The 144179-nt window shown below is 45.5% G+C and overlaps 4 protein-coding genes across 4 annotated transcripts in view; 3 read left to right on the top strand and 1 right to left on the bottom strand.

Annotated features, from left to right (window-relative positions):
• KCNQ5 (potassium voltage-gated channel subfamily Q member 5) overlaps nt 1-13894 on the top strand; it is a 525002-nt gene extending 511108 nt beyond the window's left edge. The window contains 3 exon segments of the mRNA XM_026654633.2: nt 7272-7403; nt 9617-9743; nt 10196-13894. Coding sequence (XP_026510418.1) covers nt 7272-7403; nt 9617-9743; nt 10196-11143 — 1207 coding nt within the window. The 3' untranslated portion in view covers nt 11144-13894.
• Nucleotides 13895-24459: 10565 nt separating this feature from the next.
• DDX43 (DEAD-box helicase 43) lies at nt 24460-88382 on the top strand. The gene is made up of 15 exons (XM_026652981.1): nt 24460-24841; nt 26263-26333; nt 27454-27586; nt 28806-28955; nt 29554-29635; nt 33213-33369; nt 33459-33577; nt 33912-34022; nt 36857-36998; nt 38776-38876; nt 57071-57158; nt 65555-65682; nt 82359-82472; nt 83227-83361; nt 88232-88382. The coding sequence occupies exons 1-15, from the start codon at nt 24460-24462 to the stop codon at nt 88380-88382; spliced, it is 2064 nt and encodes a 687-aa protein (XP_026508766.1).
• Nucleotides 88383-107082: 18700 nt separating this feature from the next.
• CGAS (cyclic GMP-AMP synthase) lies at nt 107083-119328 on the bottom strand. Its single transcript, XM_024193589.1, has 5 exons — nt 118663-119328; nt 112900-113122; nt 111043-111297; nt 108764-108866; nt 107083-107437 (listed from the first exon to the last, which is right to left on the bottom strand). The coding sequence occupies exons 1-5, from the start codon at nt 119326-119328 to the stop codon at nt 107083-107085; spliced, it is 1602 nt and encodes a 533-aa protein (XP_024049357.1).
• Nucleotides 119329-126493: 7165 nt separating this feature from the next.
• On the top strand, nt 126494-138936 carry MTO1 (mitochondrial tRNA translation optimization 1). The gene is made up of 12 exons (XM_024193874.3): nt 126494-126732; nt 128048-128247; nt 129150-129267; nt 131099-131388; nt 131951-132063; nt 132221-132411; nt 132732-132862; nt 134076-134280; nt 134361-134532; nt 135285-135403; nt 135946-136103; nt 136310-138936. The coding sequence occupies exons 1-12, from the start codon at nt 126537-126539 to the stop codon at nt 136493-136495; spliced, it is 2079 nt and encodes a 692-aa protein (XP_024049642.1). The 5' UTR covers nt 126494-126536; the 3' UTR covers nt 136496-138936.
• The last annotated feature ends 5243 nt before the right edge of the window (nt 138937-144179 follow it).

Below are 144179 nucleotides of genomic sequence, written 5' to 3'. Positions count from 1 at the left end.
TGTGATGGGATCTACAAACCCCACACTGGTGAGTAAGGGGTTTGCCAGGCGGCCCTGCCCAGCCACACCTGCAGGGCCTGCACAAGCTGGAGGTAGGGCTTTAAAAAGGGGAGAGCAGCAGTTCAGGACAGTGGAAGGGAGCAGATAGCTGCCCAGAGGGGAAAGTACTGCCCAGGAGCCCATTGCCTGAGACCTGACAACACAGACCTGTGCAAACCCACATAGGATAGGCAAGTGACTGAGCGAGCAGGTCAGAGACTTGATTGGAGTAATTTATTCTGGGGAGCTAAAAGGGGCTGGGGATAGGAAGTTGTCCGAGGGGAGCAGTTTAGCACCCTGGATTGGAGCCTAGTGGAGAGAGCAGGCCCAGGATCCCCACCCACCCCAAGAGGACACTACAACACTAGGAATCTTCATCAAGGTGAGAGACCAGCTGGAAAAGGCATTGACTGTTCAAGGGCCCAGCCCCCTGACCCTCAAAAAATCTCTGGGCTAAAGGGGAGGACTGGAAACCATTGGGGCCAGGGCACTGAAGGACCAGACTGTGCTTTCAATGGGGAGATGCCCTGCTAAAACCCTGCCTGACTACTAGGCAACACTATTGGTGATCGTGCACATTCTACAGATGGGCCAACAGTTTTGTGTTCCCTACCTGCTTACGTGCACTAGAGTGTAGATCTTACCAAGTTATGACTAGTGTCCTCGTTTTACCTCTCTTCAACACAAAGCAGTATGGCCAAACTTTTCAGACTCCCAAATATGCTGAGCTTCCACAACTCCCGTTTAAATCAGTGGAAGTTACAGGAGCTCATGTCACCTTTGAAAAACCTGATCACTTTTATTTAGGTGCCTAAAGATATATTCAAAATCTTTGGTCTGTATTTCTTCACATTTATGACTTAACACAAAGTTTCCTGTTCTTAAAAAATACCCATTGAACATCTGATTGCCACACAAATTACACAGAATTCTGCAAAATGCTCTTTATCTGAAATTTACATTTCATCATTAATTATTTGCTGTTGAATGGCACCTTTGATTGCTTTGCAGTAAAATCCAACAGTCATATCCCACAATCCTTATTCAACCATTGATTTCAATTGGGAAAATGTCATAATTGTACCTGAATAGGAACTGTGCCTCAGTCAAATCTCTGGACTGCAGTGTTTGGTCCCAAAGCAGCAAAAGAAAGAATTAAAAATGGAGAATACTGGCCTGCATGAAGAGACACCGTTAATCAACAAGTGAAAAATTAATGAGAAACAAATTGGATGCACAATTAAAGATACTTACAAAATGGGAAGTGTGGTACTGTACTTATAAGGAACAGAAGAAAGTGAATACTTATAATTAAATTAATTATTATGGTTTTATCATCCTCCCACTAAAATCATTGGGGAGTTTGCAGCTGAATTCAGTGGGAGAAGAATCAAGGCCTTTAAACTGCATGCAAAATTGTTTGGTTTGATTCAAATTGTCATTCATACAGCCATCCACAGCTATATATTTATCTTCAGGTATTAGAGAGACAACGCGGGTGAGGTAATATCTTTTATTGGATCAACTTGTGTTGGTGAGAGAGACAGGGATTCGAACCACACAGAGCTCTTCTCCACTGTGGCTCAAAAGCTTGTCTCTCTTACCAACAGAAGTTGGTCCAGTAAAAGATATAACCTAACCCACCTTCTCTCTCTAATATCCTGGGACCAACAAGGCTACAACTACACTGCATATACGTCTAGATATAGCTACCTAGATATAGATGGATATACCCTACTATTTTCTCAGTAGAAAATAACAGCACACCCTTTTATGTGCACAGATTTGCTTATATAAAGGAGAGTACAATTAGCATGGCAATTTTTATCATTTAAGTTATTCAGCACTGGAGTGAGTTAGATTAAAATCATACACACATAACTAGGAGGGCATTTGCTAACAAAATGTGAAGCTTTGAAAGGAACCAATCTAGCAACAAAACAAAACTTCTGAATCATTGAGATTTAGCTATGAAAGTTCCCTCAACATTAAGGTCCTGGTTCAAGAAGTTGCTGACGCACAAGCCTAACTTTGAGGACCTGAGTAGCCTCATTGACCTCAATGAGACTAGTCACATGTTTAAATACCTTGTTAAATTTGCACCTAACAGAAGAGAACACTTTGATGGGCACACATTTATAACTTTAAACAAGCTATTTAAAATCCCATGGAACAGATCTTTAACATGACAATTCTACACTTGCAAAATGCTGACTTCAGTGGAGTTGTGCTTATACGCTCCACAAATCACCTTGAAAAAGAAGGGTTTCGCTGAGTATAACTCAGCAGTTCAGAAGAAAATATCATCAGCTTAGCTTAGGCCTTGTCTACACTAACAAGTTTTGTCAACAAAAGTGATGTCAACACTCAGAAATCAGCATAGTAAAAATCGGAATGTCATGTTCACAATCGCTCCCTCTGTCGGCAGAGTGTGTCCACAGTTGGGGCACTATCATCAACAGTGTGAACAGTGGACTGTGGGTACCTATCCCACAGTCCAGCTCGACACTTTCTGTCATTAGGTGTTGTGGGAAGGCGGAGCGGATTGCAGTGTATCTTGGGACTGGGCTCAATGTCCCGTGATGCATTGCTTTCTGTCGGCTTTCTTTTGCAGCATTTTTCAATGGCCATTCTTTGCTGTGCACCCCGGTATCTTTGTGAGAAGGGATGGATTCTGCACTGGTCTCCTTTGCTCTGTTAGCTGTCATGAAGACATTGCGGATGGCAGTGCAGTTAATCGCAAAGTTCCTAACTGAAGAAGCTCCCATTTGTGTGACATGCTGTGTGATATGGATAGGAGCAACTTTAGATTGCTTTTCGCATTCACAGAACAACTGCATAGGGTACACCATCACTTTTGGGCTCAGGAAACAAGCATTGAATGGTGGGATCATATCGTCATGCAGGTGTGGGATAATGAGCAGTGGCTACAGAACTTTCGGATGTGGAAAGCCACCTTCCTGGAACTGTGTGTGGAGCTTGCCCCAGCACTGCAGGGCAAGGACACCACAATGAGAGCTGCCCTATCGGTAGAGAAGCGTGTGGCAATTGCTGTGTGGAAGGTGACGACTCTGGTTGGTCGCGAATCAATTTGGAGTCGGGAAATCAACCATTGGGGCTGCGTTAATGCAAGTGTGCAGAGCAATTAATCGCATCCTGCTACAAAGGACCCTGACTCTTGGAAATGTGCGTGAAATAGCGGATGGCTTTGCAGAAATGGGTTTCCCTAACTGTGGAGGGGCAATGGATGGCATACATATTCCAATTTTGCCACCCAACCACCTTGCAATGGAGTACATCAATAGGAAAGGGATACTTCTCCATAGTGTTGCAGGCACTTGTGGAAAGTGCATCACTGTGGGTGTTTCACTGACATCAGCGTGGGATGGTCCAGGAAGGTTCATGATGCATGCATCTTCAGGAACACCGGCCTGTATAGAAAGTTACAAGCGGGGACTCTCTTTCCAAACCAGAAGATTACAGTGATCCTCGGAGATCTGGCGTACCCCTTACAGCCATGGATCATGAAACCTTGCATGGGAAACCTGGACAGCAGTAAGGAGCGGTTCAACAACAGGCTGAGTAGGTGCTGGATGACAGTGGAATGTGCCTTTGGCAGATTAAAGGCACACTGGCGAAGCCTTTATGGCAGGTTAGACCTTAATGAGGATAATATTCCCATTGTGATAGCCGAATGTTGTACGTTGCATAATCTTTGTGAAGCTAAGGGTGAAAGGTTTGCTCGGGGTGGAATGTGGAGGCAGACCACTTGGCTGCTAATTTTGAGCAGCCAGATACGAGGGCTATAAGAGTTGCCCAAGGGGGGCCAATTCGAGTGAGGGAGGCTTTGAGGCAACACTTTGAAAATGATAACCAGTAATGTCTATCTCTGTGATTAGTGCTGCAATGTTACGTTACATGTAGTTTTCCTAGGAAGTAATGGTTATATTTGGGGCCTTACATTCCAGCAAGCACATGAATAAACTGCCTGTGTATGTATTGGTAGTGCCTGCTATCTCAATTTGTAGAAAACAAATAAAGATGAGTTGCCACTCCAAAACTTTGCTTTTATTGCACAAGAAACAACACACCCAAACACCCAAGGATGCTTGGTGGGAAAGGAGGTACCAGGGAAGGGCAGACTTTCAGAGCTGTGTGTAGGTCCAGCTATCATTATGAACGTTGTCCGAGGGGGTGGAGTGAAGGAGAAACCGAGAAGTCCCGGAAAGTGGAAAGGACTGTGCAGGCAGAGTTTGAAGGAAGGTGGGGACATGGAAAAGAGTTCTGAATGTGCTGCAGGAGAGGGCGGGTACTGATCTACTCAGTCTTCAGCATTATTAAGGACTTCAACTTCTGTGTTTGCTCCTCCATTACTTTAATCATCCACTCAGTAGCGTCCTTAACAAACTCCTGATTTTCTTTTCTGTCCTGCCTTTCGGTTTCCACCACTCCTTGCGTTCCCTTTTCTCGGCATGAGAGGAGTGCAGTACCTCCCAGAACATGTTTTCTTTGCTCCATCTTGGGCGCTTTCTTATCTGGCGCAGACGCTTGGCCAGCGTGTGGGGGGTGTTCCTGATGGTCACATCTGCCGAAGCACAAGAAACAATGCACAGAAGCATAATTATTAAATTCATGCACAGCATTAAAACATTTCAGTAAAATACACCTTTTGCAAAATAACAAGCAACATGGCAAGCACACATCTCTGCAAACACCCAAAGCCTGATGAGTGTTGGCGGGTGGGGGAGGAGGGGCACTCCACATTGGGAAAAGAGCAGTCACTCTGCAAGGGTTGTGGCACAGCCAACTAGGGAAAAAATTCTAATATTCTCCCACACTTTTCCAAAGGTGGGGGTCATTCTAGCACAGATCTCACTGCTAAGGATAAGCAGGGAAATGAGTTGTAGCGGGGTTGGCACCCACCTCTCGCAAGTACCCCCTTCTGGTTGGGTGAGTCTGCGTTCTTTAGTTCTGGTGACTCCTTTCGGTGGTCTGAGGCAGGTTTGTCAGTGACACAGCGCTCCAGCTGAGTCACACTGTCTGCATATTAACTAGCACAAACCCCTTCTGGGGTATACAGTCCACCGGGGCCTATCTCAGTACCCCTGTGGTGGTGTCTCTCTCTTGCCCTCCCTGGGCTTTGGTCTTTAAGAAGTCCATCCCTGGTATAGGGCTGTATCTCCAGGGCTTCCTCACTGGAGACACTATCTTCCTGCAGCCCTCCCAGGCTCAGTCCCTACTCAGTCCTAGCAACCAGCCAGGAGCTCCCTCAATGCCCCCCAGGGCCCTGCTGCTCTTCCAGGCAGTCAGGCCTGCAGTCCTTTCTTCTCCTGCTCCAAGCAGCAACTGACTACTGCTCTGCTCTGCAACATCTTTTATATGGTCCTCCTGAGCCCTGATTGGCTGCTTCCCCTGCAGCTACTCTAGCCTGCTTGGAAGACCTCTCCAATGCACCTTCCCTGGAATGGGTGTGGCTGAACCGTGAGGCCTCCAGCGGGGGGCTTTTGAACCTAGTCCACCCCATCACATGAGGGTACATCTACTCAGGGGCATCTCTATGTATTTTGCCGCCCCAAGTACGGCAGTCAGGCAGCCTTCGGCGGCATGCCTGCAGGAGGTCCGCCGGTCCCGTGCCTTCGGCGTACCCACTGCCAAATTGCCGCTGAAACCGCGGGACTGGTGGACCTCCAACAGGCATGCCACCGAAGGCAGCCTGACTGCCGCCCTCACAGCGACCGGCAGGCCACCCCTTGCGGCTTGCCTCCCCAGGCATGCGCTTGATGCGCTGGTGCCTGGAGCCGCCCCTGCATCTACTACATGCTTGTGACTTCCGCCCTTCTCCCTATGTTGCTCACTTGTGTGCTGCTTTGATCCCTGCACAAGTGATTGCCGAATGGCGCGGGAAAGTTCCCTACAATGGGGGAAGGAACAAAGCTGCTCTGCCAAGGAGCCTTCCACAGAGGATTGCCGAATACCTCCAGGAAACTTTCCTGGAGATCTCTCTGGAGGATTCCTGTATGATCTTGGTGTGCATCAACACCCTGTTTCACCATACTGATTAGCTACACAGGGAAATGTCCAGCTCACAGAAACACAGCCAGACTTCTACATTTCTATACCCTGAACCCACCTCTGCACTTACCAGGTGTCTCCTCTCCTGCTTCTTGCTTGCCAGAGTGCAACTGCTGAGACTGGCTAGACACCTTTGGCATGGTGAACAGTTCCTGGATGTCTGCCTCACAGGACAACCCCATTGGGAGCGCCACATCATTGTCTAACTCCACCTCTTCATCAATGACTTTGTCCTTCGGATTAGGTCCTCTTTCCACCGCCTCCAGGCCCACCGAAGTATCCGTGGGGCTCTTGGCAGTGGAGGTGGGGTCGCCACCAAAGATAGAGTTCGGCTCCTTATAGAACTGGTAGGTCTTAGGTGCAGCATCGGAGCGACGGTTTGCCTCCTTCACCTTATGGTACGCCTGCCTCAGCTCTTTTATCTTCACTCTGCACTGCAGCGTGTCCCAATCATAGCCCTTTTCACACAAGCCTTGAGAAATGTGCCTGTAGGTATCCCAATTCCTACGGCTCAGGTGCAACTGGGACTGCACAGCCTCCTCTCCCCATATACTGAGCAGATCCAGCAGCTCTGCAGTGGTCCAAGCGGGAGAGCGTTTGCTGCGATTACCTGCCATGGTCACCTGGGAAGATGCAATGAGACCTCTCCATGCCGAGCAAACAGGAAATGGAATTTCAAAAATTTCGGGGGCTTCTAAGGGGGAGGGGCGGATAGTTATTTACCTGACTGCAGGGCAGTGGAGTTCAAACTGCTGACCAGAGTGATCACGATGGGCATTGTGGGACACCTCCAGGAGGCCAATTAAAGCAATAAAATCAAGCGTGGCGTCTACACATTGGCACTTTGTTGACAAAAATTTAGAGGAAAAAAACTTATGTCTCTCTTTGGGGTGATTGTATTTTGTCACCAAAACAGGGCATTTTTGCCACCAAAAGTCAAATCACAGTGTGTATGCATTCACTGTTTTGTTGACAAAAGCTGCCTTTTGTTGACAAAACTTTATAGTGTAGACAAGTCCTTAGTTTAGCTTATCTGATGTAACACAAAGCTGTCCGAATTATGAAAAGATAGACAGAGCTAACATTTGAATCAGTGTTGATGACTTTATTGTTTTACAAAAATGTATAAGGATTAATTTGGAAAAATGTTTCTTCCACAGAATCATGAAATTTCATGTTGCAAAGAGAAAGTTTAAAGAGACATTACGTCCATATGATGTAAAAGATGTAATTGAACAGTATTCAGCTGGTCACCTTGATATGTTGTGCAGAATAAAAAGTCTTCAGTCCCGGTAAGGAAAGAATAATCCTTCATCATTGAAGAACCTTCCTGTGTAAAAATACCTTGAGCTGTTTTGTCATTTAGCACCAGAAGAATTGTGTGTCTTTTACATTACCAATTTTTTTTTGACCCAAGTTTTCACCTGTGCTGTAGCTTGGTCTTCCTTTTTGTGAATGCAGTTAGGCCTGCAAGTAAATTGTGGGTGGAAAAAATGTGGATGTAAATTGGGCCCAGAAAATTTGAAAACGTAACCCCCCCCTTTTTTTTTTAAAGTGCACTCATAAACTGACGGAATATTTAATACAGTGACTGTTAATAGAAGCTGAGGGCCGTTAGCACCACAATGGCCCGGATCCTATATTTTAATATTCTGGACTCCATACAGTAATAAACAGACAAATCCATGATACATATAGAGCCCTCCTTATATTTGCATTTGGGAAGCACTTCCCAGATTTAGAAGCCCAAGCTCTCTGTTTGTGCCCAACCTTTCCAATGCAGAGTTTTGCAGTTCCCTCCACCTCTGATTGCTATATACTGTATGCCAGTTGGCCACTATGAAATGACATCTGAAGAACCTCCAGAGGTGCAGGGCTCAATACTGCTCATTAGTTCTCTGAGACATTGATTCAAAGCCTATAGCCCTTATTGCTGAACATTACTTTTTTTAAACCTTCTCTTAAGCAACTTTCCCCTGCTTGATGTCACTCACTGGTTTAGAGTAAGAGCAAACATTACAATAAATCTCTCCATACCACTCTCAACACCTACTTATTTTTTTTAAAATTCTATGTTGTGCTGGTGTAATACAGATACAACTAAGCATGAGATATACATGTTGGGCCCCATGCTTTAAACACTTTTGGTCATACAGTACAGACCCGTTTAAGCGCGGATATCGGGAGTCAAGCCATCGCAACCTCGGGTTAAGAGGGCCATGCTGAAATATCTTAAGATATATACATGTATAATTATCTAGGATTACATACGTATTCACAGCGTCCCAAATACTGCAGGCCTATCTGTTAGCGGTGCTTTGCAAGAATATAAATTCAAATGTGTAATCTAATAAGAACATTATTACTACTACACAGGGGTGAAAGTAACTCAGGACACTTACCGGTACGGGGCGGGGGTGGCTCTGGCCCCCAGAAGGGGCAGGGCCTCAGGCGGAAGGGGCGGCACTAGGGGTCACATCCCCCAGCCAGCCCTTCCAGGTTGCCTGGTCCACGCCACCCAGGGTTCCCGTGGCGATTTAAAGGGCCCGGGGCTCCGGACGCCACTGCTGCGATAGCAGCGTCCGGAGCCCCGGGCCCCTTTAAATCGCCGGCCCCGGGGCAGCTGCTCCCTCCCCCCTCCCCCTGCCTCTCGGCGGCCGAGGGGGGGCAAAAGGGGCAGGGACCTTAAAGCGCTGCAGGGTCCTTTGCTGCGGCAGCGCTTTAAGGTCCCTGCCCTTTTTGCCTCCCCCGTCGGCAGCCCTGCTGGTAGGGTTCCTACCGGCAGGGCTGCCGACGGGGGGAGAGAGAGAGCGGCAGCGCTTTAAGGATGGTCCTTTGCCGCGGCAGCGCTTTAACGTTGCTACCCCTTCCCCACCTCTCCCCCCCCCGTCGGCGGTAAAGACGTACAACACGTTTCCGCTCCGCACTTCCTGTTGATTTCTGTGTCAGTGAGTTAGTGAGCAAATCTGTAGCGCTACATAGCAAGTTCCTGTACTGCGTGTTAACGAGTCTCGCGTGTTAAATAGGTAGCACTGGGAGGAATGGCGCTACCACACGTTAAGCGGATTCCCGCGTAAATGGGTCTGTACTGTATTTGACCAATGGGACTACTAATAGTAGTAAGCAATGTACCCAGTAGTAAGTGTTTGGAGGATTGAGCCAATAACTCGAGACTAAACTATCCCTCACAAATAAGTATCTGTTATCATTTATTTCTATGTGTAACAAATCTCAAAAGTAACAGTAAATATAACTCCATTGCCATTTAGCTTCACATTTTGCTCTCCCCAGATGCTTTAAACATCATTCTATGCTCTTTTATAGTATTTTTGTGAACTTTAATTACTATTATTTTAACAAAAATAAATCTATCCTTTTTCTTAGGCATTTTTCAGAAACTGTTAAATAGTTGTTGTAATTGTAATTTTCAATAGATGTGAACAGTGGATACTTCCACAATTTCACCATTTTCAGGGATCATTATAGTCTCCAATTTCTTTCACAGTGTTGACCAGATTCTTGGAAAAGGACAAATCACAACAGATAAGAAAAGTCGAGAAAAGAATACTGCAGAGAATGAGACAACTGATGACCTTAGTATGTTAGGGCGTGTAGTCAAGGTGGAGAAGCAGGTAGAGTGACTGTATGAGACCATGATTTTGTTTTATTGCTTATAACTTTCTGTAATGAATAATGGATGTTTTCAATTTACAACAATTTGGTAAAATAACTTTATTTGGTGTCTGCACTATTTTAAATGTTGAAGTAAAACACACACAAATTATATTACATTAAATGTGCTTTGTATACAGAAATGGAAAAACATACACTACTGAAATCTGCAGCCTTTAATAGCTAGAACATTAACTTGATCATGAAGCATCTGTAAATACACTGCTTTTAATAGCTTTCTTTTTTTGATGAGTAGCTCTTTTATACAGAGAAACACATTTCCCTTATATGTGGATTGTTCCTATTATCTGTTACATTTTCTCTTTGCTTAGATTCTAGAGAGGCGTTAGGGAGGCAAATGTTTTTAAATAATATTTTGTACTTACTTTAACCTTTTTTTCCCAATCTGCAGGTACAATCCATAGAGTCAAAACTGGACAGCCTGTTAGATATTTATCAACAGGTCTTAAGGAAAGGATCTGCATCAGCGCTCACTTTGGCTTCATTTCAAATGCCATCTTTTGAATGTGACCAGACCTCTGATTATCAAAGTCCTGTAGACAGCAAAGATTTATCTAGTTCTGCACAAACTAGTGGATGTGTATCCAGATCAGCTAGTGCCAACATGACTCGTGGCCTACAGCTTATACTGACACCAAATGAATTTAGCACTCAGGCTTACTATGCTTTTAGTCCAACTATGCATAGTCAAGCAACACAGGTGCCAAATGATGGACCTGCAACAGTAATAACTAATAATACATCAAACCAAATAAACCAGGCAACTAAGCCAACAACACCAACAACGTTACAAATACCACCTTTCTCCTCAGTCAAGCATGCCAACTGGCCTGAGCCTCTTCATATTATTCCTGCAACCACACAGGAAAATATTTCTGATGTCACTGCTTGCCTTGTTGCTTTAAAGGATAATGGACAAGTTGCACAGTCCAAAGTGACAAAGGATCTTTCCTGGAGAAAAAACCTTGATACAGAAGGGGAACCCTTGGTCTCAGTTAAACCAGTAGTGCAAATGGATTTAGGAAAATCTTTATCTGTACAAAACCTTATACAATCATCCGAAGAACTGAATGTACAGATTGCTGGGAATGACTCCAGTGGCTCAAGAGGGAGCCAAGAAGTGTACTCCAAATGGAGGGAGTCAAAATTATTTATAACAGATGAAGAATTGGAAGCAGAGACAAAAACAGAGGCTTTTGAAAGCATCTCTCGCTCATTAGTGGAAACAGCTCTCTCTACTGACTCTCTAAGGACTGGAATATCAAGATCATCTCAAAGCATTTGCAAGCCAGGGGACAGTTCAGATGCACTCAGCTTGCCTCATGTCAAACTTAAATAACAATTTATGGGTTTTCTTCTTTGGCTGAGTAATTCCTTTAGTCATACATATCATAGCATGAACTCTTTTGAAAGCCTTTTTAATAAGATAAAATTGCAAGAATCAGGAAGAATCTGAAAGGCAGTTGTATGAGCCCATATCTTCTAGTTGCATGACAATGCATGCTTAAGTGACAGCTAAAATTCAGATTTATACCTAATGTACATCACTTTTATGTAGTACAGTAGGTGTAAATAATGAGTAATCTACAAAGTTAATACTGCAGACTGTGTCAGAAAGCAAAGATCTGAGCATTTAGAAATAGTGTTGTTTCTACAATACAGAAGTAAAAATCGTAAGATTTAAAGCACTTTGCTTCTGGATTAATTACAAATATATATGTCCTGAATTAGACAATAGTTTATGTTTACAAGAAAAATATTATCTACAGCTGCTAGCAAGGTACCAAGGAAACTAGTAATATGGGACTAGAAATGGCTGCTAGTTGCAAGATATACAAATTAACTCATCATTAATCAGTTATTTTAACACTCTCAGCTTTAGAATGTTAACTTCTGTAATATTTTTGGTGATTTAGTGCTGTGGCAAAGGACTTTGCACACCACTTTCAGGTTGTTCTTTATGATAAGAACCTTCTTTTGCTATGAAATGTACAAATTCAAAGGATAAGAGCTGGCCTTAGAGATGGATAATCTGGACTACTGCACCAAAAATTCAGGGGCAGCTTTCCTTACCAAACTTGCTGGTATCACTGATGTGCCCTTCCCGTGGATCTGAAGCATTCTGGAAGCAGAATCAACAGGAGAGGAAAGGGCGCTGCCGTTATTGTAGAAGCAATTCTTCTTTCTGCCCTGAAGGTGGCACTATGCTTCACAATTGCACCTTGATACTCCGTGATTCTGTGTCAGAAGTCTGTGAAGGAAGTGAAAGTGGTAACATATGGGGTATTGAAATCAGAGGGAAAAACAAAGGGGATAAGGGAAGAGAGAGAGACTACAGAAGGGGTGAAGAGGAAAAAAAGAGAGAGAATGTGATAAGCAAAGGAGAAGGAGAATATGAATTTGGAGAAGAAAAAAAGGGATGGGGAAAAAATGGAAAATAACAGCAGGGAGGCAGGGACAGTGAAAAAGATCTTTAAAATCCCAGCCTGTTGGTCCCAGACAGCTAGTGTTTCTTCCAAAAAGCCATGTCAGGAATTAGGAAATGGGAGAGGTAATAGAGAAAAACAGCTGAATTGTCCAAATTGAAGAATACTGAATGTTTAAAAACGAGGGGTTGAGGAGGAGAGAGGGAAGGGGGGTCACATTCTTATTAGCTCTATAATGCCATTTAACAAAGGTGCCAAGAAAGGACCCTCAGACTCCTTCCCCATACCACCTCCCACCAAGTTTGGGGATTCAAAACCTGCAGCATATTGAGCATTCTCCCCGAGACCTCCTCTTGCTCTCATAGCCTTTCTACAGTTCACTTCTGCAGAGGTGCAGTAGCAGAACTAGTGCCTACCTATGGGTCCTTACCAGGGCTTTGCCATGGAACCCTGTGGGAGCCTCCACCCTTTCCCACTGAACAAGATTTCTATTTGTTGCCTTCCCCCAAATTGCAGCCTGCATGTACCACGGACTCATGGGCAGCCTGTTCTGGGCCTGGCCACCTCTAGCAACAAGAACTCCAAATGTATGGGAGTGCCAGTTCCAGCTCACTCAGAGCACTGTTTGATCAAAGCCCAGCCCTGCTGAGGATTTATTATACATCAAAAATGTCACAGCAGTCTTAATCATGGCTAAATGCTGTAGATTGTATTGTGAAGGACTTGAACTGTTTACTATGAATCCATTGTAATTTCTGCCTCCATATTTCTTTTACAGAAATATTCGTGGATGTTACATGATAACCTTATTATGTGAAAGTACATGCATACTGTAGAGTGTATATATTGTGTCAGTGATACAGGATCTGTGGATGATAAGCTGCGTTCTATGGCTTGTGCCAGAACAAAGCTCAGGTGGTAAATTCTGAAAGATGTCTTGAAGCACAATTAGCTATCACTGATTTGCCATCGCATTCAACCTTTACTACATTCTTTATGTGCTGCCTGATCATATTAAAGCCTAATTGCGAAGATATTTTTGTGATGATAAATAGGTTTTTCAACATCTGAGAACATTTAAATATTGACTTATTTGAATGTCTGCAGTTTGTCCAGCCAAATCTGTAAATTTAAAGTATTGTACAATATCTAAAAATGATACAATTTTTAGGATTTTCTTTTCTTTTTTCCTAATGTTTTATGGTGCCTTTCTTGCATTTATATAAAATCTCATAATGTTCTAGATGTAAATCTGTACTTAGGTCTCATGTAGGGGCAAGAGCTTGGGCACAGGACAGCTAACAGATGTGTCAGTAATTAGACTCGCCTCCCCTTTTTCATTAAATATGAACACAACGGCATCCTGAATTGGGCCCTGATCTTGCAACTGTATCTGCTTGAGCAGACCTTTGCATCCACATTGAGTCTTACTGTGAAATCAGCGAGGTTCCACATGGGCACAGGCTCTGCCTGCACAGATGCAGTTGCAGAATCAGGATTTTGGTTTTTACTGATAATGTATCTCGCTGAACCTGGTATTTTTGGCTTAAATGACATGCCTGAGTTTTCCTAATTTTAAATTAATTTATTTAATACAATTCTGTGCACATAAATGAATTCTATAAATTATATATGAAAATGTAAATGTCTTTACAAAGATCGGATAAATCAGGAAGACCTTATCTAAGTTGAAATTACTGATTTTTTTTTCTTTTATTGTCACCATTACATCCTTCTTTTTGTAGCTACAGTTCTTATCATATAGGAATTTTCTTAACATTATATTGATGAAAAACTGTGAGAATAATTAATGAATCTGTGGAGATCTGGAGAGGGTTTATTATGTGTTTTGATTTTTACAAAGTGGGCTGTTCTGTCCTTTCCTCACCAGGAATTTCCTGTGTCCACATTATATCTTTAATTATACTATAAGGACCAAGCCTGCTCTCACCGAAATCAGTATCAATAATTTGTTGATGTCAGTGGGAACAGCATTTGGCCTTAAGGGTCTTGTCCTGAACTACTTACTAAGTCAAAGCTCCCATTTTAGTCAATAGGAGTTTTACATGAGTAGGCAATAAGGACCAAATTCTGCCCTAATATACACTCCATTGGAGGCTTGCACAGGGTGTCAAACGGGACAGAATCTGACCCTAAGTAAGGGTTTCAGGACTGGGCCTTACACAAAAAACTGTTTTCTGATCAGCATGTTTGTTGTACCCTGATTGAAGAGACAACTTAAAAGAATAGTTTTTGATGATTATTTGTTTTACAAACTCTATATACTCCTGACTTATGTGAGCTAAACTTTTTGTTTCAGTATGGATATAGTGTTTTAGCCTAGGGTTCAAGATTGCAAGGATCATACACTTTTATTCACATGCCCACAGCTGTTACATATGTTTTTGAGATAATCCTACTTAAATGACTGCTCTCATTACAGTCTGCTGATAGGTAATTCACCTACTCTTCTGTGATAAGTCAAGTCATTCTGAATTATTGCTGTATTGAGGAACACCTGATATACAGTACTATTTATGGGTCTGGGCCTGCAGTTCTTACTCGAGCAAAAATCCCATGGACTTCAGCAAGAGCTCTGCCTGAGTCCAGAATCAAACCCTTATTTTGTTGGGCATCTGTATAAAGTGAAAATGATAATATTCCAGTTATTTCCTGAGGAAACTAATGCTTAGCTGAATTAACCCATATGTCACATTGACTATATAAAAAGTAACGCACAAAGTAGTATAAAAAGGGATGAAGAGAAGGGAAATTTTTTAAAAGCACAGAGAAAAGTAGGTCAGTAAGAAAACAGAACAAAGCAGAAAAAGAAAATATAAGAGCAAAGGAATGAAAAAAGTGATTAAACATCTGAGGACAAATTCATCCCTGTGCGGCTCCACTGACTTCAAAGGACAGCATAAGTGGGCCAAATTCAGTCTTCTTTGGTGTAATCAGGCTCAACTCCATTGATCTCAATGGGATTACACCCACCTACACCAGGAGTGAACTTGTCCCACTGGGACAATTTTTGTCCAGACTCATACCTTGTGCAATCCCATGGAGTTCAGTAGGATTGAAGGAGGTGTACATCCAGAGAGAATTTGGCCGTCATATTTCTGCTTCATATTTTTTTCGAGCATGTTAATCAATTTAGTTCAAATGAATTGCAACATCAAACAAATTGCTATAATTATCCAAAAAGGTGAATCAGTTTTTAAATCTAAACCAACTCCTGGAATGTCAAAGGAAGCATATGAGGTGTTGCCATTAACTCAGATACATATGGGACCCTTCCATAGGCACCAAACATTATCTGCTATTGAATGTGTTCTGAGACATTTCTGCTAGCCAATATGGGAGGGAGCAGTGTTAAAATATCAGTTTTATAATGGTTATGGAAAGTATAAGGGACACTTCCACTGACGCTGCAATGGCTTTAGCCATTACATTATAATACAATGTTAATTGTAACTTCATGACAAAGGTAAATCCATATTGTTGTTAATAAACATGGTTAAAAAGTAGCTACTATGTATACTTGAAGTTTTTTTGTTTGTTGGTTGATTTTTTTGTTTTGTTTTTGATTAAAGATTAATATTGGTGTTGCATGTCAATACAGCTCAGGCAGGACTGGGCAGAATTGTGCACCTGAAAAATTCCCATGATGTGCTTTTTTTTTCTTTAACGTTTTATATGGCTTTGATTCAACTTGACCAAGGTATCACAAAGCAAGTTTATTTGACCAAAAAGTCCATACAACATAGGCCAGTGTAACACCTTCTGATGATTTCTAATGATGGTTTATCCAAACCCACTTCACCTTCACAGAATACAAACCCACTATGAAAGTGATTTTGGAAGCTATTAAGAGCAGTGCTAAGGAATTTCAAACATCAGTTGCTGAACTCAGTTTTAATTTTGACCAGTGATTAAACAGGGATTTTTGAGGAGAGGGGAAACCATAGTTCTTATACACCTGTGTGGGACTAAATACGCCATGGAGCAGGATTTTTAGGAGGAGGCTACTAGCAGAACTGCATCTAGTGCTGTGCTAATAATTCATATGGCCTGGTTTAGGACTTCTGTTCTGCCCACAGAAACCCACATGGGTGGATCCCTGCTCCCATGTGGAACCCTACTGAAGTTAATTTTCAGACTTGGTGACTAAGGGTATGTCTACACTAAGAAATTAGGTCCATTTTATAGAAGTCAATTTTTTAGAAATTGATTTTATACAGTCGATTGTATGTGTCCCCACTAAGCGCATTAAATCGGTGGAGTGCCTCCACAGTACCGAGACTAGCCTTGACTTTCGGAGCGTTGCACTGTCAGTAGCTATCCCACAGTTCCCGCAGTCTCCGCCGCCCATTGGAATTCTGGGTTGAGCTCCCAATGCCTGATGGGGCAAAAACATTGTCGCAGGTGGTTTTGGGTACATGTCGTCAGGCCCCCTCCCTCCCTCCCTTCCTCCCTCCGTGAAAGCAACGGCAAACAATCATTTCTCACCTTTTTTCCTGCAGATGACATACCACGGCAAGCATGGAGCCCGCTCAGCTCACTGTCACCGTACATCTCCTGGGTGCTGCTGGCAGACGTGGTACTGCATTGCTACACAGCAGCAGCTCCTTGCCTTCACGGCAGCAGATGGTGCAATACGACTGCTAGCCGCCGTCATCGTCTCCTGGGTGCTCCTGGCTGACCTCGGTGAGGTTGGTCGGGGCGCCTGGGCAGACATGGGTGCTCCTGGCCAACCTCGGTGAGGTCGGTAAGGGGCACCTGGACATAAATGGGAGTGACTCCAGGTCATTCTCTTCTTTAAGTTTCATCTCACGGAAATTCAGTCCTGCCTGGAATATCATGTGAGCTGGAGGCTTCTGCCTCAGGCTGTTCTCCCAGCCGGCAGCACTGCGTGGTCGAACCTACCCCAGCCTACCCCTTGCTCCCATGGCTCATGAAGCCTGGACAGTAGTAAGGAGCAGTTCAACTATAGGCTGAGCAAGTGCAGAATGGTGGTAGAATGTGCCTTTGGACGTTTAAAAGCTCGCTGGCGCTGTTTGCTGACTAGGCTGTTTGTGATTAGAAGAGCACAGCAAGGCGCGCTGCTCCTCACAGGGGCTTTGAAAACCATTTTCATGACTGGCCAGGCTTCGGTGTGACAGTTATGTGTGTTTCTCCTTGATGCAAACCCACCCCTTTTGTTGATTTTAATTCCCTGTAAGCCAACCCTATAAGCCATGTTGTCAGTCGCTCCTCCCTCCGTCAGAGCAACGGCAGACAATCGTTTTGCGCCTTTTTTCCACGCAGACACCATACCACAGTAAGCGTACAGCCCGCTCAGCTCAGCCACTGCTGTTATGTCCTGGGTGCTGCTGGCAGCAGACGGTGCAATAGGACTGCAAACTGTAGTCATCAAATGACCGCTTCCGCTGCCACTGTGCTCTCCTGCTCTCCTGCAGACGCCATGCCACGGCAAGCATGGAGCCCGCTCTGATCACCGCGGCAATTATGAGCACTGTAAACACCACGTGCATTATCCTGCAGTATATGCAGCACCAGAAACTTCAAAAGCAGGCGAGGAGGCGACGGCAGTGCAGTGACGAGAGTGATGAGGACATGGACACAGACTTCTCTCAAAGCATGGGCCCTGGCAATTTGGACATCATGTGGTAATGGGGCAGGTTCATGCTGTGGAACGATGAGTCTGGGCCTGGGAAACAAGCACAGACTGGTGGGACCGCATAGTGTTGAAGGTCTGGGATGATTCCCAGTGGCTGCGAAACTTTCGCATGCATAAGGGCACTTTCATGGAACTTTGTGACTTGCTTTCCCCTGCCCTGAAGCGCAAGAATACCAAGATGAGAGCAGCTCTCACAGTTCACAAGCGAGTGGCGATAGCCCTGTGGAAGCTTGCAATGCCAGACAGCTACCGGTCAGTCGGGAATCAATTTGGAGTGGGCAAATCTACTGTGGGGGCTGCTGTGATCCAAGTAGCCAACGCGATCACTGACCTGCTGCTATCAAGGGTAGTGACTCTGGGAAATGTGCAGGTCATAGTGGATGGCTTTGCTGCAATGGGATTCCCTAACTGTGGTGGGGCGATAGATGGAACGCATATCCCTCTCTTGGGACCGGAGCACCAAGGCAGCCAGTACATAAACCGCAAGGGTTACTTTTCAATGGTGCTGCAAGCACTGGTGGATCACAAGGGACGTTTCACCACCATCAACGTGGGATGGCCGGGAAAGGTACATGACGCTCGCTCTTTAGGAACTCTGGTCTGTGTGAACGGCTGCAGCAAGGGACTTACTTTCCAGACCAGAAAATAACCGTTGGGGATGTTGAAATGCCTATAGTTATCCTTGGGGACCCAGCCTACCCCTTAATGCCATGGCTCATGAAGCCATACACAGGCACCCTGGACAGTAGTCAGGAGCTGTTCAACTATAGGCTGAGCAAGTGCAAAATGGTGGTAGAATGTGCCTTTGGACATTTAAAAGCGCGCTGGCGCAGTTTACTGACTCGGTTAGACCTCAGCGAAACCAATATTCACATCGTTATTACTGCTTGCTGTGTGCTCCACAATATCTATGAGAGTAAGGGGGAGACGTTTATGGTGGAGTGGGAGGTTGAGGCAAATCGCCTGGCCGCTGATTAAGCGCAGCCAGACACCAGGGCGGTTAGAAGAGCACAGCAGGCTGCGCTGCGCATCAGAGAAGCTTTGAAAACCAGTTTCATGACTGGCCAGGCTACGGTATGAAAGTTCTGTTTGTTTCTCCTTGATGAAAACCCTCCCCCTTGGTTCACTCTACTTCCCTGTAAGCCAATTGCTCTCCCCTCCCCTCTTTGATCACCACTTGCAGAGGCAATAAAGTCATTGTTGTTTCAAACTCATGCATTCTTTATTAATTCGGCACCGGGGCGGCTCTAGCTTTTTTGCCGCCCCAAGCACGGCAGGCAGGCTGCCTTCAGTGGAATGCCTGCGGGAGGTCCCCGGTCCCACGGCTTCGGCGTACCCGCCGCCTAATTGCCCGGGAGGGGTGGGGGAGGAGGGAAGCACCAGGTTGGGTAGGGGAGGAGGGAAAGACAAGGCCACACTGCACTTCAAAACTTATTGAATGCCAGCTTTCTGTTGCTTGGGCAGTCCTCTGGGGTGGAGTGGTTGGGTGCCCGGAGGCCCCCCCACCGCATTCTTGGGCGTCTGGGTGAGGAGGCTATGGAACTTGGGGAGGAGGGTGGTTGGTTACACAGGGGCTGCAGCGGCAGTCTGTGCTCCTGCTGCCTTTCCTGCACCTCAACCATACGCTGGAGCATATCAGTTTGATCCTTCAGTAGCCTCAGCATTGCTTCCTACCTCCTCTCATCACGCTGACGCCACCTATCATCTTGATCCCGCCACCTCTCCTCTTGCTCCCGCCACCTGTCCTCTCGCGCATCTCTCCTGTCCTCGCGTTCATTTTGTGCTTTCCTGCACTCTGACATTGTCTGCCTCCACACATTCTGCTGGGCTCTTTCAGTGTAGGAGTCCTGCATGAGCTCAGAGAACGTGGGGGAGGGATAGTTCAGTGGTTTGAGCATTGGCCTACTAAACCCAGGGTTGTGAGCTCAATCCTTGAGGGGACCACTTAGGGATCTGGGGCAAAAATCAGTACTTGGTCCTGCTAGTGAAGGCAGGGGGCTGGACTCGATGACCTTTCGGGGTCCCTTCCATTTCTATGAGATAGGTATATCTCCATATATTAAAAACTATATATATTATATTATTAACATTTCATCGTGAGTGCGTTTTTTCGCCTTCTAATCTTCACTAGTCTCTGGGATGGAGATGATAGGGTGAGCATTGAAACATTTGCAGCTGTGGGAGGAAAAAAAGGGAGAGTAGTAGTTAAAAAGTCACATTTTAGAGAACAATGGGTAGACTCTTTCACAGTGAACCAAGCTGTTAACATAACATAGCACGTGTGCTTTCTTTACAAGGTCCATTTTGCCTCTTATATTGAGGGCCTGCCGGTTTGGTGTGAGAGATCACACATGCAGGGCCGGCGGGCAACAGAATTTGGCTTGCAGGCAGACATGGTAAGCCCCAGTCTTTTGGCTTCTTTAACCTTCATAACGTGTGGGAATGGTTTCAAACAGCAGCGCCCTCATTTCCCATACCAAAAACCCGTTGGGTTGGCCATTTAAAATGGGTTGGCCATTTAAAAGGAGGGGCTGCGGTTTTCGGGTTAACGTGCAGCACAAACCCAACTGACCCCCCCCCCCACCCAATTCTCTGGGATGATTGCTTCACCCCGCCCCCCTCCCCCCACGTGGCTAACGGTGGGGATGATTTCTGTTCAGCCACAGGCAAACAGCCCAGCAGCTGGCCACCTCTGAATGTCCCCTTAATAAAATTCCCCTATTTCAACCAGGTGACCATGAATGATATCACTCTCCTGAGGATAACACAGAGCGATAAAGAGGATTTCCGCTCCACCCCCATACACGTTAACAGACTTTTCCAGTAGCTGTACTGGCCGCGAATGCATCCCAAGTCTTCAGGACAAATTAATCATTAAACACGCTTGCTTTTAAACCACGTATTATATTTACAAAGGTACACTCACCAGAGCTCCCTTCTCCACCTTCAAGGTCCGGGAGCCTGCCTTCGGTGGGTTGGGAGGGTACTGGCTCCAGGGTGATAAACAGTTCCTGGCTGTCGGGGAAAATGGTTTCTTCGCTTGCTTGCTGTGCGCTATCTTCAACATCTTCCTCATCCCCAAAATCCGCATCCCTATTGCGTGAGAATGCATTGACGGAGTCCACGCACAGGGGTGGGGTAGTTGTAGGGGCACCTCCTAGAATGGCATGCAGCTCATGATAGAAGCAGCATGTCTGGGCCTCTGACCCAGAGTGGCTGTTTGCCTCTCTGGTTCTTTGGTAGGCTTGTCTGAGCTCCTTAAGTTTCACGCGGCACTGCTGCAGGTCCCTGTTGTAGCCTCTGTCCTTCATGCCCTTGGAGATTTTTTCAAATATTTGGGCATTTCGTCTTTTGGAACGGAGTTCTGATAGCACGGATTCCTCTCCCCATACAGCAATCAGATCCAGTACCTCCCGTTCGGTCCATGCTGGAGCTCTTTTGCGATTCTGGGACTGCATGGTCACCTGTGCTGATGAGCTTTGCATGGTCACCTGTGCTGATCAGCTCGCCACGCTGGCCAAACAGGAAATGAAATCCAAAGGTTCACAGGACTTTTCCTGTCTACCTGGCCAGTGCATCTGAGTTGAGAGTGCTATCCAGAGCAGTCACAATGGAGCACTCTGGGATAGCTCCCGGAGGCCAATACCGTCGAATTGCATCCACACTACTCCAAATTCAACCCAGCAAGGTCGATTTTAGCACTAATCCCTTCATTGGGGAGGAGTACAGAAATCGATTTTAAGAGCCCTTTAAGTCAACAAAAATGGCTTCATCATGTGGATGGGTGCAGGGTTAAATCGATCTAACTCTGCTAAATTTGACCTAAACTCGTAGTGTAGACCAGGGCTAAGTATATAAATATACGGGGCCTGATTCTCTTGCGTAATCATTAACATCTGTGCAAAGGGAGCAGAAAACATCATTCTGATTTGGTAGCCTTTTATACCCACTTTGCACAGATATTAATGACTACAGAAGGTGCAAGGGAGGGGAGAATTGAGCTGCAGATATTTTACTATTTTTCTTTGAATAATTGTTTCATAATTTCTTGAAGAGTATTAATTTAAATTAATCAATTTCCTCCTATATTTTATGAAATTATTTAGTGATTTTTACTGTAACACAGGGACTACAAAACTTGAAGTAAAGTCCTTTATGATAAGTGTGAAAATATAAGGGCCAAGTTGCCTCCCCTGAATACCTTTCATTCATACTCCTAAATCATGAACTTTTAGAAGAACAGTATCTTTTACCATAGTCTGTCCCCTTAGGATTAGATTTGTCTCAACCTTATGTGAGTACACAGGAGGAAGCGGGAATGTGCAAGGAGATACACACAGTTTGTGCAGCCAGGCAAGTGGTGCCCCAAAAGAGGTTGGGAGGGGGCAGAAGAAGACAGGGTAAATTGCTTCCCTCGTGCTGCACTTGCTGTAGATCAGGCTGACTATACAAGGATAGTAATCTGCACCCATAAATAGCTGCATACGTGTTTCCCCCTTCATTCCAGGGAGCTGAGAATGCCCTTTGAGGCAGTGCTACTCCATTCTGCCTCCAGTGCTGGCACATTTAAACCCTCAAATACTTAGCAGATTTGCACTGTTGACTGAAAGGTTTGTAATACTGTGTCTGCTTTAGTACAGTGGGCCAAATCAAAATCTTCATTACATTAATGTGAAAGTATCAGGGTTATAATTTAAGATTGACAACCCTCCAAAATTCCTATTAAAACAAACTAGTCTGACTAAAAATACAGTAGCCTGACCAAATTAATCAGTTCTATCTCCATCCCCAAGTCTATTCAGTTCTCTGTTCCCTTCCTTTCAGTGAACCATTTCTGGTCTCCTCTCCCCCAGTCTATCAGTTCTCCACTCCCCATTCCTGCATCCCTGCGCTGCTGATCGCAGAACTTTACTGGTAGCAGTATCAGTCCAGCCCACGCATGCATTGCTCTCCACCTGCCACGAGGCTAGCCAGCATGCGCAGGCAATCCTTCCTCAGCAACTTCTCTACCGCAGAGTCAGCTACTAGAACTCCAAAATATAAGTACTCACTCCTGGTGGAATTCTGCGCCAAAAAATTAAAAATTCTGCAACAAAAAATTAAAAATTCTGAGCACAATATTTTAAAATTCTGCAAAATTGTGCATATTTTATTTGTCAAAATAACACAATATAATCACACCAGTTTCAATTATTTTTGGTAATTTATTTCAAAATACCTGTCAGAAAGTATGCCTGTAACAATACAAACAACAAAAAAGATTCAGGAAATGTTTTTTGACAAATAGATTCCTTACTAGGCATATTAATACAGAACTCTAAGTAATAATTCATTTAAACTACAATACAGAACCATATTTCCCGCACCCCTCAGAAGCAGTGCAAAGGCTTGGGGGAGTCAAGGGTAACGGAGGAGCTGAGGGAGAGGGAAGTAAATTGCTGGGAAGGAGCCTGGGTATGGACTTGGAAGGTTAATGGGTATGGGTGGGAAAAGTATGGAACCGGTTTTTTTGGTGGGGCAGGAAGGGATTGTTAGGGAGCTTCCCCCATGCAGACCCTGGCTGACCCCTAGCCTCTCCCATGCAGTCAGGCACATCTGCTCCTGTCCCCATGTGTCTCTGTGCCCCCACCCAGCCACCCCCTATCCCTGTATCCGTGTACCCCATCCCCACGGGTCTCTGTGCCCCCACCCAACCACTCCCCTGCCCCTATGTCTCCCTGTACCCCCTCCCCATGTGTCTGTGCCCCCATGCAGACACTCCCCCGTCTCTGTCTCCCTGTACGCCCTCCCCCATCCCCATGAGTCTCTGCACCTCCCTCCCCACTGTGGCCCTGTGTCTCCACTCCCATTCAGCGCCTGCCCCAGTCTGTCCTCCCCCACTAGCCCTTATGAGCACCTGTCTGACCCCCCCCCCAGCACCCTATGCTGTCTGTCTTCTCATAGCCCCTGTCTCCTGACTTGGCCACAGGCGCTGCGAAGAAGGCAGTCTTTCTCTTCCTTAGCTGCAGGGTCCCCCCTCCCTCCTGCCCGCGGCAATCAGCTCGTTTGCGGCGTTTGGGAGGGATGGTGGGGAGCCTGCCCACCCAGTCCTCGCTCCTCCCCACTCCCTCCTGAAGGCCGCAAGCCAGCTGATTGCCGCGGGCAGGAGGGAGGGGGGACCCTGCGCACTGAGTCCTTGCTCCTCCCTCCTGCGTCACCCCACGAGCAGGCTGCTGGGACGTTCTGGGCTCCCTGACTGTGGGGGGCAAAACCCGCGGGAGGGATGCGCTGAGGCGTAGCCAAACCTCAGCTCCGCTGCTGGCAGCCGAGCCCCAGGGCGTGGCCCCTCCTCCCCCCCGGCAGAATGCCCATCGCTTCCAGAGGCCACAGTGGCCCAGGCTAGCCAGCCAATCATTTCGTACAGGCGAAATGCTGTGGCCAATCAGAGCGCTTCCCGGCCAAAAACTGTTGGGCGGGGCTCTGCACGCGCGTGGTGACGGTTGGAGAGCACGCGCTAGGTAGCGCGAGCCCGACAGGCCCCTTCTCGTTCACTGGGCACCCGGCGTTGCCATGTCGGACTGGGAAGCGGACAGCGACGAGGAGTTCCGCTCCGGGAGCCGGCCGCCAGCGCCCCCGCTGCCGGAGTGGCAGCCGGCGATGGCCCCCGCCCAGGGCCGGAGGAGCCCAGCGTCCCCGGTGGGCGGCGGAGGGCGAAGCGGAGCCACCGGGCCCTGGGCTGAGGACCAGGAGAAGAGGTCGGCCCGGAGAGGCAACGGCTCCCAGGGCGGCTGTAGGAGGCTGGAGGATTCGCGGCCGTTCCCGTTGCACGCACCCCGGGATCCCTGGCTGTCCGGCCCTCTGGAATATCGGCCCCGCGGCCCCCCCAGGGGTCGGGGCTTGGGGGTGCCGCTCTGCTTCCACCTGGACAACGCCATGATCGGGACCATCATCGGTAACTACCGGGCCCTGCCCGAGTGCCTGCCTCTGGCACTGGTAGACCCGAGTCGTTCCGAGCGGGGGGGCTATGAGGCGTGCCAGGGGGGTGGGCATGACATAGGCATAGTTTGATTTCTGCATCTGGGGGGGGACAGAGGCAACGTCAGGGAGCGTGTGAAGGTCTTGTGCCCCCCCTCCCCTGATTTCTGCTTCTCATTTAGCATAGAGGTTTTCAAATTGTGGGGTGTGCCCCTGCCCCAAGGGCATGGAGGAACATGGGGGGGCGCCACCCTCCCCTCCTGGCTCCCCTCACTGAGACATGCTGTGCAGGTCTGTCTCAGTGTTCCTCTGTGCTCACATAGTTTGAAAACCTCTGTGCTAAATGGAAGGTAGAAATCTGGGGGAGGAGGGCGTATGACTCTGCGTACCCACCCATGTGTTGCCCTTGGTTGGGAGGGGGGCAAACACTCCCTATGCCTTCCCAATCTCCACCCCTGCCAGACAAGCTCAAGGCACTTAGTGGGCTGCTGAGGTGGAGGGTGTTGATGGGGACTGGCTAGGGTACCTGCTTGGCCCCTTAGATCTCTCGTTGGCCCTCGTCCCTGCTGAGGCAGGGGGGGCCGCACACATTCTGCAGTGCCTCTCTCCCCGACGAATGCACAGTAGCTTGGGGAGACCAGGATGTGTGCACGGTAGCTGCTTGCCTGATTTTCCATTTGATCACCTTGAGGGGACGATTGCTTGCCTGCATGGCAGGGGTGAAAATAACTTAGAAGTCTTATCGGTACGGGGGCTTGGGCAGAAGGAGAGGGGCTGGGGGGTCAGCCTCCCCCAGCCACCCCTTCAGCACCACCCGGGGCTCCAGCAGTGATTTAAAGGGCCCCCAGCTCCAGTCGCTGCCAAATTAAATTGCAGGGCCCCAGGGCAGCTGTCCCTTTTGCCCACACTCCCCCTCTGCGGCCCTGGGGGCGAGGGGGCAGTGGTGTTAACGGGCTGTGTAGAGGCCCGGTACCGGTAGCCACTTCTTACTAGTATGCTATACTGGCCCACTTTCACCACTGCTGCATGGGAGGGGTTCACCATAAAAGGCTCACTCAGGTTCTGTTGGTCAGCCCCAGTGGATGTGTGAGCGTGCCTTTTAGCTGGAAGAGGGGGAGATGGGGACAAAAGTCTTGCTGGCCAGGGAAGGAACCTGAATTATCTCCCTGGTACCATGATTTCTCAGTGGGGTTCCCCCCCCCCCGCCCTTGCACTTTTTTCTGTCTTGGTTTCGAATGATCATAAATAAGCCATCTATTTTTTTCTACGTTTTTCAAGCCACGATTTCTTGTTAAATGCTTTCTTATTTGATGACTGTGTAAATAATGATTAACAGTAGTTTATTTCCAACTTTTGGCACAAGTTGGTCTGTGATCAGGATTTGTATAATATCTACAGTGCATTTTGTAACAGGTCGGGCTGGAACTAAAATAAGAGAACTTGAGGATTCTTCAGGTTCTAAAATACAGGTAAAGTGCACTACATTTTGTCAAGAGGTTATTGCTCCGTACTCTCTCCAGGACTTGCCGCTTCTATATATTCCAGTGATTGCTCCACTGATATGAGCGATTCTCTCCTTTCATCTGTCATTTCTTTATCTTGAGGTTGCATGTGATGCCTTTACATTCTCCTAGTCCCTGTATACATGGAGAGTAACTAAACAGAACTAGGATGTGAACATAGTTTGCTTGGGGTGTAAGACAACAGTTTGGTGATGTAGGGTTTTCTTTATATTAAAAAAAAAAAAAGGAAAATTTTGTATGTTCTTACTTTTTTTTTTTTTAAATGTTAAGAACATACAGAATTTTCCTTTTTTTTTTTTTTAATGTAACACAAGGCTCAGAGCCACAAAGATACTTAGGTGCCAGCCTAAACCCCAGATTTAAGCACCTAAATGCTAGATTTGTCTCCACTGCAATCCACAGAACTCCCACCAAGGTATTTAAGAAGCCAACTCAAATTGTTCTTCCTACGCGAGCATTCAGGTCTTGAGCAGTCCAGACAAAAACGCACGTTACACCAAAGCTTAAACTTGTTCTTCATAATATACTGGCTGCCTATTAATTTTAAAAACAGCAACAAATATCCACCTCCCTTTCCATTTCTTATAAGGAGGCTTGAAGTTTAAATCTCCTCAGTGTGATAGATATGCTTGCTTTGATCTGCTTAGCTCTTGGAAGTCCAGGGGCTCCGGGCTGCCCGCCCGGTGCTGTCCTAGGGACAGCTCTGTCCACCATTAGGGAATTTTTTCCCTGAGAACCCTCTAACATTTCACAAACCCCTGTTTGGGAACCACTGCCTTAAGTGTATACATACTCTTAGGCGTTTAGCTCTCTCCATTCATTGTATAGGGAAGCTGATGCACTTAACTGTGTCTTTGTGGATTGCAGTGTTCTTGTGACTTTTCTAGGTGCCCAAAAATTAGGCATTATGATGTCTAAGTCCTTTTGGGTAGCACACCGTAGGGCCTATGTTAGGCAGAGAAATTGAGACTGCATAAAGAAAAAATCAAGGAGTGGGATACCTGTGTATATTCTAGTATATGAAGCTTGTGCTATATAAAAATTTAATTAGGCTTTCTAAATTTAGGTTATAAGAGGAACATATGAAGCTGAAGTAAAGATTTTTGGCAGTAATGATACACAGAACAAAGCCAAAATGTTGATAGATGATCTTGTTAAGAGGTATGGCCAAAATTACCCTGGAGACAGGACTGAGAAAGGTAAGAAATTTACCATGGGGAAATTGTTGGGTCTTTGACTCATGTTCTCTTATAACATTTGACTTGTACTTAACATTTTAACATGTACAATATGCCTCTGTATATATGCTGTACCACAGAGAGAGAACTTTGTCAAAAAAAAGTTTGCACATAATAAAGTGTGGGTATTGTTACTGTATATGTTGTAGGGATACTTAAGCAATGACTACATTTTGCTTGTGTTGTCTATTATTATTTGTTTGGTCTATTTGTATTGAAAGCCCTTTGGGGCAAGGACCATGTATATGTCTTCAGATCTGGACTAAGGCACTAAAAGGGAAGAAAGGAATTAAAACTCAGAACTGAGAGTTAGGTTCCACATTTCCAAGAGAGGAGGAATGGAGCATGGATTGTACCACTGTGGCAGGGGCAGCTGTGAGATGCCTAGCATGGTGGACTAGCAGGTATCTTTGAGGAAGGAGCAAAGCTGCAGCTAGGAATACTCAATAGTGGATATCTTAATATACTTTCTGAACGTATCATAGCTAAGGGGGAGCTGAAAGCTGCTATTTAGATGCACAAACAGACCAGAGCAGCATGAGAATGAGGCACACCACTACATTTCCTCCTGTGCTGTCCCAGTTTATCATTGGGACTCACTTAATCACTGTCATCACATGTAGTATGTATTGCCTTTGTGTCATGGTTAAATCTGCTTTCTGAGAGAGCCTAATTTAATGAATCTCTTTTAAATGTACTGTACTATCTATGCATTTGGTATGTGTGTTTTAACTTTTATATTATCATCTTGTGCTGTAGAAATACCCCTTCTCTCCTTACAGTTGTTGAAAATAGTTTTCTGCTTGATTCTTGGGGCTCTGAGAATTTACCTCCCATTTTCCCCCAATTTACACCCAGTCCCTGAAGAACCCATATCACAGCATGCCTTCCTTCTAGTTGAGAGAGCTGCTTGGAGTTCCCTTTAGAACCTGACAGTACTACTCCTTAAGTAGCCAGAAATTGCTGAAAGCACTCTTTCTCTCCTTTTTCCCAACAATGCATCCACACAGTTTTTGTAGATCTTTCTGGTCTATAATAAGATTGGATCTGGAGATCAAACCAGGCCTCTAACAATAAGCCCCAAGAAAGAAATTTCTATTTAAACATAACATCTCTTCAGAATTCAAATGGAAAAGGTTTTGTTTGTTAAAAATAAAGCAGAGCTACTGTTTCCCAACAGGTTCCCTCCAACACCAGGATTTTGGCACTAGTTATTCCACTGAAAGTCATCGTGATCTTGTCAAGTCTGGAAATGTCCCACAGAAATCAGTGATTAACTGGGCATCTCTTCGAGAAAATAAAGCTAAATATGAAGCTATGAAGTGGGCAGGTTAGTATACAGGCTTTGAAAAAGTGTAGTGTGCTAGTCTTGAATATAAAGTCTTGATAGCCTGTTACAGATTTTTAAAATGCAGAATAGAATATTTTTAGATCCACGTCTGTCTGTGTTGAAATGAATGTGTATTTTTCACTGTCTGAATTAATAATTCCTGGTAGACTCTTACTCTCTTTAGATTCAATTAAATATAACTGCTTAGGCTCTGTAATTTTCTAAAGTATAACTGTCTGCATCATATGATCTCTGTTAATGGAATAATTCCAATTAGCTTAGAATGAAAATTTGGTGAGGTGGATTATTTAGCAAATACTTTAAAAAAAATTGGGTTTTATCTCTTCTTCAGCTTTTAGTTGTATACATGCTTCCAACAAGGAATCTTCACACTACTTATAATAATTTTTTTACTGGGGAGTGATGTGAGGATTCACCATGTTATGTGGGTTTTGGGCTCTTCCATCTTAAATCCTGATCATAATTTTGGCAGGCTTCTACCAGTAACTATATGTTGTAATTCTCAATAAACACGTCTCTCACCAATTTGGAAAATTTAATTTTTCTAAAAGCTTGCTTTTTTCCCTAATTGTTTAAGATTTGCCTCCAATTGAGAGAAACTTTTACAAAGAATCACAAAAGATTGCTTCCATGCCACAAGAAGAAGTTGAAAAGTTGCGGTAAGATCTTTGTATAAGTAACTGCTTGTTTTGGAATGGTAAATTCTTTTATTGTTACATAGGGGTTGTATAAATGTTAAACTGTTAATCTACAAAAAATTTATTTTTATTTGGGCTGGAGCCAGGGTGAATTGATTTTTAAATCAAAGCGATTTAAATCACCAATTTTAATAATGATTTAAATCAGCAGGCAGGAATCCTTGATTTAAATATCAGTTTTCATTATGTTTTGCATTGTTTGTGTGCATCAGTTATTTTCATGAAGAAAGATTGGTTCTCGTTGGTTGGTAACCATTAAAATATATTTTTGCTAAATTTGGTGTGGCTTTTTGCTAACCAGGACGAAACACTATATCCTTACGCACTTAAGCAGTTATATAGTTTATCTTATATTTATTCAGATTCTCTATTATGTTGGACAATGATAAATGATGCGGTTTCTATTTACTGGATTAATTTTTTACTGATTGTGTCACGCTCTATTTGGCTGGAAATTATTCTTCAATTAAAATGCACAAAAACAATTTTTTATTTTTTTATTCAATAAAACTACCTTAAACATGTTGGATACGTAAGAAGAAAGTTCATCAAGACATGCTTTGCATTTAAAACTCATTTATTAAACAAAAGTATTATCTGTAGTTAGTGAATTGAACTAATTGTCTCTGATCACCAGGTCCTTCAAAATTTTTAGGATTAGCAGATCTCATTCTCTCACACATAGCTTTTATTCATAGATTGGAAGACAAAAACAAACTTTCCTGTTTTTCAACTCCCAGTTGGGTTCTTTACTTAACTCATTGAACTTAACTGGTCTGAAATTAAGAAAACTGTCTCTCATGCAGAAGAAGTTACTACTGTCAAAAGCTGGTTTAGCACTTCAACAAGCTCTGGAGGCAAGTGCTTAGCCAGTGCCTTCCACCAGTCATGGGTTTGATTTTCTTTAAAACTTGGCAGCAAATGAACTGCTTAAATTTTTTTGTTTAATTTAAATGATTTTAATACATCATAGTAAGTTTAGGCCTTAGCATAGGTTGTCAATTACAATTTTAATTTTAAATAGGCTTCTTTTATTTAAAAAAAAACTTATTTAATTAAAAATTTTAAAATATCAATTTTTTGAAAATTAAATCATTGATTTTTATCCAACATGGGTTGAGCATTATGCAAGCAGACTGCTTTTTCAAGCTGGTAGCAAATGGTAGCAGTAAACTCTGTAAAAGGCAAATGGCCATTGTCAAGGCTGTATCCCCACTTTGAACTTTAGGGTACAAATGTAGGGGCCTGCATGAAAACTTCTAAGCTTATCTACCAGCTTAGCTTTGGTCCGCTGCCACCATCTCAAGAATTCCCTCCCTGGGAAGCCTTGAGAAACCTTTCACCAATTCCCTGGTGAACACAGATCCAAACCCCCTTGGATCTTAAAACAAGGAGAAATTAACCATCCCCCCTCCTTCCTCCCACCCTCCTTTCACCAACTCCTGGTGAATACATATCCAAACCCCCTTGGATCTTAAAACAAGGAGAAATCAATCTGGTTCTTAAAAAGAAGGCTTTTAATTAAAGAAAAAGGTAAAAATCATCTCTGTAAAATCAGTATGGAAAATAGCTTTACAGGGTAATCAAACTTAAAGAGCTCAGAGGACCCCCCTCTGTCTTAGGTTCAAAGTACAGCAAACAAAGATAAACCCTCTGGTAAAAGGTACATTTACAAGTTGAGAAAACAAAGTAAATCTAAGACGCCTTGCCTGGCTTTTTACTTACAAGTTTAAAATAGGAGAGACTTGTTTAGAAAGATGGGGAGAACCTGGATTGATGTCTGGTTCCTCTCAGTCCCCAGAGCGAACCACCCCTTAAACAAAGGACACAAAACAAAAGCCTTTCCCCCCTCCCCCCAAGATTTGAAAGTATCTTGTCCCCTTATTGGTCCTTGGGGTCAGGTGTCAGCCAGGTTACCCGAGCTTCTTAACCCTTTACAGGTAAAAGGATTTGAAGTCTCTGTACACAGAGAGCTGTTACCCTTCCCTTTATAGTTATGACAGCCACAGTCTTTTTTTTTCCCCCCCTTAAATTCAGAATCTCTCCTGTCATATTACAAAAAGATGGTTTGGCAGTGTAGTTGGTGCACAAAACCCTTCAGTGTATCTACCTACTGGAATTGAGCATATTGTGCGATAGTGGATTGGAGTTTATTAATTCCTTCAAGCTATAATCTTCTGAACATTGTGTCCAGCTTAAATGCCTCCTGAACTCCCCTTTTTTTCATCGAAGCCTTACTCAGACATCTTCCAAGCAGTTAGAACTTCGATTCACTGCCATCCTACCCTGTCCTTGCCCATAGATCCTGGTAAGTTCCAACCTGGTTAATCACTAAGTTCCAATCACTTTGAATCAAGTACACAGAGCATCCTACTTTTCAATCACCTTTTGTTAACTCTAGTATTCTCTCTCCAGTAGTAGTAATGGATTTTACAGCCCTCCCTTGCTGCCCTGGCTACTATAATTTTTCCACGTGTGCTGCCCCAGCAGCTTTATCAGTGTCTCTAACATATGTCTCTCTCTCTGTTAGGAAATATAACCTGTAATCTGAACTGGGATTCTAGTTATTGTCTTTTGGAAGTATGTGCGCATGCTTTTACTTGCCAATTTTCCATGCTGTATGGAACTTTTCATAGGATAAGAAAAGAGAATGTATGAGACAACAGCTATGGGCGAGTAAAAATATTCTGTAGTGTTTCCTCTTCTTTCTTCTCATCTTCTATATGCTTATCCATAATTAATATTTCTGTAATTTTGTTCATTACCTTTTAAAATAAGTATAACTGAGGGAAAGGGGGAGATTGAAAGTGCTTTTTTCTTCCTCTTCCCTGGTTGAAGCAAAGATGTTGGTTGAATGGAATCTTGTATTTAGGCTGGGAAGAGGAAAAAAAAAAAACTAAGACAAACCATTGATACCTATTTTTTTAAAAAATAGTCCCTTTAAATATCTCGGTGCTTGAGTGTGCTATAAAGCCTGTTAAAGTAGGTTGCATATCCTTAGAAACTGTAGACCTTTCTGTTTGTTAATATGGCATAGGTTGTTCTCTTATGCTTTTGTTTTACTCTAAATTTGTTACCTTTGTGGTTGTTTCGTTCGTATGGAGTGCTATGGACCTACACTGTCATAACCACTATTCTGTTGAAGGCCTAGATAGGATGCCATTTAAAACTAGTCAGTGGCACTCTCCAATGACTTTTGGATTGCAATAGGACACGAATGTTCTCAGCAAATGTATAGTTCCCTCAGGTAGAGTGCAATCAAGGTCAGATGTATGCATAGTCATATCCATTTAGAGCATCTAATTAATTGTGGAGGGGAATATCCAAAAGTGAGAACTGAAGGATGTGGAAGGGTGTCTCCCAAGTAACACCCTTTGTGAACATAAGAGTGGTCATGGCTCTCTTTTTCCCAAGAAATCTGTACTCATTTCTTACAGGCCACACAGTTTTCTTCAATTTCTAGAATATTTTTCTGTTTTGGTTTTAAAATTATTTGATTTTTCAAGCTACTACATTAATATTTTTAAATTGTATACAGAAAAGAAAATAATAATATCATTTGTGATGACTTGAAAGAGGGTGAGAAGCGCCATGTTCCCAATCCTGTTTGTAAATTTGAAGATGCATTTCAATATTATCCTGATGTTATGGCAAATATCAGAAAAGTTGGCTTTGAGAATCCTACGCCAATTCAGGTACTGTGTGGTATCAGTTCTGGTAAGTTTCATATTTTAAAGAGAAATTTGCAATCCATATGTTTAGCACTTACGTTGCTTTATTTCAGTCACAGGCTTGGCCAATCATACTTCAAGGAATTGATCTCATTGGTATAGCACAGACTGGTACTGGGAAGACATTAGCTTATTTAATGCCTGGATTCATTCATTTGGATTCACAACCAATGTAAGGGCTTGATGGAGCGAAACTTTGAGTTTTGTATTGCCTTGCTAAGTGTTTTTTTTGTTTTGTTTTTTTTTACTCTAAATTGGCATTAAAACACAACTTGAAAAAGAGTGCAATCAATAGTTGTAAAATTAACTGTATTGGTTTAAAAAACTGGTAGCCCTGATCTGTCTGAATAACACAATGTGGCAGTATATTGAGAAACTCTAGAGCAATATTGCATTAAAACATTTTAATATCTAATGTGGGTGTACTCAATATCCTGTTTTTCTGTAGCCTAATAGAACTACTGTATGAAGCATTTTTTTAAATTTTGTTTACTTCTATCTTAAAGCCCAAGAGATCAGCGTGGTGGGCCAGGTATGTTGGTCCTCGCTCCCACTCGAGAACTAGCTCTTCAAGTGGAGGCAGAGTGTTCAAAGTATACATACAAAGGAATTAAAAGGTAATCTTTCTTCTCACCAGTTTCTTAATATTAAAGACACAAATGTTGGCAGAAGTCTTGTATTACAGCAAGTCCTGTCACTAAAATGCTAAAGCGTTATAACAAATGCAAAAAAACTGAATTATCCTGTAGCCTTTAAGATATCTGGTATTCTATTTGTTCTGTCAATAGAAGGCAGCATACGTGTTGTCCACTTTGTTTGGGCCATAGATTGCCTTCTATGATGACATAACTGGCTCTGTGGGAAAAGGGGTGGACATGATATACCAGGGGTCGGCAACCTTTCAGAAGTGGTGTGCCGAGTCTTCATTTATTCACTCTGATTTAAGGTTTTGCGTGCCAGTAATACATTTTAACGTTTTTAGAAGGTCTCTTTCTATAAGTCTATAATATATAACTAAACTATTGTATGTAAAGTAAATAAGGTTTTAAAAATGTTTAAGAAGCTTCATTTAAAATTAAATTAAAATGCAGAGTCCCCCAGACCGGTGGCCAGGACCCGGGCAGTGTGAGTGCCACTGAAAATCAGCTCACGTACCGCCTTTGGCACACGTGCCATAGGTTGCCTACCCCTGTGATATACCTTGACTTAAGCAAAGCTTTTGATATGATCTTCAACTTGCTGGCAAGAATACTGTGGGAGAAGTATGGATTGGATGAATGGACTATAAGGCGGATAGAAAGCTGGCTAGACCATCAGGCTCAACGGGTAGTGATCAACAGCTCGATGTCTAGTTGGCAGCCGGTATCAAGTGGAGTGCCCCAGGGGTCGGTCCTGGGGCCGGTTTTGTTCAACATCTTCATTAATGATCTGGATGATGGGATGGATTGCACCCTTAGCAAGTCTGCGGATGACACTAAGCTGGAGGAAGAAGTAGATACACTGGAGGGTAGGGATATGATCCAGAGTGACCTAGACAAATGGGAGGATTGGGCCAAAAGAAATCTGATGAGGTTCAACAAGGACAAGTACAGAGTCCTGCACTTAGGACAGAAGAATCCTGTGCACTGCTACAGGCTGGGAACTGACTGGCTAAGCGGCAGTTCTGCAGAAAAGGACCTGGGGATTACAGTGGACGAGAAGCTGAATGAGTCATAGTGTGCCCTTGTTGCCAAGAAGGCCAACGGCATATTGGGCTGCATTAATAGGAGCATTGCCAGCAGATCGAGGGAAGTGATTATTTCCCTCTATTCAGCATTGGTGAGGCCACATCTGGAGAATTGCATCCAGTTTTGGGGCCCCCACTACAGAAAGGATGTGGACCAATTGTAGAGAGTCCAGCGGAGGGCAATGAAAATGATTAGGGGGGTGGGGCACATGACTTATGTGGAGAAGCTGAGGGAACTGGGCTTCGTTAGTCTGTAGAAAAGAAAAGTGAGGGGAGATTTGATAGCAGCCTTCAACTACCTGAACGGGGGTTCCAAAGAAGATGGAGCTAGGCTGTTCTCAGTGGTGGCAGATGACAGAACAAGGAGCAATGCTCTCAAGTTGCAGTGCGGGAGGTCTAGGTTGGATATTAAGAAATACTATTTCACTAGGAGAGTGGTGACTCACTGGAATGAGTTACCTAGAGAGGTAGTGGAATCTCCATCTTTAGAGGTTTTTCAGGCCCAGCTTGACAAAGCCCTGCCTGGGATGATTTAGTTGGTATTGGTCCTGCTTTGAGCAGGGGGTTGGACGAGATGACCTCCTGAGGTCTCTTCCAACCCTAATCTTCTATGATTCTATGTCTGCCATATTCTTCATTATGAAGTCACTAAATAGGACTCCTTGTCTTTTCCTCTGGGCTCCATTTCAGTACTTGGTCAATATTTGAGCTTTCCATTGACTGACTGAACTCTTTCTCCTGTGTATTCTGAAGGCAAGATATTTTGTTGTTGGTGTAAAGTCTAAAGAGGTCCTTAATTTATACCTTTTATATTTACAGCTTTTTCCTTCTGGCTTGAGTCTTTGAGGCCATATTTCTCCATCTTTCTTTCTTTTCTTCCTTTATCCAGTCTGTGGCTTCAGATTGCTATCTGTTATTCTCTCTTGACCACCTTTGTACCTCTTAGTAGTTCTGAATTGACATCCAGGCTCCACCACCTGTTCCTCCAGAGGTGAAACAAAATTATAATTATTTCATTTATTCTTTATAAAATAGGATACTGTGCATGCTCCACATTCCGTCAGTAGTTCGTCTTGCAGTTTACTTCAGAATCTCTTCTCATATGTTGAAATGTGTGAATGCTAAGGTGCTGTGGTACCCGAAGAATTCTAATTCCCTTGTTCGCTGCTAGGTTAACTCTGTAAACGTTATGTATTTCCTTCTCTGATAATGCTTCTATGTGCTGTAATAGGTGGTCACGTAACTTATGCTCATACCTAAAATCCTTTTTCATATCTACTCCATGTCTTTTGTCATTAGATTGGCCTCCCGCTACCTGTTGGTTGCTTTAGATAGATTCTCTCTCTGCCTGTCTGGATATGAGTTGAGAAACTGAAGCAGCACATTCAGTGACAAATTGTTAGCGATGTGGTTTAATGTAGTCAACTTCTCCATGACAATTTTATTGTTAAACTTTGTGTCCCACTTAGTGTATCTGAACTTAAACACATTAGTTGTGGCAGATAATGTAAAATAACAAATATTTATTTAAAGTAGAAAATGTAAATAAATCATTTGTGCTTTTTTGATCTATTCTGTGACTATAATCTTTCCTTTTGATAGCTTAATACAAAAAAATACTCTTTAAATATTATGGGACAATGTGATGGTATTGTTTTCAATTTTGAAAGATTGATTTTAATTGATCTATATGCCTCAACTTCTGGAAAACTTTTATTTTTTTAGTATTTGCATATATGGTGGTGGGGACCGAAAAGGACAGATAAACATGGTTACCAAAGGTGTGGATATTGTTATTGCTACTCCTGGTAGACTGAATGACCTTCAAATGAACAACTTCATAAATCTGAAGAGCATAACATACTTGGCAAGTAGTCAACATTGAAAAGTAGTGCACTTATTGGGGTGGAGGTGGATTAATCTGAACCAAATCTTTATTTAATTTGTTAAAAAAACAAAACCATTTTAATTGAATTGAGATTTTTAAGGCTAAAATCTGGAAATCTTAGTACTGTTAACTGAGTATCTCTGCTGAAGACACTGAACGCCACCCTGAGAAAACTAGACTCGTGGTACATGTAATCAGTTTTCTTAAAATGAAAAATAGCTTGTGGCCCATGTTTCTAAAGGTCACTTGAAGGAAGAAGAAAAAAAAAAAAACTTTAGATAGCTATTGTGATGCTAATAGTATGTACTGAAAGCCTTAAGTCTTCCTGGCCATTTTTGACAAATAGTGAGCTAACAGTCTAACTTCAGGACATAAAAAAGTTAAGTAAGAAATTTTGTTAGATTACTTAAGTGCATAATGTCCTTATTACCCTTTTATTTTGGTTCAGTCATCTTTTTAATACTATAGGTTAGTGGTTCTCAACCTATTTACCGTTGTGGGCTGCATATGCAGCTCTCTGTTATGTAGGCCGCATCCACACAATACATATACTACCTGTATGGCCCTGAAGATGTCACATGGGCCACAACTGTGTGCTGATTGGGTCACAGGTTGAGAACCATTGCTATAGGTATTCTGTTCTCTCATGTTTACAAATTGTCAGTGGCCTTTTAACCCTTAGGACACTGGTTAATCACTAGGGATAACAATTTAAACTGGCCCTGTCCCAGGTGAAACCTATGAAATACTTTAATGAGTAAACTAGGACTGTTAAGAAGATCCAATCCTGAGCACCTGGAAAAGTATCATAGCATGCCTCCCCTGATGCCAGTACCTGCCTATACTCCAGGTTTAGAAATAATAGTGGATTTGCAGACCCCAAATATGGAAGGATGGTAATAGACAGCAAAGAGAGAGATGAGCATCACCAGGATTTTGACCAGCTGAGAAAGAGAATAGTAGTGGAACTAGAGAGTAGCCTTATTTGATTGTAAAATAGGAATGAAGGCGCCTGCTTGGGGGAAGAGAAGTCATCCGGGAGAAGTTTGTTTATTTTTCTTTACTTTCTGTAGTAAAGAAAAGAATTGCTAGTTTTTAGTGCACTAACAGCTAAATATTGTATTCAGCCTCATGCACTTTTGCTGTCCTTAAAAAATAAATGTGGTGCTGGCTAGAAATAGAACAAAAGGCTATCCATGCTGAAAATAACTTGATAATTATGTTGCATGTTAATCAAAAGGCCTTAACCATCATCTTTCTGAATCACATACAAAGGGAGAAAATGGTTCTCCTTGAACTTTAGTTGTCAGTCCAGACACTTAAGTAAAGTTCCACTTTTCCAGTAGATGGGAGACCTGCACAGAGGACTGAATTTTGAAAGTGATCAACTATTTTAAGTACCTGTAGACTGACTTTTTTTCCAGAAGTGCTGCACTCTACTCCAGTCCATAAGTATCTAAAGTTGGACCCAAAACTGAGATCATGTTTTAAAATTTGCACCTGTATATTTCTGTCTCAGAATTTTCCTGTCTAGACATGTGCAAGGTTTGCCTTTTCATCAAGGAGTAGCACCAGAAACAATTTCGATGGTGAAAACTCGAAAAGGAGTTAATAGTTTTTGGAGTGGAAATAAATAGATTCTAAAATGGGTTTTAAGGGTGGAGTGTGAGAAATACCTCTTAAGGAAAGTCTACTGTGTAGTGTCTTGCTGAAAACTTAACTAAAGAATCATAGGAACTAACCTTGTTTTGCACAGGTTTTAGATGAGGCTGATAGGATGTTGGATATGGGATTTGAACCTCAAATAATGAAGATCTTACTAGATGTACGCCCTGACAGACAAACAGTCATGACTAGGTATGTAAATATTTTCAGTAGCTTAGAATTAAGGTTGGTGTCATTGTAAACTTTTATAATTGTACTTAGGTTTTAATGGTTCATGTTAGCACTTTTTAATATAAAGCTCCTAAATAATTACTGTGCTCATATTTATGGGACAGTGGATACCTGCTATAATTTTGATTTATCCTCTTGATGTCAAATTGGTTACTTTTGTTGAAATTTCAGATACTCTTGAATACTAACTAGTTGGATAACAATTGGTAACTACTTGGATCTTAGACTTCAGACACAGTCTGATAGATTGAAGAACTCCCATAGGCCTCTCTGTCTAACTTAATCAGTGATAAATCTTGGACTGAAGAATTTGTGGGTATTTAAAGAGAGCCTGCACATTTGGATTTTTTAATTATGTACTATATGTCTCCAGGTAGGCTAGAAGAGGCATTCAGTACACTAGTAACTTGAAATTTTAATTTTTTATCTGTTTGTTTTTGCAAGCTTGTGATGCACATATCCACTGCAGATTGCCAGCTGCCTCTCAGTGTGATATGAGTATACACTCCGCTTATATCAGCCTCCCCTACCCCTTAGCTATCCCAGTGGTCTTCAGTGGTAAGTCTCATTCTTCTCCAGTATTTGACTTCAGAAAGAAAAATATTTTATCATGTAGGGCACTGATGCAGAATCTTTGCAACATAGAGGACTTCATGGTAACCTAACAAGATTCCAAAAGCTGTAAATAATTTTACATAGGATTTAGTCAGTAAAAAAGAAATATAAGTGTGAGTTGCACAGCATCACTGAATGTATGCTTTGGGGGCTTCAGGGGAAGGCATATCAACTGGAAAACTGGCACTGCTTTGAAACCAAATTCTTGATGTCTGACTTAGAAGTGGTTGTGCACATAATGATATGGAGACTTGTCCGTTGTTCAGTGTGTGGCATTTTCATTTATTCCAGTGCATAGATCTTTTTCATAAATAAGTACTTCAGAGAAGATCTTTTGTATAACTAAATAAGTCACGTGGAAAGCATTTATAGAAATTCATTGTTTCCTTCATGACATTTGGACTGAAGCTTAGTAAATCAGTCAGTTCTAACTGAATTTGACATCTCTTTGGGGTCAGGTGAAAAATAGGTCTGCAAATAACTTAGAACTCTTGTTTTACCTTGAAAGTTTCTTAGCTGAAGCTCAAACTTAGCTTGAAGATTTTTGATCCTTGCACTCTAAATAGAACTGTCACTCACTTTTTGAGAACTGTGGTATTGAGTGAGATGGAATAAATGGGCGGACGGTGTTAACATAACCTTGTCACTGTCCAACACTAAATAGTGGGTTTGGTATACAGAGACCTCAGTCTGCTTAGTACCATGGCACAAACACCATTAAAAATCTTTTTAACCTTTTATTAAAGATACAGAAAAGAAGGAAAAACAGTTAATGTAATTGAAATGTAAAACATTAAGGCTTTTATTTTAACATCCCGTTTTCCCTTTAGCTGGAGAGAGTTTTAGAAGGAAAACAGCTCCTTGTTTGATAGTCTCTTGGATGGTGGTAACTGTACTTTTGGGGAAAAGAAGTTAACTGAGATGAGCTAGAGCTGCTGTTGCTGTTAAAGTCCAATCTCATTTCATTTCAGGTGGTGGTTGGGATTCAGCTGGATTTGGTAGAGATGGTGGTGATATCCAAGTCCTCTCTGGCCTGGTCAAGACATTTCTCAGTATCAGGGTGATGAAAGCCTAGGTCCCAAGAGATGGTAGGGGTGGAAGCCGTGATGGTGACTGTTCTTAGGCCCATTGCTGCTGAAATCTCAGATCACCTTAGCTAGCAACAAGAGCTTTCTATTCTCTGCTTCTTATGCCCTTGGTCTGCTCTTGCTATGTTGCCTAACACCAGAGACAGCACAAACTTGGCAATAACATGGATGTTTCCTACATTGCACAACACATATTCACTAGGTCTCATCTAGTTTTAGTTATATCCAATTTGCTTGGATATTTAAGCTAAGATGAGTTGGGAGTAAACTAAATGTTGTTTAAACTGTTAATGTTACATGCTGGAGTGACTACCTGGTGAGAAAAATGAAGGTAGCTTACACTTGTGTTAAAGCATTTGTTTTCACCTAGAGTATCTCCTATCTGAAGAAAACCTTTTGATTATCAAAGTTTTTCTTTGCAGTCATGTGGAAGAAACCATTCTTAAGTAAAAGTTTAAATTCTGCAGAACTGAAATATCACCAGAGGGCCACAGAAAAGATTGGACTGCATACCCAGAAGTTGTGCACTACAGCCTTAGGGTATAAAGCAGGGGTGGGCAAACATTTTGGCCCGAGGGCCACATCTGGGAATAGAAATTGTATGGTGGGCCATGAATACTCGCTTAATTGGGGTTGGGGTGTGGGAGGGGGTGAGGGCTCTGGTTGGGGGTGTGGGATCTGGGGTGGGGCCAGAAATGAGGAGCCCAGGGTATGGGAGAGGGCTCCAGGTTGGGGGGTGGGGTGGTGCGGGCTCTGGATGGGAGTGCAGGCTCTGGGGTGGGGCTGGGGATGAGAAGTTTGGGGTGTAAGAGGGTGCTCTGGGCTGGGACTGAGGGGTTCTGAGGGCAGGAGGGGGATCAGTGTTGGGGCAGGGGGGTTGGGTGCGGGAAGGGGTGCAGGCTCCGGGCGGCATTTACCTCAACCAGCTCCAGGAAGCAATGGCATGTCCCTTCTCTGAGTCCTACACGGAGGCACAAGCAGGCGGCTCTGCACACTGCCCCGTCTGCAGGCACCGCCCCTGCACCTCCCATTGGCTGCAGTTCCCGGTCAATGTGAGCTGCTGGGGCAGTGTGCAGAGCAGAGCCCCCTGGCTGTCCCTACGCATAGGTGCCAGAGAGGGGCCATGCCACTGCTTCTGGGAGCCACATGGAGTGGCCCTGACCCTGCTCCCCGGTGGGAGCTCAAGAGCTGGATTTAAACAGCTGGCGGGCCAGATCCAGCCTGCAGGCTGTAGTTTGCTCACCTCTGATATAAAGTATTAAGTGTCATTGAAGAAACTGGATTTACCTATAGACAAACTCACCTTTCCAGCAGTCTTCAATTGACTGTGATATCCTTGAGAGTGCATACTGGGACATCACATTGAGTAGGAACTGACAATCTGCAGCAAATATGTACTTGGTACTTTTGTGTTCTGTGGGTTTATCAATAGGTAATGAACGGAATGTCCTCTTAACCTTGTTATTGAGACAATTCTAGAATTCTGGTATTAAGTGCTGAATGAACTTCTAAAGGTGATCCAAGAATCCAGTTTCTGCATAAAAAGTTTGGTACCTTCTGCACAATGTTAAATACTTGTACTATGCTTTTTCTTTATACCTGAAAGTTGGTTCACAGTAGATCAAATGTGAAAATAACTTAAACAACCTACATCCCTTGATATTTAGGTGAACACACAACTCAATTGTAGTCTGACTTTTCCATGCTGCCAGTATTTTAATAAGTTCTTATTGTCCCCTTCTGTCCCATTTCCATACTTTCTGTGTGCTGTCGTCACCTTCCATTTGCTCACAGGAAGGCCTGCCACTGCAGTAAACCATGGCACCAGCAGAAATCTCACAGCCATTTTGGCATCACTGAATGTATTTAAAATCTGGGTCTAGTTTTTAAAGATGAGTTATTACACAAATAATTCAAAGATGTGAACTGGTATTTTATGATAATTATAGTTAAGTAGTAATCACAATCTTCACAAGATAAATAAATAGCTTCATGATACAGAGGTTGAGTTGAGTGCTGATATTTGACCCGTCTGTCATCAGATATTTAACTTTAAAAAGCTGTCTCTCTTAGCAATGTACTTGCTTATACATTATCTGCTGTTTTAAATCGCATGTAACATAAATCTCTTAAATTGATAGAATTGGTTGAGACTGGGGTTTCTGGGGACTATTGCATGCACCTTCCCTCTATTGCCTCAAACCACTGTTTGTTTATTCTTCAGGTTATTGTCCCTGTGGGTGTTCCACTTTAGGTGTCCCTGTGCACTTTTGCTCAGCAATTTCTGTCAATAATGTCCCCAGGTTTGCATCTGCACCCTATGCTTCCTTATGCTCTGGACTGAGAGTACATAAGGCGGGGTGGACCTGTTGCCACTGCAGTTCCTTTTCAGCTTCCTCTGACTAGTGATGGAGTGTCTCAGTGTATACCTGACTAGCTTACTGTTTTTCTTTGTTTTATTCCTTGGTGGTTCATTCTGCCTTGGGACCTTTAATCTAGTTCTCACTGTTTTAAGGAAACCACCTTTTGAACCCATGGGTAGCTGTCATTTTCTCCGTTTAACCTTTAAAACTTCATCTCTCATAGCCATCGCTTTGGCCAGGAGGGTAGGGGAATTGGGAACATTTATGGCTGATCTACCATACACGATTAATCTACTGAGACAAAATGACTCTGTCCCCATCCTTGCTTCCTGCCTAAGATCTCATTGGACTTCCACATCAACAAAGACATTCAGTAAACCTTTTTTACCCCAAGCCTTATACTTCAAGGGAAGAAGCCAGCCTCCATACTCTAGTGGTGAGAAGAGCGATTGCCTTCTATCTCAACAGGATTAAACCCTTTTGATCCTCCCCCAGACTGTCTCCTTCACAGAGAGGATGAAGGGAGCCCCTATTTCCCTATTAAAGTGGGTATCAGTATGCATCTTAGCTTGTTATAAAGCTTCTAAGTTGCATCCTCTGCCTAGGATGATGGCCCATTCCACCAGAGCACAGTTCTTCTCTGTAGACCTACTTAATGTACCCATTGCAGACATTTGCAAAGCTGCCGCTTTGTCATTTGTGCACACCTTTCCCCAGCACTATGCTAGCATTCATGTTTCTAGAGCAGATACAGTCCTTGGTGAGGCTATTTTCTAAACTGTACTGACTTTCTCCTCAGCATCCTCCTGCATAATGAAGGCACTGCTTGGAAATCACCTGAAGTGGAGCATCTATAGGGACAATAAGTCGGAGGAGGAGAGATTATTTACTTGTACGGTAACTGGAGTTCTTCTAGATGTTTTGTCCATATGGGTGCTCCACTACCTGTGCTCCCCTTCCCCTCTATTTGGAGTTCTTGCTGCTGGAATTCATGACTGAGAATGAATTGGAGCAGCGGCAAATCTGCCTCTCCCAGTCCTGAGCACAAGGATGAGTAGAGTGTGGGTGCAGCCCCACGGACTGCTGACAGAAATCTGATTGAAAGCACAAAGGAGTCACAAAGGGACAAAATATCTCGCATTTCAGTTACTGTACAGGTTGGTATCCTCTTCATATAGACTGGAATATGGTTTTAGAGTAAAATTTTATTGCATTTCTTGAAGCGGTGGGCAAAGATTCAAATCATATGTGCGCAAAAGGGTTTTGGAGCAAGGGTATTAGCTATACTTCATTACAACTTTAGCATGTTTATAAAATGGAATCAACCTTTGCAACCTCTCTTTCCCCACCTGCATTCTAAAAACTGTACTTGAAAATATTGACTGTTTTAAAATGACTTTGCAGATGTAAAGAGGTATATGAATGCTGATTGCATAGTACATCATACATTTCCTAATCGGATGTAGGATTATCAGGGACATAGTTCAAAATACATCAGAGTGAATTATTTTGTGTCTCAAGTGTTGGTATAAATCTTATTTTATATATTAATATGAATATCAGTCTATGAATCTTTCAGTCTCTGACCACCAATCTCTTGCTTCTGTGAATTCTGGCCATTGCATGCCACACCATAACTAGCCACAGTAAGATAACCCTATTGTAGGAGAATCCTCTGATGTAGAGCAAACGTGACTGCTTCTGTGTTACCCTACTATCTGTGGCTAGTCAAGGTTTGAGAAAGGGAAAATGGGGACATGGCTGGGATTTTTCTTTGCCTCAGATCTCTAGATACATTAGTAACACCTTAAGGCTGTTAACAGCCTGTGTACTTCAGTGAGACCAGGTGAATGAGGTAATATCTATTATTGGACCAAGTTCTGTTGGTGAGAGCAACAAGCTTACACAGAGGTGTTCTTCAGATATTACCTCACCTATCTCGTGTCTCCAATATCCTGGGACCAAAACAGCTACCACACTGCGTACATGTGTACTTTAGTATAATCCTCGGGTGCTCTGATTTATTCTGGGTGCCCAGAAAAGTGCAAATTTGGCTAAGGATTTGGGAGTTCACAGCCACTTTTACAGACTGACCCCTCTTCTCCCCGTGGAGCTCTGTTGTGCACTGCTCAGTCATAGCCAAAGTACTGGACCTACTAGTGGACACAGGCAAAATTCAGAACACATGTTTCATGCTAGGAGTACAAGCAAGTGTGTAGTTATTCTACTGAAGAACATACTTGCAGTTCATATATGGAGTGATAGGCCAGAAGGAAACACTGTGATCATCTATTCTGACCTTGTGTATAACACTGGCCATAAACCTTTCCCAAAATAATTCTTAAAGCATACCTTTTAGAGAGATTAAATCTTAATTTAAAAATTGTCAGTAATGGAGAATCCACCATGACCTTTGGTAAATTGATCCAATGATTAATTACTCTCACCATTAAAAATTTACATCTTATTTCCAGTCTGAATTTGTCTAGCTTCAGCTTTCAGCCACTGGATCATGTTATACCTTTCTCTATTAGATTGAAGAGACCAATATTAAATATTTGTTCCCTGTATAGACTGTAGTCAAGTCACCCCTTAATCTTCTTTGTTGATCTTCAGTTGATTAAGCTCCTTGATTCTGGTCACCCCATCTCAAAAATCTATTTTAGAATTGGAAAGGTACAGAGAAGGGCAACAAAAATGATTAGGGGTATGGAACAGCTTCTGTATGAAGAGAGTAAAAAGACTGGGACTTTTCAGTTTGGAAAAAAGACAACCGAGAGGATCTGATAGAGGTCTATAAAATCGTGAATGGCATGGAGAAAGTGAATAAGAATGTTGTTTGTTGCTTCGTGTAAGACAAGAACCAGGGGTCACCCAATGAAATTAATAAGCAGCAGGTTTAAAACAAAAGGAAGTACTTCTTCACACAATGCCCAGTCAACTTGTGGAACTCCTTGTCAGGGGATGTTGTGAAGGCCAAAAGTATAATGTGGTTCAAAGAATTAGATAAGTTCATGGAGGATAGGTCCATCAGTGGCTGTTGGCCAAGATGGTCATGGATGCAACCCCATGCACTGTGTCCCTAGTGTCTGCTGGGAGTGGATGACGGGATGGATCACTTGATTACCTGTTCTGTTCATTCCTTCTGAAGCACCTGGCATTGGCCAGTGTCGGAAGACTGGATACTGGGCTAGATGGACCATTGGCCTGACCCAGTATGGCCATTCTTATGTTCTTAGTCTGTCACTATAAAGCATGTTTTCTAACTCTTTAATCATTGTCGTAGCTCTTTTAACCCTCTCCAATTTGTCAATATCCTTTTTGAATTGTGGGTACCAGAACTGGACACACTGTTCCAGCAGCGGTCACACCAGTACCAAACATAGAGGTAAAATAACCTCTCCACTCCTACTTGAGATTCCATTCTTTATGCATCCCAGTATTGCATTAGCCCTTTAGTCACATTATTGCACTGGGAGCTCATGTTCAGCTGATTATCCACCATGAACTCCAATCTTTTTCAGAATTACTGATTCCAGGATAAAGTTCCCCATCCTGTAAGTACGGCCTACATTCTTTGTTCCTGGATATATACATTGCATTTAGCCATCTTAAAACATTAATTTGTTTGCTTGATCCTAGCTTTCCAAGTGATCCAGATCGCTCTTTATCAGTGACCTGCCTTATTCATTATTTACCACTCCCCCAGTTTGTCTCATTTGTAAGTGTTATCAATGATGATTTTGTTTTCTTGCCAGTCATTGACAAGAGTTAAATAGCATAGGAGCAAGCATGGGATCCCCTGTGGGACTCCACCAGAAACACACCTGGTTTCCCTTTTATAATTACATTTTGAGACCTGTCAGCCAGCTTTTAATCCATTTCATGTGTACAGTGTTAATTTTGTCTTTCTAGTTTTTAAACAAAAGTCATATGATGCCAAGTCAAATGCCTTACAGAATCTTAAGTATATTACATCAACAATATTACCTTTATCCTTTATCAAACTTGTAATCTCAAAAAAAAAAAAAATCAGGTTAGTTTGACAGGATCTATTTTCCATAAACCCATGTTGATTGGCAGTAATTATATTATTCTCCTTTTATTTTTTCTAATTGAGTCCTGTATCAGCCACTCCATTATCTTATCTGGGGTCATTGTCGGGCTGACAGGCCTACAATTACCTGGGTTATTCCATTTACCTTTTTAAAAGTGGCACAACATCTCTTCTGGAAATTCCCTGGTGCCCAAGATTTATTGAAAATCAACCTTCTTCGAGTGATGGTCCCTATTGTATTCTGCTGTGGGTTACGTTGGTCTGCACATGTGCCTTGCTCCCCTCGTTCCTCCAACAAAGGGCAGGATAGTCTGACCACCTCTCCAGTTCCTTCTCATCACTGCATGATTCAGGTTGGAACCTTTAGTGTCCACAGTTTTGGCTTCATTCTACAGAACAAGAATAATCTAATTGTAAAGAGTTTAATAGTTTTTAAAAGTTTTACTGTTTAGCATTAGATTAGTCTCCTGGGGGAACAACCCCACCCCCCTCCAATGCCTCATTTGGGTACCGGACTGTGCCCAAGACTCCAGGCTTCCTGCCTGCAATCCTTCTTGGTCAGCGACAACCACCAGCCCCCTCACAGGAGATGTTTGAGGAGCGGGAGGCCAACCCTCAAACATATATTTCATCCTCCTCTCCAGTCGAGGTAGTTATGCCTCAACCCCTTCCAATAGCTGATGACTTCTGTCAATTTCAAGACCTCATAAAATGGGTAACTGGCGTGCTTCAGATTCCACTCAGAGGTCAAGGATTCACAGCATAAACTGTTGGATCTCCTGCAGTCAGTAACAACTCCAGGATGGCCTTTAGGGCTCCTTTGAGATCCCTGGGCATATACATACAATAAGAGAAGATTTAGTAGGTCACCAACTGCCCAGAGATTGCATCCTTCTAAATTCTCTGAATTCCGTAGATCCACCAAAACCCCTAGAAAAAGACATACATTCCCGAGAGAGAGGGCCACTCATCTGCCCTCCACGACCACCCAGACATCTTCAAAGCAACAGTGTTGATGAGTTGGTCAAGGGTTCATATCCTCCCACACCTCTAGTTTTACAGCTGTCCATTTGCTCACCTCCACACCTTTGAAGACCCTCTTTCCCATTTCCAACATGATTGGTGTAGGATCCCTACAGACAAGTGGGTCATAGAGGTCACAAACAGGCTATACCATCCATTTTACATCACTCCCTCCCTTCCGGCCCCCTTTTCTATCCTTAATGGACCCCTCTCTTAAGCTTTTGAGACAAAAAGTGAATATTCTCTTTGATTAGGAATGATAGAACTGGTCCCATCTCCTCACAAGGGCAAAGGGTTTTACTCAAGATATTTCCTTGTGCCAAAGAAGGGCAGAGTGTGGAGACTGACCTTGGATCTAAGACAAGTTTGTAAAGTCTCAAGCTTACAATGACGACTCTGGCAGCTATAATTCCTTCACTGGAGGAAGGGGATTGGTTTTCAGCCCTCAACCTACAAGATTCCTATTTCCATATAAAGATACACCCATCCTGCAGGAATTACGTACATGTCACAATAGGTCAGGATCATTTCCAATACCAAGTGCTTCCCTTTAGCCTTTTTTTTTTTTTTACCCTAAGGATGTTCTCAAAGGTCCTTACCTGCAACAAGAAGCAATCCTAGTCTTCCTGTACCTTCACAACTAACTACTCAAGGAACTTTCCTACAAAGTAGTGCTGTCTTCCACCCACACAGCCTTTGATCTGTACCAGGAGTTGGATCTTCAGGTAAAGATACAAAATCCATGTTAACTCCCTGTACGGAAGATACAGTTTATAGGGGCATCACTGATAGCCAGGGCCTACTTTACCTTAGACAGATTCTTAACTCTGTCAAGTCTGGCACATGCAATTCAGGAGAGCTCTTGGACCACAATTAGGAACTGTCTTCAGCTCTGGAGACCCATGGAAGCTTTCACCTGATCACACAAGGCTATGTCTACTCTGCTTCCAGGGTTGGTTCAGAATGACCTGTTCTTCAAGTGATGGTCCCATGTGTATTCCACACATGGGTGCACATGCACTGAGTCGAAAAGTTTTCTCCAAGCAGCGTCCATTGACCCATACATGCTCAGTATGTCTCCTTGTGCTCCCAACCAAGGGTATATGGGGTGGTGCAGCTTGATGTTACTCCAGTTCCCTCTTACCATCTCATGGCCTGAGTCAAAACCCCTATTCCTCCAACAACTCTCTTATCGAAAGAAGAGTGAAGTTGTATAATTGTGTAAATAGTTTGTTTTTCATAGTTTAATATAGACCCTCCCCAGTTCAGGGGGACATCCCCTCGCTATCCAGGGACTATGCCCAGGATCCCAGGCATCAAGAACTATCTCCTGCCCTCATTCCTTTTTCATCAGCATCGCCCATCAACGGTGCCTCTACTGTCTGGGCGAGGCGCACATCTTGGTGAAGTGCGGCATCTATAAGTCCTTCCTGCCCAGAACTAGAGAGGCCTGTGAGCTCCAACTCCACAAGTTCCTGAGGAAGAGTCAGTAAGGCCCTGGATGCACTCTGATCCTGGCCAGGGAGACTCCCCCCGACCCACCCATTGTATAGCAGCCTCTACTGACCAGTAGTGCCCCTCTGAGCATGAGCTATGGTGCAGAGCTGCCAGCACCGAAGGCCCACTACGAGAGTAAGAAACACTCATAGGAATAAGAGCAGATCCCCTCATCGGACTGTTCATATAGACACATTCCGTCTCTGCCATGCCAGGTTGGGTAAGCTGTTGCTTGTGGATCCAGCGGAACCACCCTCAAAGGCCCCCCGGCTGGAGGGTAAGGCAAAGAAGAAGCGGGATCCATCCCTACCACCTGGCGACCTTGGTACCGGGAATGTGTAGAGTGTCCCTCTACAACTGCAGCTCTGGATGCACTGTTGCTTCCACCTCACCAATATGCAAACCAGTTGGCTCTGACTACTGAACCAGGTATCTCTGGAGTCTCAGTGGGCACCCCATAGACTCCAGGACATACGGAGACGTTCCTGACACCAGAGAACGTGTTCCTGCCATATCTACAGTCTCTGCTCCTCTCGGACCTGTCTATTCTCCAGGACATCCCCACACCTGAGAATGAGCTGCTGCTCCTGTTGCAGGAGAGGCCCCTTCCCCATTCATTGGATTGGGGCCTGCTGTTTCCAACAGAACCATCGTCCGACTCAGAAGAGTCCCAGGACAGATAGCCAACATCTCTGCCGCTGCACAGGAGCCCAGACAGACAGCCAAGGCACCCTTATCCACGTATCTATAATGTTTAGAAATTCCAAGAATGTTTTAGTTCTTCTTCGAGTGCTTGCTCATATCCATTCCAGTTAGGTGTGTGCGCGCCGCGTGCACGATCGTCGGAAGATTTTTACCCTAGCAACACCCGGTGGGTCGGCTGTGGAGCCCCCTAGAGTGGCGCCGTTATGGCGCTGGATATATACCCCAGCCGACCCAGCGCCCCCTCAGTTCCTTCTTACCGCCCCTGACGGTCGTTGGAACTGTGGAGCGCGGCTTAGCTGATCTCCACACTCCCTAGCTTTCATTGTTCTTGTTGTATTTAGTTATATAGATAGTTGTTCAAGTTAGTTAGTAGTTAGAGTATAGTGTATATATATATATATATAGTTGTAAGTTGTTATCGGGGGTTTAGGGGGTGTTTTTCCCCTTTTCCCCCCGGCGCACAGCCGGGCCCATGCCCAAGGCTCCTGGCTTTAAGCCGTGCGCATCCTGCGGGAAGCACATGCCAACTAGCGACCCGCATAGCTCCTGCTTGAAGTGCCTGGGAGAGACTCATCCAGCAGATAAGTGCCCTATCTGCAAGGCCTTCAAGCCAAGGACAAGGAAGGAGCGGGACTTTAGGCTCCGACAGCTCCTCATGGAGGCGGCTCTGAGTCCAGATCCTCCCTCGGCGCGCCCTGTCCCGGCACCGAGCGCTTCGGTGCGCAGCGCCCCGGCGGGCTCGACCGGTGCGACAGAAAAGACTGTTCGGCACCGACCGACGTCGGCACCGCGCCCGCCCAAAGAGCCTCGGCACCGATCCATCTCTCCGGGCCATAAGAAGACCGCTAAGACACGGGACGTTGTTGCCGCGAAGGTACCGGCTCCCCCGGTGCCGGGGGTAGAGCCGCGTCCGCAGCTGGACCGCCAAAGACAGGCGGCCACACCGTCGACTCCGGCACCGAGGCCGTTGAGTCCGGTGCGGACTGTTTCACCACCAAGGCTGGTGGTGGAACCTTGTCTCCCTTCCACCCCGGAGACCTTCGCTACCGCGAGAGACCTGATCGCCCTCACTGAGCCGGCGCCGTCGCAACTCCCGGCACCGGTAGCGCCACGTGTGCTGCAGTCCAGAGGGAAACCTGCCCTGGTGCGCCCACCATCGCCACCACAAGTCTCTCGGCACCGCTCCAGATCCCGAAGCAGGTCCCGACGCCGCTCGGAGTCCCGGCGCCGAGTGTCACCTCGGCACCGGTCGTACTCGCGGCCCAGATCTTCCTCGCGGCGCCGTTCAACATCCCGGCACCGCCGTGACGACCGGCACCGATCGGGGTCGAGGCGCAGCTCCCGGCACCGGTATGAGCGCCACTCGGGCTCGAGAGGCTGCTCCCGGTACCACGCCTCCTCCAGATCGTCTTCACGTTCCAGATCGGGATCCCGGCACCGAAGGGACTATCGGCACCGGTCCAGGTCCCGGCACCGTTCGCCGGAACAACGCAGGGACAGGTCCCCTTACGGTCGGCACCGATCGGCACCGTACCATCCGGTGCCGACGGCATCGGGTTCGGCACCGCCGTGGCCGTCGATCGGCGTCCCGGTCATCTGAGACGGTGGAGCCCGGCCACCTGCAGGAGACCGAGGACCCGATGCAAGGACCTGCGCATTGGTCCTTTTGGACTCCTTGGGCCTACCGCCAAGCACAAGGAGCTCCCCTGTCGGCTTCCCGCTCTGGCCGTTCGGACACCAGGGCCCCAGAGTCTACCATCTCCCGCCCTCCTCCAAGGGACGTGGAGGCTCCAGTGCCCGCACCTGCAGAGGCCCCTGACCAGGGGACAGGAGATGCCGAACACCTGGAGCAGGACCAACCATTGGACCCCTTGCCACCGGGGGCATCTTCCTCGTCCTCTCCTGATGAGGCCGTAGCGGGCACGTCGTCCATCGGGCCGCCCCCGATAGACCTTCGGGCCCATCAGGACCTGCTGCGGCGCATGGCTCGCAATCTGGACCTCCAGGTGGAGGAGGTTGCGGAGGTCCATGACCCGATAGTGCAGATCATCTCGGCGGATGCTCCATCCAGGGTGGCATTACCGCTGGTCCGCACCATCCAGGCCAACGCCACTACTATCTGGCAGACCCCGGCCTCTATTCCGCCCACGGCCAGAGGGGTTGAGAGAAAATACTTTGTCCCATCCAGGGAACATGAGTACCTGTACATTCACCCCCAACCGTGCTCACTGGTGGTTTCCTCAGTGAATGCACGGGAGCGCCATGGCCAGCAGGCCGCTGCGCCCAAATCGAAGGACGCTAAGCGCTTCGATTTGTTCGGACGCAAGGTTTATTCGGCTGGCGGACTGCAATTGCGGGCAGCGAACCAGCAGGCGCTCCTGAGCCGCTACGGCTTCAATATGTGGTCCTCAATGGGGAAATTTAAAGAACTGGTTCCCCAGGACTCGAGGGACGAGTTTGGGGCCCTGGTAGAGGAGGGCAAGCGGGTGGCATGCACCTCCCTACAGGCGTCCCTTGATATAGCGGACTCGGCCGCTAGGACCCTGGCTTCCGGGATAGCAATGCGCCGAATCTCCTGGCTCCAGGTGTCGGGCTTGCCTCCGGAACTGCAGCAGACCCTGCAGGTCCTACCGTTCGAGGGACAGGGCCTCTTTTCAGAGAAAACAGACTCGAGGCTCCAAAACCTTAAGGACTCTCGAACAATGATGCGCTCCCTGGGGATGCATGTCCCAGGGCCTCAGCGCAGGCCCTTCAGGCCACAGCCTCAGCGGTTCTACCCTCCCCCGCCTCGTCCAAGACAGGACTTTGCTAGGAGGCGGGGTCGAGGTGGTAGGCGAAGGTCGACCGGCCCTCAACCCGGTCAAAACCAGGGCCAACCTAGGCCACCTTCTGGGCCTAGGCAAGCCTTTTGAAGGTGCGGTCGAGGACGGCACCTTAGCCACTTTCCAGGATCCGGTTCCCCCCTTCCGGGATCGCCTCTCCCATTTCCACCGTGCTTGGTCCCGTATAACCTCGGACCGTTGGGTCCTTCGCACGGTGGAGAGGGGATACGCCCTCCAGTTTTCCTCGCCCCCCCCCCTCCCACTCCCCCTCCCCGTCCCTCTTCAGGGACCCTTCTCACGAGCAACTCCTTACACAGGAGGTTTTTGGGCTCCTCGCTATGAGGGCCATAGAGGAGGTTCCTTCGGAGCTAAGGGGCAGGGGGTTTTACTCCCGCTACTTCCTGATACCCAAGTCAAAAGGGGGTCTACGGCCCATCTTAGACTTACGCGGACTCAACAAATTCATAGTAAAGTTGAAGTTCCGCATGGTGTCATTGGGGACCATTATCCCTTCACTGGATCCTGGAGACTGGTTCGCCGCCCTCGACATGAAGGACGCTTACTTTCACATAGCAATTTATCCGCCCCACAGACGTTTCCTGCGATTCGTGGTAAACAGGGTACACTACCAATTCGCAGTCCTTCCCTTCGGCTTGTCCTCGGCTCCCAGGCTGTTCACAAAGTGCCTGGCAGTCGTCGCGGCCTTCCTTCGTCGACAAGGGATACAGCTGTTCCCGTACTTGGACGACTGGCTGGTGCGCGGCCGCACCAGAGGCCAAGTGCAGGCTCATGTCCACATAGTGACAAACACTTTCCACGAGCTGGGCATTCTACTCAACAGAGAGAAGTCCACTCTAGTACCAACTCAGAGGATAGAGTTCATTGGAGCAATCCTCGACTCCAGACATGCCCGAGCCGCACTGCCAGACAGCCGATTTCATACCATCTTAAGCGTCATTCAACGTCTCAGGGCCTTTCCAATTACCACCATAAGAACATGCCTTGTCCTTCTGGGCCACATGGCCTCGTGTACATACGTAACCAGGCACGCCAGACTGCGACTTCGCCCACTGCAGGCTTGGGTGTCATCGGTCTACCGTCCTCACCGAGACGACCTGAACATGGTGGTCACGGTTCCGGCCTCGGTCTTGGCCTCTCTTGCCTGGTGGACGGATCGCACAGCGGTCTGTGCAGGAGTACCCTTTCACGCCCCGCAGCCCTCCCTCCACCTAGTTACGGACGCCTCATCTCTAGGCTGGGGCGCTCACCTGGGGGAGCACCATACCCAAGGCCTGTGGTCCGCGTCCCAACTAGCCCTGCACATCAACGTCCGAGAGTTGATGGCGGTGCGCCTGGCTTGCCAGGCTTTCCTCAACTTCCTACAGGGCCGTTGCGTGCTGATTCTCACCGACAACACCACGGCCATGTTTTACATCAACAAGCAAGGCGGAGCTCGCTCATCTCCCCTATGCCAAGAGGCCATTCGCCTGTGGGAATTCTGCATCGCCCACTCGATTCATCTCACGGCGTCATTCCTTCCTGGAGTCCAGAATACGCTGGCGGACCGTCTCAGCAGGTCCTTCCAGACGCACGAGTGGTCGATTCGCCCGGACATCATTTATTCCGTCTTCCAAAGGTGGGGGTTTCCCCAGATCGACCTGTTCGCGTCTCGGGCCAACAGGAAGTGCCAGGCATTCTGCTCCCTACACGGGCGAGCCCCGGGCTCTCGGTCAGACGCCTTCCTCATGGCATGGAAAGACCATCTGTTCTACGCCTTTCCTCCATTCCCGCTCGTCCACAGGGTGCTGCTCAAGATCCGCAGGGACCATGCACGAGTAATTCTAGTCGCTCCCGCTTGGCCGAGACAGCACTGGTACACCACACTGCTGGAGCTGTCAGTACAGAGGCCCATCACGCTCCCCTTGACTCCGGATCTCATCTCTCAGGACCACGGCCGGCTGTGTCACCCCGACCTGCAGTCACTCCACCTCACGGCGTGGATGCTTCATGGTTGAGTCGGACAGAGCGGCAATGCTCCCAGGCCGTCCAACAGGTCCTGCTGGGAAGTAGAAAGCCCTCTACGCGGACCACTTATTTAGCCAAGTGGAAGAGGTTTTCCTGTTGGTGTGAGCAACGAGCTACGTCTCCCGCGCGGGCTCCTATCCCCTTGATACTGGAATACCTTCTGTCCCTAAGACAACAAGGCTTGGCGACATCCTCAATTAGGGTTCACCTCGCCGCCATTTCCGCTTTCCACCCAGGAGAACTCACGTCCTCGGTCTTCTCTAACCCCATGGTCGTTAGATTCCTCAAGGGCTTGGATCGGCTGTACCCACAGCAGCGACAGCCGGTTCCGACGTGGAACCTCAACCTCGTCCTCTCCAGGCTCACAGGGCCTCCGTTTGAGCCATTGGCGACCTGCTCACTCCTGTACTTATCCTGGAAGACAGCCTTCCTCGTAGCCATCACCTCAGCACGACGCGTCTCGGAACTCAGGGCACTGACATCCGAGCCCCCTTACACGGTGTTCCATAAGGACAAGGTGCAGCTTCGCCCCCACCCTGCCTTTCTTCCGAAGGTGGTGTCACCTTTCCACGTAAACCAGGATATATTTCTCCCGGTCTTCCACCCGAAACCGCACGCTACTCGTCAAGACCAGCGTTTACATTCTTTGGACGTTCGCAGGGCCCTGGCTTTCTATATTGACCGTACAAGGCCATTTAGGAAGACGACACAACTCTTCGTTGCGGTGGCCGACCGGATGAAAGGATCACCGGTCTCTTCACAGTGCCTGTCCTCTTGGATTACATTCTGCATTCGTGCTTGCTACGACCTGGCCGGTATACCCACGCCACGTCTCACTGCTCATTCCACGAGGGCCCAGGCCTCCTCGACTGCCTTTCTGGCTCAAGTACCAATCCAGGACATTTGTAAAGCTGCAGTGTGGTCTTCGGTCCACACATTTGCTACTCACTATGCGCTGGTGCAACAATCCAGAGACGATGCTGCTTTCGGGTCAGCGGTTCTGCACACAGCAATGTCTCACTCCGACCCCGCCTCCTAGGTGGGGCTTGGGAGTCACCTAACTGGAATGGATATGAGCAAGCACTCAAAGAAGAAAAGACGGTTACTCACCGTTGTAACTGTTGTTCTTCGAGATGTGTTGCTCATATCCATTCCAAACCCGCCCCCCTTCCCCACTGTCGGAGTAGCCGGCAAGAAGGAACTGAGGGGGCGCTGGGTCGGCTGGGGTATATATCCAGCGCCATAACGGCGCCACTCTAGGGGGCTCCACAGCCTACCCACCGGGTGTTGCTAGGGTAAAAATATTCCGACGATCGTGCACGCGGCGCGCACACACCTAACTGGAATGGATATGAGCAACACATCTCGAAGAACAACAGTTACAACGGTGAGTAACCGTCTTTTCTGGCAGCACGAGCCCTTCAGCATATGTCACTCCAATTGAAGTCCCTCATGATCACACTGTTTTTTTCCTGCACATTGTAGATAAGCATGTAAGGAAGTGTTCACCTTCCCTAGTTTGATTTTTGTGGTCTGTAGCAGACACCAGCTAGTACCCCATCTCATGTTTTGTCTGTTAGGACATTGATCCAGAAGCCTTCAAGATGACTTTCTTCTGAATGATCAGTGACTCGGAAACTGGTAATGCTATTTTTGACAGTGCCACTTCTCCTCTCCTTTTGCCCATTCAGTCCTTCCTAAATAAGTTCTAACCATTGATTTTAACATTTCAGTTGTATAAATCATCTCACCAGGTTTCAGTAATACCAGCTGGATTGAATTTATGCTCATAAATGAGCAATTCCAGTTTTTCTTGTTAAGGTTAGTACATATGCATGACAGCTATTGTGGGTGTAAGACCTTGCTGAAATGTATTGGGAGTGTGGGATGGATGAGAGGAGCGAATTGGAGACCTCTTGCACTTTTAAAAATGTATTTTTTTTTTCTTCCCTCTCACCAGTGCTACTTGGCCAGATGGTGTTCGCCGCCTTGCAAAATCGTATTTGAAAGATCCTATGATCGTATATGTTGGCACTCTTGATTTAGCGGTAGGTTGATTTTTAAGTCCCATTACTTCTTGTAGTTGCACATAACTTTGAATGTTTTGGAACATTCAGATAATACTTTTAGTTAAAAGCATAACCCAGTCTGGTCTTTCACAACATGCTCCAAGTAGGCAGAAATCAGTGGTATTTTAAAAGCTTCAGTAAAAGCCCAGAATGCGTCTTAGAACTGTAAATGGAAAAAAACTTTGTGATAAGAATATAATTAGACATGCCAAAGAGCATTTAGTCTCAGCTTTGGTAATGGACAAATGATTAAATAAATTGTATGAAGTCTCTAAAGCATTGATTTGGTTAATAATAATGTATTTCTCCACCCATAAGCAGATGACTTCAATAGTAAATATTTCATCCAAATCTACCTAATGGCCAAGGGCCCATGTATAATATTATGTAGCCACACATTGCTATGCAAGTGCCCTTTTTGATTATGCTATATAATTTTCATCCAGAATTGAAGTGTTTTTTTTTTTAATTCTAGCTCTTTTGGTTACAAAAATAACCTTTAAAATGTGAAACAGATGTAAACGCATTGCTCGGAGTATGCAGACAACCTGTCATTAGCTCTCAGAGGTGTAAAGTTCCCCCCCTTATCTCTGTTTTTGTATTGACTTTGAAACCCAACAAATTTAAAAGTCAACTGCATGAGTGCTTATTTTAGCAGAAACATCAAACTGGAGTATTTAGACATATTTGGATGTAGCATCAGATATTAGGTTGGGGTAAAATGCATTCAAGGTTTGATATGGGAGAACAAGGAAGAAATTTATACGCCATATTCCTAAATGTGAAGTCACCTCTATCCCTGCCAAAAAGCAAGAGGGAAAGAGGTACTATTTCCCCAATATCGAAAGCCTCAACTGGATGCCTCAAAAAAAAAAAATTAATTACCCCTTATATAGTTGCTATGTCTTCCAAAAGTTTCTACAATGCATTTTTAATTTTTGGACTGACTGGGTATAGATTGAAATAACATTTTACTGAAATGTTGTAGCAGCTAATGTGGTGGGGTGTTTTTACTCCTGTTTTATAACTTCACTATAACTAATGAGAAATTTTGTTCAAAAGCATTTTACTCACAATTTTATATAACAAGGGTGTTCTGAAATTTATCCAAACTTGCAAATAGTGCATATGCTGTTTCACCCCTGCTTCAGCCTGCATGCATTGGTGCCATAAAGAAATTAGTATTTCTCTTTCACAACCAGATTTGTTATTCTGACAATGAGCTTTACCTTCTGTAGATCAGACTCTAGGCAGGACCTGGATATTTTGTCCATCAGAACAAGACTTGGTTCTGTTCTTTATGTGATTCCACTAGTTCCTTCCTGCTTCCAGGCAGTTTTTTCAGCCCTCTTCCTTCTACAATACAAAAAAGCTGTCTTCCTCAGTGGTCTGCCAACTTTGTTTTAATGAGTGAAGCCCCCTTTTATCTTTTAGAGGTTCAACAACGGCAACTCAATGTCTGATCTGTGTTGCAGATTTTGCTCTCTAGTTACCATGTAAATATCATCATAGCACAGTCATAGGGTAAAAGAAAAAAAAAAAGGGTTTGTCAATAAACCTTTATTATAAAGTAAGTGAATTTTGTATTACCACCTGGCTACCTCCGGTTTGTTCGCATTTCTCTATCCTGTCATCGTTGTTGTTGTTGTTGTTAGTATAATTAGTATTAGTCATGCCTACTGGCCCCCTAACAAGATTGGGACTTGCATGCGCTAGTCACTATGCAAATACATAGTAAGAAAAGTCCCTGCTTCAAAGAGCTAAGAATCCAAAGAGCGAATACAGAGAAAGGGAGAGAGTATTATCACTGCCAGTTTACAAGCAGAGAACTGAAGCACAGAGTTTAAGTGACTGTAAACCTGTGGGCTAATCCACTAGCCCAATGAGATCATGCTCCAAACAACTTCACTATTTCAGTTCCTCTGCTCAGGACTTTTCTTAACTTAGAAAAAGACTTAAAACAAAGCACCGAAAAGATCTCAAAGCTCCTCGGGGTATTCACTTAGGCCTGGGCTCCACTGGGGGGAGAGCGGGGAATCAACCTAAGATATGTCAACTTCAGCTATGCTATTCTCGCAGCTGAAGTTGCGTATCTTAGGTCAACTCATCTCACGTCCTCACGGCGCGGGGTCTACTGCCGCTGCTCCCCCGTCGACTCCGCCTCTTGCCACGGTGGAGTACAGGAGTCAACGGCAGAGCGATCGGGGATCGATTTATCGCGTCTACACTAGAAGCAATAAATCGATCCCCGATAGATCGATCACAACCCGCCAATGTGGCGGGTAGTGTAGACGTACCCTTAGTCTTTGTCTAGGGATTCACAACCTTCTCTAGCTGAGGCTTCCTAACAGCCAGCTCAGGTCAGCTCTTTGCAGATGTCTCCTATTCTGGGCCTTCTTTCTGATAAATGCAGAGATATCCCTCCAGGGTCCTTCTTTTACCCTGTGTCTCTCCTGTCTGGTCTTTTGCTGAAGGAGCAGGAATTCCCTATATGAAATTTCCTGTAGGGTACATGACTAGAGTGAAGCATGTGACAGGGATCATAGCTGTAACAGGGTCAGTAGGATGCATGCATGTTCCCAGAGGTCCAGTACCCTATTACATTGATTTGCTCAAGGTCATACAGGAAGTATGTGGAAGAAGTGGGAACTGAACACAGGTCTGAGTCCAACTCCAGTGTTTTAATCACAGGATTGTTTTCTCTTTGCCATGTCTTTTTTCAGAACATAGTATCTTTGGGTAGGGAATGTGTCTTTCCACTTGTATAGCAATTAGCACAATTTGGGTGCAACCAGAAACTAGTAATAATTACAAAGGTAATGTGGCAATCACCACTTTCCCCTATGAAAGGACATTCCTTCCCAAAGACAGCAGATTGGAATCTGTACTCTCTTAATATTACCAAACTTCTATTGTATCTCTACTGGCCTCAAATATTCATCTCCTTTGCAAGAACCTTTCTTGCTTGGAAAGTTAGCCTCCTAGACAGTGTTCCCATATGGAGAAAGGACTTAATGTCAGTACTACAAAAGAGATCATTTAGCAACTGTCTTTGTGTTTGGCTTCCCTCTTAGGCCTGGTCTACACTAGGAGGTTATGTCGAATTTAGCAGCGTTAAATCGAATTAACCCTGCACCCGTCCACACAACGAAGCTATTTAGTTCGACATAGAGGTCTCTTAAATTCGATTTCTGTACTCCTCCCCAACGAGGGGAGTAGCGCTAAATTCGACATGGCCATGTCGAATTAGGGTAGGTGTGGATGGAATTCGACGGTAATAGCTTCGGGAGCTATCCCACAGTGCACCACTCTGTTGACGCTCTGGACAGCAGTCTGAGCTCGGATGCTCTGACCAGCCACACAGGAAATGCCCCGGGAAAATTGGAATTCCTTTTCCTGTCTGGGCAGTTTGAATCTCATTTCCTGTTTGGAGATCGTGGCGAGCTCAGCAGCACTGGCAACGATGCAGAGCTCTCCAGCAGAGGTGACCATGCAATCTCAGAATAGAAAGAGGGCCCCAGCGTGGACTGATCAGGAAGTCTTGGATCTGATCGCTGTGTGGGGCGATGAGTCCGTGCTTTCGGAGCTGCGCTCGAAAAGACGAACGCAAAGATCTACGAGAAGATCTCAAAAGCCATGATAGAGAGAGGATACAGCCAGGATGCAACGCAGTGCCACGTGAAAAATCAAGGAGCTGAGACAAGGGTACCAGAAGACCAAAGAGGCAAACGAACGCTCCGGATCCCAGCCCCAGACATGCCGTTTCTACGAGGCACTGCATTCCATTCTAGGTGCGGCCGCCACCACTACCCCTCCACTGACCGTGGACTCTGAGGATGGGATATTGTCGACGGCCGCTTCCTCGGAGATGTTAGCAGATGGGAAAGATGAGGAAGGAGATAAGGAGGACGAGGCAGTTGACAGCGCTTACAACGCTGATTTCCCCGACAGCCAGGATCTCTTCAACACCCTCACAGAGATCCCCTACCAACCGTCCCCAGGCGTTAACCCGGAGCCAGAATCGGGAAGGATCAGTCGGTAAGTGTATTAAACATGTAAACATTTATTTTGAACAGAACAGGAATATTAACAATGGGTTTTTCATGATTAGTTTGCCCTAGGCGCTCTACTTTTTAGTCCTTGCCAGTGCAGCTACTGGAAAATAAGGTCTATATGTCCGGGGATAGAGCTGAAATCCTCATGGGACATCTCCACGAAGCTCTCCTGCAGGTAATTGGAAAGCCTTTGCATGAGGTTCCTGGGGAGAGCGGCCTTATTATGTCCTCTGTGGTAGGAAACTTTTCCGCGCCAGTCTATCATCAAGTACTCTGGGATCATTGCCTTGCAGAGCATGGCGGCATACGGCCCTGGTTTTTGCTGGCTTTCACGCAGCATGCGTTCTTGCTCTGTCTCAGAAATCCTCAGCAGAGTGATGTCGCTCATGGTGACCTGCTTAAAATTAGGGGAATGTTACTATTGGGACTGCTTGCCTGTTCCTTTACAGAACTGTAACTGGCGGTTTACAGCCACGCGGTGGAGGCGGGAGAGGGGCAGCAAACATGGATCTTTCCCGGGGACAGCCGCGAGGGGCTGGGACAGGGGCAGAGTTCATGCTTGCCGGATTGCCGGCAGCAGGAACTGGCCAACGCTAGGAGCATTGCTTTGAACGTGAAAGGAGGGCACTGCTATAATTTAAGTTTTAAGTAGCCAAAAGTCTACAGCTTACCATGTCAGCCTGCTACCCGAATTCCGCTGTCCTGCCCCGCTTGTCTGATCTCCACTGCAAGACCCCAGGCACTGAATGCGAATGCCGAAAATTCGACCTTGTCCTGAGTGCGCATGTGATAGGTGCTGTGCATGGTCTTGTTCACAGAGAAAGATTATGTTCATTGTTCACAAAAAATTATCTTTTTGAGGAATTCATTCCCTTTTTCCCATCCCACAGCTGTGACTGTCTCCCGACCTACCCTGGCATCCCCCTCCCAGAGGCTGGCACAGATTAGGTGTAGAAAGAAAAGGACACGGGACGACATGTTCTCAGAACTTATGGGCTGCTCCCGAGCCGAGGCGGCCCAGCAGACCCAGTGGAGGGAGAACGTGTCGCAATACCATCGATCACACATTGAACAGGAGGAGAGGTGGTGGCAGGAAGACCAGCAGGCGACTCAAACGCTGCTTGGACTAATGAGGGAGCAAACGGACACGCTCCGGCGCCTTGTGGATGTTCTGCAGGACCGGAGGCAGGAGGACAGAGCCCCGCTGCAGTCTATCTCTAACCGCCCTCCCCCGCCACAAAGTCCCATACCCCCCTCACCCAAAGTCCCAAGAAGGAGGGGCGGCAGGGGCCGTGAAAACTGTCACTCCACCCCTGCAGACTGCTCAAGTACCAGACGGCTCTCATTCCCAAAGTTTTGATAAGTCCTTTCCTTCACTCCAAAAGCACCTCACTCAAGCCCCCGTCCCAGTGTCATCCCCTAACTGTGTAGTTGCTAATAAAAAATAGGTTTCTGTTAATTACTGTTTCCGTCATGTTCTTTTAGAGGACAGTGTGTTTGAAGGGGGTTGGTAATTGGAGAGGACAGTCACCTTTACCAGGGTACAGACACGGGGTCAGGTTCAGCAGAAGGTCACACACACATTGCAGTCACTAGGCACTCTGGTCAGTCTGGGAGGTGGTTTTCATGTTCTGTGTGCGGGGGGGCTATGTGACTTTGTGGCGGGGGAGGGCGGTTAGAGATCTTATGCAGCGGTCCTTAGCCTGGATCACAGAGCCATGCAGCAGGGGATCTGTAACCGTCCTCCCCCGCCACAAAGTCACATAGCTCCTACACACAGAGTCCCGAAAAGTAATAAAGAAAACGGTGTTCATTAACAAAGTTCCATTTATTTTATTTTTAAACGTGTGTTGAAGGGGGGGGGACAGGGTGAACGGGGTATGTAACTGGAGAGGATAGTCAACATTAACTGGGTAAAGAAACGGGGGCAGGTTCAGCTTCTCTTTAAACAAACTTAATAGTCACAGGTTACCCTGCTCACTGAGGAACCTAGCTTTCAAAGCCTCCCGGATGCACAGCGCGTCCCGCTGTGCTCTTCTAATCGCCCGGCTGTCTGGCTGGGCGTAATCAGCAGCCAGGCTATTTGCCTCAACCTCCCACCCCGCCATAAAGGTCTCCCCCTTGCTCTCACAGAGATTGTGGAGCACACAGCAAGCTGCAATAACAATGGGGATATTGGTTTCGCTGAGATCTGAGCGAGTCAGTAAGCTTCTCCATCTCCCCTTGAGACGTCCAAAAGCACACTCCACCACCATTCTGCACTTGCTCAGCCGGTAGTTGAAGAGTTCTTTTTCAGTGTCCAGGGCGCCTGTATAGGGCTTAATGAGCCAGGGCATTAGCGGGTAGGCTGGGTCCCCGAGGATGACTATAGGCATCTCCACATCCCCAAGAGTTATTTTGTGGTCCGGGAAGTAAATACCTTCCTGCAGCCGTCTAAACAGACCAGAGTTCCTGAAAACACGAGCGTCATGAACCTTGCCCGGCCATCCGACGTTGATGTTTGTAAAACGTCCCCTATGGTCCACCAGTGCTTGCAGCACCATTGAAAAGTAGCCCTTTTGGTTAATGTACTGGCTGGCCTGGTGGTCCGGTCCCAGGATAGGGATGTGAGTTCCATCTATAGCCCCACCGCAGTTTGGGAATCTCATCGCGGCGAAGCCATCTATGATGACCTCCACGTTTCCCAGGATCACTACCTTTGACAGCAGTAGCTCAACGATTGCGTTGGCTACTTGCATCACAGCAACCCCCACGGTAGATTTGCCCACGCCAAAGTGGTTCGCGACTGACCGGTAGCTGTCTGGCGTTGCAAGCTTCCAGAGGGCTATGGCCACTTGCTTCTGGACAGTCAGGGCTGCCCGCATCCGGGTGTCCTTGCGCTTCAGGGCAGGGGACAGCAACTCACAAAGTTCCAGGAAAGTTCCTTCCGCATCCGAAAGTTTCGCAGCCACTGTGATTCATCCCAGACCTGCAGCACTATGCCGTCCCACCAGTCCGTGCTTGTTTCCCGGGCCCAGAATCGCCGTTCCACAGCATCAACATGACCCATTGCCATCATGATGTTCACGGCGCGGGGTCCCGTGCTTTGTGAGAGGTCTGTGCCCCTCTCAGACTTAATGTCCTCACCGCGCTGCCGTAGCCTCCTCGCCCGATTTCTCAGCATCTGCCTCTGGAAAAGCTGGATGATAAGATGCGAGGTGTTGACAACGGCCATAACTGCAGCGATGGTCGCAGCAGGCTCCATGCTCGCAGTGCTGTGGCGTCCGCGCTGTCACTCACCAGAAAAGTGCGCAAACTGATTTCCCGCCGGCGCTTTCAGGGAGGGAGGGCAGGAGTGACGGTTGGATGACGACAGTTACCCAAAACCACCCTCGACACATTTTTTTCCCCAGCAGGCATTGGGGGCTCGACCCAGAATTCCAATGGGCAGCGGGGACTGCGGGAACTGTGTGATAGCTGCCCACAGTGCACCGCTTCCAATGTCGACGCTTGCCCCGTTAGTGTGGACTCACAAAGTCGAATTACTGTCCTTAGTGTGGATACACACGTTTGACTTTGTAATATCAGTTCCACAAATTCGATTTAAGTAAAATCGAACTACTCTCGTAGTGTAGACATACCCTTAGACTCTAAATTTTCTGTCGAGCTATGGTTTATAAAGCAGTGGCCTGAAGACATATTTGCGTAGCAGCATGGACTACAGATGTCCAGATCAGCCATTTTATGGCAACCTCCATATTTGTTGGAGGAAAATTTTGTGGGTATTTTTTTTTTTGGTTGGTTTTGGTTTTGGGGGTGGTGGGTGGTTTTGTTTTTGTTTTTTTCTGGGTTTTTTGCGCAGGCTTTCAAAGCATTGTTAGTTAGTGGGCAGGTCTTTTCCCTCTCCTCTTCAGTCAAATGACACACAAGTCATCCTTTTGGAAATACTTTTTTTCCCCCCAAGATTCATCAGATGAGACAATTAGTCAAAAGGATGTTGAAACAATACAGAAGTAAATCTAGAGCAAACTCCTCCAGACTGCCTCTCACTAACAAGACATTAGCATGTGCCTGCCCTCTGAAGCTTACAGTTAACTCGCTTCTTCCCAGTTCTGCTTAGAGAAGAATAGCAAACTTATCTTTCTAGAGTTTGACATAATCACCTCATAGGAAAATTGACTATTTAAGATTCTCTCCTGGTGTCATTTATTGACAAAATCAAGCATATCAGTTTTGAAGTCTGTGGCCTGAGGTATTGTAATGTGAGAATTAATTAACTGGAGTGAAATAATTTTGTTCAGATTTTGTTTTTACTTACCATCATTTTTTCATATTTCACAGGCAGTAAATACAATAGAGCAGAAAGTTGTTATTATTCCAGAAGAAGAAAAGAGAGCTTTTACACGCTACTTCATTGATACTCTGAAGCCTAAAGATAAAGTCATCATATTTGTGGGAAAGAAACTTACGTATGTAATTGTTTAACCAATATTACATTTGTCTAGTTTGCTGTCAACTCATTATTTAGAAATTAATCAGTTATTCTCAGATCAAAATTACTAACTATGACACTCTTAATTACTTTCAACCACATTGTAGTGTTAATATTGACTTACTGTATTTCCCCAGCACTATACATGACAATTACATTTTATGCAAGTTCTCTAGTAGCATAAAACTAATATGCATTGGAATGTGTCTGCACTGTGTTTACTTAAAATGGGCTTTAAGATTTTCTATACTAAGAATGTTAAAATTAAAGAAAAATGAGATGTTTTGAAATTGTTGAAATGAAACATTTTGATTTACCTGATCTGAATTTTTATTTATTTATTCATGAAAATTTGAAATTTTGACTTTGTCCCATTTTGGATGGGAAATGTTTTCGAAAACTCTTGTGAGACAGGAAAACAGTTTTCAACTTGATTATCTTCCCCAATACTGTCAGAAAAGGAAGTTGAAGCGTCATATTTGTGACTGTGCCTCAGTACCCCCTTCAAAGCCTGATCTGCACTACGGTTCAGCTGTCCCACCTGATGCACGTTCTTTGGCACTGGCAATCAAGTGCCAATTGAGCTTGGTTACCAATCCTTCTGTATTGGTACCAGCTACATCCACACTGATGACATTACAACAAAGTGGGAGATGAGCCCCTCATTGGCACTTATCCTTGCAGAATTGTTGCCTTTGGCACCACCTTCCTTGATGCATACAACCTTGGAATCATTTACATTTACATCTTCTAGAAACTTGGCTAATTACACCTGAACCAGAAGCTCCTCGTCTCAACATGAGACTGATAACATCTGCAAGACCTATATCAGTAGTGGAACCAAGATACCAAAGATGAAAAGTGTGCTAAATTAACCTCCATAGTTACTGGTATCCATATTTCATGGAACATCATCTCAACCTAACTTTTTCAGCAATCAGCCTATTCTCAAAGAAGTTTACTCTTCTACTTCTTCCTTTTCAGGGGATAGTAGAAACCCTTCTCTCCTGAGTTCACACAATCTGAGTGGGAGCCATAGAAGAGGACCTCAGGACACTCTTCCACTGACTGTAAGACACAAATTGGTCTGGGTCCAAACTGCTTGGATCTTTTCACCTTGGCCTTACGTACCATATCCCTAGGGTATGCAGACCTGGCCTTATTGGCCACCCTGGAATCCTTGAGCTCAATTTCCAGGACCTGATAGATATTTCCCCCCCCCCTTCATCTAGGTGTAAATTGACCACTCTGGCTAGGTCTCCAAGAATGATGCAGGCCCCTCTGCAGGCTGAAGTTCTCAAACTGGAGCAGAACATGCAGAGTGGTGGTGATCATCAGGAGGAATATTCAGTTCCTCATGCATCTATGGTAATTTGCCAGATGAAGTTGTACTGTCTGATGGTGACTTTGAGACCTTTCTAGATATCTTGATACTAATGGCAGACACCTTTTAGAGATCCCTTTAGCAATTGTCCAAGAAAAATCATGGAAACTGGCATCTTACACCCTGTGATTCTTGGCAGATAAGTGATGCCCCTTAATGAGCGAATCTTTAAGATGGCCGATGATCTGTGGCACATCCTGGCCTCTATCTCTGCCACTCCTAAAAGAGCAGATTGCAGTTAAGTCCCTCCAAAGAGACTTGAGTATGCATGTGTTTTGTACTCATCCCATTCCTGGATCTCTAGTAGTGGTTGTAATATAAGAGAACACATCCTGGCCCTCTTAACTAAATGCCTAAAAGTTTGACAGTGTTGCAAACATCTCTTCTTAGTAAAATTCCATTAAAACTTTAGAAATTACAGAATAGTTACTTATGAACATTTTGGCATGTAAAGATCAAAGGAATGTTGTAGTGAACTGGTCATTCAAAAAAGTGATCATAGCTAATAGAACAAGATAAAAATTAGTTCAAGTGATGTCCCTTTGGGTGCTCAACTGTTAAGGGTATGTCTACACTACGAGAGTAGTTCGATTTCACTTAAATCGAATATGTGGAATCGATATTGCAAAGTCGAACGTGTGTGTCCACACTAAGGACAGTAATTCGACTTTGTGAGTCCACACTAACGGGGAAAGCGGCGACATTGGAAGCGGTGCACTGTGGGCAGCTATCCCACAGTTCCCGCAGTCCCCGCTGCCCATTGGAATTCTGGGTCGAGCCGCCAATGCCTTCTGGGTAAAAAAATGTCTCGAGGGTGCTTTTGGGTAACTGTCGTCATCCGTCCGTCACTACCGCCCTCCCTCCCTCCCTGAAAGCGCCGGCGGGAAATCAGTTTGCGCACTTTTCTGGTGAGTGACAGCGTGGACGCCACAGCACTGCGAGCATGGAGCCTGCTGCAGTTGTGTCCGTTGTCAACGTGTAGCAGCACCCTCTGTGGCTGGGATCGGAGCTCTTCACCAGCAGTGCCCGTTGGACCACACATGCACACATCCCCTCTCTGACACGGTATGCAGAACGTACATATAACACTGTAAGGTCTGACTGCCCCCAGTTCTTTCTCTACTGTCTTTGGTCTGGGATGGAATCCGCTAGCAGAGCCCACTTTTCCTAAGGTTCGTCTTTGAGTGATTGCTCATGTCCATTCAACTTAGGGGTGTGTGCTCGCCACATGCACCAGTGCCGGAAGCTTTTCACTCAGCAGTATCCGTAGGGGACGGGCTCTGGCACCCCCTGGAGTGGTGTGCATATGCTATGGCATATAGGGCGCCGCCTGCCCCCCACCCCCGTCCCAGTTCCTTCTTGCCACCGGTGACTGTGCATGGAACTGTTGCTGATTCAGCTAGTGCTGTTTCTTCTCGTTCATTTGAACTCATTTACCTCTTGTATATAGTTGCCCTATCTGCTATTTAGAGACTTAGTAGGTCCCGAATGGGACTTTGCCTCAGGAAGGGGCATGGCCCCGTCCCCAGGCTTTAAGCCCTGTGATCGCTATAAAAGGCCCATGCCCATTAGTGATCCACATAAGTTGTTTACGGTGCTTGGGCGAAGGTCACATTAGTGATAAGTGCAGAATTTGCAAGTCCTTCAAGCCCAGGATGAAGGAGGAGCATGACATTGGCTTGAAAGCGCTCCTTATGGAGTCTGCCCTTACCCCGATGCCAGAGCAGCGCTCCGATTCGGTGCCGAGTACCGTGACGTCAGTGCACTGCGCCCCACCGGTACAGTCTGCGAGCCGACACTGGTCCCCTTCCGTGGCACCAGCCAAGAAGCCCAAAAAGATGGGATGAGGAAGGTCTCCAGCTTCCCTCAAGGGGAAAGGACAAGTCTGGGGTGGACCAAGGCACTGTCTCGGGCACCTCTTCACCCCCTTTGGGAGCTTGGGCCCCAGCTAAGGTCAAGCGGTGTAGTTCAGCCCACTCCCTGCCGGCAACCCCAGATAGCGAGACAGGTCCTCGTCTGCTACAGGTGCTGTTCACGCCGGAGGCCCTACAAGCAGCAGAAGAGATTGTTCCTCCCAGTGCCGCCCGCTCTCGCCCCGTGGGGTCCTGGTCACGGGGTAAACCCATATTTGGACCACCACAGTCCTCACCTCTATGGCAACACTCCCTGTCGCAGGGGACATCCCGCCAACGGCCACCCTCTCGCAGACAACACGTTTCTGACCATGATAGGCAGAAGCTTTGCAGCCCCATCTGGTCTCTGGACCTTGGACAAGGGCAGAGAGGCTCGGGTTTGGAGCGAGGTTCCCTAGCTGTGGGACAGGCTCTAGTACCTATGGTGCAGGCTATGACGACGACATCACAGCCAGCCCCGTGGCCTCAGACTCGGTGGCCGGTACCACAGTACCCATGGAACCCAGGGGGGTTCACTGAGCCCTACCAGGCCACCTGTTCAGTATCCAGAGCTTTGGAGAGACTAGCTACCTCCCTCTCCTGCCCCCCTCTGGTACAAGAGGCCTTGGCTGCAGAAACCCTGCAGGCACAGGAAGTGGGCGAGCAAGCTGCTGGACCACCTCTGGTTGTGGAGGACCCCTTGGTACCAGCTTTCTCCTTGTCATCACCTGATGAGGCTATAGTGGGGCCCCCATCACCGGTTCCCCAGGATGACACTAAGTCACATCAGGAGCTGTTAAAGAGGGTCGCCAAGAGTTCAGAAGGAACTCAAATGTGAAATTGTAGGACTTACTAACTGTAGTCTGTAACCTAGCATTTAAATCCACTTCTGTACCAGATGACTGGAGGATCGCTAATGTGACGCCAATTTTTAAAAAGGGGCTCCAGAGGTGATCCCTGCAATTGAAGGCCTGTAAGCCTGACTTCAGTACCGGGCAGACTGGTTGAAACTATAATAAAGAACAATATTGTCAGACATATAGATGAACATAATTTGTTGAGGAAGAAATCAGTAAAGGGAAATCCTGCCTCACCAATCTACTAGAATTCTTTGAACGGGTCAACAAGCATGTGGACCAAGTGGATATAGTGTACTTAGATTTTCAGAAAGCCTTTGACAAGGTCCCTCACCAAAGGCTCTTAAGGAAAATAAGCTGCCACGGGATAAGAGAGAAGGTGCTCTCATGGAATGGTAACTGGTTAAAAGATAGGAAACAAAGGGTAGGTATAAATGGTCAGTTTTCAGAATGGAGAGAGGTAAATAGTGGTGTCGCCCACAGGTCTGTTCTGAGACCAGTCCTATTCAACATATTCGTAAATTATCTGGGAAAAGGGGTGAACAGTGAGGTGGCAAAACTTGCAGATGATACAAAACTACTCAAGATAGTTACGTCTCAGGCAGACTGCAAAGAGCTACCAAAGGATCTCTCAAAACTGGGTGACTGGGCAACAAAATGGCAGATGAAATTAAATGTTGATAAATGCTTTCCAATGTGCATTACTTTGCATAATCCCAACTATACATATAAAACGATGGGGTCTAAATTAGTTCTTACCACTCAAGAAAGATCTTGGAGTCATTGTGGATAGTTCTCTGAAAACATGCACTCAATGCAGTCAAAAAAGCGAACAGAATGCTGGGAATAATTAAGAAAGGGATAGATAATAGGACAGAAAATATCATGGTGCCTCTATATAAATCCATGGTACACCCACATCTTGAATACTGTGTGCAGACGTGGTCGCTCCATCTCAAAAAAAAAAAAAAAAAGTATTGGAATTGGAAAAGGTTCAGAAAAGGGCAACAAAAATGATTAGGGGTATAGAATAGCTTCCGCATGAGGAGAGATTAATAAGACTGGGACTTTTTAGCTTGGAAAAGAGATGGCTGAGGGGGGAGATGATTGAGGTCTATAAAATCATGACTGGTGTAGAGAGAGTAGATAAGGAAGTCTTCTCATAACACAAGAACTAGGGGTCACCAAATGAAATGAATAGGCATCAGGTTTAAAACAGGTACAAGGAAGTATTTCTTCACACAATGCACAGTCCACCTGTGGAACTCCTGGCCAGAGGATGCTGTGAAGGCCAAGACTATAACAGAGTTCAAAAAAGAACTAGATAAATTCATGGAGGATAGGTCCATCAATTGCTATTAGCCAGGATGGGCAGGAATGGTGTCCCTAGCTTCTGTTAGCCAGAAGCTGGGAATGAGTGACTGGGGATGGATCACTTGATGTTTACTTGTTCTGTTCATTCCCTCTGGGGCACCTGGCACTGGCCACTGTCGGAAGACAGGGTACTGGGCTATATGGACCTTTGGCCTGACCCAGTAGGGCCGTTCTTTTGTCGCCGCCAATCTGGTCCCACAGACTCCCTCTTCCATGTTCTCTGCCCCATAGCCCAGGCCAGGGTAGCTTTGCCCCTACATGATGGGGTCGCGAAATTACAAAAACCCTCTGGCAAACCCCCTCCTTCTTGCCTCCGATCTCCAAGAGGGCGGAGCGCAAGTGATTTGTGCCATCCAAGGGTCACAAGTACCTTTATATGCACCCTGCTCCCAATTCCCTAGTGGTAGAGGCGGTCAACCACAGGGAGAGACAGGGTCAACCGGGGGCTACTCCTAAGAGTAAAGACTTAATGAGACTAGACTTGTTTGGGCGTAAAGTTTATTCGTCCTCTAGTCCACAGTTGCAGGTGGCCAACCATCAGGCTCTCCTGGTCTGTTATGATTTTAATATGTGGCAGGTCATGACCTGAGGCCTCGAGGAAGGAGTTCCGGGCGATCCTGGATGAGGGCGTGACTGCGCCCAGAGCAACTCTCCAAGCAGCAACAGACGCAGCGTACACCGCCGCCTGTACCATGGCATTGGCCATTTCGATGCACAGGGCTTGTTGGCTGCTCCTCTCTGGTCTTTACTCGGAGGCTCAACAGTCTATACAAGACCTATCTTTTGATGTGCATGCCCTGTTTGCAGAATAGATGGACAATATACTCCCTGGCCTCAAAGATTCCTGCACGACCTTAAAAGACTGGACCCGTATGTCCTGCAAGCAGTTTAAGCCACAACAGCCTCCGAGCCAGGGGAGCCACCTGCGCCAGGAACCTCCCAATAAAAAATCCAGGGGCTACAAGAGGCACCTTGGCCACCAACCCCTGTCTACATCCCAGTCAGGTTCAACCCGCAGTAAGCAGACTGGCAAGCGTCCGTTTTGAGAGTACGCCTGAGGGCGGCCTACCAGACTGTTTCACGGCTCCTTCCTTTCCTCTGTTTGCCAACCGCCTTTCTTCTTTCTTTCTTGCGTTGGCATCTATAACATCAGACCGATAGGTCCTCAAGACGGTGGTGCAAGGTTACACCCTTCAGTTACTTTCCACCACCGCCCTTCCTACCTCCCTCCCTCCCTGTCCCTCTTCAGGGATCCTTATCACAAGAGTCTTCTCACACAGGAGGTAGAGGGTGCAGCTGGGTGCTTTGGAGGTAATTCCTGTGGAGTACAGGAACAAGGGGTTCTATTCCTGATACTTTTTAATACCCAAGGCCAAGGGCGGTCTGCAGCCCATACTAGATCTGCAGGATTTGAAGCACTACTTAGCGAAACTGAAGTTCCGCATGGTCTCCCAGGCCTCCATCATCCCCTCCCTGGATCCGGGAGACTGGTACGCTGCCTTCGATCTGAAAGATGCGTACTTCCACATCGCTATCTTCGAGGGACACAGACACTTCCTCCAGTTCACGATAAGTCCTGACCACTGTCAGTTCACGGTTCTTCCGTTTGGCCTAGCGACAGCACCACAGGTATTTACCAAGTGTATGTCAGTGGTGGCAGCTTACCTCAGACGTTGGGGTATCCAGATATACCTGTACCTCGACGACTGGCTCATCAAAGGCAACTCCAGGTCCAAGGGCACGTTGCGGTGCTGCTGGGCACGTGCCGTCGCCTCAGCCTGTTGGTGAATGACATAAAATCCACGTTCGTTCCGGTACAGAGGATAGAGTTCATCAGAGCGGTGCTCGACTCAATCTCTGCCAGAGTGTTCCTGCCGCTGGAGAGGTTCAGGGCACTAGCGGACCTCATCACAGAAGTCTGTGCATTTCCCCTGACCACGGCCAGGGTTTGCCTGTGCCTCCTAGGTCACATTGTCGTGCGCACGTATGTAGTGCGCCATGTTAGGCTCCGGATGCAACCCCTGCAGCAATGGTTGGCAACTGTCTACTCCCAGTCCAGGCACCACCTAGAAAAGGTTGTCACCATTCCCACAACGATACTGACCTCGCTCTGATGGTGGTCCGACCCCAGGAATGTCCTGGAAGGAGTCCCCTTTGACAGCACTTCCTACTCGGTCGGGTTTGGTCTCACACATCTCGGATCTCAGTTGGGGGGCACACCTCAACGATCTCCAGAGCCAGGGTATGTGGTCCCTGGAAGAGATGACGTTACACATAAACGTCAGAGAGCTCAGAGCGATCCACAGGGCATGCGCGGTCTTCCTTCCTCACCTGTTGGGCAGAGTGGTCAGAGTCTTGACGGACAACACAGCCTCGATGTTCTATATCAACAGACAGAGAGGAACTCTATCCTCGGCCCTATGCATCGACCACAGAATCCATCTAGAAGCGTCTCTTTCCAGGGGTCAAGAACACGTTAGCGGATCACCTAAGCAGGGACTTCTCTCACCATGAGTGGGCACTCCACCCAGAGGTAGCCTGCGCGATCTTCCAGAGGTGGGGATCTCCCCAAGTGGATCTGTTCGCCACCAGGCAGAACAGGAAGTTCCACCTCTTTTGCTCCAGATGAGGTCTGGGCAAGGGCTCCCTCTCCAATGCCTTCCTCCTGTCCTGGGCGGGAAGCCTCGTGTTCCTTCCGATCCTGCTCATCAGCAGGGTCCTGGCAAAAGTCAAGAGAGACACGGCCCAAGTTATCATGCTCGCCCCAGCGTGGTTGGTTCGGCATGCTGTTAAGCTTGGCAGCAGTCCCCCTGTGGCCCCTGCTGGACTGACCAGACCTGCTGTTGCAGGACCACGGTTGCCTCTTGCACCCCAACCTCACATCTCTCCACCTCGTGGCGTGGATGCTGTGTGGCTGAACCCTGAAGAACAGACCTGTTCAGAGGGGGTCCCGCAGGTCCTCCTTGGGAGTAGAAAACCCTCGACTAGACGGACCTACCTGGCAAAGTGGGCAAGGTTTTTCCCACTGGGCAGCTGAACGGAGCATTTCCCCCTCGCATTCTTTGGTTCAGTCGATTTTTGGATTACCTGCTTCATCTGAAGGACCATCAGAGTGCATAAACTGCTGGATATCCTCCATACATCCTCTTCCTCAAAGATCACACTAGCAATCAATGAGGCTCTTCTTGAACCTGCAAAGGTTCTGTGGCAGACCCCGACTTCCATCCCTCTGACTTGCAAACACACCAATAGAAAATATTATGTTCTGGCGAAGGATGCTGAATTTTTATTTCCATGCCCCACCCCAAATTCTTTGGTGGTCAATGTGGTGCAGGAGAAAAGCTGTCGGTACCAATATCCATTTAGTCATCCAGACAGATTAGAAACACCTGGACCTATTTGGACACAAGACAGACTCATCAGCCGCGCTCCAATTTAGGATTTCAAATTTTGAAGCTCTCATGGCCCAGTATAATTATCTGAACTACTCCAAATTGGAGGAACTCTCCCATGATTTAACAGACTAAAAAGGAGTTGTTCCAGTCCTTGATATTGGAGGGATGCCTCCTAGCCCGTACAGCACTATAAGCCTCTTTAGACTCTCTGCAGACACCGCTCCTCGATCCATTGTGACTGCTGTGGTTACAAAGCGTGCATCATGGCTCCACCTCTCGGCATTTCCTAAGGAGGTACAAATCACAGTAGAGGACTTGCCATCAGGAGCTGTTCAGTTCTGCACACCAGAAGTGCAGTTCCTTAACTTGAAACCATTTGAAGGCCAGAAACTATTCTCGGAGCACACAGAAATCTCTGCACTCCCTTAAAGACTTCAGACCTACATTTCATTCCCTTGGGATATACGACAGTGCCAAAGAGATGCTCAGGGAAGTACCAATGCCCCCCGCTATCCAGAGCTCAACAGTACACCCTGCAACGGCACTACAACACCCAATGCCATTGACAAAGGCCTCCAACTAAATGTAGACATCCCACTCCTCAAGGAGCTACATCTCATGCACCAGCACCAAAGCAACAATTTTGAAGGTTTGGTCAAGGCCCCGAGAAGCTTTCTGTTGTTCCAGTCATCCCCACCATCTCTGCTGTTCCAAAAATTTGGCGACTGACTAGCTACATTTTCCCCATCTTAGTCTCATCACCTCAGACAAGTGGGTTCTAGAGATAGGAAGGGGATGGGATATCCTTCCTTGACTATCTGTCCTGTCCTGCCCTGCCACCCGCCCTCCCCATCCCTCTTCAGGGACCCATCTCAGGAGTCCATTCTATGGGGAGAAATAAGTCATCTTGTGCAACTGGGAGCCATAGCACAGGTCCCTCCCCAGCACATGGGACGGGGTTTGTACTCCCACTATTTCCTGACTCAGAAGAAGTCGGGCGGCTGGCATCCTATCCTGGATCTTTGCAATCTAAACAAATTCCCCCAAGGACACAACGGGCAGAGCAGTCCCAACTGCATCTGTTATTTCACCAATACAGAAAGAAACTAGACCTGTTTTGATAGCAGTTTGTTTGTTCTTTTGCCTCCAGGTTTGCATAGCAAATTGCTATTGAAGTATCATTACCTCTGATGACTGGGGCTCCTAAGCTCATAGGAATACATTTCTTTATAAAAGCTGAATAAACAAAATTGAGTCAAATCTTTCTTTTATAGTAAAGGTACAAAGAATAAGTGTTGAGAATGCAATTAATACAGGTAACTTAAGTTACAAGTGTGTGTCTCTAACAGCATTCCAATGTAAGGGCTTGTCTACACTGGCCCTTTACAGCGCTGCAACTGTCTCGCTCAGGGGTATGAAAAAACACACCCCTGAGCGCAGCAGGTTTCAGTGCTGTAAAGCACCAGTGTAAACAATGCACCAGTGTAAACAATGCACCAGTGCTGGGAGCTGCGCCTCCCATGGAGGTGGGTTTTTTAGCGCACTGGGAGAGCTCTCCCTCAGTGCTCTGCCGCAACCCCACAAGCCACGTTAAAGCGCTGCAGCGGCAGTGCCTCAGCGTTGCCAGTGTAGACTAACCCTAAGTGGGCAGGGGGCTCACTTGTATCTAGTAGTGAGTTTCAGCTGGCCTGACCAGTTCAATGGGCCCCAGTTCATTAATGTCATAAATTGTATCTGATGTGTGTCATGCTAGGTTTTCCAATGATACCTTATAATACACTGATCATTAATATTCTTGCCTGGTGTACATATGGTAAATGCCCAAGGGACAATACAAATGTGAAGGAAATGTGGAACTAAAATGTGTTTACTAGACAATTCTGGGTGTGGGTAAACAGGTTTCTCCTAGACAAAAGACAGGCCATCACCTTCAACCAGGTGTCATCAAAATCAATTAGCAATCACATGTCAAGTGGCCATTTATTTGCATTTTAGCAAACACAAGCAGGGAAAGAAACCATCATGGAATTTTCTTCACCAGCAGACTGTCTCCTTCCTTTCAGCTTGAATGAACTTTACTTTTGGGTGTAACCTTCAGAAGAATCCATTTCAGAGGTTCACAGCATTATAAAAGAGAGAGTGAAAGATACCTCTTTGCCCCTAGGAAGATACAGGAACTAAGCACTTTGAGGAAGATCCTGATCAAATGGGTGGTCAGCCATCTTACAGGAAGTTAATGTGGTAAAACTTTTACCTTTTACCAAGACTGTAGTTTTGTTAACTCTTAGCGTCTAATCTCTTATTTGCTTGCAACCGTTTCTATCTCTATCCTTTGTACCTGGACTCACTCAAAATCCTATCTCCTTTTGTTAAACTTAAATCGACCCAGTGCTATTTGAATTGAAGTGATTGTTAACTCAGGTTAAAGTATTGAGTTGTGTAATTTCTCTCTACAGGACCAAACAAACCTTATTTTTTGAATGGTCCAGGAACATAAGAACGGCCATACTGGGTCAGACGAAAGGTCATCAAGCCCAGTATTCTGTCCTCTGACAGTGGCCAATGGCAGGTGCCCCAAAGGGAATGAACAGACAGGTTATCATCAAGTGATCCATGCCCTGTCACGCAATCCCAGCTTCTGGCAAACAGAGGCTAGGAACACCATTCCTGCCAATCCATACCACTCATGATTTTATAGACCTCAATCATATCTCCCCTTAGTCGCCTCTTTTCCAAGCTAAAAAGTCCCAGTCTTATTAATCTCTCCTCATGCGGAAGCTATTCTATACCCCTAATAATTTTTGTTGCCCTTTTCTGAAGCTTTTCCAATTCCAGAATATCTTTTTTTGAGATGGGGCGACCACATCTGCATGCAGTATTCAACGTGTGGGCATACCATGGATTTATATAGAGGCACCATGATATTTTCTGTCTTATTATCTATCCCTTTCTTGATGATTCCCAACATTCTGGTCACTTTTTTGACTGCTGCTGCACATTGAGTGGATGATTTTAGAGAACTATCCACAATAGCTCCAAGATATCTTTCTTGAGTGGTAATAGCTAATTTACACCCCATCATCGTATATGTATAGTTAGGATTGTTTTCCAATGTGTATTACTTTGCATTTATCAACATTAAATTTAATCTGCCATTTTGTTGCCCAGTCACCCAGTTTTGTAGCTCTTCGCAGTCTGCCTGGGACTTAACTATCTTGAGTAGTTTTGTATCATCTGCAGATTTTGCCACCTCACTCTTTCCCCCTTTTTCCAGATCGTTTATGAATATGTTAAAGTACAGATCCCTGTATTTACCTCTCTCCATTCTGAAAACTTACCATTTATTCCTACCCTTTGTTTCCTATCTTTTTACCAGTTACTAATTCATGAGAGAACCTTCCCTCTTATCCCATGATGGCTTATTTTGCTTAAGAGCCTTTGGTGAGGGACCTTGTCAAAGGCTTTCTAAAAATCCAAATACACTATATCCACTGGATCTCCTTTGTCCATATGCTTGTTGACCCACTCAAAGAATTCTAGTAGATTGGTGAGGCATGATTTCCCTTTACAAAAATCATGTTGACTATTTCCCAACAAAGTATGTTCATCAATGTGTCTGACAATTTTGTTCTTTACTATAGTTTCAACCAATTTGCCCGATACTGAAGTAAGGCTCACTGGCCTGTAGGTGCCAGGGTCACCTCTGGAGCCCTTTTTAAAAATTGGTATCACATTAGCTATCGTCCAGTCATTTGATACAGAAGCTGATTTAAATGATAGTAGTCCTGCAGTTTCACATTTGAGTTCCTTCATAACTCTTGGGTGAATACCATCAGGTCCTGGAGACTTATTACTGTTTAGTTTACCAATTTTGTTCCAAAACCTCCTCTAATGACACCTCAATTTGGGACAGTTCCTCAGATCTGTCACCCAAAAAGAATGGCTCAGTTTTGGGAATCTCCCTCACATCCTCAACAGTGAAGATCAAGGCAAAGAATTCATTTAGTTTCTCCGCAATGGCCTTATCGTCTTTGAGTGCTCCTTTAGCATCTCAATCGTCCAGTGGCCCCACTGGTTGGTTAGCAGACTTTCTGTTTCTGATGTATTTAAAACAAATTTTGGCTCTTACTTTTGGAGTCTTTGGCTAGCTGTTCCTCAAATTCTTTTTTGGTCTTTCTAATTATATTTTTATATTTCATTTGCCAGAGTTTATGCTCTTTTCTAACCCTGGTATTCTATGATTCTAATATGGTTAGATGTGGCTTCATCAAAGGAGGAAAAAACACAATTGCAGGGTGGGGGGAGGGATAGCTCAGTGATTTGAGCATTGGCCTGCTAAATCCAGGGTTATGAGTTCAATCCTTGAGGGGGCCATTTAAGGATCTGGGGCAAAAATCTGCCTGGGGATTGGTCCTGCTTTAAGCAGGGGGTTGGACTAGATGACCTTCTGAGGTCCCTTCCAACCCTGGTATTCTATGATTCCTTATTAGGATTTATCTTCCACTTTTTAAAGGATGCCTTTTTGCCTCTCACTGTTTCTTTCACTTTGTTGTTTAACCACGGTGGCTCTTTTTGGATCTCTTACTAGGTTTTCTAAATTAGGGTATACATTTAAGTTGAGCTTCTATTATGGCGTCTTTAAAAAGTTTCCATGCAGCTTGCAGGGATTTTATTTTTGGTACTGTTCCTTTTAATTTCTGTTTCACTAATCTCCTCATTTTTGTGTAGTTCCCCTTTCTGAAATTAAATGCTACAGTGTTCGGCCATGAGTTTTCCCCACCACAGGGATGTTAAATTTAATTATATTATGGTCACTATTACCAAGGAGAGGGTTGGACATTGCGAAGCACATGGTTTTGGGAAAATTCAGCACTGGGGAGTGTTGGGCCCATTTTTCCAATCATAACCAAAGCTGATAGAGGCTGGAGTGTGGCTGTGGTATAACAAGTGGGCTGCTGGAGTCAGAACTGCTAAAGCAGGGTGGTTTATCACGCAGACACTCATTGCATGCTTGTGCGCTGTGTGGGAGCATCCAGACAAAGGAGGTACAGCTGTGGAGCGTTTTAAGGCACTCATGTTTTCAGGGCAAGTGATGACACAACCCCTCACTGCTCAGGGTTGCACCCCAGAACATGACAATGTATGGCAACTATTTATCTGTTGTAGCATGTAACACCCAAGACTACTATAACAAAATTGATTAAAAATGTTTCTCTTCATGTTATGTGCATTGACAGCATTTTCTAGATGCAGTGAAAATGACTATGGTCAGTTTCCTATTAAGCTAAATCTTTTACAGAATAATAGGGGAGAGGAATATTTTCAGGCATCAGAATATGTGGTTGTTAAACTACTAATTGACTGGACTCTGCCGGGCAAAATAGTTGAAACTACTTCTAATTTTTTAATTGAAATAGATCTCATTGATATACCTCCTAAAATAATAAAATCTTAAATCATTTCCAATACTTATAGTCTGTTCGGATATTTTTGTTTCTTTTTGTATGTTATCACAATTTTGCTTACATATTACTAAAGTATCACTTTTAAATGTGTTAAAAATCTGATTTCCCTTTTTAGGATAATCTGTTAATGTAGTCAGATTTACTATTATAAGACTATACTTTCTCCCTTGACTGATGTACACTAGAATCAATATTGAATGTAGACATGACAAACCTTTTTATCCAACTATAACAGTATGAGATATTTACTGGGGGAATACCATATGAAGATGCTGTCCTAACTGAATATCATAACTAAGGCTAAGATTGTCACAGATTCTGTGACCTCCAGAGACATCCATGACCTTTACCGTCACAGCCCGAGGCAGTGGGGCCGGAGCTGTCAGCCAGCAGGGAAAACTCTCAGCCGCTGGAGGCGGAGGCCCCTGCAGCTCTCAACCGCCCCCGCGGCAGGGCTCAGGCTCTCATTTTCCTGCCCTCTCGGGCTTCAGTCAGACCCCCTCTTCCTTCCCCCCCATTATTTTTAGTAAAAGTCAAACAGGTCACGGGCTTCCATGAATTTTTGTTTATTGCCTGCAACCTGTGCGTGACTTTTACTAAAAATAACTGTGACAAAATCTTAACCTTAGTCATAACTAGTTTTCTTGGGGCAGTTTTACCTTGTTCAGAAGCTGTTCAGTTCTCCACACCAGAAGTGCAGTTTCTTATCTTGAAACAAAGCTAGAGGTGTGAGTCATTTTTGAAAAGACTGTATGAATTTTCTTTAAATTGGGTTTAGCACAACCTTTATTGTAAAACAATATATAATGTAGAATGTTGACTGAAGGAAGTAAAAATGGGGCATGAGCTTTCCTCAATATATGTTTGGTTTAGAAGTAGAAAACATTTCACTTGCACATATTCTTTGCTCTGTTATAATTAATTGATAGGGGAAGTATCCTGAGTAACATACAATATCAGTTAGTTAGATCTCTTCATTAGTAGGTAGCATTTTAGAGCTGAAACCACTTTATTGAAAGCAAGTTCTGTTATAAGCAGAATTCTATGGTTTTTGTTTACTGTCTGCATAAAGGTGTGCGGCAGTGCATATAGCACTTCCAGTTCATAATAAATGACTTGTAATAAGACTAAAAGTATTTAGTCTTGTTTTTCCTGAATTCTGTGGGAAGGTATTTTGGGGTGAGAAATATTCTCTGACCAGGGCTTTCTATTTGGGGAAAAGCCTCCTTCCCTGATTAAAAGTTAGTAAAATCTATCCAATTGATGTATGTGGTATGAGTGTACATAAAAGATTTTTCAGTAATAGACCACTTTCCTAATGTACGTGCCATTGAAGTAGAGCTACACTCCTGGATTGGTAGAGAAAACACCCTTGGCCAGTGAGTTCTCTTAAGGATGTTCACTTGGAATTGAGTTATTGGAAATATGAAACTGTTTTATCCCCATGAGGAATATCCCAGTAGTTATCCTTCAAATACAGATAATAATGGTACCTTCTGTTAAACATATTCTAAATACTTTGAAACCTTTCCATTATTTAACAAGATAGTAAGCTGAAGCTGAAAGTAGCAAAAGACCTTCACAATATGTGTTCATGAAGTACATTGTAGAAAGAATATTAGTGTACCCTCTGGGCCAAAGAAGCATTTTCTACCATTAAAGGATCAGGGAACCCATTAAATGGTCTGCATGTGTGCCAAAAGTGAGAGAAATCTTGAAATGGTATCTGCTTGTTTTTAATGTGCTCTTGAGCTACTAAAGGTGTGAAGTAGGCTTCATTAGTTTTTTTTTCTTTCCACACGTTCTCTAAAGGTGATCACAATTGGAATTCTGTTGTGGTTCTGCAACAGACTTCCTGTGTAGTATTCAGAGAGTCCCTAAATCCCTGTGCCTCAGTTCTTCCTGTGTAAAATAGATACAGTTCTTTTCTGTCTTCCAAGGGTATTGTAAGGATAAATCTATACATACAAGGGAGGTTTTCAAATGCTACTGTGATAGGGACCATACGAGTATCTACAGTCAGACTCTAGTTTGTCTCCCAAGCTGCCCCTCAGAACTTAGGCAACAAGTCTGATCTGAATGAGCATTCCGATATTGACATTTGAAAGAGTTCACCAAATGTATATTTGCTTAGGTGTGCTCACTTCCAGTACTGTCACAATAAGTGTCGTCTTAACTAGAGCAGACTTTTGTCTAAGATAGGAATGCTTATGTTCATAACTATTTGCTAGTGGTTCATTCCTCATACATTTTAAAGTATTCAAAGGTACCTCTATCTAATTTTAGAGCTGATGACTTATCAAGTGATTTTAGTCTCCAAGGAATTCCAGTTCAGTCTCTTCATGGCAACAGAGAACAGTGTGATCGAGAACAAGCTTTGGATGACTTTAAGAAAGGCAAGTATTGCCCTTGAATGCTATTCTGTTGAGCCTGGCAGTTTCAGAATATACTGTATAAAACTTAATATCCACACCAGTAGCATAATAGTTTTTGTAACACAGAGCAGTTAAAAGTAAAATAACTTCAATGTTAAATGTGTGGGAGTAAGACTCCCAATATTTTTAATTGTATTAATGTACCAAACACTAGTGCTAGAAAAACATGGTACGGAAGAGGAGATAAGTTGTTGCTTTATCCGTTGAAAATTGAAATGGCCATGAGTGAAAATGAGATGACAGTTTAAAGTACTGCTGACTTCTCTTATATTTTGGAATTTAAAAACAAACAGTATTTTGTTAGAATGAAGGCTATCTGAGTATGAAATGTTTGTTGGGTGGTGGTTTTCGTGTAGTAAAACCCACCTGGTCCATGATTGTGTCCTGCTAAGGAGAATGGCATTAAGATGAAGGCTAGTCCAGTCGTTGGGATGTTGACTTGAGACTTGGAAGATCTGGGTTCAATTTGCTGATCAACTAGATTTCTTGTGTGATGAGCAAGTCTTTCTGTGCCTCAGCTCCCCATTTGTAAAATGTTGGTAGTAATAGGAATTACTTTCATCACTTGGTGCTGCGAGGCTAAAAAGGTTGGATTGTGTGGTGCTCTGATACTAGGATAATGGAGGCCATATAAGCATTGAAGGTGGATAGATTGTGTATTGTACATTAGCAAGATAAAAGACCAATGTGTATTTTCCATACATGCTTATTGCAGGAAGAGTGAGAATATTGATAGCTACAGATTTAGCATCCCGTGGGCTTGATGTACAGGATATTACTCATGTTTTCAATTTCGATTTCCCTCGGAACATTGAAGAGTACGTTCATAGAGTAGGTCGTACTGGACGAGCAGGGTAAGTGGTTTTTCTACATATAAACTAAATTCTCTCATCTTTTAAAAATGACAGTAAAGCTTGCTACTTAGGATTACTCACATTTTTATTTAATGTACATTTTTAATATATGGTTTGTTAGAGCAACAGATAATGTAAATCTTACTGCTGATGCAATGTGAGATCAACAGTAAATGATGCTTCCAGATATGATGTGTATACCAAGATACATTTCAAATATTAATGTTCCATTTCTGGCATTGTGTGTTTTGAAATCAGTTAGCAAAAGGCACATCAGGGTTCTGGTGTGAGGTTGGTAATTACTTGGGTTATAAACAAAAAATGAAAATGGGTTTAAACCTGAGTAGAGTCATATTTTTGAAGATGTTCTAGATTAATATTTCCTTATCTTAAATCTATTCTACATTATAACTACTGTATAAAATTCTCAGTCAGCTCCCTAGGAATTCCATCAACAAGCACACTTTGAATGTCAAGAGTTTCACCTTACTACAGTCATACAGCTTGTTGGCTTCAAAGAAAGGTTTGAATGCCAGATTAACTCCAGAAATTTAACAAAAGAAATAAAATGATGAAAAAACATACTTTCTATATAGCCTTCTGTCAGCATTTGGTGATATATGGTATTTGTGATATAAAGACTGCAGCTAGTTTCTGATTTCTTCTTAGCCTTGAGCCATAAAAAGTGTGCCAATAATGCCTATAAAACAAGTGCCATTTAAATTATTACTCTGTATACAGGAAGTGATTAAGTTCATAGGGAAACTCTCTCCATTAAAGATACAATTATGATTTTGAAGTATGTTTAAAATTAAGATGTCAATTGTTCTTACTGCAAATGATACTCCTTAGGGATTTTTGCGCATCTGCGGACATGCAGCAGTCCTCTGTCTTGCTAAAAAAAACATTTTGCCCAAGTGCAGCAGTTCTGCTTTTTCCCACCTGATGCTGCTGTGACGCCAGAACAGCCAGCTGCATTCATGCTGGCTGTTCTAGTGCCACAGCGGCCTCTGGTGGGCAAAAGGCAGAACTGCAACACTTCTTAGGCAAAATGCATTTTATGCAGGAAAATACAAAATTCCATGCCCAGTGCTGCAGAATTCCCCCAAGAGTAGAAGTTCATCACAGCACCCTGCCTGTGGAGCCAGGTTAGGACAGAGTGGGGCACACAGAGCTGCTGGGGGGGTCACAGACGGGTTGAGAATGGCTAGTGAGAGGGGGGGACAGACTGGAGCATGTGCTCAGGAGCTAGTGGGGTGACAGTGTTGAGCCTGGGGACGGGGAAGTGGGGCTGCAGAGACCCATGGGGATAAGGGGTGCGGGGACAGGGGCAGATGTGCCTGACTGAATGGGAGAGGCTTGGGGTCAGCCAGGATCTGCATGGGGGAGGCTTCCCAACACCCTAACAATCCCACTCACACCCCAAAGAAAAACCTCCCACCCACACCCAACACCCTCCAAGTTCACTCCTAGGCCCCTCCCCTCTCCCTCAGCTCCTCTTACTTCTGACTCCCCCAAACCTTTGCACTGCTTTTGACAGGTGCAGGAAATACAGTTCTGTATTGTAATTTAAATGAATTATACAGAGTTCTGTATTAATATGCCTAGTAAGGCATCTATTTGTCAAAAAAACATTACCAGAATCTTTTTTTTGCTCTGTACTGTTAGACATACTTGCTGACAGATATTTTGAAATAAATTACCAAGATAATTGAAACAGGCATGATTATATTGTGGTGTTTTGACAAAATGTGCAGAATTTTGCAGAATTTTCAAATATTTTAGTGCAGAATTTTTAATTTTTTTGGTGTGGAATTCCCCCAGAAGTCAAATGAAAGAGCACAGAGTAAGTATGTGTCCCCATAGTACACTGGGAGATGGAATTTGAAAACATACTTGGTATTTCTGAACTTCTTGCAGGTAGTTGTAGCCATTTTGCTCCAGTTTCATGACAGTCACTGGCAGTACAATGTGGCTCTAAACCTGTTCCCATTCTACCTTTAATCAAATAATAATGACGGCAGAGAATATTATAACTTTACATTTATATAGTATTATTCATCCCAAAAGAAATCATGAGCATTGTGGGGTGGTGACCCTTATTATAGCAGTTATCCCATTTTCCCTACATGACCTCGTTTTCACATGTATTGCTTCCCCAGACAACATGGAGGACGCCATTTAAAAATGGCATCCCCTGTGCAGTGTGACCTCATGCACACTGTACGTGCAAGATCACATCACATAGAGGAGGTCACACTATGGAGGATGCCATTTTGCAGAGCTAAAAACATCCTCTATGCGGCGTGACCTTGCATGTGTGGGGTCATGCTGTGCGGAGGGCGCCATTTTGCAAAACGGCAACCTCTGCATACTTGGGATTGCCGCAACCCCATCTGCTGATGGAGTTACTCCACTTGGGGTTGTGATCCAGTTTGGGAACTTCTGATTTAACAAAAAGGAACAGCCGCTGCTAATGAAGATGCTTTACTGAGGCAACATAAGACAGGTGTGGTTTGCCTAAGAAGGCTGTACTGAGCCTCTAATGGGTTGGAGCTTTGTTGACAGGCGTTTTCCTAATGCTTCTATATTAGTATGTTTCTTGGATTTTATTCTAGGGAGTTCATTTTAATGTATTGTACAGATTTGTTCTTACAGATATGGAATATATATTTATTTTAGATCTCTTTATATATGGAAATTGCACTGCTTTTAAGCTATTGATGTATATGGTTACAATATTTCAATGTCAGAAAAAACACTTTACTATGTAAACTTCATCCTTTTTAAAGTAGTATTAAGCAGAATGAGAACTGACTGTAAAGACTTTCTTATTGATTTTCATACTTCAAATTTCATAAATGACATTCTCCAGCAATAAGAGGAAGTAAAGAAGTTTGAAAGTGGTCAACGTGTCTTGCAGCACGGTCCAGTGGATGAGACATGGACTAGGAATCATGGGACCAGATTTCTGATTTCAGTTCTGACATTCAGTTGCTCTTTAACGTAGGGCAAGTCACTTAACCTTTGTGCCTCCATTTTCCCATTTGTAAAATGGTGATGATCTACCTGGTTAATTAGTGCTGTAAGATCTACAGATGAAACACATAAGTGGTTAGTAGTAAGAGTGTTTAGGGAACATTTAATGCAGCACTACTGTTGTAACTCGTAAAGGTATGGTCTTCTTGCAAATTGTTTATGGACAAGACATAAGAATGTAAAATGTCTGATAACTCATTTGTGCCTAATGTGGATGAGACTTAGGAGTGAGCTCTTTAAATGTGTATATATGTTTCTGCTCTGTACAGCCGAATCTGAAGAGGTTTAAAAGTCTAGAAGCAGGACAGAGGATTCAGCAGCAGATTGCCAAAACTGATTGCATAGCTGCAGACTTTTTTTTTTTAAATGTACCAATTCATTGCTGTTGCTGCAGAGGAGTAACTATGAAGCTAGAAAACATTTTTTAGGATCTACAGGTGAAGCAGAGAGAACTCCAGTCTCTTCCTAGCCCAGGCAGTGTGACAGTAATTGTCTGCTTGGAAAGCTTGTGCACAAAAATTCCATTCTGTGAGGAAAAACCATACAGGAGACACATAGACAATGGGCCAAATTCTGAAAACCAGTGACCAGCAGCACGAGAAGGCACCAATCACTTGTAGTGCCTTGGCGCTATTGTAAATTGCTCAGAGAAATTCTGTTCTCTTCTTTGGCTTCAGGCCAGTAGAGAGGGTACTTCATCAAGTAATAGCGCTGACAGGAGCAGGACAGAGGCTGGGTTGTAGTACCCCTGTTTGTGGGTTTATTACCATATTTCACCCCTAGGATTGTCACTAAACACATCATTTTCCCCAACAGATTATTCCTGCTTCTGACTGGAATAATTCGTTGGGAGAAGGGAAGAGATCATTTCAGGCTAGACAGAATACGAACATGCAGGCTGCTCTTGCAGTGTGTGCATTCACCCAACCACTTGTGGGTCCATTTTGTGCTTTTCTGAGTTTGGCTCAATGTTTAGTTTTCTAGAAGACTTCAGATTAGTGTTTGTTAGTGTTGTACTAAATGTTAACCTTTTTCAAAGTGGTCCATTATAGGTATAGACATACCATATTCAGAAATGAATTGTTAAATGAGTTTTCTACGCGAATGAATTAAGTACCAGGCCTAAAGATGTTAATGGGGCAGCAATAAATCAGTTTACATAGTAAAAGCAACACCATTGAGGAGTCTAGCCTTTTCCACCAGTTCTGTTAATAAAAACTTAATTTACAAATTGCAAAGTTATTTCTGAAATCTCAATACTTTGTGCTTCTTTCTCCTCTCCTTGAACAAGTTTAGCTTCTTATGCCTTTATTCTAGTTAGCTGAAGTTCTACACTCTGTTTCTAAACAGACATCAAGGCTACATCTTCACTACGGGGGGGGGTCGATTTAAGATACGCAAATTCAGCTACGCGAATAGCGTAGCTGAATTCGACGTATCGCAGCCGACTTACCCCGCTGTGAGGACGGCGGCAAAATCAACCTCCGCGGCTTCCCGTCGACGGCTCTTACTCCCACCTTCGCTGGTGGAGTAAGAGCGTCGATTTGGGGATCGATTGTCGCGTCCTGACAGGACGCGATAAATCGATCCCCGAGAGGTCGATTTCTACCCGCCGATTCAGGCGGGTAGTGTAGACCTGCCCCTAGTCTCCTTCAAAATGGATTGGCATCAGATTTGATTTTTTTTTTTTTGGCTTGGCTTGGCTTTGCTGTAGGAACAGGTGTATCCTCTGAAGTTAATTCTGTTACTGTTTCAAGCATATACTGGTAGGAAGTGTCCAACAATGTAGTTTTCTCTTCTCTTGAAGAGTAAGAATATATTTTTCTCTTAGACGCACAGGGGAGGCTGTAACGCTTGTCACTAGGAATGACTGGAGGATTGCATCTGAGCTGATCTGCATTCTTGAAAGAGCAAATCAAGTAAGAATATTTACCTTAGCAGGGCAATGTGTACATAGCTCTCAATTGTTTAAATATGACTAGATCCCATTTGAAATGGTATTTTAGCATAGGGGAGAAGCTTACTGAGAAGCCCGTTCTTAACCGTATCGTTTGTAGTTTCACTGGGAAAATTGGGAGCTTGGGCCCTCCAGCCTTCAAAAAAAAAAATCAGAGATTGGACATTCTGGCAGTGGTACTTTACCTCAGTTGTAAAAAGAGAAGCCAAAAGACAGAGGCTGTTGCCATTCAGTATGGCAGAGTCTGCCTAACTTCAATTAAGCCCTTCAGCTCAGCAGTGAAAAAGGACTATACAAGGGAGTGGACTGGGTTTTCCGAAAAGAATTTATTACATGATTGTCCATATGTAATCCACTCTTGGTATGCATGTGCCCTGTCTTTTGGCCAGCAGCATCCACTAGGGCCGTGCATACCTGAGTGTCCTCCTGTTCAGTTCACAGGCTTAAAGGGTGGAGCGGGCTCAGCTGTCCCTAATTTCCTTATTATTTGTGGCTCTGAGACGAAACCTTGGCAGTGTCCAGGCCTCAATGCGCTTGTGTAAACTGTTTTCCTTGTAGGTACTTGTAAATATGTGTGCAAGGATTAGGATTATGGTGAGGAATATTAGGTATAATTATTTTTCTTCTTCAAGAGAAAATATTTTTTCCCTTGATACAGGGAATTACTCATAACTGAACTAAGTCTCCTGACTTTAAAACCTGCCCCTCCTCCCCCATGCTGCTTAATGATGGCCACACAAGATGTTTGTTTTGTCTCAGAGAAAGGACATACTCGATAAGTTTTTTCCATCTGTAGTCCTTTTCAAAAAGGACCAGAAGTTGAGAGAGGCTCACCTCAAACTTCCTTTTAGACTGCTCTGTAGCTTGCCTTAGATCTGTGCAAGCAAAGAAACTTCCCTGTCCTCCCACCCCCAAAAAGCTCACCCGAGGTCCAGAAGTGCTCTAGTAAAGCTTTAGATCAGCAGCTAATTCCTGAGCCCCATCCTCCAAGAGAATCCCGGCTATGGACTCTGGTAGGACTGTTTAGATCCCCAAGTAAACTTTGGATGGGGTAGAAAGGATCATCATTTCTCTGAGAAGCATAAAGGTAGATCACCTGCTGCAGACTTGAGTACAGTGGTTGAAATTGCCTTACTACTCCCTGTCTAAGGGGGCTTCATTGCCTGGATCAGGTACTGCTGGACCCCCCCAAAGGAGCAATACTGGACCCTTTGCACCATCTTTGGGTGGTACAGAGAGTGCAGTACTGATGATTCATCAGCAGAGTACACTGTGGTGCTATAACCCCCTTCTCCACTTCTCAAGGTAATATTTTTTGAACTGAGATCATTTGCACTAGTGGGAGACCACCAAGTATCTGCTGAACTAGAGTCACTGTTGCTGTCCTTGGTCCTGCATGTCTCCTCTACAGTGCCAGCTACTACTGCTGCTGTGGTTCTGAGTACCTCTTCAACATAGGTTGAGTCACATTTGGGGGTGGATTCTAAGATACCCAAACAGGGTAACCCCTCTTTTGGATGAGGAGGGCTTCGTCTCTTTATCTGATTCAAATCAAAATAAAGAATAATCTCCTGATTATTCCCTAAAGTCATATTCATATGATCCTTAAGACTCAGATTTGAGAGCCTCTGTCAAGATCTAGGGGTTACAGAGACAGGCAGTCTTTTTTGGTGACATCCACCTTGGCTCTGGGCCTTTTCCCCTATAACAGACTGCTGGCCCTACTGGAATGCCAGGTTCACAAAACTGGGACAACCTGCATCTGCACCTGCTCAAAATTAGGACCATTTCTCCTGTACCGTCTTAAGGTATTGTTTCTCAAACTGCACTGCAACACACTGAGCACCTACCAGAGAGATCAAAAGTAAAGCATCCTTCCATGGGCGCTCAGTCCGTCTGTGGCTGCTGCTTCTTCATCACCAGGTGAGGCAATGGTTCCTTCAGCTCCCTCTCAACCAATTATAAAAGTTTCAGGACTTGGTCCACCATATAGAAAATTGAATAGAAACTCCTGTGGAGTGGTACTGGAGAGCTCCTGCAAGCTCTTACCTAATCCCTGGCAGCTATGCATGGAGTATATCTGTCAATGAAGCCTTGTTGGAACTGGCAGAGGACATCTGGAACACTCAAACATCAGTTGCACTGACATCTAAGAAGGCAGATAAACTGTATTAGATACTCTCAGAGGGAGGATGGTACCCATAATACCTTGTGTACCAGATTCACTTTCTTGAGAGAAATAGAAAGTCCTGGTGGCCAATGAGAGAAATAGAAAGTAGCAACCAAAAATTACACCAGAAGGCAGAGGCCAAAGTGTCTCTAATTATTGATCAATTAGCCTGCAATTAAAAATTGCCATTACCCTTTGTTAGTAAGATACAATTACTTGAACTGGTGCAGGGTCTTAGACTTTGCTAATAACGGTCTTCAGGAGAGCAAGAAAAAGTGCAAGTCAAAAATTTTCTGAGGGGCAGTTGGTAGCCTTAACATCTTTCCAGGCCACTTTAGATGCCTCCAGTACAATGGCTAGATACATAGCAATTTCTGTCACCATAAGGATAGCATCCTAGTTATGGTCTTTGACATTGCATGGTTGGGAGGTGCAGACAGCAATTGAAGATCTCCCTTTCAAAGACTCTGCACTCTTCATCACAAAGGCAGCTGGTGCTCTGCATTTTAGAATCCCAGCCCAGGCTCCAATTGCTAGGCATATACACACCAGCTGCTAGAGGAAACAGAGAAGACAGCAATCTTATACCACACAAAGATCATGGCCGAGCTTCTTTTTCAGGCAAAGATGCTTGGAATCTCGAAGAAGAGACATCTTCCAGAAAAGGAGACCTTCAGCTTCTACATACCCTGAACCTGATCTTTGTCCTGGATATAAAGAACATTACAGTTCAGCCACAATCTTGGACAGAGCATCACCTGATTAAGGGCGTGGTCCAAGACTTTCCAGCATCCAGGCAATAAGACAGACAAATGATCCTGATTCGACCACAAAGCCTTGTGGACTCCAAATTCTAAAGCAGTTGTCCCCAAACTTTTCATGGTCATGCCCCCCCCTTTACTCCTATCCACACCCTTCTCGGGCCAGGAGCAGGACCACAGCACCCAAGGGGGGGCGCTGGCAGGAGTAAGGGGGCCAAGGCTGGGGCTGCAGCTGGGGTGGGTCTGGGCCTGAGAACTAAGCCGTGACTTGGGGGGGGGAGGGCAGGACCGGGGCCAAGAATGGACCTGCAGCTGGGGGACGGAAACGGGCCAGGGCTGTGGTCGGGTGGGGGGGGGAGCAAGGCTGGTGCTGGGAGTGGAGCTGGGGTCACAGCTGGGGCTGGAGCAGAGTTGGGGGTGTAGAACCGGGCTGGGTGGCGCTGTCACCCCGCCCCTCATGGGATCTGGCCTGGGCTCCTCCATTTCCCCCCTGGGGGGGCACACCCTGCATTTTGGGGACCTATGTTATAAAGCTTGGTGAGGGGCAACAGTACCCCGCTCACAGGACGAGGAACTGAGGATTTGATGAATCATTACTAAGGCTAAAATTTAGTCACGGCAGTCATGGATTCTGTGACTTTACTGGACCTCTGTGACTTCTTCGGCATCAATTGTCAGGGGCTGAAGCCGGAGCTGGAGGCGGGACTGTGCCCCTGCACTGCAACTGGGGCTGGAACCAGGACCGTGCAGCTCCTGCCCTGTGGCTTGCGGCGGGGGCTGTGGCCGGGGCTGCCGCCATGCGCCTCTGCCCTGCGGCTTGCAGCCAGCTTGAGCGGGGGGCGCTATGTCCCTGCTGGGGCTGTGCTCCCCACCATGGCAGGGGGCTCTGCCTGTCAGTCCCCCCCACCCCCCATGGGACTACAGCTGTCATTCCTCCCCCCTGCCTAGCCCTGTCCTTCTCCCCCCCATTTATTTTTAGTAAAGTCATGGACAGGCCACAGGCTTCCATACATTTTTTTTCTTTATTGCCCGTGACCTAACAAATTCTTAAAACTTATGTTTAGGCTATATTACAGGCCAAAAAACCTTCATATCAGCCTCTATTGAGACTGCCAAACCCTGCCCCAAGGTGGTAAATCACTTCAATCCTAAATGCCTACAATCTGCATCAGAGTCGAGCAACAATTGTTGCAAAGAATGATCATCTGAATTTCCAGAAAAGATCTCACATTTAGGAAGCCTTCTCAAACCGCATGGATCCACTCTGCCTGCACCCACCAACGAACATTCCCAGCTACATTCCCAGAGTTCGTTACACTCACTCTTCAAGAAGTTCTAGGTACCCTAGAGAAGTCCCAACTCAAGATTTGTGAATCCCAACCCCCTACCCTTGAAAAAGAGTCATAAACACCTGGTGCCACTCTTGTCTAAAAGTGCTGACACCTCATTCAGAGATACTCTTCTTTCAAACACTCAATCAGACCAACACTGAAGAAACCCACCCTGGATACTTCAGTTCTTGCCAACCATTGCCAAGTGTCAAACCTCCCATTCATGAGCAAGCTCATAGAGAAGCTGGCAAAAGGCCAACTACAAGCTCATTTAACTGAAGCTAACATTCTAGACATATCTGTGTGGATTAAAGCTGGGACATGAAACTCAAACTTATTGGCACTAATGGATGATCTGCTGTTAGTGGACAGACATGCATTCTCATCCTGGACCTCTCTACAGCATTTGACACTGTTGATCATGAGATACTGCTGTCTCACCTGAGAATTGTGGCAGGAGTCCAGGATAATGCACTAAAATTGTTTGAGTCCTTCCTGGAGGGACACACCCAAAAAGTAGTGATGCTTCTCCACCACTAAACCCCTCACTTATAGGGTTCCACAAGGATCAATTCTCTCTCCTGTCCTTTTCATCATCTACATTTTTCTACTAGGTGAACTGGTCTGACATCAACTTAAGTGCCAGCAATATGCAGATGAAACACTGCTCTACTTATCCTTCACAACATGAACATACCACTACAACCAAGATGGCTCAGTGCTTGGATGAAGAATACCTGGATGAAGCTGAACCTGAGCAGAACAGAGATGATGCTGGTGGACAGAAGAAAGTATTTTGAGGAGTTTGCAGTATAGTGCAGTCTCTCTTTGGTTGAAGGTTCACATTCATAATTGGTCAATTCAGTCTAAGTCAGTGGTCACCAGCTGGTTGATCGCGATTGACTGGTTGATCCTAGAGGATCTCCCAGTCGATCGCGGTCTCCGGCAGCACAATGGGGCTGCCACTAAGACATGCCTGCCCTGGCCCCATGCCACTCCCAGAAGTGGACAGCGAGCCCCGGTGGCGGACGAGCAGGGATCTCCCTCTGCACGCTGCTTCTGCCTGTAAGCATCGCCCCCGCAGCTCCCATTGGCCGGGAACGGGGAGTTGTGGCCAGTGGAAGCTGCAGGGGCTTGAGTGCTTGAAGAGGAGAGGGGCAGTGCACTGAGCCACATGCCGCCCGCCCTCCCCACCCTCAGGGGCTGCTGGGGCACGTTGGCCCCTTCTGGGAGCTGCGAGGGGCTGGGGTAGTCAGGGAGCCTGCCTTAGTGGCAGACATGCTGCGTCGCCAACCGGGAGCCGCTGGAAGTAAGTGCTGCCTGGCGGAAGGCTGCACCCCAACTCCTGAGCCCCCTCCTGGAGCTAGCACCCCAAACCCCCTCCTGCACTGCAAGCCCCAGCCCTGACCCCCCTCCCAGAGCCAGCACCCCACCCCCTCCTGCACCCCAACACTCTGCCCCAGCCTGGAGCCCCCTCCTGCACCCAAATTCCCTCCCAGAGCTTGCACTCCAACCCCCTTCCCCAGGCTCAGCCCAGAGCCCTTTCCCACACTGCAAACCCCTCAGCCCCAGCCTACACCCCCTCCCGAACCCCAATCCGGTGAAAGTGAGTGAGGGTGAGGGAGAGCGAGTGACGGAGAGAGGGGGAGGAATGGAGTGAGTAGGGGGGGACTTTGGGGAAGGGGCAGTGTAGATCCTGGGTTGCCCTTAAATTCAAAAGTGATCTTGGGCATAAAAAAGTTGGAGTCCACTGGTCGAAGTATTCTTGGATTCGTTGCTGATGCTGAGCTCTCACCCAACAGCCATGAGTAATGCTTTCTACTATCTCCAGTTGGCTAGGAGACTCCATCCCATCCTGGAAAACTAAGACTTGGCCTCAGTCATTCATACCTTCATCACCTTGGCTGGCCTACAGAAGTGTGATTTACCTGGGCATGAAACCTTCGGCACTTAAACTCCAACTAATACAAAGTGCTGCAACATGTCTCCTCAGCAACACAGGCTACTATGAGCACATCACGCTGGCTTCCTATAGAATTTTGAATCAAGTTCAAGGTCTTGGTCTTATCTTCAGAGCATTCCATGGCCTGGGCTCAGGATACCTAAAAGACCATCTAACGCCTGGGTACAAAGACCAGGGTTGATGACTTTGCTCCTCTGGCACAGTGGAACTCTCAACAATAAGAGTAAAGCACATCTGTGAGGGAGATTCAACTTTCACCAGTGAAAGTTCAAGACTGTGAGCTCCCCCAGGAACTAAGGACCGTCACAAACCTCACCACTTTCCACTTCAAGGGCAAGGTGCATTTTTTTACCTTCCTTTCTCTAATATAAGCACAGCAACAGTATAGTTGTGGTTTGTTTGTTTGTTTGTTTGTTTTTGTTTTTTTAAGACACCCTACCAGAACAGCATACTCCACTGCACATACTTCTCTCTCTGGAGAGACAATGAGAGAACACACATATATGACAGATGGGTAGTCACGTTGCTTAATGCACTACTGGAAGGCATTTAGATACTACAGTTATCAGCACAGTATAAAAACTTCTATAGAATAGAATACATTGTATGCCTGTCATGTTGCGATCATCTTGAAGTAATTGTTCTGACATGTTGGGGGAGAGTTGCCTTACAGGCAGTCCACGGGATCTTTATCCTTCCTTGCCCCATTTGGAGACTGCCTTTATTTTGGGGGAGAAGCATGGACCCTTATAATGTGAAATAGTTGGGTTCTGGAAAAAAATCTCATTGGCATTCTCTGAAGTTCCGTACTATCTCTATTCAGGGACCCCTCTCAGGAGTGTCTGGAATTGCTTCTTTCTCTAGGGGTAGTAGAAGTTCCACTACAAAACAGAGAGAAGGGGGTTATTCCATTTATTTCCTAATCCTGAAGAAAATGTGGGATTGCATCCTATTTTGGACTTGACAGGTTCAGTGACTTCATCTGCCACTTCAAGTTCACTTGCATCACTAGATCCACAGGACTAGTTTATGGCTCTCAGCCCAAAGAATTGGGAAAATACAGGCATTTAGGCAGGCCCTCATTATATAGTATTCCACCCAAAATCACCCTTAGCTCCTATCCCATATTTTTGCATAAAGTAGTCTTAGGTATTCATTTGAAGCAAATGATTAATTTGCTGGTGACTTTCCTTACACCATATTCTAATCGGGGGTTGGGGGAGGAGAGTGAGAGAAAATACTCTAGATGGCCTCAGCCTTATTTTATCTTCATAGGATCAAGTCATTTAGAGTCTTGGAGAGACTCTTTGTAGCATTTGCAGACAGTTCAAAAGGATGGCTGTATCAATGTAGAGGTAGTTATCTAAATGGGTGTCTAATCTCATTAAAATCTGTTATGATCTGTTTAGATCTCCGAGAAGAAGATTAGAACACATTTCAGTAAGGCTTAAGCAGCTTTTGTGACTTCCTTGAGAAGTGTACCCATCTCCATAAATATGCAGGACAGCTATGTAGGGTTGAGTCCATGCTTCCAAGACATTATTCCATGGTAGAAACATCAAGAAGTTCTTCGATTGCTTGCTCATGTCGATTCCATTCTAGGTATGTGCACTAAGGCAAAAGTCTCCCGCGGTATCCGTAGCGTTGGCTGTGGTGCCCTCTGGAGTGCCATGCTAATGCATCGGCATATCACACGCCGCTGGCCCTGCGCCCTCTCAGGGTATGTCTACACTACGAAATTAGGTCGAATATATAGAAGCCGGTTTTATAGAAATCGGTTGTATACAGCCGATTGTGTGTGTCCCCACATAAAATGCTCTAAGTGCTCTAGTCGGCGGACCGCGTCCACAGTACCGAGGCTAGCGTCGACTTCCGGAGCATTGCACTATGGGTAGCTATCCCACAGTTCCCGCAGTCTCCGCTGCCCATTGGAATTCTGGGTTGAGATCCCAATGCCCGAATGATGCAAAACAGTGTTGCGGGGGATTCTGGGTACATGTCATCAGGCCCCTTCCCCTCCGTCAGAGCAACGGCAGACAATAGATTTGCGCCTTTTTACCTGGGTTACCTGTGCAGACAACATACCACGGCAAGCATGGAGCCCGCTCAGCTCAGCTCACCGTCACCATATGTCATCTGGGTGCCGGCAGACGTGGGACTGCATTGCTACACAGCAGCAGCAGCTAACTGCCTTTTGGCGGTAGACGGTGCAGCGTGACTGGTAGCCTTCATCGGCGATCTGGGTGCTGGCAGCCGTAGGGCTGCATTGCACCAGCCCTTGCCTTTTGCCTTTTGGCAGTAGATGGTGTATTACGATTGGTAACCGTCGTCATCGTACTGCAGTGGCTGTCAATCATGGGCACCTGGGCAGACATGCTCAGTCCTATCGAACTGTCTTGACAATGATGGCTATCAGTCATAGTATGCTATTTTCTGCCAAGCGCCCAGTATTTTCTGCTAAGCACCCAGAAGAGGCCGAGGGCGATCTGGGTGCTGGCAGACGTGGGGCTGGCAGACGTGGGGCTACATTGCTACACAGCAGCAGCTCCTTGCCGTTTGGCAGTAGATAGTATATTACAACTGGTATCCATCGTCGTCATACTGCAGTGGCTATCAGTCTTAGTACACTAACTGCCAAGCGCCCAGTATTTTCTGCCAAGCACCCAGAAGATGCCGAGGGCTATCAGTCATGCTGCACCATCGTCTTAAGATGTAAAAAATAGATTTGTTCTGTATTCATTAGCTTCCCCCTCCCGCCGTGAAATCAACGGCCTGCTAAACCCAGGGTTTTGAGTTCAATCTTTGGGGGGGGGGGGGCATTCTGTGTGACAGTTGTTTGTGTTTCTCCCTGATGCACAGCCACCTTTGTTGATTTTAATTCCCTGTACCTGTACGCCATGTCGTCACTCGCCCCTCCGTCCGTCCCTCCCTCCCTCCTTCCCCTGGTTCGTCAGATACTAGTTTCGTGCCTTTTTTCAGACCAGGCGCCATAGCTAGCACTGGGATCATGGAGCCCGCTCAGATCACCGCGGCAATTATGAGCACTATGAACACCACGCGCATTGTCCAGAGCCAGGACATGCCAAAGCAAAACCAGGACCAGCCGAGGAGGTGAATGCAGCGCGGCGACGAGAGTGATGAGGAAATTGACATGGACATAGACCTCTCACAAGGCACAGGCCCCAGCAATGTGGAAATCATGGTGTTCCTGGGGCACGTTCATGCCGTGGAACGCCGATTCTGGGCCCGGGAAACAAGCACAGACTGGTGGGACCGCATCGTGCTGCAGGTGTGGGACGATTCCCAGTGGCTGCGAAACTTTCGCATGCGTAAGGGCACTTTCATGGAACTTTGTGACTTGCTTTCCCCTGCCCTGAAGCGCCAGAATACCAGGATGAGAGCAGCCCTCACAGTTGAGAAGCGAGTGGCGATAGCCCTGTGGAAGCTTGCAACGCCAGACAGCTACCGGTCAGTCGGGAATCAATTTGGAGTGGGCAAATCTACTGTGGGGGCTGCTGTGATCCAAGTTGCCAGGGCAATGAGAGACCTGGTGATATCAAGGGTAGTGACTCTGGGAAACGTGCAGGCCATAGTGGATGGCTTTGCTGCAATGGGATTCCCAAACTGTGGTGGGGCGATAGACGGAACCCATATCCCTATCTTGGCACCGGAGCACCAAGCCACCGAGTACATAAACCGCAAGGGGTACTTTTCAATGCTGCTGCAAGCCCTGGTGGATCACAAGGGACGTTTCAGCAACATCAACGTGGAATGGCCGGGAAAGGTACATGATGCTCGTGTCTTCAGGCACTCTGCTCTGTTTCGAAAGCTGGAGGAAGGGACTTTCTTCCCGGACCAGAAAATAACCTTTGGGGATGTTGAAATGCCTATCGTGATCCTTGGGGACCCAGCCTACCCCTTAATGCCATGGCTCATGAAGCCGTACACAGGCAGCCTGGACAGGAGTCAGGACCTGTTCAACTACAGGCTGAGCAAGTGCCGAATGGTGGTGGAATGTGCATTTAGATGTTTAAAAGCGCGCTGGCGCAGCTTACTGACTCACTCAGTCCTTAGCGAAAAGAATATCCCCATTGTTATTACTGCTTGCTGTGCGCTCCACAATATCTGTGAGAGTAAGGGGGAGACATTTATGGTGGGGTGGGAGGTTGAGGCAAATCACCTGGCTGCTGATTACGCGCAGCCAGACACCAGGGCGGTTAGAGGAGCACAGCAGGGCGTGGTGCGCATCAGAGAAGCTTTGAAAATGAGTTTTTTGTGACTGGCCAGGCTACGGTGTGAAACTTCTGTTTGTTTCTCCTTGATGAACCCTCCGTCCCCCCCCCCCCACCCGGTTCACTCTACTTCCCTGTAAACCAACCACCCCACCCTCCCCTCCCCCCTTCGAGCACCACTTGCAGAGGCAATAAAGTCATTGTTACTTCACATTCATGCATTCTTTATTAATTCATCACACAACTAGTGGGATAATTGCCAAGGTAGCCCGGGATGGGTGTGGGAGGAGGGAAGGAAAAGGACACACTGCAGTTTAAAACTTTAACTCTTATTGAAGGCCAGCCTTCTGATGATAGGGCAATCATCTGGGGTGGAGTGACTGGGTGGCCGGAGGCCCCCCCACCGTGTTCTTGGGCGTCTGGGTGAGGAGGCTATGGAACTTGGGGAGGAGGGCTGTTGGTTACACAGGGGCTGTAGCGGCGATCTCTGCTCCTGCTGCCTTTCCTGCAGCTCAACCATACGCTGGAGCATATCAGTTTGATGCTCAGCAGCCGGAGCATCGACTCTTGCCTTCTGTGTGCAAGCTGACGCCACCTATCATCTTCAGCCCGCAACTTGCTCTGTTCATCCCGCGATTCAGCACGCCACCTTTCCTCTCGTTCATATTATGCTTTTCTATAATCATTCATTGACTGCCTCCACGCATTCTGCTGTGCTCTGTCAGCGTGGGAGGACATCTGGAGCTCTGTGAACATGTCATCCCGCGTCCTCCTTTTTCTCTTTCTAATCTTCACTAGCCTCTGTGAAGGAGAAACATTTGCAGCTGGTGGAGGAGAAGGGAGAGGTGGTTAAAAAAGACACATTTTAGAGAACAATGGGTACACTCTTTCACGTTAAATTTTGCTGTTCACATTACACAGCACATGTGCTTTCGTTACAAGGTCGCATTTTTCCTCTTATATTGAGGGCCTGCCGCTTTGGTGTGAGAGATCACTCACGCAGTGCCAGGCCACAGATTTCATCTTGTAGGCAGCCATGGTAAGACAGTCTTTTGGCTCTTTTAACCTTCTTAACATGTGGGAATGGTTTCAAACAGTAGCGCTCTCATTTCCTATACCAAGCACCCTTTGGGTTGGCCATTTGAAATGGGTTTGCAATGTAAAAGGAGGGGCTGCGGTTTCAGGGTTAACATGCAGCACAAACCCAACTAACTTCCCTACCCCCCACACCCAATTCTCTGGGATGATCACTTCACCCCTCCCCCCCACCGCGTGGCTAACAGCGGGGAATATTTCTGTTCAGCAGAGCAGGAACGGGCACCTCTGAATATCCCCTTAATAAAATCGCCCCATTTCAACCAGGTGACCGTGAATGATATCACTCTCCTGAGGATAACAAAGAGCGATAAGGAATGGATGTTGTCTGCATGCCAGCAAACACCGGGACCATACGCTGCCATGCTTTGTTATGCAATGATTCCAGACTACGTGCTACTGGCCTGGCGTGGTAAAGTGTCCTACCATGGCGGACGGGATAAGGCAGCCCTCCCCAGAAACCTTTTGCAAAGGCTTTGGGAGTACATCCAGGAGAGTTTTCTGGAGATGTCCCTGGAGGATTTCCGCTCCATCCCCATACACGTTAACAGACTTTTCCAGTAGCTGTACTGGCCGCGATTGCCAGGGCAAATTAATCATTAAACACGCTTGCTTTTAAACCATGTGTAATATTTACAAAGGTACACTCACCAGAGGTCCCCTGTGTGCCCTCAGGGTCTGGGAGCACGCCTTGGGTGAGTTCGGGGGTTACTGGTTCCAGGTCCAGGGTGATAAACATATCCTGGCTGTTGGGGAAACCGGTTTCTCCGCTTCCTTGCTGCTGTGAACTATCTACATTATCTCCATCCTCATCTTCCTCGTACCCCGAACCCGCTTCCCTGTGTGTTTCTCCAGTGAGGGAGTCATAGCACACGGTTGGGGTAGTGGTGGCAGCACCCCCTAGAATGGCATGCAGCTCCGCGTAGAAGCGGCATGTTTCCGGCTCTGCCCCGGACCTTCCGTTTGCTTCTGTGGCTTTGTGGTAGGCTTGCCGTAGCTCCTTAATTTTCACGCGGCACTGCTGTGCGTCCCTGTTATGGCCTCTGTCCTTCATGGCCTTGGAGACCTTTTCTAATATTTTGCCATTTCGTTTACTGCTTCGGAGTTCAGCTAGCACTGATTCATCTCCCCATATGGCGAGCAGATCCTGTACCTCCCGTTCTGTCCATGCTGGAGCTCTTTTGCGATCCTGGGACTCCATCACGGTTACTTGTGCTGATGAGCTCTGCGTGGTCACCTGTGCTCTCCACGCTGAGCAAACAGGAAATGAAATTCAAACGTTCGCGGGGCTTTTCCTGTCTACCTGGCCAGTGCATCTGAGTTGAGAGTGCTGTCCAGAGCGGTCACAATGAAGCACTGTGGGATAGCTCCCGGAGGCCAATAACGTCGAATTCCGTCCACACTACCCCAATTCCGACCCCCTAAGGCCGATTTTATCGCTAATCCCCTCGTCGGAGGTGGAGTAAAGAAACCGGTTTAAAGGGCCCTTTAAGTCGAAAGAAAGGGTTTCGTCGTGTGAACGTGTCCAGGCTTAATTCGAATTAACGCTGCTAAAGTCGACCTAAACACGTAGTGTAGACCAGGCCTCAGTTCCTTCTTACCGCCCATGATGGTTGATCAGAGCGCACCTCTCCCTTGCCTCGCAAGTGGTCAGCAGTTTTTCCCTTTCGACTTCGCTTGGCCTGTCAGTCTTTTCGGTCCCACTTATAAGGCAAAGTGGTTCAAGTCCTGACGGACAACACCGCCACAATGTTTTATATCAACAAGCAATGCAGAGCCAGGTCATCAGCCTTCTGCCAGGAAGCCCTCCAGCTTTGGGACTTCTCATAGACTCATAGACTCTAAGGTCAGAAGGGACCAATATGGTCATCTAGTCTGACCCCCCGCATGATGCAGGCCACAAAAGCTGACCCCCCCCACTTTCCCTTAACTCTGCTGTTGAAGTCTCCAGATCGTGATCTAAAGACTTCAAGTTGCAGAGAATCTTCCAGCTTGGGACCCCTGCCCTATGCTGCGGAGGAAGGCGAAAAACCTCCAGGGCCACTGCCAATCTACCCTGGAGGAAAATTCCTTCCCGACCCCAAATATGGCGATCAGCAGAACCCCGAGCATACAGGCAAGATTCTCTAGCCAGACCCTCATTTTACCAGCGATGGCCGTTATTGCCTAATTGATTAGAATCACGTAATCCCATCAAACCATTCCCTTCTGTGTGCAGCATGCCATTCATCTGATGGCACCACACCTCCCTGGAACTAGGAATGTATTAGCAGCTCGCCTCAGCAGAGCCTTCTTGTCTCGCCATGAATGGTCACTCCACTCCAAGGTGGCCAACGGGATTTTTCAAAAGTGGGGAATCTCCCCAGATGGACTTGTTCACAACTCACCAGAACAGGAAATGTCATCTGTTCTGCTCATTTCGGGGGATCGAAAGGAGCTCCTTGTCAGACACCTTCCTACTCCCGTGGTCAGGGACGCTGACACTTTCCCACCAGTGCCATTGCTGCACAAAGTCCTTATGAAGATCGAGCAGGGAAAAGCCAAAGTAATCCTGATAGCCCCACCTTGGCCTCACCAACACTGGTTTGGCACGCTGATGGTTACCTGTCATATCAGCCTTTCACCCTCTGTTCCAGGGCAGGGCAGTCTTTGCTCATAACATGACGGGCCGGTTCTTAAGAGGTCTGGAGCAGCTCTACCTCCAAGTCCAGGACTTAGTCACTCCATGGGACCTGAATCTGGTGATCACACGGCTCATGAAAGCCCCCTTCGAGCCCTTGTTCTGCTCTCCTGGAAGGCATCCTTCCTGGTGGTGAAAACTTCTGCCCAAAGGGTTTCTGAGATTAGGACACTTACATTGGAGCCACCCTATATGGTGTTCTTCAAAGACAATGTCCAGCTGCAGCTGCATCTGGCTTTCCTGCCCAAAGTGGTTTAGCAATTTCACATGAGCCAGGACATATTCTTGCCAGTCTTCTTCCCAAAGCCTCATAAATCTGAGAAGGAACGTAGGTTGCACTCCCTGGATGTCAGGAGAGCATTAGCCTTCTACATCGAGAGGACCAAGCCATTTCGCAAGTCAACGCAGTTTGTCACGGTAGCAGATAGGATGAAAGGTAGTCCAGTGTCCACCCAGAGAATCTCGTCTTGGATAACTGCCTGCATCTGATTTTGCTATGATCAGGCAAAAGTGCCTCCACTAGCGATTGTAACCACCCACTCAACTAGAGCACAAGCCTCGTCAGCGGCCTTCCTGGCCCAGGTGCCAATACCAGATATCTCCAGGGCCGCCACCTGGTTGTCCATTCACACATTCACGTCTCGCTATGCACTTACCCAGCAAGCCCGGGACAATGCTCGCTTCAGTAGAGCAGTATTACAAGCTGCATGTCTGTGAACTCGGAGCCGACCTCCAGGGATACTACTTGTGAGTCATCTAGAATGGAATCAACGTGAGCAAGCACTTGAAGGGGGAAAAAAGTTACCTACCTTTCATAACTGTTGTTCTTCAAGATGTGTTGCTCATGTCCATTCCATTACCCACCCTCCTACTCTTCTGTCAGAGTTGTTAGCAAGAAGGAACTGAGGGTGGGGGGGCCGGCGGCGCCTGATATACCAACGCTTGAGTGCGGCACTCCAGAGGGAGCCATAGCCAACCCTACGGATACCGCGAAGGCAAGAGTCTCCAACAACTGTGCACGTGGGCGCACACACACCTAGAATGGAATGGACATGAGCAACACATCTCAAAGAACAGTTACGAAAGGTAGGTAACAGTTTTATCTGATGCTGCTTCTAGCAGAGCAGTGCTATAATGTTTCTTTAAGTAGACTCCAAGCATCTGATTGTCTTCAGTTCACTGTTTTGAGCCACCAAGAATGGAATATATATGGAGTACTCAAAGAAGAAGAAAGTCACCTTATAGAAACTTGAGTTCTTCGAGATGTGGTGGTATATATATTTCACCACCTGCCCTCCTTCCCCTCTACAATGGTGTCTTCCATATCTTAAAACAAAAACAAAAAAACCTCTTTAAAACCATGTCCATTTGAAAAGGAAAAATCAACCATTTAATATTCTGAAGATATTGAAATGGGACACTTCGAGATTGGGAGAAAAAAGGAAAAAGTTCTAATAAACAAAATTTTAGTGAAATTGACACTGTTTTACAAAGCATTTTAGTTTAGCCAGCCTTGCCTTTTTCTGACGGAAAACTGTTCCATCAAAGATGTGAACCATTTTCATTCATGTAGGGCAAAATGTATTGTGGATAGGAAAGCTAAGATTTCCTCTATCCTGTAATTGCATCAGAATGAGGTTGATGATCTTCACTAAACAAAAATAAAGTGTGGTGTTTCTTTTTTAACTTGAATTCTTGGTCTTTTCATGACCAAAGTTCAATGAACTCTAACCTGGTGGTCTGGTACTTGGATGAAAAATCCTAAGAGAATTCCAGTCACCTTAAAAACAACATTTTAAGAACTAAACATGTATAGATAAGGAATTTAGCTAACCAAATTGCAGGTGTAAAATTTGGGTGCAGAAATGGAGAAAACAGCATAAAATTCAAGTAGATTATTTAGGGCCAGATTTTAATCTACTTGAATTTTGTCTTTTTCCCATAACTTTTTTTTCTCAGAAGTTTAACTCGAAGGCAGAAGTCTTTGAAATACATCATAGGATTTTTTTTAGCTGAAGATATGGTATTGGTTCATCTACGTACACTGGAAATCCAATGACATAGCGCCAAAGAATTTATCACTCAAGCTACAAAAGATTTTTCCTAATTTTTAGATAAAAAAGATATCTTCCCTGGGCTTTTTCTTGTTGGTGTGCTGCTAAAGTATTCAGCTGCAAAGCCATGAGTCCTAGAATAATAGAAAACATTCTGGATAAATACTTATTTGTTGACTTCATGGGCATATGACTGCAAAGCTTAGAGAATCACTTAGAATAAACTTTCTCCATAACATAACTTTCTAATTATCAGGCAGTTCCTGAAGAGCTTATTTCAATGGCAGAAAGATTCAAGCAATTTCAGATGAAAAAAGAAATCAAAAAGGATTTAGGAAGACCTCGTGGAAAGTCCTGGAAAGGTTTTTAATTGCCTGGGAGATATTTAAACAATGTAAGTAAATTCTTACAGTAATAGTAGTATAGATTTGAATTTAGGGCCAGATTTTTCAAGCATGGGTACTTTTGTGCATGTTTGTCGTGTATACACTAATTAGGTCTGCAAACTTTTTGAAAATCTGGTTCTCCTTACATTTAACGATGTGTTGCTATGTTTAGATGTCACTCTCAATTATTCTTTGATCCACACTTAAGGCGGAAAAAGTGTGGGTCAAGGTTAGTAATTGCAATGACATCATTTTTAAAAATTGTAAAAATGCTGAAGAAAATTAAGATTCTGCTTTTAATTTGACAAACTGCAGAATTTTTTAATATACAAGAATTTAAAAATTAACTTCTCCCTTATATTTTCAGGGAATCAGATTGGTGCATACACCCAACACCTGTCAACATTGTTTCAAAATAACTTACATGCCTGATGTTACCACCATTTGTCAGTGGAGTGCAAGGAGGATGTTACATCTGTGGTTTGGGACAGACAAGGCATGGAATACTGATTATCTTCTTTCATTGTTGGAAAATGAAGCATATTCTTACAGTAATAGCGGAATAAATCTCTGAACTAATATTTCTTCAAGTCTGTCATACTGAGTGGATGGAAACCCAACCAAATGATAAAACAGTACACAAATTTTGTGAGGCCCCAATCTTTTTTTCTAATAAGGTTATATGTTTTCTATTTTGATTCTTCTGGGCCTCTTATTTTCTTTTACATTAAGCTTATATACTTGTATACAAAACTCCTGTTGACTTCAGTAGGCCTAAGATTTCACCTTTCCTATTTATTTTGATGTTTTTGACCTTTTTAAAGAGAATAAAGGACTCTAGTTTTGTACAGCACAAGTTTTCAAATGCTGTAAGATTTTTGCATTTGCTAAATAAAAAACTTGAAAATGTAATAGCTTTTCCACTGGCTGTACCTTTCCTATGTGCTCTTGTTTCATAGTCTCTTCAAGAAAGAAGAATCAAGTTAAGTTCTGTCTGAGCAGATATGATAGTCTATTGTTGCTGCTGCTTGTACTCTGACATCCAAAAATAAAGTGCAACTATAGTCATTATCACTTAAAAGCAGGATCAGTAAAAAGTATAATTATCCTTAAGCACATTTTATTTTGGAATATTTAATATTCAAGTATCCCTCAAAATACCTCAATGTGAGCAAAGTAACGGATGAAAGAAAATCAGAACTATGATTTTGGTTTTTTGCAAGCTATTATGCAGTGTTGCCTCTTCAGGATAAATATAGAGGTAAGTTATGATTGTTGTCTGTAAATACATATGGAGGATACTCAGCAGTGTTTATACTGGTGCAACTCCATTGACTTCAGAACTGCACCAGTATAACGAGTATAATATGGCCATTTGTCTGTAAATTTGTTTGTCTGTCATTGTTCTGCGTCAAATCTGTATTTTGTTTTTACTACTGAATCACTGCTGCCTTCTTAGAAGCATAGAGCTTGTCTATAGTGTGTGGCACTGTGCACAAGGGGCGTAATTTGTAAAGCGCACTGTTTTGCGCACTAATTGGTCCACGTAGACCCTGTTCGTTCACACTAAAAGTTCCCAAGCACTTTAGGGTAGAACTGTATTGTGTTACAGTGCATGAGGGAGCTTTTAGTGTACACCAGCAGGGACTATGCAGACCAGTTAATGTGTAACATGGAAGTGCACTTGAGAAATCACACCTCCATAGTATGCACTGCTGCACTGTGTAGATAAGCGCATAGAAATAAGAGCAGGAAAGTATTGATTATAGCTAATTCTCCCCCCCACACTCACTCACCCTCCCATTGAAAGTAGCCTGGCACCAATCAGACCTTAAAATTGTGAAAAACCTGTCCTGATGTCCCTTCTCCTCTACCACTAAAGCATAATTTAATTTAAATGTGCAAGTCTCATTTATTGACCACGATTACTTTACTACCACTTTTCATAGCACCAGAAATTCCCAAGGAATAACTTCAAATGTTGATTCTTTATTAGATATTCTGATCTATAAAATGTAAATGAAAATTTTGACAAACATCATAGAATATTTCCTTAATTCTGCAGTTCAAATATTGGAAATCTATTGTTTATTTCATATTTAATTTCCTTTGAAAGGAAATCACTGCTTGCCTTATCAATCAGTTGTCTACTAAAAAGGTTGTGTGTAGGAATAAAAAAGTGTGGAAGGTATGCATTGTTGAGGCAATCCAGAAAGTAATCCAAAAAATTTTGAAAACAGCTTTCAAGGTCTGTGAACAGCCATTGTTTGTCATCTGGCCAAAGGACACATGCTTGGAAAAAGGCAGTTTTGGCATGGTAGGAACAGAATTTGTCCAGCCCCCGTCTGTTTCCATCTTTTGTTTTAAGCTGATCCAGAAGATGCTTCAGAAGTTTCAGACAGCTTTTCCTGTTGAACAATAAGATGTTATTACTGGGAAATGCCTTATGTATGCTAAATAAGTGTTTCTGGAAATATTTTGCTTTCATGAGGCATTTGATGCTGACCCCAACAAGTGGGATAAAGAATCTTGCCAATAATATTTTCCTATGAAATATGAAAACCCATTGCATTTTTGTAGGCCAGATTCATCCCAGGATTACATTAGCTTTTCCACAGGGCTCCCCAGATTGAAGGACTGTGCCCAAGGGAAGTTTCAGTGATGCATTATAGTAGAAACTTCCTTCCAGTGGGAGCCATCATAACCCAGAAACTGAGTAATGTTGGCCAGTCATATGCTTCATTTAGTGCACTCCCCACAGCAGTTACCACCAGTGGGCAGTTTTGGAGACTGCTGCAAATTAAAGCTGCCCTTTTCTGACAAACTGAGGGATATATCACTGCCTTCCCTCGGACAGAAGGAGCCAATGGGTATGGGAAGATGCAATTTACATGTGCTTGCACCAACAGCAGTGAATCCAAAAATAAAACTATTCTCCTAATAATTTGATGTCTTATGTGTCAAATCTAGAGAACTGACAAACACGAGGTAGACTGTGAAGGAATTAGCTTTGTCTTTATGTACACACCTACTTGATGACTGTCTGTTTTCTCTCTCTTCCTATGCTTAGAATTGTTAATGAAATTCAGAAGTGTTCATGATTTGTAAAACTACAGAATGCAAAATGGATCATCTGTCAAAATCAATTCCTTAAATTATACTGTTTAAAACACCAAATGATTTTTCATGTATTTCATGTATTTCCCCTTCTTCCCCCCCCCCCCCCACACGCACACACAAAACACACCTCAAATAGCTAACTTATTTAGTATATACAGTGGATAAATTCCTAATGGCTGAGTCAATTGACTTCCCAATCTAACAAATGGGCTAACTTTTTTTTTTTATCAGACTTAGGAAGTGTGTGTGTGGCGGGGGGGGGTTGTTTTGTTTTTTGACAGATTTCATCTGTTTGCTTTATAATGCAAAAATGGGATGTGAACCTGTGATGTAGTATGCCCCCATCTTCCTTAGACTTCAGTGGAAGCCAGACATATTCAGCACTGCACAAAATTGTATTTGCCTACAGCAGAAGGGTGTTGTGACGATTAGGTGATATGCGTGAAGTGTTTTTCAAATAAAAAGGCTTCATAGAGGCTCACTATTATTCCCTAGTATGGGTTCTTGTTCTCTCAGACCACAGATAAAATTATAAATTTAGAAAGAATTAAAACACTTGATAGACTGGTATAGTGGCTAAAAGAGACTTAAAAAAAGACATACAAAGTACTAACCTACAACACTTTACTCCCTTAGATTCACAACATGTCTTTGTGTTGCCATGGTTCTTTATCATCTCCTTTTCAATGTGTGAGAAAGAGAGTCGCCAGGTGTCTTCTAAAGATGTATTAAAAGAATACAAACATTTTATTAACACTTTTTTATCCACTTATAATATGAGTCTTACACAGTTCCTGTAGCTAAAGAAAAATCATCCTGAATTGAACTTATTTGGAAATGTCTGCAACTTTTTTTTTACTTTAAAAATATCAATTTAATAATCTAATCCACAAAATGCTAAAATCCCCTAATTGTATGTTTTTTGCATGATTTTCCCTACAAGACAGAGTTACTGTTGTCTGGATACTTTAACTGCATTTCCATACCTAAATATGTTTGGATTTCTTTGAAGTGTAAACTTAACTCTTAATTTCCTGGGTTTATAATGTCTGGTTTTGGGATAATTACAATACCCCAGGAAGTCTTCCATCTTTAAAATTACTTGATATGTACTTTCAATCTTAAAACAGTTTTTTTTGTTTTGGGATAAGCTAATTGTGGTGGTGTTTGGCATAACTTATTTTTAAGACTTTTTTCCCCCACTGTCTATTGATTCTGACATATTGTTTTAGGAGTATGCCTCTGTTACTCTTGCAATAGTACCCTGTTATCCATCCAAGACAAGGCATTCAGTTTGAGTAAATTAGCACCCAAGAAGAATTAAATAAATAAGCTTAAGCCACATTATTTTTATAGCATCGACACAGGGCTATATGCTTCCCATACAGCTATAGATCAGCTTTCTGCCCCACGAAGCACATCGTCACTGTTTAAATTTAATTTTCCTATTACAGGAGATCAACAAGACAAGGTAATACTACTCTCAAATAGCATTAGGTAAAATCTGTGCTGAGTTTAAAAAAAAAAAAAAAAAATCCTTAGCAAAGCCTTTCTTTAGCATAACACTTTCTTTTGCTGAAATATAATAGAAAAAAATGTCAGTTTCCCCCTAGATGTACTCTACTGCCACAGATCATGATTGTGACAGCCAAGTTAAATAAAAATAATGGTAATGGTGCACTTATGAAGACCTGAACTTGATGGGGAAATCTAGTAAATTGCCCTGGCAATGTAAAACATTGAGGTTTTAGATGTATTTTTATGTAGACTAAATCACTCAACTTCACATACAGAAACTCATTTTGATGTTCTATTGGTGCAGAAGCATACTTTCCTTCATTCTCAATAGGTTTCTATTATATAACAGAAAAAGGTGGTAAAAATACCTCTACATGGCCTTGGTTGGAAAGTAGCACAATGTTCTAATATGGGAGGGTCTATCTCAAATTACTTCAGTGTCAGACACATTGATGTAAGAGCTTCAGGGTAGGGACGGCTTTGTACAGAGCCTCCACAATATGAAGAATAGGACATGTTTAATAATTCAAAGATAGGGTTTTCTTAGATGATGGCTCTGATCCAGATGTAGCCACGGACAAGACAGACAGAAGAATAACGAGGAGTCCGGTGGCACCTTAAAGACTAAGATTTATTTGGGCATAAGCTTTTGTGAGTAAAAAACTCCCTTCTTCAGATACCTGGAGTGAAAATTACAGATTACAGGCATAAATATATATTGACACATGAAGAGAAGGAAGTTACCTTACAAGGGGAGAACCAATGTTGAAGGCCAATTCAGTCAGGGTGTGGTCCATTCCCAATAATTGGTGAGGAGGTGTCAATACCTAGAGAGGGAAAATTCTTTTGTGGTGAGCCAGCCACTCCCAGTCCCTATTTAAGCCCAAATTGATGGTGTTAAATTTGCAAATTAATTGTAGCTCTGCAGTTTCTCTTTGAAGTCAGTTTTTTGTTTTAAATCTGTTATTGAATGTCCAGGGAGATTGAAGTGTTCTACTACTGGCTTTTGTATGTTACCATTGTAAAGTAACTCCCTTCTCTTCATGTGCCAATATATATTTATGCCTGTATCTGTAATTTTCACTCCATGCATCTGAAGAAGTGTATTTTTTTTAACCCACAAAAGCTTATGCCTAAATAAATCTGTTAGAGTTTAAGGTGCCACCGGACTCCTCGTTGTTTTTGTCGATACAGACTAACACTGCTACCCTCTGATAAGAGAAGAATACTGCATGCTCTGCTGACTAACAAAAACAAAAAGTAATATGTAGTTTCCCCTTACAGCAGTTGGGTAACTACTAGTTGAGCAGAAGACCCCTCTCACATTTAAAAAAAAAAAAAAAAAGTTAGTTTGTGTTCAAAATAAAAACAATACCTTTTAGCACTCTTCCATCCTTGGCATGTTTGGGTACTAGGTAAATTGGCTTCCATTTATATTCTTGTTTGACTTTGCTTCCTAGCCATTTTTCAATTTTTAGGCCCTCCTGTGTACTGGCAGGCCAGCTCTGACTTCGAACTTCCAAAGCCAAGATTATATCCACTGATATCTCCATTGGAGGATTCCCAATGCGAAGTGTTATTGCAGGGCTTCCAGCCTTTTTTTTATCCACAGTCACTTTCATTTCTGTTCCTATCAAAAAATAAGGTTATTAAAGAAAATTCAACTTTTTAATATTGGAGGAAAACATTTTGGAATGTTTTTTGTTTATTTAACTAGAATTTGCAGCTATATCATGTCATATACAAAGCTTCAGTCATTGACTATTAGAGAATATACGAAGAGACTAAGTATTTTTAAATCAGTTTGTATAATGCAAGTAGTTCATTTTATTAAGGGTATGTGCAGAAAATTGACCAAGTAAACAAAGGAAAATGCATGAAACTACTTAGAACTCCATGAAGGACAAATAATTGCAGCTTGCCCTATCGAGAACAAATAACCAAGCCATTTTTGTAAGTAGCTTATGTAAAATCTTAACATCAGATTTCAGTATTTGGCTAGCTGCATTAATATGCTCCAATGAAATGAAAAGAAAATGCTTTCGAGGTAACATAACTGAAATTAACGTGCTTTGGAGAGATCTTGTATTTGCAGTGAGAACTGATTGTAAAAGTGGAATGTTCTTGTCTTGTTTAGGAATATTTTTGTGTGTGAATGCATAAAACCCATAGAACCCAATGTATTTTTATATTTAATATTGTAAATGTTAGTTGAAAATTGTGGCTACAATTTTTAACACACATAGCTGTCAGCTAAAGGGAACTATATTTTTTCACTTAGAGTATATTGTTAGTGTTAAATATGACAATTTATTTCCAAAACAAATAAAACATTTAATGAATGACGGCCGTATTCTCCCCTAATCTCTGCATAACCCCCCTTCTGACATCAATGGGCATTCCATTATGTATAGTGCTTACTTTATATCTTGGTCTACAGACCATAATTCAACATAGATTCACCCCTCTTCACCATATTCTTGAGCAAAAAATACATTGAAAAGCAAGACACTGAATTTTTCAGAAGATCCACATCCACTGAACTGGTCCATTACGGACAAGGTTATTTGAACAGTTTAATGCTGATGTAAAAGAACCTCAGACATCAAAAACCGTATCAGTCATTTCAGCGCTACAACAAGCAGTCTCTTGAGTTATTTTACAAACTTATACGATTTAATGTTTCTAGCACCTTGCTGGAAGAAAATACTGCTTTGTTTTAAGAGGGGTGGGATAAGTTTATAAACTACGGAAAGCTTACTACCAGTAAATTTAAGAACACTTAGTATAAAGCAGAAGAAATTGAGTCCGTATGTGGGATAAGGATTTTTTCAAATACTTCTACAAACTTGTTTAAGCCATCTGTCGTTTTCATAATGTGACTGGCCTGACTTAAACCTGGCTTTAGTCCGTACCCTGAATGTTCTTTGTTTCAATTTGCAAAAACAGCTTGTTGCATAAGAATGGAGTCCTGCAGAACCCTTCCACTCCACGCTCTGTGGAGTGAATCAGGCCCTGTATGTTTGTGGTTGCTCTTCTCTTGTTGCTCTTGCAACAAGAAAAAGCTCAGACATATATAGGTTTTTCTAGCATTTTGTGCACACATCTATGAAGGCACTGCTAACAGGAACCTAAGTTGTATGTACAACACTACTTCCAGGGATTTATATGTACAGACATTAATGTGAACAGTAACACCTGTACGTGAAAATATTTTCCACTGAATACTTACTTGTCATGCTCTTTACAATTTCTTTAATAATGTTCCTCAGGGCAAAAAGCATCTTACAGGCTGCTAATGTTCCATCTTCCTGTAAAAATTTGTCCAGATCATTTCCTTGAGGATTTCTTTTAAGTCTCACATAATAAAAGGCACCAGAGCCATCACATTGTTCCAGTTCAACTCTAGGAGCTGGCATCGTAAACATGATATCAAACTCATTTGGTGCAGAAATCTGTGAATCACAGAAATACAATGCTTACTGTTTTGTTATTACAGGTAAGGTTTTAGCCTTCATTTCCATTATAAATGCCTCTATGGACTTTATTCTCCCATCCACTTCCATGTGCAGAGATTTGGGGAACAAATGTATGGTAATTTGCAATAAATTAAGACCAGGGAACTCTCAACAGGAGCAAGACAATACAACCCTGTCAGGCAGATACTCTTATCAACTCTTACTGGAAGTTTTATTTTTCGATGGCTGTAGATTAGAAGTGATTTAATCATCCTGTTAAAGAGTGGGGTAAGCTACACATTTCATAAAGTGAAACTAGAACAACTTACACAACATGGATATAGAAGTCTAAGTGCAGCAAGACAGACCCACATTATGCTGCTCAATTCTCCCTCCGCTGACAGGTCTGACTCTTACTGAAGTTAGTAGTAATTGTTCCTCACGTGGGTACTTACAGACTGTAATCAAGTCACCCTCTATACCTGTGCTTTGTTAAGATAAATAGATTCAAGGAGCTCTGTCAGAACTATAAAGGGAAAGGTAACAGCCCTCCTGTGTACAATACTATAACATCCCTCCTGGCCAGAGACTCCAAAATCCTTTTATCTGTAAAGGGTTAAGAAGCTCAAGTAACCTGGCTGACACCTGACCCAAAGGACCAGTAAGGGGACAAGATACTTTCAAATCTTGGTGGGGGGAAGGATTTTGCTTGTGCTCTTTGTTTTGGGGGTTGTTCGCTCTTGGGACTAAGAGGGACCAGACATCAATCCATGCTCTCCAAATCTTCTGAACAAGTCTCTCATATTTCAAACTTGTAAGTAACAGCCAGGCAAGGCGTGTTAGGTTTATCTTTGTTTTCTCAACTTGTAAATGTTCCTTTTGCTAGAGGGTTTACCTCTGTTTGCTGTAACTTTGAACTTAAGGCTAGAGGGGGTTCCTCTGGGCTCTTTGAATCTGATTACCCCGTAAAGTTATTTTCCATCCTGATTTTACAGAGATGATTTTTACCTTTCTTTAATTAAAAGCCTTCTTTTTAAGAACCTGATTGATTTTTCCTTGTGTTAAGATCCAAGGGGATTGGATCTGGACTCACCAGGAATTGGTGGGGGAAAGGAGGGGGGATGGTTAAATTCTCCTTGTGTTAAGATCCAAGGGTTTGGATCGGTGTTCACCAGGAAATTGGTGAAGAAGTCTCTCAAGGCTACCCAGGGAAGGGAGTTAGTACTTGGGAGTGGTGGCAGCAAAACCAGATCTAAGCTGGTAATTCAGTTTAGAGGTTCACATGCAGGTCCCCATATCTGTACTCTAAAGTTCAGAGTGGGGAAGGAACCTTGACAGCTCAATCTCTGAGGCATATTTTTCTAATCCTTTAATCATTCCCATGGTTCTCCTCTGAACCCTCTTCAATTTATCAACATTCTTCTTGAATTCTGATAACATCTACAGAGTTAAACTTCCCCAGTGCAATGCTGAACATCTTACTTCACAGCAGAAAGCCACCAACCAGACTCATCTATGGAGCCAAATGGAGAAAGTTTTCAGTATGGGCCACATAGTTCATACCAGGTACTATCTATTGTCCTTAAAACACTGCAGCCTCTCAATACAGGTGCACCTGATGGCAGTATCCTTTAATCACCCTCCAGTCCAGGAATATGCAGTCTTCTTAAACCCTCTGGGATCAAGGTTCCTTAAGGAGTTTCCTCCCAGTTTTATACCCACATGCGTCTGACAAAGTGGGTATTCACCCACGAAAGCTTATGCTCCAATACACCTGTTAGTCTTAAAGGTGCCACAGGACTCTCTGTTGCTTTTTACAGATCCAGACTAACACAGCTACCCCTCTGATACCTCCCAGTTTGGGAATCCTCTTTGTTGTGGGACCTTAACCTGGTGCTGTCAAGCCTGATTTTTTGGGGAGGGGGGAAGGGGGCATTTGAACTCCTGACCACCTCTTTTCTATCATTTGTCAATGAAAACTGCCTTCCTTGTGGCCATCACATTGCCTAAAAAAATTGAGTAGACTCAGGCTCTGAATGGGCCTATCGTGTAAAATTTTCCAACAGGACAGTCACCTTTAGGCCTCACCCCAAGTTGGAACTCTCCTTCCAGATGATGATGTGGTATCCTCTCACACTGAGGATACCTCTCTGGGGGAGGGAACTCCAGTTATTAGGATGAGACAGGTTATGGGGTATTTGATCATTAGAAACATAGATAGCTAGGTTTATGATGACCGGGAGAACCGCATGGTGACTTGCGTGCCTGGTATGAAAGTTGCGGATCTCTCAAGACATCTAGATAGACTTGTGTAGTGCTGGGGAGAAGCTGGTGGTCGTGGTACATGTAGATACCAATGACATAGGAAAGGATAGGAGAGAGGTCCTGGAGCCCAAATTTAGGCTGCTAGGTAAGAGACTGAAGTCTAAAACCTTCATGCACATTGGAAAACATAATCCCAACTATACATATAAAATGATGGGATCTAAATTGGCTGTTACTACTCAAGAAGGAGATCTTGGAATCATTGTGGATAGTTCTCTGAAAACATTAACTTAATGTGCAGCAGCAGTAAAAAAAGCTAACAATGCTGGGAATCATTAAGAAAGGGATAGTTAATAAGACAGAGAATATCATATTGCCTCTATCTAAATCCATGGTATGCCCACAATTTGAATACTGTGTGGAGATGTGGTCGCCCTGTCTCAAAAAAGATATATTGGAATTGGAAAAGGTTCAGAAAAGGGCAACATAAATGATATGGGGTATGGAATGGCTTCTGTATGAGGAAAGATTAATAAGGCTGGGACTTTTCAGCTTGGAAAAGAGATGACTAAATGGGGATATGATAGAGATCTATAAAATCATGACTGGTGTGGAGAAAGTAAATAAGGAAGTGTTATTTACTCCTCATCATAACACAAGAACTACGGGTCATCAAATGAAATCAATAGTCAGCAGATTTAAAACAAACAAAAGTATTTATTCACACAACGCACAGTCAGCCTTGGAACTCTTTGCAGAGGATGTTGTGAAGGCCAAGACTATTACAAGGTTAAAAAAAATCTAGATAAGTTCATGGAGGATAGGTCCATCAATGGCTATTATCCAGGATGGGCAGGAATGGTGTTCCTAGCCTCTGTTTGCCAGAAGCTGGGAATGGGCGACAGGGGATGGATCACTTGGTGATTATCTGTTCTGTTCTTTCCCGCTGGGGCAGCTGGCATTGGCCACTGTAGGAAGACAGGATACTGGGCTAGATGGACCTTTGGTCTGACCTAGTATGGCCGTTCGTATGTTCTCTGACCTCCATGTAATCTATTTATCTCATGGTCCTCTGAAATCGCACTCCACCCCAAGACAAGTGAGACTCCATACCCTGGATGTTGTAAGAACATGCTTTTTATTTAGACAGGACTAAACCATTTGGATACACGCACAGGCTGTTTGTGGTGTGTGCTGGAAGAATTAAGGGATAACTAGTGTCAGCTCATAATGTGTTAAGACTTGTTATCCCCCAGCCATGAAGGATCCATCTCGACATGTTAGAGTTTATTCTACCTGTCCCCACCACGCCCGGCTTTCTCATATATAAAGACTATCCACAATGATCAATACCCCTGTCATCTGCAACCTGGATAATTGTAACTGACTGCATCTACACTTGAACATCAGAACAATGTAAAGACTTCAGCTAGTACAAACCACAGCTAGCCACTGCCTGTGTGTTTTAGGCCACCATGAGTAAATCAAGGCTGTGCTCCAGTTTCTCCACTTGCTCCCAGTCTAAATTGACTAATGGAGCTGGTCTCCGCTACATTATCTTAATCTATATAAACCATCAGGACAACTATGTTCCTCTAGAACAGTGGTTCCCAAACTTTAACAACCTGAGAACCCCTTTCACTAAAATGTCAAGTCTCGCGAACCCCCTCCTAAAAATGAATATTTCCAGGGATTTTCTCCTTTACCTGAGTATAAATTATAAAAGCAGTGATCTTGGAAATATAAAATTTGTTTTTATGACATGCTTATTACACACTATTTATTATTAATTATTATTTATAATTACATTATTTTTATTACATTATGAAAACGGCAACACCCTTCCAAAATCTCACTTCTGTAGCTTGTATCACTTTGAATAAGCCTGTTATAAGACAAGGCTCCTATGTTTAATCAAGGAGTATCAGATTTGAAACAGCATGAAGGTATTGAAGAAGCCAACTCAAAGAGTTTCTCCTACATATGCATTCAGGTCTTGAGTAGTCCAGGCAAACAACGCACGTTACAACAAAGCTTAAACTTGTTCTTCATAATAATTTTAAAAACAATACTACCTGCCTATTTAATTTTAAAAACAGCAAAAAATATCCACCTCCCTTTCCATTTCTTATAAGGAGTCTTGAAGTTTAAATCTCCTCAGTATGATAGATATGCTTGCTTTGATCTGCTTAGCTCTTGGAAGTCCAGGGGCTCCAGGCTGCTGGCCCCGTGCTGTCCGGAGTCCCTAGGGACAGCTCTGTCCGCCATTAGGGAATTTTTTCCCGAGAACCCCCTGTAACATTTCGTGAACCCCCAGGGGTTCACGAACCCCAGTTTGGGAACCACTGCTCTAGAACAATGCAGAGCACAACCTGTATGAGATCTGGAGCTGTCTCTTAATCAACAGGAACTAATTCAACACACTTCCTGAGGAAATTAGAGTAAAGCAGTTTGAATATCTTTTGTAAAAGCTGGAAAATTTTATTAAGGAGGAAAGCCTCCCCACCCCATAACCAAATTGTTTTTACAACATCAATCTCCCTCCCTCCCTCCCTCCCAACTAGCCCCCACTATCCCTGTAACCCCAAAGGGAGACAAAACAGATTTCATGAAGCCTGCTAGGAACCTGGGGGTATGGTTATCTATGGTTATGGTAACCAATACAAACTGCAGAGCTAGAACGAATATAATTAGCCATTATGGGAAAGAGAGTGCAGTGAAAATGTCCCTGTAAAATAATGTGCTATACCCAGCGGGTGCCTGGGGCGGCAAGCCACGGGGGGCGTCCTGACGGTCCCTGCGAGGGCGGCAGTCAGGCAGCCTTCAGCGCCTTGCCTGCGGAGGTCCCCGTCCCGCGGCTTCGGCGGCAATTAGGCGGGGGTACGCCGACGCCGCGGGACCTCCGGCAGGCGCGCCTCCGAAGGCAGCCTGCCTGCTGTGCTTGGGGCGGCAAAAAAGCTAGAGCCGCCCCTGCCTGTACCTGAAAGGCACAAAGAGCTTGAGCCACGCCCAGTATAGTTTCAGAAGCTGCTGCAGCAGAGGCAAGGGCTGTGCCATGCCGGGACAATTTGAATGGAGACAATTTTAAATAAGAATCAGGGACAGAAAAGGACCCGGCAGATAGTCTGAAAATCAGTTCCAGGGAGGGAGGCTGGAGGTGGCAGACGATAATGAGTCACATCACAGCTGGAAGTACCCCAATCATGCTAGGTCCTACATTAATAGTGTCCGATGGAGATGAAGTGCTTAAGCCCCTGTCCGCTTCTCCTCACCTTGACATGCTCGTAGTAGCTACCGGTGCCCAGGATATCAATTGAGCTGAAACTGCTCTCCCGGGCTCTGATCGCTGACACCAACGTGCGGATGAGCTGGTTCACATTCTCCGAGGCCTCGGACGTGTCCTGCCGGCCCAGGCTCAGTGTCTTCAGCACATCCCTGAGCCGCCGGGCTCCCACGCCACCAGACTTGACACCGACGCTGCTCTCTGCCCCCGTGCAGCAGTAGGAAGCTACAGCGGGCGGCCCTCTGGCGGGAGACTCTTTTGTTTTAGGGACAGCTCCCTTCTCTCTGCGGGCAGAGTCTTTCCGAGTGGGGACAGCTCCCTTCCTACTGGGGACAGCATTACTCTCTCCCGGGGCAGATCCCTTCCCGTTATGGACAGATCCCATCTCGCTGGGAGCGGGTCCCTTCTCTGTGCGGGATCTGGCAGGTGTGGCGCCCTTTGGGTCAGTGGGCGAAGGGGAGTCCCGGGGGTTAATGGCTTTAGCATGCTCACCAGGAGGCCGAGCGTCCCCTCTTCCTGCCCCAGCTCTCCCCCCGCCCCGGGCAGGGGGCTTGGCGGCGGCGCTATGGCTCCGAGGGGGCTCAGGAGCGCTGCTCTGACTCGGGGCCTTTCTCGACCCTCTCGCTCTCCTGGCTGCAGCGCACTGGTCCCCCATGGCTCAGCTCCCACCGCCTCCCTGGCTCAGGGCACTGAGGCGCTAAGCGCGAAACCAGGCTCAGGCAACTTCCTTTCCGGGACCAGGGCGCGCAGCTGGAGAAACGAAACTCAGGGAAGGGCATGACCCTGTTCCCTCCCGCTGGGCCACAACCCGGGCGCAGTAGCAGCGAGGCCAGCCTTGGGGCGAGGTGTTGTGACTGAGGGGAGTTTGTAAAAGCCGGCCATTCCGAACCCCTTGGCCCCCCCAACCTCCAGCCCAGAGCTCCCTCCTGCACCCCAAGCCCCTCAGCCCCAGCCCAGAGCCTGCACCGCCAGCCCAGAGCCGATACCCCCTCCTACACCTCAATGCCCTACCCCAGCCTGGAGCCCCCTCCCATTCCGAACCCCTTAGCCCCAACCTCCAGCCCAGAGCTCCCTCCTGCACCCCAAAACCTGCATCTCCGGCCCCACCCTGGAGCCCACATCCCCAGCCAGAACCCTCACACCCCAACTCCCTGCCCCAGCCTGGTGAAACTGAGCGACTGAACAAGGGTTGGAGAGAGGGAACAATGGATGGAGTGAATGGGAGTAGGGCCTCAGTGAAGGGGTGGGGCAAGGGTGTTTGGTTTTCTACAAATAGAAAGTTGGCAACCCTAGAGCCCCCGACCCCAAGCGGTGTATCGTTAAACACTGTGACTCGTCAGCATTAGCTGTGGGCTGGACAGACCCTGTGCAGTGGGGATACTGATTGCACAGGAGGGTCAAACAGGTGGAGACAGGAGAGGGGCCAAATCAGGGAGGAGCCTGGTCCAGATCAGGGTTGAGGCACTCTCAAAGAGAGGCAGAGGAGAACCCCCGGGCTAGGACAGGGGTAAGCAGCAGCGGATTACTGTTTTGTGGGCCCGTAGGCCAGAGCAAGTGGGGGTTCCCTCCCCCCTTCCATTGGCAGTCCCCCCGCACTCCTGCCAGGGAGCGGGGCTGGGGAGCAGGGTCTTGCAGGAGCACCGGGCAGAGCGGGGGTGCCCATTTTTCCAGGGCCCTCAAGTTGGCTGGGGCCCCTGGGCACAGTCCCATTGGCCCAGTGGGCTAATCTGCTACTGGGTAACAGGCTCCTCATACAGCGTGACCCACATGCACTGACTGCCAAAATAGGGTGTTGAGGGGGCAGAAGGGCTTTTCTTCTCCACCCACTCAGCACCCATTTTCCAGGGTTGTGTTGTTAGAGGCACAGTGCAGCCAAGTGTCTAGACAAGACCCCGCTTCCCTGTGGGTTGTGCTGAGCTGCTAAAGGAGACTTGATTCAGAAATGTGTTTAGTGTTTAAAAGAATCCCTTATCACTTTATACTTCTGTATAAAGACTCATAGCCAATTTGTCTTAGCTGCTGTTCTCATTGCCTGAACTGGACTGCATTTTTCTTGCCATCCATGGTAAATGGAGTTTCACGCCTTTACATTATTTACTTTTTTAAGTGTTATTTTTATTACTCTTCGTACTTCATCATTTACCTTTGTTATCATTGTGCAGATGGATGCCATTGTGCTATTTAATTGGGGTTTTTTTAAATAACAAATGTCATTGAAAACATTAATAGTTGCAACCATCTTCAGCAATCACATCTCAAAGTGTTCCTAGTAGAGCACTTCCTGTTTGTATGGCAGCATTAGTTTTTAATTCTAAATTTTTGTTGTTTTTTTATTTTTTTAATACACACATTTAGTCTTTGGTCTTTTGTATCTTTAAGGCTGACTGATTTCCTGGGTTGGTGTCAAAACTTCTTCAGTTTCCTTTGCTTCACCAATGGGGATTGCCTTTGTCAACAGTTAACTTGCCTCTCTATCCAGCACCCTAGTGCTTTTTCACGTCACCACTTGTGTGTAGAACTTTGTTCCCAAATATTCATCACAAGCCAGATTTTTAAAGGGTGAAAGCACCTAGATGCTTTTGAAAATGCCATTAGTTGCCTAGATACCTTTATAAATCTGGCCCAAAGGGCACTATACTATCTTGTATGAAATCCTTCTTAAAGGCAAATGTCTCCTGTAATATTTACTAAATATAAATATATAATCCCGAGATAGAGTGACAACCACAAGTATTCAAATATCATGTTTTACACCCAAAAGTAATTAAATATAAATAAATAAATACAAACATTTGGGGTTCTTCTAATTTGCCTTTTTGTTCCTGAGCCTTTAGAGTGCACTAACTTCATAATTTTACTGTTGCCTCTCTCAAAGACTCCATATACATAAAATGATTATACATTCCTATAACATTCAATAGTTTTCGACTTCCAGTAATATGTGATTCCCCTTTCCCTGCGTCACTGAAAACTTATTAAAAATCCCTGTTTCTGTAAGTAATTTCCCAGCCTGCAAACTCTGAAGTGCATGCTTTGCTTTTCTACTACTGTACTTCATTTGTTGCATACATAAATGTTGATTTTTTTACTGAATTGTTTATACTTCTAATTGCATATTTTGTTATGATACATTTCAGTGATGTACTTCATTTTAACAAGTTTACTGCTCTGTACTGCCAAAATCAAGGATTTTTTTAAGCTGAATTAAGCTGTTATTCCTTTATATTAGTTGCCTTTCAGAGAAATTAAAGTGCCTTGTCTCCATTATGTTTTCATAGGGAGATAGCTAATGTTAGTTATCCCATGGTAAAAACAAATGTTTTCTTAACACTGAGGACACAGATTATAATGCTGACTCAGATGTTAAATTAACCATTATCATTTAGAGCTTGACAACCCTGATTATTGATTGTGTGGCTAAAACTGCTCCTTTGCCATCAGAGGTACTTGCAACGGAATGTCTGCAGCCTGCTCCCTCACCTTCCATTGTGTGGGAGTCAGTTAAAAATAGTTAAAGGATTTTAAACTAAAGGAATGAATAGGGGCTCCCACCCCCACAATTTCCCTTATTCCCATCCCTTATGAAGGGCATGTGAGGATGGTGTGACACTAGAGGTGTGAAGTTAATGCACACACACTACAGCACCGTAAACCCCTGTGTGGACACTTTCACTCAAAAGTTGGGTTGGGGCTGAGGGGTTAGGAGTGTGGGAGGGGGCTCCGGGCTGAGCCTGGGGCAGGGGGTTGGGTGCAAGAGGGGGCTCAGGGTGCGAGCTCTGGGAGGGAGTTTGGGGGCAGGAGGGTCTCCGGGCTGGGGCAGAGTGCTGGGGTGCAGGAGAGGGTACGGGGTGCAGGAGGGGTATGGGGTGCTGGCTCCCAGAGGGGGTTCAGGGCTGGGGGTTGGGGTGCGGGCTCCCACCGGGCGGCACTTACTGCGGGCGGCTCCCAGGCAGTGGAACAGCGGGGCTAAGGCAGGCTCCCTGCCTGCCCTGGCCCCATGCCACTCCTGGAAGGGCCAAAGCGCCGCAGCGGTCCCTGGGGTGGGGGGCACATGGCTCTACGCACTGCCCCTCTCTGCAGGCACCGCTTCTGCAGCTCCCATTGGCCACAGTTCCCTGTTCCCAGCCAATGGGAGCTGAAGGGGTGGTGCTTGCAAGCAGGAGCTGCACGCAGAGACCCGTGCCCTCCTCCACCTCCAGGGCTGCAGGAGTGTGCTGAACGCTTCCAGGAGCAGCGTGGGGCCAGGGCAGGCAGGGACCCTGCCTTAGCCCCGCTGCATCGCTGGACTTTTACTGGCTGGAGATTGTGATTGACTTGGAAAGTCTCCAGGATCGTGATCGACTGGTTGGTGACCACTGATCTAAGCCATCCCTGACAGGTGTTTGTCTAACCTGTTCTTAAAAACCTATAGTGACAGAGATTCCACAACCTCCTGAGGTAATTTGTTCCAGTGCTTACCTACCCTTACAGTTAGGACAGTTTTCCAAATATCTAATCTAAGGGTATGTCTTCACTACCAACTTTAAAGCTACTTTAACGTAGCTGTGTAGTCGTGGCACCAGCGCTGGGAGAGAGCTCTCCCAGCGCTGTAAAAAACCCACCCCCACGAGGCGAGTAGCTACCAGCGCTGAAACTTGCATCGCTCGGGGGGGTGTTTTTTCACCCCCCTGGGTGAGAAAGTTTCAGTGCTGTAAAGTGGCAGAGTAGACAAGGCCTAAATCTCCCTTGCTGCAATTTAAGTCCACTACTTCTTGTCCTATTCTCAGTGGATAAAGAGAACGATTTATCACACTCCTCTTTATAACAACATTTTACGTACTTGAAGACGGTTATCATGCCCTTCCTCCACATCTCCGTCTTTTCTTCTCCAGACTAAACAATCCCAATTTATTTAATGTTTCCTCATAGGTTATATTTTCTTGACCTTTAATCATTTTTGTTATTCTCTCTGGATTTTCTCCAATATGTTCACATCTTTCCCGACGTGTGGTGCCCAGAACTGGACATAATACCAGTTAAGGCCTTATCAGTGCTGAGTAGAGTGGAAGAATTACTTTTTGTGTCTTGCTTACAACACTCCTGCTAATACATCCCAGAATGATTTTCACTTCTTTTGCAACAGTATTACATTGCTGACTCATTTAATTTGTGATCCACTATAATCCCCAGATCCTTTTTTGAAGATCTCACAAAATTAAGTGATTGGGCAACAAAATGGCAAATGAAATTTAATGTGGATAAATGTAAAGTAATGCACATTGGAAAAAATAACCCCAACTATACATACAATATGATGGGGGCTAATTTAGCTACAACGAATCAGGAAAAAGATCTTGGAGTCATTGTGGATAGTTCTCTGAAGACATCCACGCAGTGTGCAGAGGCGGTCAAAAAAGCAAACAGGATGTTAGGAATCATTAAAAAGGGGAGAGAATAAGACGGAGAATATATTATTGCCCTTATATAAATCGATGGTACGCCCACATCTTGAATACTGCGTACAGATGTGGTCTCCTCATCTCAAAAAAGATATACTGACACTAGAAAAGGTTCAAAGGGCAACTAAAATGATTAGGGGTTTAGAATGGGTCCCATATGAGGAGAGATTAAAGAGGCTAGGACTTTTCAGCTTGGAAAAGAGGAGACTAAGGGGGGATATGATAGAGGTATATAAAATCATGAGTGATGTGGAGAAAGTAGATAAGGAAAAGTTATTTACGTATTCCCATAATACAAGAACTAGGGGGCCACCAAATGAAATTAATGGGCAGCAGGTTTAAAACAAATAAAAGGAAGTTCTTCTTCACACAGCGCACAGTCAACTTGTGGAACTCCTTGCCTGAGAAGGTTGTGAAGGCTAGTACTATAACAGCGTTCAAAAGAGAATTGGATAAATTCATGGAGGTTAAGTCCATTAATGGGTGGGTAAGGAATGGTGTCCCTAGCCTCTGTTTGTCAGAGGGTGGAGATGGATGGCAGGAGAGAGATCACTTGACCATTACCTGTTAGGTTCACTCCCTCTGGGGCACCTGGCATTGGCCACTGTCAGTAGACAGGATACTGGACTAGATGGACCTTTGGTCTGACCCAGTACGGCTGTTCTTATGTTCTTATGAAGTACAGTACTTCTTTCTAGGCAGTCATTTCCCACTGTCCTCCTCCTCTTCCTCATCCAAGAATCGCATTCTCATCCAGCTCCTTGTAGAAGTGGCATGTCTGCAGTGCTGCAAAAGAGTAACTGTCCACCTCCCTTGCCTTCTGGTACGCCTGCTGCAGTTCCTTGATTTTCACATGGCACGGTTGCATGTCTCTGGTGCAGCCCTTCTCCCTCATGCCCTGTGCAATCTGCTCATAGATGTCTATGTTTCTACGGCTGGATCGGAGCTGTGCCTGCACAGCCTCTTCTCCCCACAGATGAAGAAGATCCACCACCTCTTGTGTACTTCAGGCTACAGTACATTTACATTGTGGAGCCACCATGATCAGTTGTGCAGGTGAGCTCTTGGAAATTTAAAAGTTCCCAGTCCTTTAACAGGAAGGTGTTTCCTGTGTACCTGGCTGCTGTGCAGCAGAGTTGAAAATGTTTCCCAGAGCGGTCACCGCGGAGCATTGTGGGACGCTTCCAGTTAGATTGACATAAGCAACGCAGTGTCTATACTGCTTCTAAGTCGACCTAACAACATCGAATTAAGCACTAAACCTCTTGTGAAGGTGGAGTAATTCATTTGATGTAGCAGGCAAGTTACTGCAGTGGGATCTGGTAGTGTAGATACAGACATTATTAGCTTGACATAAGCTGCCTTATGGACGTAACTCCATAGCGTACACTAGGCCACAGAGAGGAGAAGGCCTGAGAAAACATCTCTGGAATAGGATCAGCAGGCAATAGACTGATCTGTTTGTGCTGAAGTAGAGAAGTGCAAATTTTGTTTTGAAAACATGATTGCTATGTGTAACCATGACAACAGGGCTGGGGGTGGGGAGGCGCTATGAGGAACAATGGTAGAGTTTCTGCCTAATAGCTTGCATTCATAAATATTGCAAATACCGTTTACCATGCTTTACGCTAGTTTCAGTGTTTTTGCATACACTAAGTTGTTGTTTACTGTAGGCCCTACAATTTCTAATCTGCTAAGGAAAGAGACCAGGCCAGCAACGAACAAAGCAACAGCTTCCCTCAGGGCTCGGCAGAGAGCAGCCCTGCAGCTGAATTCTGTACAGCGCTTTTCCAAATTACAAAAACACCTGGCTGTTTGTGTGCCCATTTAACGCAGAGACACACCCCCCCCCCCCCCCCATGCCCATGGGGACAGCGCGAGGCGGGCGGGCGCCCCCCCAGCCATCGCAGCTCCATTGCTCCTCCGGGGGCAGGAGACGAGTCGGGGCAGGCTAACCACCGGCCCGCACCTCTCCCAACGAGCCACCCCTGGGCCTCAGACTGGGAAATCGTGACGGGCCAGCGACAAACACCAGCCACTGACGTCACTCACGGCCAGCAGGGCGGCCACTGCCTGGGAGGGGCGGGGCTCGGCTCTTCTCCCTCCCCGGCGCCGCACGCAGGCGGGGCCGGGCACGTGACTCGCAGCCTCGGAAATTCCGCGGGCGGGGGAGGCCGCGGGGCCTATCCCCTCAGTCCTCCAGTGCAGACGGGACGCGCTTGCTGCGCCTCGGCCGCCGCGATGGTGCTGACTTCGTGCTCCGCCCTCTCGTTGTCGGCGACCTTCCAGGGGCGGGGTCAGGAGACCGCAGACATGGCGGCGCCCAGGGGGCGCGTGGAATGCCGGGTCCGCGGTTCATTCTTCCGCTGACCCCGGGCCCGCGCCGTGACTGCGGGGAAGCCCCCGAGGTCTCAGAGCCGCCCCCATGTTCCTGATCCGCCGCCGCCGCGCGCTGCCGCCCGTCCCGATGCCCTGGCGCCGGCGCGCGGGGAGCGACGGCACCGCGCCTCGCTGGGATGTCCTCGTTATCGGCGGGGGCCACGCCGGGACGGAGGCGGCGGCAGCGGCGGCTCGGAGCGGGGTCCGGACGCTGCTCGTCACGCACAAGGCCGACACCATCGGTAACCGCGTCCTCCGGAGCCCGTCAGCCGCTCCCGCTGCGCTGTGACCCCCTCTGTGCGTCGCGTGGGCTCCCGGGCAGCGCCCGGCGCAGAGACTCGCAGCCCCCGGCTGATCGTAGGGCGCCTAAAAGGTCACGGCCACCGAGCCGGGGAGAGCATTCCTGGCCACCGGTGCTGTGGGACAGCTGGACACATCTAGGGTCCAGCAGGACTCGTCCATTACAAGCCCTAGGCCTGGTTTACACGTAAAACTTAGATCGACATAGCTGCATCGCTTGGGGGTGGAAAATTCACAGCCCGAGTGCAGTAGCTAGGCTGATCTATGCCCCCCTCGCCCTTTCCCCAGACGCTCCAAGGTGGAAGGAAGAATGCTTCCAAAAACTAGCTGCCACTGCTTGGGAGGTGGAGTTCGTAAAGCACTGGAAAAAAACCTTTCATCAGTCTCTAGGATGTATCTACTGTATACTGCTATAATTGCATAGCTACAGTGCTGTAGCACCCATAATGTAGATGTGGCCATAATCACAAAAGGTCGATGCCTCTCCTTGCTCTAAGATGTCCCCCTTATGTCCTTCACTCAACTAGAATTACTTCTGTCTTAGGAGCAGGCAGGTCTACACTTAAAACTCTGCACTGATGCAGCTGTGCTCCTGTAATGCTAATGTGAAGACGCTCTTACTCTGACGGAAGAGAGCTCTACCATCAGTGTAGTTTCATTTACCTCCTCAAGAGGCGGCAGTTATATCAACAAGAGAAGCTTTCCACTGACAGCGCTGTCTACACCAGTCGGGCGGGGGGAGGGGTTGGTATAACAAACTTTGCACATGGGGTGTGGATTTTTCACACCCCTGAGCGACACAGTCATACCAATGTAAATCTGTAGTGTAGACCAGAGCTCAGGTTGAGTGCCTGTCTAGCTAGCTGTCATTGAAACACTGTCCTTGGCTTGAAGCTTCAGTGACTACATTGTCTTTCTATGATGTATATGAGAAACAGCTGAGCTTCACCGCCATACTTGTGGCACACACAGTCTGTTTCCCCTAGCAGCTTTGCATGTGTGGCAGAACCCAGTGGATTCTGTGGCCACACAGCGATATGTAACTAACCTTTTAGTAGTTTCTGTGATGTCTCAGAAGCAGCATAGACGTATAGAATGAGTATGAGGCTAGGAGCCAAGATCCCTGGTCTAATGGCCAGTTCTGGTATTGTGGCCTTGAGCTACCTTCTTGTTAAACAGTAGTAATAAATGCTAGGGTTCAGAAAATGTAAGGCTGCCACTAGCTGATGATAAAAGGCTCTCTTGTGTTTTATCTAGGGCAAATGTCATGTAACCCTTCCTTCGGTGGCATTGGAAAGGGGCATCTCATGAGAGAGGTAGATGCCCTGGATGGGCTGTGCGCTCGGATCTGTGATCAGTCTGGAATTCATTACAAGGTGCTAAACCGGTGTAAGGGGCCTGCTGTGTGGGGTCTCCGAGCCCAGATTGATAGGAAACTCTATAAAGAAAACATGCAGGTGAGAATGACATGGCGGGGGAGAAGAGAAGTAATGGGGCAAAATGGGACAGGGAAATTTTTGACTGGGTCAAGGGAAATGGGAGAGAAGTAAAACTTGGGTCTAATTAGAGAAACAAATAACCCACTGTGGTTCTGGTGTCCGCATTTTTTAAAGGATGTTGAAAAATTGAGACGGTGCAGAGAAAAGACAAAACTAATTTGAGGCTGGAAACGGTGTCTTACAATGTGAGACTGAAAGAGCTCAATTTGTTTAGCTTATAAAAAAAAAAATCTAGAGGCGACTTAATTATGGTGTACAAGTAGCTTTGTGGGGAGAAAATACTAGGTACTAAATGGCTCTTTAATCTAGCTGGGAAAGACATGACAAGAATCAATGGCTGGAAACTGAAACCAGACAAATTCAAATTGGAAATAAGGCACAATTTTTTAACAGTGAACGTGATTAACCACTAGGGAATGGGAAATGATGGGTTCTCCATCTCTTAAGTCTTCAAGACTGGAAGCCTTTCTGCAAGATACTTTAGTCAAACACAAGTTATTGAGCTCAATGCAAGGTAACTGGCTAAAAAATGTATGGCCTGTGTTGTACAGGAGATCTGAATAGATGATCTAGTTGTTTCTTCTGGACTTAAAATCTATTAGTCCTTCATTTCCATTTAATAAATCCCAAACAGTGCAGTAATTGGATGTCCTGGACAGCGAGTTGGATCACAAGTACAGTGAAATGACCTGATGACAGAGTGGGAAAGCAGTGGGGTGAAGGAAATGAAGCTCTGTGTATGCAGGAGGGAGGCTGTTGCTGAATGTTTTGGGGAAGAGGTTCTGAGATGTTATTTTGAGGGGACGGTAGGCCCATCTTAGTGATGTATGGACACTCAATACTTCCTTTTTTCGTGGCAGAAAGAAATCCTTAACACTCCACTGCTGACTGTTCATGAGGCATCTGTGGAGGATCTTCTCCTGATGGAACCAGAGCCAGACCGTCCTGGGAAATGCCAAGTCAGTGGAGTCATTCTAGGTACGTACTGGAAGCTCAAGGTGCTTCACTGGGTTGGTTATGTCTTGGTCGTAAGTGGGACCATGAGAGTAAACATGTCTGATTCCTCAAGCTGACTTGTGCTTGAAGTCGGGACTGGTAAAAGGATAAGGAGTCTTTTGTTAATCTGCTTTAGGTTGAGTATGTGCGAAACAAACCAGCTGCCACAGTGGCGGGTGTGAGAACTAGGTGATTTGGGGAACAGATTTACAAAGGTTTATCTCTAGACCAGTCGTTCAGAATATGTCCCAGGCTATATGAGAAGATTTTTGTTGGGTTAATCAGGTGTGCCGAATACAAACTCCTTTCCGTCTAACTAGTGTGTGACTTGTGAAAAAGAGTATATTTTTCTTAGTGCAGTTTCTAGTGAGTGTTATCCACATTACAGCCATCACCATCACAACTGACTCCCTTGCTGACAGTCTCATCAAGATGGAGAACTGCATGGAACTGGTCCCTAGAAGTGGGCTTTTCAGGGTAGCCATCAGGCATGAGAGAAGTGTAGAAGAAATTGTTCGTAATGCTTATTTTGTGGTTATCTGGTTGTTATCCTATCTCAGTAGAAGAACTTCAGCCACCATTGCTGCCAGACCAACACCTTTCTCTATAGTAACACGAAAATAAGCAGCTTTGCACTGATGAGGCCTTTTACTTTAACTGTTTCATGTTTGTAAGTTCTTGTGTTTCCTCTGTCACTTTACTGATGAGGACCTAAAATCTGTAGATAAAATCTTAATTCTTCCTATCAGAAAGAAATTCTAAACACTCAAGGACCCTCCAGCTGTCTCTGTCATTAGTTCTTGGTGGGGAAGGAAAGGGTCTCTTTCATTTCATTGTCACACGTCATTGAAATGTGGGTCCGCAACTTATTGTGTTGTAGGAGCAGCAGTGATCTGTATGCTCTGTATAACTATGCTATGTATAATCTGTATACTCAAAAGGTCTGTTATAGTCCCCCCCCCCCCCCTTTTGTCTCCTCTCCCTCTCTGAATACCTGTGAAGTGGCTTTCCCCCTCCCTCTCCCTCCTGGAATGCTTGTGGGATGAATGGGCTGGTTGAACAGCTGGAAGATCAGAAGAGCTTCTAGGTAGATAAGGTGTCTGGGACTCTGATTAGGCAACGATCACACACCCAGTGCATGGACACTGCCCGAGGTGGAGTGTGACCAACCAGATGCGGCCAAGTCATCTCTAGTCGCAGGCGATGAGGAGCAGGTCCTTAAAAGGGGAAGGGGCCATGTGCTCAAGGGGGCACTCACAAGGTTGTACCTCCCGTGAAGGCCCTTCGCCTGGGACCGCCTGGCCAGTGGTTCGCTGCGTTGCATTTCATTGTGCCTCGGGAAGACTTCTCTCAATCGCACCGTCCATCGCTGCACTGTGGGGCACTTATCTTCAAGGATCCTGACATCTCCAGTGCCGTGCCTGTCCTGGGAGCGTGAGTATGCGAGTGTGAGTGTAACCCCTCCCCCTTCCTTTGAGCTTAGCTATCAGTATAATAAACGTGCTGCTTTCTGCCAAACTCTGGTGGGTCATTAGTCCTCCCTAAACTTACTAGCTGGCCCAATTTCGGGTAACAATTGGCCTTTGCTCTGGTCACTGGCACTCGCTCTTGTCCCCTCAGATGAGGATGAGACAGAGTACTGGGAAGGTTAAATTGCACCTGGTTTTGTGTCTCCATTAGTTTTCTCTGTATTGACAAGAGGCACACGGAAATTCAGTGGAGAATGTGGACTGGTGCTAGGTAACAGCACCAGAAACATCAAGGGCTTGTTAATATGAAATGTGCTTATTTCTATACATTGATTGTATTCCAGGGGATGGAAGCAGAGTCCACGCTGGGAGTGTCATCCTGACTACAGGCACGTTTCTGAGGGGGATGGTCTTCATCGGATTAAAGATGCATCCCGCTGGGCGATTAGGGGATCAGCCCTCCATTGGACTGGCTCAGACCTTGGAGAAACTGGGATTTGCTGTGGGAAGGCTGAAGACTGGGACCCCACCTCGACTGGCCAAAGACTCTATTGACTTCAGTGTTCTGGAGAGACACACGGCTGACAACCCTCCTGTGCCATTCAGCTTCCTCAGTGAGGTTGTGTGGATCAAGGTGGGATTGAATGCTGACAATACACATGCTGTTGGGGTGAGCTGGGAGAGTGCTCTCAGTGATCCCTATATTGCTGTGATCAGTACCATCAAGGCAGTGTGTGGGTGGGGTCTGCTGGCTGAGGAAGTGGTCTTGTCAGTGTTTGACCCATGCAATCAGAGGGTTTTGAGTTACCTCACCTTGATGGCTCAGAATTCAGCTTCTCTGAGGCATCAGCTCTTAGCTAGGAAGGCTAAGGCCACGAACCTCCACCCCATATCCGTCACCTTCCTTGGGATATCTGTGCTGTAATTGGGTAGGTAGTGTATTGATTAGAGCAGAGAACATGGTTTCAAGGCTCCCAAGGTTTTACTACTCTCTGCCACTGACTCACTCTTCAGCTTGTTATTTAACATCACTGAACATCTGTGCAGTGGGGATGACAACGCTATCCCCCTTTCAGTGCTATTATGAATGTTAGATAATGTTTGTAGAGCCTTTTGAGGTCTTTAGATAAAAAGTGCTAAATAAGTGCAAAGTATTATTGTTGGATCAAATCCAAGTGATTCTTGACCTCTGTCAGCCAGAAGATCAGCTCTCATGCTACCGGACTCTCACCAATGCCAAAGTGGAGCAAATCATCCACGATAACCTTCACCTGAACAACCATGTACGGGAGACAACAAGAGGGCCCCGGTGAGTATGCGCATCCTGGAGAGATCTGTGTGTAGTGATCTGACTGTGTATCTGAAGCCCTCTGGGTCTCCCTTTTGTAGCTTCTGGGAGGGCTGTTGTCAGAGATTGCTTCTCTCCAGGTCAGCACTCTTGTCCTGATGGATATTCCCTGTTGCAGATACTGTCCCTCGCTTGAATCCAAAGTTCTGCGCTTTCCAAACCGCATTCATCAGCTGTGGCTGGAGCCTGAGGGTCTGGATTCCAACATCATCTACCCCCAAGGGATGTCAATGACTCTGCCGCCGGAGCTCCAGGAGCAGGTGATTGCGTGCATCTGTGGCTTGGAGAAAGCCAAGATGGTGCAGCCAGGTGAGTGAGGGCCAGATCACTCCAACCAGTGTAAGCTGGCCCTTTCCAGACCAGCTTTCCATTGAAGGGGGTGGAGGGGAGTCTGCAATGTAGATGTAATGTAAAGGCATCTGGAAATATGACCCCTATTGTACCCAGAGGCTGAGGGTGTGAAAAAACCTACATGCCGTTGCACTTGGGGGGGTGTGGGGGGGTGTTGTATCATGCTGGGCTCTCAGTGGGAATTCTGACACCTTTATTCTGTGGAATGAGGCAGGGGTGTTTGAATTTCTTCCCCTGATGGATGACTGATTTTTGTCTGTCTGGTTTGCTTGTAATAGGCTATGGGGTTCAGTATGACTTTCTGGACCCCCGTCAGCTCAGTGCTTCCCTTGAGTCCCGTCTTGTTCAGCGACTCTTCTTTGCAGGACAGATAAATGGCACCACGGGCTATGAAGAAGCTGCAGCCCAGGTGAGCAGATCTGGGAGTGAATGTTCCACACTCAGAAGGGGAATGGATATAACCTGAAAGGCCTTCTCTGAACTAGCAAGCCTGGTAGATGTAATTCACCTCCAGTGCAGCCCCCAATAGCAGTAACAGTGTAGTGCAGACAGGGAACAGCTTTGCCACTGTGTCATCCAACACTACTCACAGCTCGCCTGCATCCTTGATTACCACTGCTGGAGTCGCGTCAGTGATTCATTACAGCTACAAAGTCTGTTAAAATAAATAATAAATAAATAATATAAAATAAATAGATAAAAATATTAGTTAGTGTAGACACAGCCAAATGGGCAGTGTGGAGACTGCACTCCTGATGGGCATGACTGGAAGCACATGTGAAAAGTCTCCAATGGCTACATTGACTGAAGATGTCTTAGAACTCTAACCCCAATCAGCAACTGCAGCACTATGAGTGGAGAAGCAGTGACAGTAAAAAAACAATCTAATCTAGTGGTACTGAACAGCACTGCAAACCATATATTACTGTGTCAGACAGTGGCTGCCTTGTCGCTCTTCTCCTTCCTCCTGCACGTGATCCCAGTGCTGTTCCCAGCTGGGCACTGCCTGAGTTGTGGATATGATCTGGGATTATGCGCACGTGGCCGTCAGAGCATTCAGCAGCAAAGGCCCTGCTATTCTCAGGAACAGCTTTCCTACAACTTAGTTTTTAAAAATACCAAGGAATCCTAATGTCAGCCCAAGAGGCTAGTTCCCTGGTGCCAGGTGTGATTATTGGTAACAAGGACTAACTAATCTGGAAGATCTGCAGAAAAAGAATTCTTCTCAGGGGACGGACAGACAGACATACAGACAGGTAGGATCACGTCGCTCACCAGTTAGCCCCTCTGAATTGATTAAGTAGCAATGATGACTAGCTTCAAGCAGTCTGGCCTAGCATTCAGGTTGAAAGATAGTCACCATGACACACTGCTTTCAGTTGGGGGAGAAGAAGGGGGGGGGATCCTCAGAGCTCTGGAAGGGATGCGGAGAGCCTCTTTTTTCCCAGTGTGGGAATAAAACCACTAGGGCTGTTAAAGCATCACAGACCGTCACACACCTCATGTGACACGGAGTGTGCTACACAGATCTAGTGGCTTATATTTGGCCACATGTGTGGATCAGGGAAGCACCATTGTGCTGGCTTCGCAGCAGCTCCTGTGACCATTTTGCTCTCTGGCAGGGAGTGATTGCTGGGATCAACGCTGGCCTGCGTGTCAGTGGCAAGCCCCCTTTTATCATTAGCCGCACAGAGGGCTACATCGGAGTCTTGATTGATGACCTCACCACCCTGGGCACCAACGAACCATACCGCATGTTCACCAGCCGAGTGGAATTCCGCATGTCTCTACGGCCTGACAACGCAGACAGCAGGCTCACCCTCCGAGGTAGGCAGTTGCTTCTCCTGGTGATGTTCACAGCCCTGTTTGTGCACCCTCTCCCGCTCACGCACACTCTCTCTATGAAGGTTTTGAGGAAGCTGGCTGTGTGTCCCAACAGCGATATGCACAGACATCTCAGATGAAGGCTACTTTAGAGGAGGCAATAGCAGTGCTAAAATCTCTTCAGTTCGCCGCCACCAAATGGTCCAGGCTGATTCCAGAGGCTTCCATAAGCAACAGTCGAAGCTCCCTTGCCAGGTAAAGGCTACAGCTGATCCTTTCTTGTCTGTCCAGTGTGTACTTCTGCAGAAGAGGCCTTTGCTTTTCTCTCCTCTGCTTTCTAAAACTCAGTTAGTAAATCTAATTCTGGGAGGTGGTGTAGTGGCAGACAGACAGCCTGTCTTTAGCCACGGAAGCGGTATAGCACTGGCTGCGGCAAAGTAGCACTTTCTATGCAATGTGCCTCAGCCCTGCGCTGGAGCGACTGTCTCCCTGGTTATGTGAAGGCACTCCACTCTTTAGCACTGGTCAGCCCTTGGAGCCTCTACTGAGACTGCTGACAAGGGAGGTGATGGTTGGACAATGTGGGCCTAGGAACTAGACTGAGACCACCAACTCATTTCAGCTAGGCCAGATGGTAGCAGTTCTTGGTCACGGTGGCCCTAGTCCCTCCATCTCTCCTCGTCTCCCCTCTCTTTACCTTCCTTTTTGTTGTTTTACAGGTCAATACCTGAAAACTCCCTTGCGAGGTACTTTCCAGTTTCAAGGTTCCTCAGATGCCATTATCTAGCCACCTTCTCCCTATTTGCCTACCCAAATGTGCCCTCCTCTCAACAAAGAGCTGCTCTCCCTTACTCATCTGGTGGTGGCAGCAAAAGGGGATAGGTTCTGTGATCATTCATCTCTGAACTGACCTTGCCAAAGCTAAATTCAGCGGATCTCACTAGGAACAGCTGTTAACCTGTTCTGGGTAATTCGCTGGCCTTGCTACCATGTTCTTGTTTTCACAGTGCCCTTGACATCCTTCAATATCCAGAGGTCACCATGGAGCTTTTGGCAAGAGCTATCCCAGAGCCCCTGAGAAAGTTTGCTGAATGGAGAGAACTGGCAGAGAGGCTGAAAATAGAAGGTATAGGAGTCTGCTAGTCCTCTGTAACCAGATCTGCTCAATGGCTTTAGAGCTCATTCAGTGGTGAAGGAGCACAGAGCAGAAATCCCAGACATCTCTGCATGGACTTGAGTGGGGAAAGAATTGTCACCAGAGCATAGACCCATTCATCTCTGGCCCCCAACCCTCTCCTGGAGAGGCCCCTATTCTCCTACTCTTGGGATGCGAGAGGAATTGTCTCATTGTTCATTCTGTCCTGTTTTTTCCCACCATACCACTCCACCAATGGCTTGCAAGCTGCCCCAGAGGACCAGGCTCTCCTCGAGGAAGAGGAGCATTGTCTGTGTTTATTCATTCCCATTGCAAGCTGAGTTGGTGAAACTTTCCAAAGCACCTACAGGTGTTAAGCTCCCTAGTCCCTGGTAGTTAGAGGCTTAATTCTCTTAGGTACTTTTGAAAATCCCACCTAGAAGTCCTAGTTCTGGGGGCAAGAGCACCTGTGCTGTAAATGTATTGTATCTTTATTATTATTTTCTCTGTGCCCCCCACAACTCCCACTGCAGCTGTTTATGAGTGGCATGTAGCCAGCCAGCAGCAGGAAATAGAGGAAGTACGTCGAGATGAAGCTCTCCAGCTGCCAGAGGACCTAGATTACTTTGCCATTGATGCATCGTTGTCCCAGGAAGTGCGAGAGAAACTAGATTCCAACCGCCCCCAGACGGTGAGGCACTGGGTCAGGGATGGGGATGGAACAGTGATGGAATCCCATCTAAGCACCAAAATGCTTCCATATCTGTCCAAGGGACTCTTTGTACGGGTGTCTAGTCTCTATTTGGAGTTGGATATCGATGGCTGGAATAAGGCTTATTGGAAAGCTTCAGAGACTTGGGTATTCTCCAGTTGATCTGTTACTGTTTCTGTCTACAGATCGGAGCAGTCAGTCGCATTCCTGGAATTACACCAGCCGCCATTGTTAACCTGCTGAAATTTGTGAAGAACAATCAGCAAAGGACAGAGCACATAAAGCACTCTAGGACTGGCAGACCCTTACCAGAGGGAAATACCTTTGGGAAGAGTACATTTCAGAACTCAAGCTTGAGCTGTACTTCATGAGGAGGAACCAGAAAATGGCTTTGTTAAAATGCCTTCACGAAGGAGGGTATAAGTCATTAGACAGTACACCGATGGATATGCTACACCTAAAGCCAAAAACCATTCTATGACTTATGTCATCAGTTTAATCTGAAGTCAGCATACCCAGGAGCTTTTGTAGAGTGACCAGGAGTCTAAGTAGCTCATCAGTGTGTCTTGCTTCTCTTAAGTTAAAATAAAATGATGATGGGGATATCAGTCAACCAAGGACCTATTAAAAAGCATCGCTGAAAAAACATCCCTTCTATCAAAGGTGTTGACTAAGGAGGAACATATCGCCCTGTTGAGGAGCATGAGATGCTAGTGAGAACTAGAAAGCCAAGAGCCCAGTAACTCTCTGCTTATTGTCTTCAGTAGGACTTGGATTTGTCCCCAGCTCTGCAGTGGCTGGTGCTGCCTTTCTTATGTGATTTCAGCCAGCTGGAAACATTCCTGATTATGGAAAGAATTTATAAATACTTGCCTTATAGTAACTCTTTAATGGGCTGAGGGTAATGTTAAGATACAACCCCCTGCGCCTCAAATTTTAAAATTAACTTTGGAAGGTAACTCGGTTGGGAGGGCTGGCTTCCAATCTGATCAGGAGGAAAAGTTAACTTGCAATTTAGATGAACCTTTAGGATTGTTTTTGTTTGTTTGTTTATTTATTTATTTTCCAGAAGCCGTTAACTTATGCCCAGCATATAGAGTGAGAAATGGTTACCCCAGAACACGGTAGGATGGGAAGATTGAATGTTTGGTTGTACTTGATTAATTGTTATTACTCAGAAAAGTGATACCACAGAATGGCACCTTCACTCAACAAACTTGCTCATTTTAGTGACAAAAATAAGCGCTCTACTCCTGTTAGCCCTGCAGAGTCAACAGAGCTAAGGCTGCGGGACCTGGAGTCTGTTTCTTCTTATGCACCGTCAACAGAGTTGTGTATTAATTTCCTGTCAGTTACACCTGTACAACCCAGCGAGACAATGAGTTTGTATGGGCATCACTGAAGGACTGATTTGACTTTAATACTGGCGGGCAGGCATGAGAGAGAACCCAGCTTTACTCTGCCTCTAGGTTGAGATTGAAGGGCTGGCATTTAGGAGAAAAAACATCTTTTTACTTTGTAAATATGAGACAAACGCACAATCCCCAGTGCCATTTTTACACGCATCTTTCAGAGCAGAACTACATTTCTAGGCCACATGTGGAACAGCTTTGGAGTGACTGCTCTTTTATCTGTGCTTGGCTTCTTGGGAAACTGAGTGTAGTTGCCAGTCCTCTGTCATAAGCCTGAATTCACTGATGTCAAAACAATAGCACAAATGTGTCTTTTTGCCTGTTTGAAAACATAGAGGTAGATCACTTACTTACTGCAAAAACTAAATGCTGGGAATGGAGAATATATTTATAAAGTTGTTTTGGGGGATTGCAATTAATTTTAGAATGCTGCAACTCACACTTCTAATAGGTAAACGTAGCTTAAAATATTCATTATCCATGGAACATAATACAGAATTAATAGTGCTACAGAGACGCATGTGAGAGGAACTGAATGCCAACAATGATTTCCTGTATGCCAGTCCACTTAGTTGTTTTACCATATAAGTCTTGGAAGGACATAAATATTCTCTAACAAAAAACAGTTAGCTCTGGACTTTGCAGGACATTTCTGGCTCTAGGCCTTTCTCTTTTCCCCTTCCCTCCATGTTAAAAAGATTGTGTCTTTTAAGCAAAAAAAAAAATTGCTTAAATTTCAAGAAGTATCTTAGGGATTGATTACCAGTCCTTGGAATTAACCAGGATGTCCGTGCCTGTGGGTAGGAGGAGAAGTCTGAAATGGCATTTCCTTTCAAGTATGAAAGCAGTGAGTGAGCAGGCTTGCCTAACGATCCCTGGTATCCAGCGCTCTGTCAGCTCTTCAGAGGAGACTCACCCCTCTCAGTTGCCACAAGAGATGAGAAAAGGTAAGCTGCACAATCCTAGGTAATATGAAGAAACTCCTAGGTCTCTTCTAACCTCCAGCCATCCAGCAGTGGGATAGTCTGCATCACAAATATTTTACTCTGATATTAACAACTCAAAATAGTAGTATGTAATAAAGTATATCATAGCTGTACCTCACTTAAAAACTGAGATTGACATTTCCTTCAAACTTATTGTAGTTTTTAAAAAGATTAAATGTGAGCAAATGCAAACAAACATATGAAAAAGCAAATATTGCAGCTTTGTCCGGCCCAGGGGCTTGTACGAGGTTTATAAGGGTCCAGAACCCACTACAGATTGAGGTTGTGTGTATTACTTAATCTGTAAACTGTTCAGGGTAGGACTGTCTCTCACTATCTATATGTACAGTGCCTAGCCCAATGGGGTTCCCATCTCTGCTGGCATCTCTAGGTGCTATAATAATACAAAGTAATAATGTGTAATAAATAATAAACTTTTATTCTATATTATTGCAGCCTCAGTTGGTGAGAATAGGCCAGTGTGGCCTGGATATCCTTTATAACAGGGGTGAGCAAACTACGGCCCCTGGGGCCACATCCGGCCTTCCAGCCTGTTTAAACCGGCCCTCAAGCTCCTATTGGGAAGTGGGGTCTGGGGCTTGCCCTGCTCCCGCACTCCAGCCGGGGAACGGGGTCGGAGGCTGCTCTGCGCACTTCTGTCAAGGCTCCTGGAAGCAGCAGCATGTCCCCTCTCTGGCTCCTATGTTTAGGGGCAGCCAGGGGGCTCCGTGTGCTGCCCCAAGCGCCACCCCCGCATCTCCCATTGGCCGGGAACTGCGGTTAATGGGAGCTGCAGGGGCGGTGCCTGCGGATGGCGCAGCGCGCAGAGCCGCCTGGCCCCACCTCCGCATAGGAGCTGGAGGGGGGACATGCCGCTGCTTCCAGGAGCTGCTTCAGGTAAGCGGTGCCCGGAGCCTGCACCCCTAACCTCCTCTCATGCCCCAACCCCCTGCCCCAGCCCTGATCCCTCTCCTGCACCCCAGCCCAGAGCCTCCCCCTGCACCCTGAACTCATTTCTGGCCCTACCCCAGAGCCCTCACCCCCCCATTCCCCAACCCCAATTTCATGAGCATTCATGGCCCACCATACAATTTCCATACCAAGATGTGGCCCTTGGGCCAAAAAGTTTGACCAACACTGCTTTATAAAGACTAGAAGGCCAATGGCTAGGGCACTAGTCTGGAACTCTATGACACTAAGCTGGGGGCAGAGGTAGATACGCTGGAGGGTAGGGATAGGGTCCAGAGTGACCTAGACAAATTGGAGGGTTGGGCCAAAAGAAATCTGATGAAGTTCAACAAGAACAAGTGCAGAGTCCTGCACTTAGGAAGGAAGAATCCCATGCACCGCTACAGGCTGGCAACCGACTGGCTAAGCGGCAGTTCTGCAGAAAATGACCTGGGGATTACAGTTGGACTAGATGACCTCCTGAGGTCTCTTCCAACCCTAATCTTCTATGACTCAGGGGAAGCTGGATTCAATTCCCTGTGCTGCCACAGATTTATTGTGACTTATGGCTTGTCTACACTGGCAATTTACAGCGCTGCAATTTTCTGGCTTGGGTGTGAACCCCCCACCCACCCCGAGTGCAGCAAGTTTCAACGCTGTAAAGCTCCAGTGTAAACTGCACCAGCGCTGGGAGCTGCGCCCCTTGTGGAGGTGGGTTTTTTAGAGCACTGGGAGAGCTCTCTCCCAGCGCTGCGCCGTGACCCCACAAGGTACGGTAAAGCGCTGCTGTAGCAGCGCTTTAGCATTGCCAGTGTAGACTAGCCCTTAGACCAGGGGTAGGCAACCTATGGCACGCGTGCCGAAGGTGGCACACGAGCTGATTTTCAGTGCCACTCGCACTGCCCGGGTCCTGGCCACCGGTCCGGGGGGGCTCTGCATTTTAATTTAATTTTAAATGAAGCTTCTTAAACATTTTAAAAACCTTATTTACTTTACATACAACAATAGTTTAGTTATATATTATAGACTTATAGAAAGAGACCTAAAAACGTTAAAATGTATTACTGGCAGGTGAAACCTTAAATTAGAGTGAATAAATGAAGACTCGGCTCACCACGTCTGAAAGGTTGCCCACCCCTGCCTTAGACTATGGCCTTGGCTACACTTGGGACTTCACAGTGCTGCCACGGCAGCGCTGTGAAGCGCGAGTGTAGTCATGCTGCCAGTGCTGCGAGAGAGCTCTCGCAGCGCTGCATGTACTTCACCTCTCCGAGGGGAATAGCTTGCAGCGCTGCGAGCGAGCGTGCAGCGCTGCAGGCTCTGATTACACTGGTGCTTTACAGCGCTGTACTCGCTGCGCTCGGGGGTGTTTTTTCACACCCCTGAGCGCAGCAAGTTGCAGCGCTGTACACCGCCAGTGTAGCCAAGGCCTATGTGAATTACCTATCTCACAGGAGTGTTGCGAAGCTAGCTAAAGACTGTGAGGTGCTCAGCAATTATGGTAATGAAGTGGGGCATAGAAGTACTTGAGAGATGTGACAAAATCCCCAACCACTCACTGATTTAAATGAAGAAGCTTCTATACAGTGCCGGAGAATACACCAGAAATAGTGACTGACTGATTACTAGTTTTCTCATGAAGGTGGCCTGCTTGCCAAGTCTCAGTTCTCACAGCAGCTTATTTCTGAACACCTTGCTTCCAAATTCTGCCTTCGATTCCATGCACACAACTCCCGTGCCCCCAGTTGTCATGCATTAATTAGTGTGTAGATTATAAATCAAAGATCTGCTATTGCGGACACTGTTATCCATATGTTTAGTAATAGAATGAAATTACGTTAGAATGGGTTTTAGGTACTAGGAAATATCCCTTCTAATATGTCCCAAAAATAGGGAGTGAAGAGACTTGAATCATGTCTGCACTAGGATTGGGTGGAAACCAGGGTGCTCTGCAGTTGAGTATTTTTATACAGAATCCGAATTTAGTAAATCATTATTTTGCACTAAAGTATAAACACACTTTCTAAATGCTTTTTCTAAGCCAGTGTAGAGTGGCTCTTGATCTAACATTGCAGGGAATGTTTGTTTCCCTTCCAGCACAGTCAGTCACGTCAGAGCAGATCCTTGTCCTCTCCATTTACAGTAAGAGCCAAGTCAGGGGCCAGGAGTGCAATAGTAGGATTTGTAGGCTGTCAGCTTGGGTGGGTTAGTATTTTTGACAGCCCAACTGTAGACTGGCCCTTCATTCCCAATGGTTTGGAAGGTTCAGAGGTTTCTGCACCTCTACTTGTAAGACTGTTGTTCAGTGCATAGTCCTGGCAAGCATCTCTTTGAACTTCATTGTTATAATATCAGTTTCAATATCAGCTTGAGAGTCTTAAGTTTTAACCTTTTCTTGTGTAAGTTGCATGCTGTACTCTCAGCACTTATAGAAATTGACCAGAAACTAGATTGGCATGAAACCAAAGGGCTTTGTTGTTGACTTCATTGGCACTATACCAATTTACACCAGCTGAGTTTTGCTGTTCTGTGGTTCGCTGGAGAAGGAACACCTCAGTTCCCTGCTACTGCTCTCTTTTTAATCAACAGTTTAGCTAAAGCTATTTTAAAGTTCAAAGGAACTCCTGTTGATATCTTCACCCTCTCTCTCTTTTTTGTTCCTGGCGGATAACATATGCTTCTCTGAGTTCTTTCTTGTTAGTTGTCATTCAGTAAGAGAATCCTTTGTATCCCCTTCCTTCAATAGAGTACATATTAAGGGCAAACTACTGCTACAAAGGCAAACAAGAATGTTTGCCAATAAAATAGCTAGAGACCAGAAGAGGTCAGATGGACTATAATGCCACAGCACGGAGCTCCTACATTTTCTTATGGGGTGCAGACAATTCAGTTTCGTAGAAGAAAATTGGAACCTCCAGATAAGATGTTGCCCCAAACTGAATCTGGAATGGGTTGATGGTAAAAGGAAGGGGGGAAACATCTACAAACTGGCAGGTACTGTGGCTTATCAAGGTGATCTGGCAATGAAGGTCGTGCACAGCTTGAATGTTTTGTCATGCCTGTAACCGTTGAAACAACAGTTCAGCTATGAAGGAGATGCTGCCCTTTCAACACGACTGTTTGCTCTCCTCCTGTCCACACTGCTGCAGCATGCTCTATTTTGGGGGGAGGGAAAGCCATGCAGAAGCTGTGCAGGATGACGCAGATGGGGGAGAAGTGAATGCAGCATGCCATGTATCACATTTGGTCAGTACTGGCTCCCCATTCGATTTCAGATCCATTTTAATATCCTTCCCCTGAGCTTTAACACCCTCCATGAGCCAGGCCGGTGGCATCTCAGAGCTCCGCCTCTTACTCCAGCCTGGCAGCTATAATTGATTGTCCCCTGGCTAAAACTATTGGTGCCTGGCAGAATGGCCTTTTTGAGGACAGGCCCTAAGCCATGGAACTTCTCTGCCAATTGCAATAAAGGAGCATCAGCTGTGTGCTTTTGGGTTAGTTTGCTCCGAAATGCCCGTAAGATTGCAGAAAGAGAAGCTGCTATTCCGCATTCCACGTTTTATTACACACACGTCTAGTGAATGCATTCTTGCTGCAAGGTCCTGGCCGCCCTTTGTTCTGCAGTTATACTCTGTAATCAAGTGTCTGTTTCACAAAGCTCTGAGATGTGCCACTGGGGGGAGCTGAATAACCACTTTGCTGTCCGAGCAGGAGCAATAGCTCCAAAGTCTTACTCAGCATTTGTCCAGTGATTCCTGGTGTAAATAACAGCAGCTGTGTAGGGAACCAGGCTGGACTGGTAACAGATTCCAACCCAGAACCCTCAATAAAACCTCACCTGTTTTTCATGGCGCACTTAATGTAAGACCATGTAAAACTGATTTATTTTTTAACATTGTTTTAAACATGTCACCCTCCTATGGACTTGCTAAGAAAACTTTAAAAAAAAAGAAAAGAAAATTATAAGCAGGGACTGGAGGCTGTCAAAATGGATTATTTTGGGTAAATATTTTAATAATTAAAGCCAATGATTTAAAAACAGGAATTGGGAAACTGGATAACATCGGATGACAGCTATTCAGAAATGCAGGTGGGAAAACCAAACTCATTACAGCAAGACTCCTTGGCATTATTCAGGGCCGGCTCCAGGCACCAGCCAACCAAGCACGTGCTTGGGGCGGCACCTTGGGACAGGGCGGCGCTCGGGTTTTTATTTATTTATTTATGTTTTGGTTCGTCGGGGCAGCGCTGGAAGGGGTTTTTTTGTTTCCGCATGCGGCGCTCGGGGGGGCGGGACTTTGGGCAGCGCGGCGCTCGGGGGGGTGGGACTTTGGGCGGCGTGGCGCTGGGGGGGGGGGGGCTGGCGCGGCATGGGGCTTGGAGGGGGGGCGGGGCTCGGTGCTCGGAGAGGGGGCAGGGGCTGGTGCGGCACGGCGCTCGGAGGGGGGGCTCGGCGCTCGGAGGGGGGCAGGGGCTGGCGCGGCACGGCACTCGGAGGGGGGCGGGGGCTGGCGCGGCACCGTGCTCGGAGGGGGGGCAGAGGCTTTGGGCGGCGCGGCGCTCAGAGGGGCAGGGCTTCGGGCGGCGTGGCGCTCGGAGGGGCGGGGATTTTGGCAGCGCTGGGGGGGGGTTTGGCTGCGCGGCGCTCGCGGGGAGGGGGCAGCACTCTTCTTTTTTGCCTGGGGTGGCAAAAAAGTTAGAGCCGGCCC

The sequence above is a fragment of the Terrapene carolina genome, unplaced genomic scaffold (genome assembly GCF_002925995.2).
Source record: "Terrapene carolina triunguis isolate 2854851 unplaced genomic scaffold, T_m_triunguis-2.0 Scaffold42, whole genome shotgun sequence".
Classification (NCBI taxonomy): Eukaryota; Metazoa; Chordata; order Testudines; family Emydidae; genus Terrapene; species Terrapene triunguis.
The sequence above is the reverse complement of the archived record's forward strand: the minus strand, read 5'-3'. Positions and strand labels throughout refer to the sequence as shown.

Excerpts from the sequence above, each read along its gene's own strand:
- DDX43 (XM_026652981.1), top strand. The coding sequence starts at position 24,460 with ATGTCGGACTGGGAAGCGGACAGCGACGAGGAGTTCCGCTCCGGGAGC. Across the intron at positions 24,842-26,262 it reads CATGATCGGGACCATCATCG|TGCATTTTGTAACAGGTCGG; the intron begins GTAACTACCGGG and ends TAATATCTACAG. Across the intron at positions 38,877-57,070 it reads AGACAAACAGTCATGACTAG|TGCTACTTGGCCAGATGGTG; the intron begins GTATGTAAATAT and ends CCCTCTCACCAG.
- MTO1 (XM_024193874.3), top strand. The coding sequence starts at position 126,537 with ATGTTCCTGATCCGCCGCCGCCGCGCGCTGCCGCCCGTCCCGATGCCC. Across the intron at positions 131,389-131,950 it reads GTGAGGTTGTGTGGATCAAG|CCAGAAGATCAGCTCTCATG; the intron begins GTGGGATTGAAT and ends GACCTCTGTCAG. Across the intron at positions 136,104-136,309 it reads ATTCCAACCGCCCCCAGACG|ATCGGAGCAGTCAGTCGCAT; the intron begins GTGAGGCACTGG and ends TTCTGTCTACAG.
- CGAS (XM_024193589.1), bottom strand. The coding sequence starts at position 119,328 with ATGGGGGACCAGTGCGCTGCAGCCAGGAGAGCGAGAGGGTCGAGAAAG. Across the intron at positions 113,123-118,662 it reads GCTACTACGAGCATGTCAAG|ATTTCTGCACCAAATGAGTT; the intron begins GTGAGGAGAAGC and ends TGTGATTCACAG. Across the intron at positions 108,867-111,042 it reads GGATGGAAGAGTGCTAAAAG|AAGACACCTGGCGACTCTCT; the intron begins GTATTGTTTTTA and ends ATACATCTTTAG.